This window comes from Anopheles cruzii, chromosome 2, assembly GCF_943734635.1.
Source record: "Anopheles cruzii chromosome 2, idAnoCruzAS_RS32_06, whole genome shotgun sequence".
Taxonomy (NCBI): domain Eukaryota; kingdom Metazoa; phylum Arthropoda; class Insecta; order Diptera; family Culicidae; genus Anopheles; species Anopheles cruzii.
In genome coordinates this window covers 54,193,301-54,317,990 of record NC_069144.1, presented here as the reverse complement: position 1 = coordinate 54,317,990, position 124,690 = coordinate 54,193,301, and the positions used below count along the sequence as shown (strand labels likewise).

The window sequence follows — 124,690 nt, the reverse complement described above, 5'->3', positions numbered from 1 at the left end:
TGGAGTGTTACCTGTGGCAATCGGTAAAGCGTGGCGTTCTTGTTTGCATACTGTGGCCAACATATTATTGCAGATGCACCATTGTCGCACTCGTTTATGCCGTCTAGACAGACCGTTTTCGAATCGTCTGCTGGGATGGCTTCGTTCCAGGAAAAGATCGTTTCCATTTCAACAATGGAGGGTCTACACGACCCTTATGTCTTGAGTCTTATTTTCTAAATTTCGGTTTTGGTTGTTTGATGAGCTATACAATGATTGTCTATTGCTTGTCCAGTGCCCAGTCCAGTCATAGTCTTCCACAGTACAGAAAAACAAAGAAAAAACAAAGATCGGCACGGTTTGCTTTCACCACAACAAATGACGCTTGAAGGTTGAAACAAAGAACCTTAAAACTGAGGGAACTCACAATCATTAAAATCTAAACATAATTCATCAAACATAAATCATCGTGTTTGATTGAGAATTGTTTGAAAGTGTCTGTGATTGATTGACCTTTGCTTCGGAGCACACACCGCACCGCTAGAGGATAGTCAGGTTGGTAACACGACCCGAAACGCGAGTACTATTTATGTGGATCGTCCAAATGTACCGACGGCGGCACTTCTGCCCGCTCTGGGTACTTAATCCGGTGCGAACTCCGTGCGCCGCTGCCCGGATTGTGCAGCTGTCACAAGCTGCTTAATTATTCTAAACCGCCCGTTTGGTCCGCTGCCGACGCCGATTGGGTGCATTCCGGTTTCGTCGACGGTTCGTCGTCTTGCGGAGGCCATCCTTTCTTTTTGCTGTTTTCGCAAACCATAAACACTGGCGGGAACACGTGTTCAGAGTTCAGCGGACAAAAAAGAAAATGGACTGAAATGATGCTGCCTGGAGCACTGTGTTCCAGTCGGCATCCCGCGTAGTTTCTGCCAATGATAACGCAACCTCCAACAAGGAATCTTGTTCACGAAATGTGTTCGAAATTCAGCTATGATTCGACATTCTAATATGGACATTCTAATATAATGCCAATCTTTGAACCGTGTGTTTCTGCTTAGGCCGTCCGGGGACGCCACAACTCTACTGGTGCATAAAATCCGTGCGGGGTGCCATTGATCTATGCGCCACAGTCGAGGTCGCTCCCCGATGGTCAGTCGTAAAACGCGGCTCACTCGCTCGCGTTTGCACCCGAAATCACTGCGCACTCGTCAACTTTCCCGGGGTCCCGGGTTGCTGGCAGCATTGGTGGATGATTTATGCGCTATCCCCCACCGGGGCGAAATTGCCAGCTCGCGAGCAGAACGGCAATGAAGAGGTCGTTTGCATCCTATAAAATGATGCACCGATGCGTCGCGATGATACATCGGTCGATTTGGTCCTTTTTTGGTTCCCCGCGCAACTGTCGCCGTAAAGGTCGGTGCCGGATGATGAACGTCGGTCGAACGGCCAGGTAGTTGCCCGCGCATGCTGGAGGTCCTCTGCTCGTTACTAGCTGGTGGCCCACACACCGTGGCCGCCAATTCGTGGAATCGTCACCATTTTCGCAACTAATCAGCACGAGGTGACGCCTAGTGTCAGGTTTTTTGAAGGATCGGTGTGAAGGTTGTCACTCTCCGCTGATCTCCGCTGAACGTTCCGCGCTTGCACGGTGGCCTGGTGAAGAGACCAGCGGCTGGAACGGCGATTTTATGACCCTATTTCTAACACATCCACTTTCTTGTTTAATATTTGATTCCATTGCCGGTCCCGATACAGAAAGGGTTTCCAATATTAAGAGCTTCTAAAAGACCTTTCTCCGCATCTTGAGTGGTGCCATTCGCTGTGTGTTTAACAAATGAAAACAGATGCTGCCGACTGGGGGAAAGAGCAAGAGTGGGCCACCCCATAACGGGAAGTAGGTTTACGACAAATGTTCATACGGCACCCCACACAACAGTACTTATCCCAATTATTGCTTTCTTCTGCCAGCCCGACCGACAACAGTAGCAGCCGCAGCATCAGCATCAGATCCCCGTTCGCGGCGGTGGCTGCGCGAACGACGGATTTAAATTTAAAGTTCCCCGAAAAAGGGGCCGAATTCGTGGTGCCGCTGTGGCACGCGACTCCGCGTGCTGCGCCAGTGGCTCCAGCTGTTGTGGGCCCCCTTCGTCGGGCGCGGCCTCAGATAATCTATTTTATGGTCGGTTAATTTTTTGTACATCGTGGCGTTTTTCCGGAGAACAGAGGATTTTCGTACTGGGCGAGTGTCTTGGAGAAGCGGTCCTGGATTTTTTTGTTCGTCACTCCCAGTCACAGCATGGTGGTTCTGGCATGTGACTCCCAGGACGTGCCGTGCCGTAATTTATGGGACGCCCAAAGCGCGCCGTGCGTCCTTATCGTGCGCGAGGAGCGAACCGAAACACCGAGCGAGCGACTTCTGGCAAATGTTTTCGTCAACTCGCGCTCGTCTCGCCGGCAGAATTTGGACGTAGCCGCCGTCGTCACCGAGAGGCCGGTGTGCGGTACCCCGGGGGTTGATACGGCAAATGGAGCCGTGAAAATTCAAGTCCAACTCGACACCATCTATCACTGTCGTCTATCGAAATGGGCAACCGAATGATTTATGGCTTCGGTTTGCTTGACGGTAATTCGGGATGATCGTGTTCCAGCTCCCGGAACAGCAGTTTCAACAAGTGATTCCAGTGATTGCCATGTACCGCAGCTCTATTGTGTAACGATCGTGTCGCAAGCCTGTCACAAAACCGTCAGCATCCCGCAGAACTCGGAGGATCAACACGTTTCTGCGACGGTGTCTCCAGCAGCGATCGGCGCCCCATTGCGATCGGACGAAGTGACTTCCAGATGTGCTCTCGCTCAGCGTTGTGCACAGATTTATCTTCAAGTTGGCCTTCAAAAAAAGTCGAGGACCTGGTGTGTCACTTCGAGAGTTCTCCGCTGGCCCGACCTGCTGGGAGGTCGCCAGTCGTCGTCGTCGTAGTCATGCTCAGATTTTGGACGCGCCACGTCACGGTGCCACTTCAAGGTGATCTATTATTGCCCGGCTCGGATTTGCTCGGTGCTGCGCTTTCGGGCCAGCCAGGCATTAGTCTGGTCTCGTCTGGTCTGGAATTTTTTCTTAGACGCGTGTGGAACTCCATTCAAAGTGTTTCTAATTTTAGGACCCGCTCGAACCCCGCTGTCGAAAATTACGGCACACTAAGGGGGCAGCGCAACACAACAACAGGAATGGAGCGTCCTCTGGTGTCGGAGGGCGGGATGCAAGAAGTGTGAAAAGAATACGGTCCAATTCTGTGCGAAAAATTCTATCAAAAGCAGGGCTTTGGGTCCCAGAAACACCCCCCACAGTAAATAACACTCTAATTGGGCGGCCGATTCAGGGTCGGATGATTCAGAGATGGGATTTGTCATCGCGTGGCGTGGCCGGCTGAAAACGGGCCAATTCTTTGTTAATACCCCGACAGTCTGGATACTCTTGCCTCCTAGTGCTCGTCCCGTGACCGTCAGCTGACCGCAACGCAGAGCGTTGGGGATTCCGTGTGCTGTTTGGTGCACTGTATGAGAGACAACACAGAACCAGAGTCAGGTTCAAGGAGAGCGAAAGGGTTAGCCCGGGTCTCGCACGTCACGAACGGATGGAATGCGTCTGCCGCTTGCATTACCTAGCTGCCCCCGGAAGGAACGCGCATACACGCGTTCTGGGTTTTGAGGCCGGTTATGATTGATGACAGCTGCCGTCGCGTGCTGTCGTCCGTCCGTTTTTGTCCACCCGGCCGCCAGCCCGGAGAACAGATACTGACAAATTGCTTCGACAGGGGTTCCGTGCGGACGCAGCCACTTGCGCTCTACTTGATCGACAACAAATCGGTTTCCGGCCGTGGAGTTTTCCGCCAACGCATGAAAGGGGTAGCCACGGGTCGTGCAACAAAGTTTGAAGAAAGGATCGTCGGCCCCGTGAAAGCTGACGCTTTTCTCATCAGCCCAAGCAAATGCCGAAGGAAAATGCAGCCACCGTGAGGTGAAATAATGATTGATTTTGTTGCCGGCCGTTGACAAAATTTTTCAATGTGTCAACCCCATTTTTAATGAGATTGTGCCACCCTCGGCGGATGTGCCGATCGTACGACGTGCCGACGAAAATGCAATGTAATACGAGATTTCCTGCACCGACGACAACGACGACCAAGACGACTACTAAGACTACTGCACCGCTGCTAATGGACAGCTTTACAAGTGTTGCCTTTCAACGGGCGCTGCTGGTGCTGCAGCTACTTTATGGGTGTTTGGCTAGCAAAACAGACGACAATGTAAACGGGGATGGACCACCGTCATCGGGCGGTGGAAAATTGTTTTTCCCGCGAAGAAAAATTGGAAACGCGCAAAAGAAAGTAGAAGCAGTGCACCGTGTTTACAACGGCCAAGGTTCGTGCCGGCGAGTAGTAAACCGTGTAATTGATGGAAATTTATTAATGGAGCCACGATCGTACGATCTGTAAATTATCGTGGATGATTTGTTTGGCCATAATACATTCTGCAAGCGATTTGTGCGCGAAAGAAATGGGTTGCTTTCTTTTTGTCACAAGAATGATGTCCATGTTTCCGGCATCCGGTCGGTGGACAAATGGACATTTCAAACGGTTGTCCAGAAATGTACATTCATCATCAACTTTTCTGGGCCTGGGGGACTTTTCTGGGAAAATGGGCTAACGATAGCAAATCAATGGTTTGTAACAATCGGCAGTGAACCGGAAGTCGGAATCCATCGCAATGTGGCCGTTGCTCGGACGGCCGCTAGCCCACATTAGGGAAGGGAAATGTCACGTCGCACACCGACCGTCAGCCAACTGCGGAAAACGACCACCGGGTTCGGTCGGACCTCGCACCAGCACTTCAAACAAGGGGGAAAAACTGAACGGAGCGGTCCTATAAACATCGAACGTTTACTTTGGCGCGTACGCTCCGGCTCCGGTGTGCCACGAGATGGCACCGGGCTTCTTCCTGGTCTTCCCCCTCCCCACCACAACAGCTGTTGTTGGATGACGCATGGATCAGTGTCATCCGGTGGCAGGGCTGCATTTGTCAGTGTTCAGTGGCTGGCTGTCGCTGTGCCGGCGGCGTGCCACAGGTAATGAACTCATAAAGTGGCCCCGCCACGGTACGGCCACCTAACGAGGGAAATTCTAGAACCGCGCGCACCCTCCTTCCCGAGGACGGGCGAGCTCCCTGGGTTGATCGATAGTGAAAGCGGCCGTGGGCCCGGCCAGCACCCGTGGCGCGGTGTCGGTCCCCTTCGGTGAGCGCTAGACGATCGCTCGGTGATAGATAAAATATGACAAGTACGGAGTACGGAAAACCTAAAAATAAGTGTACCCCACCGTGTAACCGAGGCGAGTGGCGAGATTGGTCGGTAAAATACCTCTAGTTCCCCTCCATAGCCCCGTGCGAGGCGTACAGGTTTTTGACCTTGCTAACGGAAGGTACAGGACCACCGTTTGCTCCGGACCGCGAGCTCCGGCTGACGAGCCGAGTCCCAAACCAAACAAGTTCCCCCCCGGGTCTGGATCTGGAACTATCGATCGATCCCGGGCCCCCCGGCAGCCGGGCCAGTCCTGTCCGGAGAGGGAACTATTTTTGGGAGTTGGAATCTTTCAAGTTGCCTTCCAGAACAACAGCCACACGTGACTTCCCGCGGTGGGGTGGGTGCGCGTGCCGCGCGCACGTCGGCACGGCGTTCTATTCTCGAGTCTCCCCCTTCCGGGCGCATCGAAGGCAGCATCCGGCGGCCGTGCCTAGTGGGACTACTACTATTTTTGGTCGCGGCCATTGGCATCGGCACGCACCGGTTCAGCCACTGACTCACACCGGTGGTGGCTCCGTCGGTCGGTCGGTTGCCGTTCCCAGTCCAGATTGCCCGATCGCTGGAGCTGGTAATCTAAACAAAAACACTTGATCGAACCAACGGTCTTATGTGGCACGCCCGCCTCATCACGTGCTGGCACTTCTGCACGGGTGGTGTTACGTTGCAGCGGTGCAATGAACTGTGCGCGGCGCTCATTTTCGTTTTGGTTTTGGTCGGGTCGGCCCCCGGACCTCAAACACGGGTCCGTGACTAGATGGGAGCGACGGGCTCGGTTTCGCAAGGATTCTTGCCCGCCATTACACAGTTGCCAGCTTTTCGCACTCGATCGGCATCGGAATGCGATCGGCTTAGGTGGCGGGAATGCGAGAATGGCGACCCGACTGCGACTACTAGGATTGGTCCTGGGACGGAGTGGTTGTTTTCGACGTGCCGGTTTCCAGGGTGACGTAAAGTATGCTGCGCACTTCGATCGAATCGATCGCACGCACGCACGCAATCCAGTTCCCGCGGCAAAAAGAGGTGGCGCACTCGTGTACTTACGCAAGGAACTGCATACGGTTCATTGGAACACCACAGACCCTCGGTGGCAACCTTTTGGAAGCGAACCGTTCTATAAATATCGCCCTTCGGCCCGTGCCACAGTGTAGTCCGCTCCTAGACCTGTGGAGTTTCAGTTCTCGTCATCGGCGTTCGGCGTTCTTAGTTGTCAGTCTTACCACGGCACGGCCGGGTTTGCCATCCGGAGGGGGGACAGGACACACCGAGGGGAGGGAGAGTTCAATGAACCGAAGCGTTTCTAACCTCTCGCACTAGTCGGGGCGCACGCCGAGAGCATGTGGTTACGCGTTTGATGGGCCGGCGACAAGGTGTCACACGGCACGGAGCACCCAGAAATGCTTCCTGGGCCCGTCACTCTGCGGTTCGTTGAGAATGCTGCCAATGCTGGCCGCTGGCCGCTGGCCGTTGATAGCTTTATTTACGGCCTGCGATGAGTCCTGGACCACGGCGAACGCGACGACGACGACGACGACAGGAAAGAATGTCGCTAGTGGCAGATCAGGAGTTAAAACAATTTGTAGCAACTGACAGACCGTGCTAATGATACACGCCGGCCGGGTCCGATAAAGAATCCGCTAAACTGTTTCTGATAAAAAACAAAAATCAGCAGCACAGCAGCGAATAAAGTAAACTCCACTCAACGCCCGTCGCCATTAGTCGCCTACGTTGGACATGACAGTAATTTCCTGCCCCGGCTTGATGGCCACTCGGCGCACCCTGTCCCCCCGGACTCGGACGCTCTTCGTGGCCACCGTGGCCGGAAGATGATTTACGTTTTGTTGTGATTCATTTCACACACGATGCCGGCTCGTCAGCCGGCTGAAATGTCGCCTTCAAAACAAAGAATTAAAATGTAAAACAAACCGCCGAGCCGAGTCGGGAGGTTGCGAGCCGTAGTAGCGCGTTCGACCGAACCGAAGGGTGGTGGTGCTAGGCGGCACCCGGAATTGGGGGATGATTTATAAACGACACAAAAAAGTAAACGCAGATACGCCTTCTGGCGGCGGCGCCTAGGACGCCATTTGCTGCTCACGGAGGCCGGAAGTGCTCTGCTTTTTTCCGTCGAGTTTTCCTCCGCCGGTGGTCGTTGAGAAGGAACACTTTCCCTTCTCAAGGGGTTTTTCATGTGTTGTTAATATTCCAACTATGTGCGGCACGTGATCGTGAACGGGAGTGTCGGCTCATTGTTGTGCGGAGTTTGTGCCAATGAAGTGGAAGGTGAAATAAATCTTCGGCAAGATTTAAAAAAAGGACCACTAAGTGAAAGTTAGAATCATAGAATCTAATATAACACCTTCGCAATAGTTTACACCGTCCTTAATGCGTTTCCAATCTCACCGAAGAGTCGCTTCCTGCTTCCACGACGCAATCGATGTGATTTATACCTCTGCCAATCGCTTCTGATCCACACACCAGTCCACCATCTGGTCAGCGAAATGTTTCTGAAGTTTTATTTTCAGCATCAGCACGTCACCCGCGGCCGACGCAGGACTTTCGAGCGAACAAAGCGAATTTTACTCTCAGTCACCCCGAAAGTGGTTCATTGGGACGCCCAAAATCGGAAAGGAGAACACCGTGCCGGAATGTTTGCATCACCCAATGCGGCCGATGATGGCCGGAAGTTGTGACATCGCACAGTGCCACCACCCAAAGCGCGGTTTCTTTGTTCGCGTGTCACGAAGTCCATCGCGACGACCGAAATCCACCTGCCGGTTGAGCATCATTCGAACCCCGGCTAGCTGGCTGGCTGGCCGGCTGGCGCAATGTAAACCGACACTTGCTCAAGATTGGCACATGATTTAGTGTCCTTTGTCAAACTCCAGCTGGATACCGACCGTGTGGGACCTCCAGTGGGGTCTCCAAACAGCTGCGGGCCAGCCTTTTTATGTGCCGTGCATTCCGCGGTTCTGTTGTGTTGCAGACGATCGCTAGGGATCGCGGAATTCGATGTTTAACACTACCAGACTCCATTTTCTAGATGGTAAAACATTTATTGGTCTTTAAATACGGGCATAAACAGTGTGCCATTAGGATTGCGGCGTGGCGTAGGCAATCGTTTAGCGGCGCTCGAGGAACCCGTGACACATCCTTCGTGACACGCCGTGGGTCCCCTTTCGGGCGTTTGTTCTCAATTTATTTCACACAACTTGTTGGGTGTGCCCTTTTCTTGCGCAGACCGCAGACGAAACATGTGGTCGTCAAGCGCCAAGTCATCGGGCTGGGAAGGGGCCGCGATGGATGCGCATTATGCGCGTGATCATCATTGGCAATTTTGAATTTTCGCTTCTCCGGAATGCTGGCAACCGATTCTCGCACTTGCCGATGCCGATCGTGGCCATTTATTATTAACTCCCTGACACACTTTCTCCAGCAAGTTGCTGGCGTTAATTTCAAAATGTGGAAATGTTGTAAATTTTGTGCGGCCTCCCCACCCCAAAAAAATGGAAGAACAGAAAGGAAACCGCCCAAATGACAACCAGCTGTGCGTGCGAAAGACCCGTGACAGGTTGGCACGGATTCGACGGCCGACACTCCGGTTTCGGAAGTCGGATTCAGCTTTTCAATGAAAAACGTGCTCAATGTGTGGTGATGATCGTCGGCACCATAATCGGGCAATTCGTTCGTCGGTGTCCGTGCCCTGCGCTTGAGTTATGCAGTTCAGATGTGGGATCCCACATTCCGACCACCGGTGAGCCAACGGCTTTGTTATTCTTCCCACCCCCACCGAAACGGGGTTGTTTACGATGTCGACGAGGAACTTAATTTGAGTGGCCTACGGCACAGATTTCGATTATTGCAAATTCGCCAACAAAGTCCAGTCTGCGGCGGCGCCAGTCCGTTTCATTTTCTCACACTTTGATCGATTTTCCCGGGTCTTCCCGGGTGACGCCTTGTGCCAGACGACGACAGGCAGCCACGTAGTTGTTGACGGAAGTGACCGTGGTGCGTACTTCGCGCAGTGGAGCCAAAAAATCGTACAGCCAGTTAGAAAACGATCCGGGCGCTGCACCGGCGAGGAGCGCCGGTTCTTTCGTCCCTTTCCCCCGATGGGAGGGCGTCCCAAATTAATCGACCGTTTTTACGATCTCCCATAAATCAGTCATAAAACTACACACGTTCGCTCTCTCTCTCTCCCTTTCTTTCTCTCTCTCTCTCTCTCTCTCTCTCTCTCTCTCTCTCTCTCTCTCTCTCTCGGTCGGCATTTTGCGCACAATCAGCACCACATCACGTGTCACATCGCGCCCGGGTGCACCGGCGCAAATGCATTCCGGCACCGAGAAGCATTCCGCGCGATGTCCAACGTCTTCCAAGGCGCATTGACGTGTGCAGCGAAAGGTCTGCGCTGCGACGATCGTGCTGGTGTTTTTTTGACGGTCAAGCCGGTCGATCCGTTCGTCCGACGTCCGACGAGGCGAGCACAGCTGGACCAAGCCCGAACAGTTGTGTGTGTGTGTGTGCGGCGCGTCCTAGTAACAGGTGCTACCGTTCGGTTGCCAAAAAATCGTAGTTTGGCCTACGCCAACTCGGAGACTCGCTTTTTTGCCTCGCTCTCGCTCTTCGTGGGCCACACCCGGACCCTCCGTTCGGGTGGAGGTCTCTGTGGGTCGGGTGCTCACATCCAAGCGGTGGTCGATTATCCTTCTGGCACCCTCCACTCCACGATGGCCCAACGGCACTCGATCGTCGCGCAGCTCGACTTGTTGACTTTGACGCGAGCAAGACTTGGCGGCATCTGCGGGGGGCCTCTCGGTCTACGGCCTTTTTGATTTATTTATAAGAGCGAACGGCGGACGAAAAAAACGGCGACCCACAAGAAAACAGAGAGCACGGAAACGAGAAAACCAAGCGCGTTAGGGTTGCCGGGGGAAGCACCCGAATCGTCGGACCATCGGAGTTGGCTGCGCGGCGCGGCGACACCAACGCGGACCTGGGATCTGGGTGTGACTTTTTTGTGTCCTCGCGCGCCGTCGCGTCCATCTGGGTCCACCGCGAGCAGATGCGAAGACGACGACGATCATGCTGATGATGATGATGGTCATGGGGAAGATGATGAATTTTGTCACGTCAAAATGCGCGTCAAGCCGGGGCCGCGAGTGGCAAGTGGTTCTGCCGCGGAACGCTGACCACTCCACGTTTTTTCCGCGAAACGCAAACGCAGTGGTCTGTATTTTCGTTCGCGTCCGCCAGTCCACCCGGCTTAGTCAGTGGTTTTCCTGGTTGCCGATTCGGTGGGTCTGGTTTTGGCATTCGCTGATCGATTCGCTCATCGTCCGTTTTCCGCGAAAGCGGACGCCTGGTCATCGACTGGTCAGAACGAACCACGGGACGACGATTTCGCAATCACAATCTCGTGTCAGTCTCGGGCCGATTGAGTCATGCCCAACGGCGACGACCTCCACCGGAGAGCATCATGTTGCGTGGCCGCAAAATCACTGAAGCCATTCTGATGCTCGTTCGCCGCAGTTGGGGGCGAACACCAACAGTGTTCGGGTCCACGGGGTTTTAATCGCTCCGCTTTGGACCGAGTGATCTCGGAGCGAGTTGGGTGAACCCCAGGACGCGACGAGGGACATTCGACAAACATGCATCTGCATTGTTTTGGCCCGGCTTTAGAGAGCATCATCATAACGTCGGCAACACGCAACATCTGCCCTTTCGCCGGGACGGCTTCACTCGCAGATGCAAGCTGCTGCATCGTTGTCGTCGTGGTGATCCTCGCAATGTTGCGCGCACGCGCTCAGGGCGCATCGGTTTTGCAAACCAACGTTTTATGGTTTTATGTTTGCGGTATTTCGTGAGGTATCTACGCTAAAGTGTCGCGGTTCGTTTTTGATAAGTTAAGGCCCCAATAAAAGCCGTTCATTAATATCGGAAACTTGGGGCCCCTGGTCACCGATGATCGACACCATCGGAAACCGGATCGGCGTCGAACGCACAGCGCTTCCTCGCGGATGTTTACGGATTGATTTGTTTATTTTTTGCCGTTCACCCTTTTCTCGCTCTCGCTCTCTTGCTCTCTCTACCATCTTCCTTCTGTCTCACGCACTGCCCGAGTTATGCTGCCGCGTAGACTGGCGGCCGCGGAGGATGCATTTCCCGTGTGCATCTGCGTGTCGCGACGATGCTCGCATGGATCATATGGCGCGCGTCGCGCACAGCATGCGCGGTCCTTGTTCAGCTTCCCGGCTGCGGTCGGCGGTGTTCTCGCTCGCACCCGATCGACACCCCGGATCGCGGAGGAAAATGATTTTCCACTTATGCTGCGCCGCGCACCGTTTTGTGTTCACCCGAAAGAGAGGGGGACAGAGAGTGATGGAGAGAGTACGAGAGACGGAGACCAGAACCAAAGAGAGAGAGAGAGGCCAGCGTTATGTGCTGGGATCGTCGTGAGGATCGCCCCGTCGTGAGGATCGCCCCGTCGTGCCGAGTGGCGGCTCCTGACGACGGGGAAAACTGGCAGCCTCCCGGTGCGATCGGCTTCAGTTTGCGTCAAGCCGGCGTCGAGTGCGCAAGCAGCAGCACCCCACTGGAAGGAAGCCGCTTTCCCGGTCGGTTCGTGCGAGAGTTTTCCACGCTTGTCCGTCGGATCGGCGACGAAACGGAGCGCGCGATACGGTGTGAGCGTTAAACGAAAATAAACAAAAATTGCTCGTGTCCGTGGCCGGAAAAATTTGGACGCCACCGAACGGGCGTGAGTGGAAATTTGGTGAACCGTGTTTCGATTGCTGCTGCTTCCAGCAGAGTTTCGTGATACGCACAAAAGTCGTGAAAGTGAAACAGTGGCCAACAGTGTGGTCAAGACCAAAATAAACCCCCCGCGTAACAAACGAGCCTATTTCGGGGAATATCGGCGATCGTTTGAGTCTTCCATCGGCTGCCGAGTGCCGGAACCGGTCTCAAAAATATTGACAGGACCCGCCATCGAGGGTCGTCGATTTCCGCGAAAACGTGCGTCTTATTTTCACGGCGGAGAAATAGTGAAGAACCCGTCGGCGTCGGCCCCTCGCGGAGGTCCTCTCGTCGTCTTCATCGTGCTGTTTGTTTTGGCGTACGGCTCCCGCCACGGGGTGCATGTTCGGAAAAGGTGAGTGAACGGTTTCTTCGGACGGCTGGGGATGGGTCAGGTTTTGCGCCGTTCAACAAATTAGTTGACATCCCTCTGACAGGCGCTCCGTTGCGGGTCTAGTGGCCGCCAGGTGACTTAATGGGGGATCGATTTACGCTCCGGGTCCGCTGCGGGTGGCAACTATTTTAAAAACGCTTCGATCCTGAAGAACTATTCCGGTTGCCGCTAAACCGTGGACCGTGCGAACTCAGCACACTTAGTACTATCTCCAGGTCAATCTCCGGTTCCAGATGAGCCGGCCTCCGCGCTGGTGGTTGAGTAGTGGGCCAGGCCTGGTATTGGAAGTCAATTTTCCTCAGCACCGTGTACCAGTTGTGTACTAAAAATAGGATCGATCCAGCCGGCCCGATCAGGGGAAGGCACTTAAACGGCCAGCGTATGACCAACGCCGGGTTGCTGCTACTGGGTGTGACCACGATCCCTAGCCACGCCACGAAGGTGTTGGCCAATAAAGCCAACGCATCGCATCACGCATCGGAATGCACACACTCTCGATGGCCGCTTCCGAAGTGGACCAACGACCTACGCCGCCGCCGATTGTGCGTCACAGGCCTAGACGCTGGACCAGCCAGCAGAGTCTTTGGAACGCTCGGTAATGATGTAACGGGTGCGCCAAACAATTCACCCATTCGACCGAAGCCGTGCGCAAGGATACGCGACTCGATACCGCGACGTCCGCGCCGTTGCGGCGTAGTACACTTCCACTTAACGCGCGGAATAAGTGGAAAGGTCTGGCCACGGGAGGCGATTTCAAGAGTCGCTTTTCGTGGCCTTGTATCGCCTTGTTCCATAATTCTAATCGAAACCATTTCCGTCCCCAAAACAGTCCGTTTGAGGGTGGGCGTCTTGCCCCTTGCCGACTTTAATTAACAGCCGAGCCCTTGTGTTGGCCAGGCGGAACAACAAGGAAGAACGGCTTTACGACAGTGATCGACATAAGACCATTAAAGATTTAAATTATTACTTACACGAGGGTGTGTTCGAGGGCGAGAGAGAGCGCCCCCCGAACGGGACGCCCGCCGAACGTTCTTGAACGATATTGGCGTCAATGGTCGCTGGCGACTCTATTTGGGGGGTGGTGGTTGTGGTTGCTCAGTTGGTTGCGGTGCTTCAAAATATAAATATCTATTTATTGGTCAACCGCACGAAAAGACGCGTGACGCGTCCGCCCCGAGCAACAACAGCTGCTTGGCCAGCGAATGGGCAACAGTTTCCGCGGGACAGAAGCAGCATTGACTCAAAAATCATAATTCACAATTGAAGTGGGGCATCGGAAATAAAAACCCAATCCAGCTATCGTCTGATCGTCTTCTAAACGGCAACAGCTGATCGCGGCGATAATGGCGGACCGACGGAAGCGGATCGCACTGTCGCCGTCAATCATCCGCCTCTGCCCTTCGCCGCCTCTGCCCATTGCGACCCGACCGACGATGGCCATCATCTGACGAACAAGGGGGGGTAAAACCACCACCGGACCGGACATTAGTGGCCGGCCGATATAAACAGCGTTTTGAAGCGCTTGGAGAACGCGGTCGAGCGGCGGCTTCCATGCTGCCATGCCACTCACGCCACCGGCCGGCAAATGGTTTCCTGCAACAAGGAACGTCCCAGCGAGGAAAAGCGAAAACTAGAAAATAAACTTCAACAAGTGGATGATCTAATGGTGGCCCTGTGCGGCTTGACCGGCTGAAAAGTCCGGCAAAAGGTGAAACAACCTGCTGCTGCTGCTGCTGCCTCGGGCCGGCGCGTCTGGTGTTCGCGAAACGCACGCTTTTTGGCAGCGGGTTTTCCGTTCGCACGTTAATGTTTATTTCACCACGTTTTTGCGGCCCCAACCCCCACGGCCGCACCGCCCCGGCCGTGCGGGTCCTGTCAGTGTCGATCACTGACCAACAACCTCTCGGAAGGAGCGAGCGCGCGCGCCGCAGCAGGAAAAGTGGTTGTTGCAGCCGAACCGACGGCCGAAAACCGCAAATGCGTCATTCGTGGCGAGGCCAGTATTTTTACTTTTCACCACCAGCGCGCTAGTAGTAGTGGTAGTGCCAGTAGTAGTCCTGCCCTTTTCGAGTGCGTCCGCCAACACACAACCGCACATGGGGGGGAAAACCCGATTAATCCGTTTCCCGACGCGAACCTCTCGATCTGCTCCACTCAAGACGGTGGTTGGCCATCGCGAAACCCTCGCCGGACGCCGCCGGGTTAAATGCGCGGGAAATCAGACTCGGCGACGACGACGACGACGACGAAATGTTTACAACCACCCGATGGTTGGTTGGCCAGCGTCCAAGATCAACGCTCGGTTCCGGAGCGTTCTTCCCCGAGGGTGGGGTCCGGTTGATCGGGTCGATCGGTGGCCGATGCACCCGGGTTGCGGCACGAATCGACTGGAAAGGACGAAGCGTAATGGCCGTCGTCGTGGCCACTAATTAAGCTATAAACGGAGGTGATGCGAAGCGCCAAACGCGAGGGTTCACCTGCGATCGTACAGAAACCAGGCGATCGCTTTATTAGTTATTGATTTGGACGATCTTCTTGGTTTTTTGCGCGCGGGGGAAAAGATCAATGGCGATGCGGGCGAGTTGATTTACGAGCCGAGCCGCACGGTTCTGCTGTGAAGGTTAAGAGTACATCCTTACGCGCTCAGTGCGGCCATCGTTTCATATCAATTTTCCGTAAACTTACCCACGCGGGAAAACCAACCACACAAATCAATCAACCGAAAGTACGTTCACCTCGGGCCTTGCTACTGCGACGCGAGCGACGCAAAAAGTGCGCATCGGATCGCGATGGGATGGGAGGATCCAAAACCTAAATCCCCGGTTGGCCAACCGGGCGTCGATTTGGGGGGAATTTGTTTGCGTAGTTTTTCCAGCGTTTTCGCCCGATCTGGTTGCGAACCGGTTTACCGGGATCCGGCGCTGTTCCCCTAGCACAATCAAAATAAACACAACACACGGCGGCGTCGGTGGCAGGATGTGCGAAGGCGCCGTGGTGGTGCCGTCGGAAGAGCATCTCCCGAAATACGCATCTCAAAATTTGTAACGAAAAATAGAATCCCAGAATGCCGGACAGGCCGCATGTGTTTACGCGTCCGTGTCGAACAGCTGACGCTGGCAGCGGCAAATGCGTTGTTCGATTCCGGGTGCTTTTACCCTTTCGATCGCCAGAATTTGTTAATAAAATCCGTGAATCACCACCATCGTTAGAAGCGTCTAATCGTGTTGCGGTTGCTTCTTCTCTCCATTTCGCAGCCTGTCGCCGATGAGCACGATGGTACAGGAAATTCCTTCCCAAGTGCCGGAAGAGCTGTACAATCTGACTCAGCTGGCCGAGGTGTCGATAGCGGCCGGTAAGCTGCATACGGTCTCGGACGAAACCGAGCCATCGGTGGCCCTGCCCGACTACCTGACGGAGCAGCAGCAGCAGCAACAGCAACAGTATGTGCCCAAAGCGTACGAACCGATGATGTGCAACTTCGTCCAGTACGTTGACGCAGCGGGCCGGGTGGTTATCGTCCCGTCGACCGATTACTACGTGCCGCCGTCCTACCCGTACACCCTGAGCCACCAGCCAGCATCGGTCAGCATCCCGATAGTGGTCAGCATCCCAAGCAGCTCGGTACCCAGCGCTGCCACCGAGCCAATCGTGGTAACGGCGAATCCCAGATCCATACATTCCCTAGCGCCCTCGAACGACCTTTCCACGATGGCCACGAAGAAGAAGTGGACCAAAACGTGGGAGATAATCCACAGCCTGCAGAACTCCGATGCGACGACGGACTCCGATATCCGTGCGCCACAGGATACCGTTGCCGATAACGATCGCGGTTGCCTGGTGTACTTCCCACCGACGTCGCTCGTAACTGCCGATGCTGTCTTATCAGCGGCCGATAAGGACGTGACCATGACGCCTATATTAGAGAGCCCACCAGTCACGGAAGCTGTCAGTCGTTGCTTCGGCAACGGCCTGCTGGCCGATGCAACGATCGCGGATACGGGTCCCGGCTCGACCGAAGTGTCCGAGGAGTCGCAGGATTCGGCCGTGGTCGAGTGTCACTATTCGCACAAAGTGTTTGACCTCAAGAAGGCTCGCAAGGCCCGCACGGTTTCCTGTGCGAGTACGGGCAGTTGTATGGAATCCGCGGGCCCGCCGGAGGACCAGGAGCTGGCACCATGTCCAACCCCGGACGGTGGTAGTGATTCGGGACTGGGTGGTGGCGATCAGTTGGGCCCGAAGAGCAGTGGCGACGAAACGGTGAGCGGATCGTCCGACGATGTGCACACGTGCCCGGAGTGCAACAAGCGGTACTCGACTTCGTCCAACTTGGCCCGACATCGACAGACGCATCGGTAAGCATTCCGCCTTATCCTAGTTAAAGAAAGGCATTAATTGTTTGCTTTGCGTGGTGGACAGCTCGTTGGAGGACAAAAAGGCCCGCCGGTGTCCGTACTGCTCGAAAGTGTACGTGTCGATGCCGGCCTACTCCATGCACGTGCGCACCCACAACCAGGGCTGCCAGTGTCCGACTTGTGGAAAATGCTTCTCCAGACCGTGGCTGCTGCAGGGACACATCCGCACACACACTGGTAAGTCTGTCTGCCCTCTAGTCTAGCCCAATTTTCGCGTTCCTTACCGTTCCTTTCGGTCCGGTTCTGCACAGGTGAGAAACCGTTCCGATGCAACGTCTGCCAGAAAGCGTTTGCCGACAAGTCGAACCTGCGGGCCCACGTGCAGACGCACTCGAACATGAAGCCGCACGCGTGTGGACGCTGCGGCAAATCGTTCGCCCTCAAGTCGTACCTCTACAAGCACGAGGACTCGTCCTGTCTGAAGAACGACAAACCACCGAAGCCGGCCAAGCAGCCGAATCGCGGGGCGCGTCGCTTGAAAACCTCGAAGGATAGACCGGTGGCGACCGTCACGGGGCCATCGGAGCCACCGCCAAGTGAAGCAGCCATTCCATCCACGGCCATCGGAGTGTTTCGGAGTTCGGCTGCACCGGCGGCTGAGTCGGACCAGCGCCATCAACTTGCCACCGCTGCGTCCAGCATCCCGTTCAAGGATGTGGTCCGTGCGAAGATCCGAGAAGTGTTCGGTGACAACTGTAAGCGCGCCGGCCGGTTACTGACGCCATCGGCTGCCGGGCACTCGACTAGCGCCGCCGCCGCCGTAGCTCCCGTCCCGACCGACAACCGGATCAGCGTGATCCGGCTGGCCACTTCGACCGGCACGGCTGTGTACGGAGTCACTGCTGCTGCTGCCGGCTCACCGATAGCATCTCATGCCGCCTCGACCACCAGGACCACCGAGTTTACGCAAACCTACCCGGTGATTGCGTAGGTTGCGCCGGTGGACCGTAGTTCCGTGAAAGTGATGATCTCCTCCTGTGAAATGAAGTATTTGTCCCTTTTTCACTGTGCCGCTGCCACTGGGCTTTCTTTTTTGGTAGTTTTGGTAAGATTGGGCCGCTAAAAAGTTGTCTGTACAGTTTACAACTTTAATTGGCGGGCTTAAGAGTAAGGCTGCGTAAGCTGCGACAGCCGGACAGCTCCGGCTTGTTGTACATTTTTACATCCCACTTTTCTACCTAACAGCTAAGCGAACCAAAGATTCTATTGCGTGTCACGAAGGCAAATGTAGCATCGTGCATTTTGCTTTTCTCTTTCGGATTAGCGGGACCGCAGAGAGCAGTTACGAGTTAAGGCTGTCCACCGTAGTGTGTAGGGTTGGTTTGTAGTGTGTAGGGGAGTTTTACTGATGCGTTGCATTACGACGGAGGCAAATAGTAGAGCAGTTCTTAATGGCAAACGCAACAAAACAGGACGAGAATGTTCTAGTCTGATTGGATTAATTTTACTTTTGGTGTCTGCGTTCTTCGTGGCTCGTGGCTCGTGGCTGGCAAAGGCCCAGTCGTACTACGTAGCACAAGTTGGCAGTTTTACAACATGGTGAATAGTGAGTAAGGTAGCTTAAGCCGCGGAAATCCTAAACGGATTGCGGAAATTGACAAGCAAATTGATAGTATTGTAAGCTGACAGTATAAAAGGTGAAGCTGATCGAAAGGTGCAAATAGATTACGGTAGACACTAAGGGCGACACTGCCCCTCCCACGGAGCAGATTGCAGGATGGCTGGGTACGGTGCAATAGTTATAGTTAAGTTGTGATGCTACAGTTCTTAGTATCGCCTAAGACTCGTGTGCTCGTTAAGACGTAATGATTTTTTTTATAAAAATAAAAACCATCTACAAACTGGCAAAAGCAACAGTGTGTTCGTAGTTTTACTTCCCTTTAAATCTGCTCATTAAAAATCGTGAATTTTCAATGAGTAGTTCCGTGTAACGAGTAACCGTTACCCAAGCGTTACACGCGAAGGAAGTTTGCAGCCTAAAAGTAGGCACTGATTTCTCGCTAATGCTAATTAATTGAAGTAATACAGGGTGGTACACGAAAGATAACTTTTTCATTTGGTTATAAAACAAAAACAGCTTAATATTCTGGCCCAATTTTCTGCAACCAAAACTGTATTTTATACACAAATGTAATGAATGAACCTTTCGAATAAATGGTCAACAATTGAAAACTATTAAGCCTTTTATGTTTTCTAACCAAATGAAACAAAATATCTTTCGTGGACCACCCTGTTTCACTCGAGAAGTGCTAATAAGCACAGCTTTCAGAGCAAACTACGGATTTAATAAATCTAATAAGATTTTCAAACACTCTCCAGACGGTCAAAAGGAAGACAGAGAGATACATTTCATTGCTCCTACGCCATCCGTTCACGACTCATCAGCAACATCACCCAGCGTGTACTAAGTTCTCGGCAAGGTTAAATGGGCTTTTTATTGTCCGTGCCCTTGACAGTTTGCAAACATTAAACTATTTGCTCAAGAAGCTAGTCAGTGTCACGGGCATCGGATTAACGACCGGCCATCCAGAACCGGTTCTAATGCAGTCTCGGCCACCGGACACAGATTCGTAGTCCGTCGTGCGTTTTTCTCATCTTGCGATAGGTTAGTTCAAGTGCGCCTCGGAATGGCCATCGCCTAGCCATCGCTGCCGTTGGTGATGACGGACGCAAAAACTTATTTACCTCGACATCGAAGCGATAGTGGCCCCGTAGCCGCTACGTCGGGCCGCACTGGTATTGGTTGGGCGCTTGAGCTATTCGCGAAAGTGAAAGCCTCTGCACCGTTAGGCACCGTCGAATGCAGTTCGAATCGCGTGCCGTATGCACTTGCGCTCCAGCGCATCAGTTGACCATTGGCCGTGCAACGGTTCGGCCTTCGAAATCGTGCCCACAATGGCGTCCAGCTCCGTGCCTGGACCGTTGTCCGTGGAAAAGTGTCCTGCGCGGTATGAGGACAACGACGTCGGTACACCCCCCTCGGAGCTGCACCGATCGATTGCCGAACAGGAACTGGGTGAAACGGAGCAAGGTCGAGTGGAGGCGTTGGCCGAACTGCGCCGATGGATCGCCGCGCATCCGCACATACGCAAGTGTCGCACGGATGCACTGTTCCTGTTGCGGTTCGCGCGTGCCCGTAGGTACGATCTGGATGCGGCTCGTCTAGCGATCGAGCGCTATCTCACGATGCGTCAGACGTTTCGCTTGTGGTACGAAAACCTCGATCCAACCGATCGCTATATGCGCGAGCTAGTTGACGAGGTACGCGGCTGTCTGCCGCTCGGCGTGGATCGGGCTGGCCGCATGGTGGCCCTGGTTCGGGTGCGCAGTTTCGATGTCACGCGCTACAACTGCTATCACCTCGGACGCTTCCAGCACATGCTGATGGAAGCGTACTTTGACGATACGGAGGTCCAGATTGGCGGAGGTGTCGCGATCGTTGATTGCGCCGCGGCAACGATGGGCCATTTCATGTGCTTCAAGCTTACGGATTTGAAAAACTTTATCGACTGCGTCCAGCATGCGCTTCCGGTGCGCGTGAAGGAAGTGCACACAGTTCACCTGCCGCTGATCGGACAGGCCCTCGGGAATCTTGTGCTCAGCTTCGCCGGTGAAGAGCTTCGGAAGCGCATCTTCGTGAGTATCCGGACACATGGTACGGTTGCCTGCACTGCATAACACGTTCTTACCTTTCGTTTTCTGCGGGATAGTTTCACAGCTCGATGGACAGTGTGTTGAAGTACGTCGATCGCGACCTCCTGCCGCTGGAGTACGGTGGAAAGTCTAGCCCGGAAGAGATTACCTTGAAGCTGAAGGAGCGACTCGCTGCCAAGCGGGACATGCTACTGGTGTTAGATCAAATGGAAATCGATGGCGCACCGTACGCTCACTTTTGGAACGAAACCACCGAAGGCGACATCGAGTTTGGCATGGAGATTGACTGATGCTCATGAGGTTTCACCAAGGCTTCTGTGCTTCTGTCACTGAAATTCATAGACGTATGGGCTGCCGGTTCCGAACTTGATTTACTATCCGATCGCTTGCACGCTCCTGTGTCGCGGCACGTGGGATGGACCTCCAGCTCCAGGCGAGTAGCCGTCAACCAGGGTGTAATGAGATAAATATAAAATAATCACCAACGTGCCGGGGTTAGCAGGTTGCACTTACGCTATAATATTCTGCTACCCCTTGAGAGGTCATCGTTAATAGGAAAGGGAGCAGCAGATGTTCGCCGACGTGTGTGTGTGTGTGTGTGTGTGTAAAATTGAGTTTTATCGCCGTCTAGAGGATCAAGTGTATCTGGCTACGAAACAGCTGCACATACAGCGCAGTATGTTTGAATGCTTTTGACTGGCGTGTAGGTTCAGGTTGGAGAGAAACAATAAATCTGTGTTGCTCGAAACATATTTTCGTGTCGATCGCATTGTTTGAGCTTAATATCTGCTTTGCATCTCGAGGCGGTCGAAAGCATGATGCGAAGCACAGTGCAGCATGGGCTTTTAATCGAGCGATCGATTCAAACCGCGTACTACAAGGCTGCATACTACGCGCAAGGGCACCGCGCCTGTGGCTGCTTACCGCGATCAGCCGCGATCGCTGACGTTTCGTGGCCGAGCACTCGAAGGTAGGCAGGCAATTAAATCAGCCGTAGCAAGTGTAGAGTTGCCTTTGCCGCGTCTAGAGTTCTCGTTCTAAGCGGTTCGCAAGCACAGATTTACGGCTTGTGATACGCTTTTCATCTTCCGTCGCTCCCACCGAGCTTCGTTTGCGACTGGTGCGACAGTATCGTTTAATGTGCCGTGCCGATTAGATCGTTGCGCACGATGTCGCTCGTGGCCGATGGTAAATACTCGGTGGAGAAGCGTCCGGAGAGCTACGAAAAGTACGAGTTTACCCTTCCGGAACTATATCGCAACCTGGCGAAGAAAGAACTGCGCGAGGATGACAATATTCGGGAGCAATCCCTGGAGCAGATGCGCGAATGGATCGCCAAGCATCCCTACATACGCAAGTGTCGCACGGATGCGTCGTTTCTGTTGCGCTTTCTGCGCTTCCGGAAGTACTCGGTGCCGACGGCGTGCGAAGCGCTCGAGCGATACCTGGCCATGCGGGAAACGTTTCCCACGTGGTTCAAGAACCTCGACTGCAACGAGCCGAGGATGCGAGAGTTGCTCGAGGATGGTGTGTGCTTCCGGGTTGGCCAGGACAGCGACGGTCGCACGGTGATTCTGTTTTCGGTCCGCAACATGAACGTAGACAAATTCGATCCTCTCGACCAGGGTCGATTCGTTGCGCTGGTGATCGAGGCACTGCTGGAGATGGAAGAAGTCCAGATCGGTGGGTTTCGTGTAATGGTCAACTTCACTGACACGGTACTGAAACACTACGGAGTTTGGGGTGTCACGGACATGAAGATCTTCATGGACGCCATCAACCGCTCGTACCCGATCCGGATACGCGAGGTGCACGGTGCAAAGCTCCCGAAGTTTGCCGTCTCCATCCTGAACCTGTTGCTAACATTCGCCAGCCCGAAGCTGAAGGAGCGGATCATTGTTAGTATATTTTGGGGTAGAGTGCGGTGGTAGAGTTGCGTATAAAGCATTGCCCGATAATACTCTTTGACGTTTTTGCAGTGTCACAAAACGGTGCTGGAAATGAAGAGCAAATTCGACGCCTCGGTGCTGCCGACGGAGTTTGGTGGGGAAGTTGATCTGGGCGAAATTAACCGCAAGTTTCTGAAACACCTCGAGGACCGACGAACCGTGATAATGGCGCTCGATGAGCTGGACATCGATACCGCGCACTATTCGGCACTCTGGAATCAGAGCCACGTGGTCGAAAATGAGGTCGAAGGCGGAGTTGCGGGCAGTTTTCGGAAGTTGAACGTTGATTAGATAGTCAGACTAAAGTTGTATATTAACCTTAAGGAAGTCACATGCTTACAATAAAGTTGGGAATGATAAGGTGACCGCCGTTGTCTCTATGATGTTAGACCACAAGAGCCATGTTACGATCTACGTCTAAATTGAGAAACAAAATGAATACCAAATATTTCAAAATTACTTTCCCCTCAATTATCCTATTTTTGAATAGTTGAATTGTTATGAATCTATGAGCAAGGTAAAGCGCGAACTATTGTGAAAAACATCTCTTTATGGATGTTCTAATAGCTTACGAAGATAAGCTCAGTGGCTGGTGGGATTACCGCCATTTTGCTGGGTGCATTACGCTACCCCTTAGCATTAAAACTATTAAACCACTAATGACTACACGCCATTTTCGTAGTGAGTCATTGAAACGATTCTAAATCGTGTTTCAGGCACAAAAAACATGTTTTTTTTATCTACTACAAGGATTGCGAATGCACAATCGTAAACGTAAACAAGTTTCGATCCCACGGTTCAAGCGCGACATGTTCCGCCGCGTGCGACCGCGGCGATCCGTAGCTCGGGTTTAGATTCAATTCATCAGTCATACGGTTCACTTCAGTTGAGCATCACGTCGAGCGGCAGTGTAATGTCCTCCAACAGGCTTTTCTCGGTGGAGAAGCGCCCGGAGAGCTACGAAAAGTACGAATTTACCCTTCCGGAACTGTATCGCAATCTGGCGAAGGAGGAACTGCGCGAGGATGACAATATTCGGGAGCAATCACTGGAGCAGATGCGCGAATGGATTGCCAAGCATCCCTACATACGCAAGTGTCGCACGGATGCATCGTTTCTGTTGCGCTTTCTGCGCTTCCGGAAGTACTCGGTTCCGGCGGCGTGCGAGGCGCTCGAACGATACCTGGCAATGCGGGCCACTTTTCCCCAGTGGTTCCAGAACCTAGACTACCAGGAACCGGCCATGCGAGAGATGCTCAAGGACGGAGTGTTTGCGCGGCTGGGCGAAGACAAAAGTGGACGCACGGTGCTCTTTTTTCGGTTCGCGCGGTTCAATGTGGAAAAGTTTACGGCCCTGCAAGAGGGCCGATTTGCAGCTCTGCTGGTCGAAGCACTATTAGAGTGGGAGGAAGCGCAGATCGGTGGCTTTCGGGTGGTGTGTGACTATCGTGGGTCGGTGTTGAAGCACTACGGCATCTGGGGCGTTTCGGACATGAAAATCTTCATGGACGCCATCAACCGCTCGTACCCGATCCGGTTGCGTGAGGTACATGGGCTCAAGTTCCCGAAATTTGCGGTCCCGATCATCAACGTGCTGCTGTCGTTCGCGAGCCCCAAGCTGAGGGAACGCATCATCGTAAGGATCGAGAAGGGGCCGGCTCAAGGATGCCTTTAGTGCCATTAAAACGGTCTACCATTTTTTGTTTGTTTAAACAGTGTCATGACAGTGTGGAGAACGTGGCGAAGCACGTTGAAGCATCGCGACTACCGAAAGAGCTCGGCGGTGAAGCCGATCTGCAGCAGTTGGAAGCAGCGTTTCTGAAGCACTTGGAGGCGAGACGCGATGTCCTGATGGCGCTCGACGAAATGGACATCGATACGGCGCACTACTCTTCGCTGTGGGCCAAAGGCATTGAACACGAGAACGAAGTTGATAGCGGAGTGGCTGGAAGCTTCCGGAAGCTGGCCGTAGATTAACAGGATAAGCAAATGGATGGTTATAAATAAAGTTAATTGGTAACACGTGGGTTCTAATAACTCTAATCTTATGTATGGAAAAGTCAAAACAACCTTTAAATGAAAGTTGGCCATTTTCGATTGATTCTCTCTGCGTGAAGCGTAACACGACGCCTAATCTAATATATGCACATTTTAAACAAGTTTAGAAGTTTAAACCGACGCTGCCGGGGAGGTACTGTCTGGGCTCATCAACGGTAATCTATCTGTGGCACAGTATCTTACACGATCGGTCGGCGTGAGAATTTTTATACGGTGCCCAGGCAAACAATTGTAGCCCAGGCTACAATTACCGGGTTAATCCAGATAAACGGCCCAGCTCGTGTCACATAAGCCGGGGCCGCGTGTCCGGCCGCCTTTCACGGCAGGCATCAGAAATACAACATTCAGTGATTATGCACAAATTTGACTCATATTTATTGCATCGCTGGGGCTGCTTGCTACACCGGGAATTCAAACCTGCGTCGGAACGGTGGCGTTCTGCTCGTCCCAGATCGGGGCGTAGTGATCGAGATCGATCTCCATCTGATCCGCTCCAGCCACAACATCCCAGTGTTGCTCAATAAAAGCCCACCACTTCCGGTTGATGGCATCCAGATGGACATTCCCACCGTATCCTGTCGGTTGAAGCGCCGGATCGAAGTGCTTCTCCAGTTCTGCGACCGTGGCGTAGCACTGAAACGAGGGGACCGGTTCCTGGATATTATTAACGGTCTGTAGGGCTGCGATGGATTGCTGCTAGCTCACATTGATCCGCTCGCGAACTTTTGGGCTGACGAATGAGAGGAGTTTCTCGGTGAACGGAAGCGCCTTCTTAGGGAGCCTGGCCGCGTGCGTGTCGTTGTACCGCAACGGGTACGCACCGGTGAACGAAGCGAAGGAAGTGTGAAGATCCGCGGAACTCCACAGTTCCACAATGCGCATATCAAAGTCACTGTAGTCGATCATCACTTGTATCCCACCGATTTGCACTTCTTCTAGCTCCAGCAATGATTCGATTAGCAGTGCCACAAATTGGCCACCCTGGGGTGGTTTACAAAATGTGGCATCGAAGGGCGCCATACGGAAGAACACCACCGTCCTACCGAGGCTGTCCTGGCCCAGGATGGAAGCGATACCTTGATCGTGCATCTGCTTCATCAGCGCGAAACGGCTGTCGATGTTCTTAAACCACCCAGGATACATCTCGCGCATCATCAGGTAGCGCTCGAGTGCCTCACACGCCATCGGTACGGAAAACTTGGCCAACCGCAGGAATCGCAGCAGAAACTTCGCATCCGTGCGCACTTTTCGGATGTACGGGTTGTTCACAATCCACTGACGCATCTCGGCCAGGCCTTGCTTCCTGGTGGTGTCATCCTCCCGCAGTTCCTCCTTAGCCAAATCGCGGTATAACTCGGGAAGCGAAAACTTGTACTCGTCCCATTCCGTGGTTGACTTGTCCACAGTGTAGACCGCTAATTTCGACATCTCGACGGCAATGCTGAACGAAACTGTGCCACAAAACATAACTCTGCAGCGGCTTATGTAGCTTCGCCGGGAATTCGGGAGCGCGGATTCTATCAATTGATGGAACAAAATAAGAGCATAGGTCGAATATTTCGAAGGTCACCGTCCAGGGTTATCAATGGGTGCTAAGGCCATGTCGAGTGAGGACTTCCTTTTGCAAGTGCAGTTTTAAGCTTAACCAATCGCTGATTACGAATTAAAATGCATTTCCTTTGCCACACTCATTTGCCGGACTACCCGGGACGGGAATTGAAGAACACAAACACGCATACAAGCAGCATGGAGACCCAACCGAAAATCTCAGCTGCATTCACAAATATTGCAATGGCGATAAGGATGATCCTTGTTCACCCGGCTGCAACCAAAACCATCGTCAATTATCAATATTAAACCGATCGCGGTGCGAACGGACCGTTAGTCTCTCGGTGCGCTCCGTACGGAAGAAGTCGTGGCAGAGAAAATGTCCAAGCTGGCTGCATACCCGGTGGTGAAAGAGTACAAGCTGGAGCAAGAGTATAGGTTCGAGTTGCCGGAGATGTACCGGAAGCTGGCCGAGGAAACTCTGCGCGAGACCGATGAGATTCGCGTGCAGGCACTGGCGCATATGCGTGAATGGATTGTGAATAACAAGCACATCCATAAGGTGCGCATGGACGATTCGTTTCTGCTGCGATTTCTGCGAGCCCAAAAGTTGTCCGTGGTGATGGCGTGCGAAGCCTTGGAACGCTACCTGACGTGGCGCAAAATGTATCCAACGTGGGTTAAAGGAGCAAGCTTTGCGGAACCGATCATCCGGCAGATCTACGATGCAGGTGCTTTGTCAGTGCTGGGCCAGGACAGTGCTGGCCGTACGGTGATTTTGATTCAGACGGAGCCGTTGGCAAATTGGAACACAACGCCAATGGCTCGCGTCGTGATGTTGCTAGTCGAAACGCTGCTCGAATGGGAAGAAGTCCAAATTGGAGGACTCTTGGTGCTGCTCGACTACACCGGCACCAGCAAGAAGTTGTTCGAGATCTGGGGAATGACCGAATTGAAGATAATCATGGAGGGCTTGTGCCGCGCATACCCGTTACAGTACCGGGAGGTGCACGGGGCCTTGGTGCCCAAAATTGGGATCCCGGTTGTCGAACAGGCGCTCTCCTTCACTCCACCAAAGTTTCGTGAGCTTGTGCACGTAAGTAGGAGGGACTTTGGGATATCGGTTTTGCACTGATCAGCTTTTCCGTCGTTTCTCAAAGTGTCATGCAGCGGTTGAAGATCTATGGAAACATTTGGAACCATCGATTACGCCGACAAAGTACGGAGGCACTTTGGACTTGGATGCGGTCAACAAGAAGTTTGCCGACCGCATTGAACAGCTCCAGAGCGTCGTGTTGGGACTGGACGAGATGGAGATTGACCTGGACCACTACTCGGCGCTGTGGGACGAACAGAATCCGGACTTGATGGAGGCGAAGGCGTTTAAAAATTTGAGCTTCGATTGATCGTACGATCAAACATGAGCTTGGGTCCCAATAAAACAGAAACGAACGCTAAAAACTAGGTGCGTGTGTCGAAAATTCGTTTTCGGGAAAGAAAATGCAATCGAGAAGCAAATTAAGTTGCTTGACTATTATATTACTAAAAAATGGCTTTAACGATCATCGAAGTCTGGAAGCAAAATTCAGTCTTGAAAATGTTTGTGCGAGATTAAAATTTTCTGAACCGTTTGATAACACACGAAACAGACAAAACAATTTCGTTCTTTTTCAACCGAATTGAAGATCAACGAAGGAGAAGTAAGGCAATGTTTTACTTTTGCACTTTATCTGCCGGCCCGTTTGATAGCGAATAGGCCACTGGGGTCAGTTCAATACCAAATGTTCTAGAGATTGATTGCTTCCGATCGTGAAACTTGCCATTCTTGTGTTCGTGAGGCTCCTCGTACGATCAGTTCTGCTTGTGCATTGAAACCGCAAGGAAGTACGCTGCCTTAACTATGGCTTTCTCGGTTGTAAAGTGTCCCCCGGCATACGATGAGTATCGCTTTACACTACCGGAGCAGTACCGGCAGATCGCAAAGGAGGAACTGCGCGAAGATGACGCGACCCGTGAGCAAGCGCTAACCGAGATGCGTCAATGGATCGTGGACAATCCACACATCCAGAGTTGCCGCACGGATGCAAAGTTTCTGCTGCGATTCTTACGCTTTCGTCAATTCTCCGTCCCGATGGCGTGCGAGGCACTCGAGCGCTATCTATCGTTCCGAAGGCTGTATCCGAGTTGGTTCAAAAATCTTGATTGCAATGAAGTTCTGATGAGTGAGATTATCAAGAACGGACCGTTTCTGTACCTTGGCCAGGACACTGCTGGCCGGGCTGTGATGCTAATACGCTTTGGTCGTTTCGACGGACAAAAGCACTTGGCAATGCCTGATGGCCGCTACGCAGCATTGATCATGGAGACGATGCTGGAGAGCGAAGAAATGCAGATAGGCGGAGTCCAAGTGCTGATCGATTTCACTGAGACCACCGTGGACAACTATGACAAGTGGGGGACATCGGAACTAAAGATCATCATGGAAGCCTTCAGTCGTTCGTACCCACTACGTTATGGGGAAATTCATGCGGCGGGACTCCCAAAGTTCGGCATTCCTGTGGTCGATACGTTTCTGTCGTTTGCAAATCCGAAAATGCGAGAGAAAATTCGCGTAAGTTTGAATTTTTCTCAGGAAAAAACTGTTCCGCAATTCGATCAATAATATTGCTATGTTCCGCAATTCGATCACTAATATTTGCTATCATTTGCAGTGCTATTCGACGATCACCGAGCTGAAGCAGCTTATCGAACCGCACCTCAAACCGACTGAATATGGTGGGCAGGTGAACATGGGCGAACTGAGTCGTTCGTTTTGGAAACGAATCGAAGAACAGCGCCAAGTCGTTCTTGGGCTCGATCGGATGCAAGTTGACGTCGATCACTATGCGGCCGTATGGGACGAGGAAGATCCTTCACCAGCGGAAGCTGCTGCAGGAGCGGTGTTGAAACATATCGATTTTCACTAACGGGCCAAACGGACATAAGGAAAATGTTTGCGTTCGAAAGTTTTATTGAAAATCTGTAACGAAAGCGAATACCGACTTGCCCTAGCCAGTGGCTGATGTATGGAAAAATAGTGCAAAATAAATGCATACTTCCCACAACGCCGTTCACTCGATCTCCGAACCTGATTGGTTAAGCTACCATTAAATGTACCGATAGAACCAGCTGGCCGTAGACACTGGTTCAAGTTCGACCCTAATAGTAGGTTAGCGTGTGTGGTGCAGCGCTATGCATTCGCGGCGCCATCAACACCACATTCAGTCGTCGATCGACCGATCTCCCGACGAGTTCAATTGCTCTCTAGCTTAGATTACAGTGGCATAGCTGATCATGGCGGTACCGAACGTGGCCAAATGTCCGCCAAATTACGACCCGTATCGCCCGGTTGACTCGACCTTGCACCGTCAGATAGCGCGAGACGAGCTGCGCGAAGAGACTGCGATCGCGGAACAGGCCCTACAGCAAATCCGCGATTGGATAGCGAAAAATCCTGCCATCCTATCGTGCCGCACAGATTACCCATTTCTGTTGCGATTTCTGCGTGTGCGCAAATTTGCGCACCTCGCGGCATGTGAGACGCTCGAGCGATACCTGGCGATGCGGCAGCGGTTCCCGGCTTGGTTCGCCACACTGGACACCGCGGAACCGTGGGTGGACGAGCTGATTGACAGTGAATTTATATTGCCGTTAGGCCGGGACGCCAAGGGCCGCCAGGTGCTTCTCGTGCGATTCGGCCGCGTGGATATCGATCGGTTCTCAGTGAGTCAACAGATCCGATTCATTACGATGATTCAGGAGTGTCTGTTCGAGGACGAGCGGGACCAGATCTCCGGAACAGTTACCATCTCCGATCACTCGCATGTGCCGATGCGGGCGTTCGCCCTGTGGTCCTTTACGGACATTAAGAACTACGTCGATTGCATTAACAAGTCGATTCCGTTGCGAGTGCGAGAAGTACACGTAATGAACTTGCCGTTGTTTGCCGCCAGCTTTGGCGAATGGATTATGAGCTGCTGCAGCGAAAAGTTGCGTAGTCGTTTAAAGGTAAGATTGCATGATAGGTGTAACAAGTGCGTCACACAACTGCTTCTTCCCTTCGTATAGTGTTACAGTTCGGTGGATGCATTCCTTTCGACAACCGACCTGAGACCACTGCTGCCGAAAGAGTACGGCGGAGAACAGAACGCATCGGATTTGAAGCGCCAATTGAGGCAAACATTAAGCCGCCACAAGGATGTTCTGCTCGGACTGGACGGTATGAAGGTAGATGAAAAGCGGTGTGCCTCTATTTGGAACCCCAACGAGTGTACCGAACTTGATAGCGGAGCGATCGGCAGTTTTCGAAAGTTAGATGTAGATTAGTGTACATCGAAGAAATAATAAGAAGAGAAGTATTCGGTGAGTTTATTGGTGCCAGCGTTTAGTTTATTATGTAAAATGTGGCGAATAAACTTGCTCATTATCATACAATCGACAGTCTGTTTTGTTTTTAATTATTTTGCTTTATTTCCTGCACCGCATTCGACTGCGTGAGTGTGTTGTCTTCGTAGGTTTCCAGCACGTCCGCCAAATGTTCATTATCGCGGGGTTTCTTAAACTGCCGTTTCTTGTTCTGTATCTTCTTCCGCTTCGGTAGAAGCGGTTTCTTCGGTCCGTGATCCTGCATCGAGCGGATGCCCTGCTTCTCAAGGTACTCGTCAATCTTCGCATCATCCATTGCGTCGACCGTCACGGAACGCCACAGCTTCTGGAAGTCTTCATCAACTTGAAAGTTTGCCGTACGATCGTTGTAAAACAGAATCTTTTTCTTATCGTTCGGTCGGGTAATAAAAATTATCTCCGAGGCACGGTTCTTGAGCACTTTCTCACAGTGCGGCAGAGACTCCTGCACGTCATCCAGCAGCACCCCACCAAGACCTTTCAGGTCGTGTTGCTTCAGGAGGCGCATCAACGATTTTCCGTCCTTAAGTTTAAACACGGCTTTGAACAGAAACCGCCCGTCTGGGGTGAGTTCAATCTTTGGATTGTTCCGCAGTGCCTCTCCCTGTAGCCACTGTTGGAATGGACATAGTACCATGAGTTTCATAACGAATGTCTAATGAGGACCATTTCCTACCGCTTTCACCGAGGATCCTATGTCTAATTGGTTGGTTTCGTCGAGAATTTCGTCCAAAGTTAATGGATGATCGTCTCCCTCCTGGTGCCGGGTGCGCATATGCTTCACAATTTTTGCCAGCACACCGAAGCGATACTGGGAACTGCCGGACATAGTTTTGTAACTATGTACAGGGAATAAACAATGTATATTAGTCTCCGAACCATCAAACCATGGCTCGATCGCATCCTTACTTCGAGGCATCAATCTTTGGCGGTGCACAGGCCGAACGAGGCTTTTTCATATCCTTCGGTGCCGTGAAAGAACTTTCCGTTTTGGCCTTCTTCTCGACGCTGGAAAGGAATGTAACGATAAAGGACTTCCACAATGCCACAGGGGCACCGAAGGTGCTACTTACGTTGGCGTGGCCATCGCCCGCCGCTTGAAGGCCTCCCGCTCGCGCAACAGTGCTGGATCCATTGTGATGTTATTAACGATGCCGTCAGCAACTTAAAATGGATGGCTTATGCGCCAGATTATTCGATTTTGTTAAAAACTTCGACCGTATTCCTTTCGACCTCCTTCACGATACTGGATTTGTAAACAATGGAAATACGAAACGTCAACGAATGACAGCCCACCGAATCGATCAATGAATGAGGTCCGGTGAGTGCCGTGACGGCGAGTGACTCGATGTTCAGTCGTAAACAATCGATTAAAGAACCAAAACAACGCGCGCTATTTTGAATAATCAATAGCAATAATCTCAATAAGCACGTGATACAAAAAGAAAATTAAGCAAAACGACATTTTTCTTATTTTAAGTGCGCAAATAGAAGTTACCGGTTGCTAGTGAACGATTCTAAAATCAAGTGTCCGTTTGGTTAGCAACAAAAACGGGGCGCCCACAGGACACCGATGCCAAATTGGCACCATTTTGACCTTAAACAGCTCCTTTGGCGCATTGCGTGTGGAATATTACCAGTGCAGCGGGATTGTTTGGTCTCTAACTTCACCACTTTTGCCCCTCGAAAGCAGTAAACCCATAACGAAGAGCAGCTCCTGCTGTGCAGAACGAGACTACCGATCGGGATAACTATTCCCGGAACTGGTGGAACCGGTTTGTTGAGTTGACGATCGAAGACGAAAGGTTACGAGAAAGAAAACAGATTCCCAAAACCACCTACGAAAGAATACCGGGCACAGGGAACGAATCCGATCATCAAAAACCTCTGCTGCTCCCGACACCGAAACGGGGAATGGTGCGCACGGTGAAAGATAAAGAAGAAGACATTACCAATAAAACGAGACTTCCGGTCCTCACCCACGGTAGTCGGGGCGCGAACGGCACATCGGCACTTACGACGCTCTGCCGCCGACCGTGGAATCGGGGAGGTGTGATTGAAGGTGCGTTGACGTTGCTATTTAGTTAATTGAATCCGCGCGTGGAGGGAGTACTACTAGTATCCAGAAGTGAAAGTTTCGTTAGTCTGTGGCCACACTGCGCAGCGACCAAGGTTAGTGTTTAGCAGTGCCACTGGTAAGTTGCCAATTTGCTATCGACAATAGATTGTGCCCATATGGAGGCCACTAAATCAATATCGTTTCATGTTCTTCCAGCATCTGGACCGAATCGAGCCATGAGGGAAGCATTGGTTGTTGCGTTCGCGCTGCTGGCGTACCACTGCTGCATTGGCCATGGAGAAACTCAGGACAGGTAAGGGCAAACCTTTGTTTACCGACAGGGCCACTAAAAGGATTATAACCCTATACAACACTCGTACCGTCACGAATGCGCGCGTGGCATACAAAAGCATCAATGGCCCGAGGGCCAAGCCATCGGGCGTGTAATTGATTTTTAATGTTTGATAAAGTGCGATCGCGCCAGAGTGCAAACGTAGGACACTTGAGTCGACGGTCGGTATGAAAAAGGTGCAAAGATTGTTTCTGTTGGGCCTGGTACTTCTGGCCGTTGCCGTTATTGTATCGATTTCTTTCGATAATGCGAATGAAACACAAAACTACGAGAGGTAGTATACATTTTCGAATCATTGTAAACTAACTAATAGAACTACTCACTTTCCCTCACTTTTTCATCGTGTGCGCGTTCATTAATTCGATTCTCATCGTTCTCTTTCGAAAACAGTGGCGCTCCAGTGTGGGGCTACCGGTGCGTCGAGGATCGTTGCGTGAAAACACCGTTCTCGGAGGATTACCCGCGGGAGAAAGCGATCAGCTTGGCGGCCTGCCGATTGTTTTGTGGCAATGGTGCCGGCTTGCTATGGCCTCAGCCCACCGGACCCATCACGATCGGTACCGACCTGGTGCACATCGACCCGGAACAGGTTTGGTTCGAGTGGAACGAAAAGCTACACCAGTTGGCACCACTGTGGGAGACCAATAAGGAACGATTCCGTCGACAACTTCTCGCTACGGCCCAAGGCGTTTCACTACGTAGCGGTGGACGCAGCATGCACGTCAAGATCGATGTTGAGGACGAATCGCTCACATTGAACCACGGTACCGACGAGAGCTACACGCTAACCGTTGGCGGCTCGAAGGGTGACGGAGCTTTGCTGGCAACGATTAAGGCAAAAACATTCTTCGGTGGCCGCCACGGACTTGAAACGTTGTCGCAGTTTGTCTTTCTCGACGATATCCGTGATGAGCTGCAGGTAGTGGGCTCGCTGAACGTTTCCGATGCTCCAGCCTATCCACACCGCGGGCTGTCCCTCGATACGTCACGTAATTTTCTGACGGTGGAGTCATTGAAGCGTACTCTCGATGCCATGGCCATGGTGAAGCTGAACGTGTTCCACTGGCACATTACGGACTCGCAGAGCTTCCCGATGGTGATCCGATCGCGGCCGACGCTGCATACGTACGGGGCGTACAGCCGGCACCAGGTTTACACGGCGGCCGATATTCGCGATCTGGTGCAGTATGCCATCGAGAGGGGAATCCGAATTGTGCCCGAACTGGACGCTCCGGCGCACGTCGGTGAAGGCTGGGAAAAGCTGAACGTCACGAGTTGCTTTAACTACCAACCGTGGGAAAACTATTGTGTCGAACCACCGTGCGGTCAGCTCGATCCAACGAAGGACGCAGTGTACGACATTCTGCAGGACATTTACCGCGAGATGAACGAGGTGTTCAATCGGTCCGATCTGTTCCACATGGGAGGCGACGAGGTGTCGATCCGCTGCTGGAACGCTACCGAGGGCATCCGGAGCTGGATGAAACAACGCCAATGGGGCCTAGAGGGGTCGGATCACATGAAACTGTGGAACTACTTTCAAACGGAAGCCCTCCGTCGGCTGGACACTACATTGCCGGACGCTGGAAGCCGTCCAATCGTAATGTGGACGAGTAAACTAACGGAGTCGCCATACCTTGAACAGTACCTCGACAAAGATCGCTACCTCATCCAGGTTTGGACTACCGGGAATGATAGCAGGGTAGTGAACTTACTGGAGAAGGGTTACCGATTGATCATCTCCAACTACGATGCGCTCTACCTCGACTGTGGGTTCGCCGGGTGGGTCACGGATGGCCTCAACTGGTGCGCACCGTATATCGGTTGGCAGAAGGTGTACAATAACGATTTGATGGCGATCGGTGGCCCGTACGCACAGCAAATACTCGGCGGTGAGGCCGCTTTGTGGATGGAGCAGTCGGACAGCTACACGTTGGATGGCCGCCTTTGGCCAAGATTGAGCGCCCTGGCCGAACGGCTCTGGAGCAATCCCCGGGCCGGCTGGCAGGCGGCCGAATCACGGATGCTCATGCATCGCGAACGCTTGGTGCTCGGTGGAATCGCGGCCGACAGCCTTCAACCGCAATGGTGCCTACAGAACGAAGCCAACTGTCCGATCGGAGGCGATGTTGGCCGTTCTTGATCGCTAGCTTTGGTCAATTTAGAATTGAACTTTAAATTCCAAATTCCTGCCTCTTTAATGCTCTCACTTCAAGGTCCATTATTCAGACTGCAAACCCGTTTGGCTGATTACGTATAAATAAACGATAGTTGCTTTATTGTTTACTCATATTTTAGGGATCCTTTTTACTGGAATTTCGTAATTTCTTAGTTCACTTATTCCCGGTGTGCGCACGAATCGCGATAACCAGCAACGCGGTGTCGCCGTTCGCACCATTCCGGGGCCAGTTTATTAGCAAACAAAAAACGGTATTAAGTAGTTAATAATCAAACCATAAAACTCCCGTCGATGGTAAAATACTAATCTATGGTGTTCCATTGGATGATCTCGGTGTCGCAGGATGATTTTTCCCGAGTGATGGGTAATTCTTTGTTGGGTTTAGTCTAAATCGGGAGTTGAATGCATATTCCTTTTCGCCCCCAAAAGCCATCACAATATGTTGAGAACGCACACGTATGGAATTTGCGAGAATTATTACGATCCGACGCCCGCTGACGTGATTTTCAAAGATTCATTTTATGCATGAACCAGCCGACGGACGGTTTTAGTAGCTGGCCAGATAGTCGTTCTCACTCTGGCGGCCAAACTTGTAGATGAGTGTCGAGAAGAAGATGAAGATGTTGTGAATCAGCAGAGCGTAGCCCGGATACTTGTCGGTTCGGGCTTCGTTGACGGCAAACTCGGCCACCATGATCCAGATGGCCGCAATGATCGACGTGAACCCGAGCAAAAATCCAGCAAAAAGAAAAACCTTAATTCCACTCTCGCCAAGGATACCACCGGTGAAAGCGGCTCCTCCGTGCAGCTGGAAACGGACAGGAATGTAAAATAAGGTGAGGCATGTGGGCATAGAAAAGTCGCACCCCGTACGCACCATTTCGTTGGAGACGGCATTGACCATGATGAAGCTTATCGTAGCCAGAATGCCGCAGATGTAGAAAGAAAAGTTGAACGAATTCGGGTACACTGAGGCTGTGTCGATGATAACCCACCAGCCTGAAAAGAACTGCGGCAAGGAAGGTTATTAATTCAATTACTGTGGCCGCGTAACCGTGGGCATCTCTTACCAGCAAGGACGCTAACAGGGTGGCAACAATGGTTCTTTGGGGAACGTTTTCGAACCAATAGCCCTGTCGAATTCTGTCCATTATCGTCATTGTGATGCGCTGCGTTGCCTGTCCTCGATCAGTTGGGAGCACTAATGAAGGACACTATTGGGTCGATTGCTTCGAACCGACCGTTACTTCGCAATTGCAAGCCAATAGAGACCGATGTAACAACGCTGTTGTATTTTAACAATTCACAGTGTTTTCGATGACTTACAGTTTATTGATAAATTTTGCATCCATGAATCATGACAGCTGCTGTCAAAGAGCGTTCGGAAAGTTGTAGTCAACGAGGTGTGCCTTTGTGTCGAGAGAGCGTCGGATTCGTCGAGAAACAAGGGCAAAACAAATAAATCGTATACGTTTGAAATCGATTGTTACTCATATCACATTTAATTGCTTAACAAAAACTAGTTTAAACCATTTCTGCAACCCTGCTTTTAGCAGAAACTTTTACTAAGGACGACAGAAGCAACGAAATGGCATAAGGAGCTCCGTTCACGAATGCTAGATATCCAAAGTACGGAATTGGTGGACTATTTAAATCCACGAAAGGTACTTTAAACCATATTCCTCTCCTGGTGGCATCACGAACGTGATGAGTGCTGAAGGCAATCAATACAATTGCAATGGCAAGAGTGAATACGCCGTTCGTTGTCCGTTTTCCTACGAAAAGGAGCATAACGGGCAGAAAACATATCGCAGAGTTATGCAGGAATGGTCGTCGATCAAGATTCGTGGCATCCTGGAAAAGGGAACAATAAATTATTCATGATGCATACATTACTGATGATGCACAAATTACATCCCAACATACCTGCAATCGAAATGATCGTGCTTCTACAAAGTGGTCCAAATCAATCAAAGATGATACAAGTGCGGCTTCTAAAAGCAAGGCTCCATATTCCTGTTTTGTTGGGTGGTATTTTACGCTGCCCAGCACCAGTTCAGCCCCGATAAGTCCAATCAGGGCGTGGGTAGCATTATCGATGCATGCCCGCAGAAGCGCGGGCATTTGTGGCGCTTCGGAAAGTTTATCCGCTAGGATGCACACGAAACAAAGACCCACATGTTTAAGGAATAAAGAGATATTCAAAAACATTAACAGTTGATTCAGTTGCCCTGAAATTCACGAAACACTGCAAACATTGATTTTGCGCATTGCACAGAGAATGTTAAGTTACACGTCTGGCGAAATGAAATCAAAGGAATCGACGTAAACAACACAATTTGCCGGCTGTCAAACACCCTTCAGGAACGAGCTCTACACTGGTGGAAATATTTAAAAAGCTGCTGTTAATTAATTATCTTTTTTTAATTAGGATTTGGGCTCTTACTACTCAGTAACATCGGCATCCTCGCATCTAACATCGCTTTCCCATTGTTCCCGAGCGATGCGAGATCGCCGGTTTTTTCAGCCGGTGGCCACTTTTATCCGGTCGGCATGTTTTTGCTGGTACGCTCGCATGGCGCGTCGCAACTGGTCACCAAAATAAACGCACTGCAACCGTGTTTTAGCTTGTTGACGTCCTAAAAATAGTTCCGACGGTCAGTCTTTCCGCGGCAGGCGTTCAACCTCTTTTGCAAACCACATCTCGGGCTCCCTATACCCCAGGCTCTTGCGAACGGGTTGGGATGACCAACCAGCACCGCAGTCGGGGCATTGCAACACGCCAGCTCGGGATGGTAATTAAAAATCGATCCCAGCTAACGCTGCTACGGTGAACTGGGACACATCAGCAGATCTGCTTCACACCAGTTGTTGACTGGCCATGGACCGGCCTTGTCGGACTAAGGTGCGTCCTGCGAGCAAAACATATCTTGTTTACGACGACAGTTTCTCTCAACCCAGAGCTGGCCTTCGAGAGCGTTTGGGATAGCGTGGCCATTGGCCGACGCTGCGGAGGAGCTTCGGAACTGATCGCAGTTTTTCTCACCTTCCCGCGAAACGCACTCTGGCTGTCGTTCGGTGCCCGCCCATAAAACTCGGCGATTTGCGACTTAATAAACTTTACACTCGGCACCACCTCGGCTCTCGCTACAATCATTTCATTTACGGTCTGTTGAAAAGTAAGATGAACCATTTGGTGTAGATAAATTGCGATTTGCGAGCATACGATCGCCGGCCCCCCCGCCCCCCCCCCCCCTGCGATGGTACGAAACCTCGCGCGAAATATGATTAATGATTTATTCACACCACGTGAGGCATGTTATTACAAGACCGTTCGGTTTAAACATTTGCCGAATGGCGGCCGATCGAGGATCGCGGAAGCAGAAAATGTACAGCATTCAAAATGCCGAAAAGTTTTACTTAAACAGCAATTAATTTCACCGTCTTATTTCATGTTAAACTCTCCGTTTATAGCACACCGAACGGGTGTTGCGTTTATAAAATGAATTCTTTTATCAGAAGAATGGGTCGTTTTGGTGAGACGCTTAAACTTGGCACAGATACTAAGACCAATGGTTGCCAAAAAAATCGGAAAAAGTGTACTATTTATGGATGGTAAATTGAGCCTCAGTTAAACTGAATACGGCCGTGGCCGGTAAAGGGTTCCTTGATTAACAATAAACAAAGTCCCATTTACGATGCGCGCCCGAGTTTTGGCCCGAACACGAGATGCTTCCTGATGTTCGATCGGCGACATGCCTGCGGTGCGAAAAAAATGTCACCAACGTGTATTTCTTAAGAGGGAAAATCGGCACCACTTTTATTTTCCGCGGCGTCAGTGAACGCGGCGAGAGTGCGCGAGGGACTACGTAATGGCTCGGCCGTTCGGGCGACGATCGGTTCATTCGACAACCCAGTGATGGCCTCCGTTGTGGTCCGTGCCAATAGGCAAATCTGTCCCCCATTTGTCACGATCATGTTATCGAAAGCGGAGTGCTGATTGTGTGTGTATGGTTTTTCCGTAGTTTCCATTTTTTTCCTAGAACTGAAGGACAACAAATGCGATGACGACGCCATACTGTCACGAATTTTCTGTTGTTTCGGTTGATCTGCTGTCCGTCTCGTACGCCTTGTGGCGAACGGTGGTTTACCGTTTGGCACAGAGAAGACCGCTTTCAACGTGTCATTATAATGACCATCAGCATTAAAGAAATCTCATGTCATGGCGCTCGAGAGTCCGTTCAACCTGCCGAGAACCGTTCAACGATTGGGAAAAGCTTTGCGGCTAGAGCACACCTTGCAATGCCGCGTTGAAGCCGCAATAGTCACTCGACGCGCAGGCGATCGTGACCAAGGTGCCATGTTCGGATGCCGCTGGCATGAAGCACGATTCGGCCACCGAACGGATCAGTTGATCGGAACTGCTGCCATTGGCATCACCGGGCTCTAACGAAACGTTCGTAACGAAACGTGATCCGTCCACCGAACGCTTTCTTCGGGTTTTTCGCATCGCCGAAGGCGCAGGCTGTCGATCGTCGCGAGTTCGGGAAAACATTAGAAAGTTTGCCGATCGAAAATCGTGCTTTGTGAAAGTTTGTAGCTGTGGTGGCTGATCGTCCTTTTTGCCAACCAGTACGGCGAACCAGAAAACCGACGAGAGCGATGAAGTAATGGAATGCGTTTCACTTGTTTCATGCTTTGCTACATTGCTTAGCTTTAAAGAGTATTTAGCTTATGAGTTGCTTGAGTTCAGTTTGTGGTTTTGGTATTTTTAATACTAATTTTTATTCATTTTAAATAAAATGGTTAGCATATTTTATAAGCTAACAATATTTTCGCGAGAAGCTTTGTGAAGTCTGATGTCAAGTCCCAACCATTTGTCTACGATTGACTAGCGCCGCAGGGCGGAAATTACAGCTTACAGGCGACTGGCCACTGCTAACCTACTTTGAATCACTTTTTTGTCTACGGAGGACACATCAGTGGCCACATTGTTGGTGCAAGTCGGAAATTAAATTTAGAACAACATAGCACGAGCCTCAAGCATTGACTGAGCTCGGACATGTGCTCTGGGTTGATATTTAGCTTCTTTGGATGCCCCGCCTGCCTATCAACAGGTTTTTACAGGAGTTCGCCAACAAAAGAGCCCGACACAAACTCTGCTCAACAGAATCCGCTCTGCCCTCTAAAGGGCTGATTCCAATAGACGCGTCTCTTATTTTTAAGCATACCATTTCTTGGCGCAACAGATGGTAACAAGAATGGTTTGAATTTATTTCGATTCACCTCTTATTCGCGCCTATTTCTGTGTATAACAGAAAATGGAATGCACTCCGTGAAACGAAAATGGCTCTGCCTCGGGTCGGACCTAAAATATTGTCGGAATTACTAATGCCGAACAAAAGCCGGGAAAATCGGTCGCCGTCGGTGTCTGCGTATCTTCGAGAGCGTGGCGGTGTGCGTGTTACACAGCTAACCTCCTCCAAACAGAGCATCCCTCGGGAAGCTGGTGACAGAGACACACGAACACACACACACACACATAGTTGAGGATCGCACTGCCGTGCGGTCACCTGCTGTCGTCAGCCAGGAAGGAGTCAGTTTTCCGTCGCACGATTCGTGAAGTGGTACGCCGCCAAAAGCAGAATCTTTGCCGCGTGCCGTCCCGAGCCACGATTGTCACGCGGCCAAACTATGTGTGTCGGTGTTTATTTGGGGTCGTTTCGACATTTTTGAAGTGCCGCTCTTTTTTCACGCGCCCCCTGTGTTTACGATCACAACAGAGCACCGGGCACCATCGGAGCGCTTGGCGTGACAATTCGCACGAAACATTCGCTCTTGAGGTGTTTATCTCTTGATAGTGCGTGATTTCGGGTGCGCCGGCACAGGCACCGACTGCAGCGCCCATAAAATAGACCACCAGACAAACGGCGCGAGGAAGAGGAAGATATAAAACGAATACCAACAAATTAACAGGCAAAAAAAGAAAGAATTTAGATTGTTTAAATCGTAGCCGGGTCGGCTTTGGGACGGCGACGACGTTCGGTGGCATTGGACATGTCGCTATGCTCGGTGACACACCACTTTCGATGGGTGACACTTTCGCAAATGAAAGTGCTCGGTGCAGTACGCTGAAAATTGTAAGCCCGTGCGGTTTCCCGGGTCGATCGTGAGTGAGGTTTTTGGTGAAGGTTTTAAGCACGGACCGGGCCGAGTGTGTTTAGAGTTCGTGCGACCTGTAGTGATTTTGTGCCTCCCGACGGCCGATCGTTGAGTTTGGGAAACGAGATATTAATTTTAATACACTAAAGTGAAAACGGAGGGCTCGAAAAACGATTCATATTTTCGTAATCCGAGCGCACGTGGATTCGGGCGATGCGATGAGTGAAACGCGTTGAAATGCGATTGAAAATGTTTATTTTTTGAAGCGACTCTATCCGCGATCCGTATCTCAAGCGACCCGGTGACCGCAATCAGCAATATAGGCACGATATTCAGAGTCGGGATTAACGCGTGGCCATCGGTGCCGTTTGTGAGGTCCTAGTGAAGGGCGCGGACGTGTGACAAGTGCGTCCGTGAGTTTGTTGAAGCTGAGCGGACTTCGTGCTCCAAGTTAATCTAAGCCGGCGATAGAAAGAGAACCCCAGAACCGGAAAGTACCGGTTGTGAGCATGTTAAAGGTGGAAAAATCGGGTGTCTTCTTACGGTGCCGAGTGCGAGCGAGCGTTGCGAAAAATAAGCACGGATTTTAAATTAGGTTATCACGGTGCGTGAGGGTTGATCTACGCATTTTACGAATGAGTGGATTCTACAGTCACATTAAGGTAGAGTGTTGGCACGGCATCTGTTGCGTGTTTTGTGTGTTGATGGTGGATAACGTTGTCCCTTTTGTCATATTAAAAATAAAAAAGATTGAGACCGATGTTGGAGATTTTTATCACTAATAGAAAGCCTTAACAAAAACCAATTCTCAAAGTAATCGTTTCATCCAAAGTGCCGTTACTGGCTCTAGTACGGCATAACTTGGCATAAAACCGATCTTGGCCGTTTAACGTATTACGCTCCTCGAAACCACGGCCAACAAAGCGCTTGAAACGCGTTCAAGATTTTTCTTTCTATTGTGTGATCTTCGCCAAAGACCCTCACATACACACGGGCACCGAAGAAAGGAAGCGAACCAGCATTCCCGCACGCCGCTGCCGATGATCAGCTGTAAACAATAACAACAACTGACCGACCGACCGGTCGTCGAGGTGCGGTCGGAAAAAGCAATGGGGGAGGGGCCACTGGCTAAAGATATCCGCCCGAACTCGGCCTATTCTTAGGCCGCTGCACTACACACTCACACCACCACCACCAGCAGCAGCACCGAGGCGGACACGGGCCGGTGACCGTGTGCAAGCTCGTAAATCGTGAACCGTGAGCCGTCACTTCCTTGATCTTCGGGCGGACGCCTCGCGTCGTAAAGTGTTGCAAAATGCCGCAGCAGTCTGGAGATGATCGAGTTGTGCAAATTTTCTCATAATGTGCTGCAGCTGGGAATGCGGGCCATTTCGGGTGCCCATTTTCACCGCATCCGGTTTTCAGTTTTTATTCCCCGAACGACCCATCGCAGGGTGTTTTCAGTTTCGATTTTTATCGCGGAGTTAGTCATGTGACTTATAAAAATAAACCCGCGGCCAATTGTTCAACACCTTTCGGCTAGCAAAAACAAACACCAACGCGATTTCGGTCATGATTAACCTACTTAATGTGCGCTGCCGGACGCCGCTGGTAACCAGGAAGGCGATCGGAGCAGCTCTGTGCGATCATTTCGTTTTCATTTCGTTCACCCCCAACTCGAACCGGCGAATGACAGGTTAAGGCTTATGACGGGCCCCGACCCGACGCGACGACGACCGAGGGTGATGGCCATACGCTACGCCCATCGCCTTACCACCCCCCACACACTCTGCCGGCTATTTTTGGGTACAATCTTGTGGCCGGCACGAGAAGCGGCTCTTCGAGAAGTGTAACAGCGTTTGTGTTGGTGGACTGCGACACAGGCCGGCCACGGGACAGGCAACATTATTAGATCATCAACGGGCATCCCGAGGGGCCCACGGTCGGAGCGGAGCAGCCGGAGGCGGTGCCGTGCCGTGCGGAGATGCAGTGCCGATGCAGTGCGTTGCAGTGTGAATTCTCGGACCGTACCCGGGGTGTGGGTTGGGTTTTGTCACAAAACCGTGTCACCTTTCGAGCGGCGTTGGTCGTTCGGATCGTTGTTTTCCACCTTTTCGCATCGATTTCTCCAATCGAGCCGGCCAATTGGTGGGCCCTTGCGTTGGCGCAATTTGCGGCGGTGTGCAGTTTGGGAGTAGAGCTTACTGTAGTGTCGTGAATCGGGAAGCAATGGGTGACATCAGTGAGTTGGAAGATGCGGTGAAGGTGAGCTCATAGGTGTGCCATCTTGAATTCATTTCAAAATGGTCGAGAAACGGTGGAGAATGTTTCAAGGATGAACGAGCTACACTCTCTAAACCATAAACTGTTCTAAGCCTTACGCTTTCGAAGACACGGACGACTGCACGGTGGAAAAGTAAAAGATTCAATTTAACGCAGTACCGGTTGGCTACTGACCACAAACACACACAGCCGTAAAAATGGTTTCGAGTCGAGTGGTTTCCGGTTACAGCGCGGCCATCGAGATTTGTGGAGTGGAAACCGTGCACCAAACAGGAAGCTATTCATCTTTACCCGGCGTCCCGTATCGTTGCATCGATGGAAGGATCGCTTTCGCTCCGTTCACTGTACGCTGAACCGATCGAAGCATGCTTAGCATCAGACTCGGTACCCGGGGCGGCATCTAGTAAGCCTCGGGAGTGCAATTACGCTCCGTGTGCAGATGGAGCGCAGTGGAAAAACGTTCCCGTTCTGTACACTTCTTCGCTTCGATCGAAGTTTCTTTGCCGAACACTTACCGTGCTGGCTGCGTGACTCCCGCATTGGCCGTGCAAGGCACCGGGTTATGTCCCGGCAGCACTTGCCGACAAGCAGAACGCATCTCGCGCGGTCCCTGCCTGGCGATGTTTGGCAGCGCCACCCATTGTGTGGAAGGTTAATTACATAAGTGTTTAAGTTCAAGGAAGTCGTAAATAACGGGTGCCCCGACGGGCTGCGCTGGCCCGTTTTTCCTGTCCGTTTCGCACCCAGCTCGCTCGACTGGCACGTACTTAGGAGGCAGCGTTCTCGACAATAAGAACGGCATGACACGTCGGGCACCAGGCGCCTCCATCGTGGCCGGTGGCCACGTGAGCGGGGGTCTATCATCGGCGACGACTCCGGTCGTTCCGGTTCGCGACTCAGCTCCGGTTGTGCATGCAGCAACTTCGTAAACTCATTAACTCCCTGCGAGTCGGGTGTTCGGGGTCGTTCGGTCTAATCACGTCGGTTAGCAATGAAATACGATTAAACTATTACTCTTCCGCGTGGCGCGCGGAACGTTCCTCACAGCAACATGGCCAGGCTAATTTGTGTAAAACCAGGATGCTGTCGCGAGAGTGAAATGAACGGGAAACTCATTTGAGCTAATTAATAATGTCGCTGGCGCCCGGGCTACGATTGGGTTACCGTTTCCGTCCGCCCGGGAAATTCATTCAGCATCAAATTGCAGGTGCAGAAATTTGTTCGCAGAAATGAAAGGCGTTCGTATCCTTTATCTACACTGAATTGAATTTTAATCTACTCTGTTTTTGTAAAAAAATGTTCGATGATATATTAGTGGCCGCCACAAATAGTCCACCTTATTTCAAGACCTGCATTGTTCTGTTTTTTTTCCACAGATGCTGGGAGCTGCACTCATAGGACGACGCAAAGTAAGTGACCAACTCGTCCCTTCGCTTTTGTTGGCCTTCAAGCACGAGGACCATCCACAACAATGTATTCACGAACGTGTAACACTCTTTCTTCACTTTCTAGAGCTCGGTCGCCAAAGGGAAAGCGCTCACCGAGGAGGAAATCAAGGGTAAGTTATTGTCGTAAGATGAAACGGATACCGTGGTTCGTGGTGCCACACACGCGCGTTCGGTCGTTGGATCGATTTCAAATTTTGCTCGAGCCCTCCTGTGCATCTCGTGTCGCTGTGTGCCTCACCCGATCCGTCACCCATCACCAGCCTCACGATCTAATCGGTTCGTAATATCATGTTGCATGTTGTTGGTGCCTTCGTGAAGGGCCACAATTTGTTTGGGAGCGTTTTGTGTTTGCGTTGGCTCTGGGCACCGACCTCGGCTCGGTAAAGGTTAGCAAATGGCCACGCCACGACATTAACAAATGGTAACACGTTCAATCGTTAAGCAACAACCGCCCGACGGTGTTACCATCGATTGCAAAATAACTGTCCACGTTTGGCTTCCATACCGCTGCGACTGAAAGGCCAGCGAGTGCTCGTGAGCCAAGAAAAATGTTTCGTGGAAAAATAGACAATAAAACAGTTAGTGCCCGTGCCGCTGGGTCGGTTGTAAGTGTCCGACACACGGATGCCTCGCATGTCTGTTATTTCAGACCGGGCAGAAAGCTGATAGATGAAACACTCAACTTTAACGGTACCGGCGGTTCCTGTCTATCATGTGGCCCGCCCGGCATCCTTGAACCTTGGGCGGAACGGTCAAGGATCGTCTAGACGCTTCGCTTGAATTGAAATTTGCTTTCAATATGAGGTTGCTGCTAGTGAAACTACTTTATATTCATTTTGTGAAACTGAATGCTTATGAACAAATTAAGGGTATAGTTTGGGGGTTTTCTATGAATTTATGCCAATTTGTTGGTAATGCTCTGCAAAGTAATAACTCAGCATTTTATAAATTCAGTCCGCAATTCAGCATTCCTTTTTTGGGTGATACTACTAGACTTCTTTTTCCTTTTCATTCTCGACTCTACACACCAAATAACGGTCTAAGCAGCGACTAATTTCACCGCTCATTTCCGTCCGCCATGGGCAGTGATAATCCTCCCTCACTTTTGGCAACACTCCGAAGAAAATAACTATGAACTCAAGGCAGGCAATGGGGCACGTACGGTGCACAACATTGAAAAATGCACCACCACTAAAGTGCCTGCCACCTTGTTACGATTGACAAACCCGATTGCATTTGGCGTGACAAGGTTACGGTCGACTACGGACCGTTCCGTTTCGTAAGGGCCACAATTTCGTGTTGGCACCGCCGTCACCGTTGGACTCGCCATTCCCAACAACCCGGGCGAGATCCTGGGGCCGGAAGTCGTAAACGACAGGATATATATTTGCCCGCGCACTTCACTTCACACGGCCAATGGCACATGGTTCAGCCGCGGCCGCCGGCAGCATCTTAAACAACGGCAGCGGTTGAGTCGTAGGTGAAGAAAAGCATCCGTCGGCGAAACCAAACGATTGGCAGTTCGCTGAGTGGCGACATCGGCATTTCGAGCGTATTAGCTTTACACGACCGGACCCGGATCGCGTTGATTAATTAACACGGATTCCTTACAGCGGTGAAGGTGGTGGTGCCCAAAACAAACCGGTGCCTTCGGTGTCGGCTTTCTTGGACAGACGGATCGGAACATCTTGCCGTGTTCTGTATGATTGATGATCGATCCTTTCAAGATATTTAATAACCGGTTTGTTAATTTGCACGCCATGAACGTCGTTTTCTCGAATGATCTACATTCATTGGCGCAATTGCTTTATGTTTATTCATTTTTCAGACCTCATACAAGTTGAAGAAAGTGTTTGAAGAAAGAGCACCACGAAGATCTGGCATTACCCACCTGGCGCAGTGTGTTATTGAATTTTTAATAATTTAATTCACACACCAACCATCAACCTTCCCTCAGTCGGGAGCCGAACCAGCTACTGATGAGACCACCGAGCACGAGCAGGCAGATACCGGGGGCCTAAGCCGAGCCCATGTTGCCCACCACGTGCCCAACCTTTATCGGGCGGCCTTAAGGATTTTCGGGTTTCATTTATTCATACGCTAAGTGAAACTAATGGCTGAATGTCGGTTGCCTGTCTGCCCCGTGTGTCGCTTTTAGTTTCACTTCACGGCACGTTTTGCAGCACGTGGTGAGCGAACGGAAAACAATGGGAAACCGGGTCACGTCACGGGTAAAGTTTCTTGAACTTTGCCACCGCTTTAGTCGTCGCATTTGGCGCCCACCGGAGAAACGGGTTGGCCTCGAATGCGCGTGATTCACAGTTTCGTGCCACGGCACACACACGGCATACGGCGGACGAGCCTACGAAACGTACCAGAAATTGGGCCAAATCTGAAGGTGCATTGATGTTAGTTTTGGTGCTCCTTTTTGTGGGTCAAACGGCTTAATGGAGTGCCTTTTTTGGCATACAACGGTGTTTCAAATGCAACGGGCAGCCGAACATTTTTAATTCACTTTCAACGTTTTTTTTTCTTTCTTCCACATCAACGCACATTGGGGCGAGGGGGTTTTCAATTTCGAGTAGAATTATCGATTCCATCCGTCATCCAGTGTTGCCAACCGGTGATAGCTTTCAACCCGATTCCATTTTCCCGACCCGCATCTAGTAGCCATAGATCAAAAAGCCCTGTGCAATGTTCCACACTGCCAGCGCTTCGAAGCACGTGTCATCGGCGGCAGAACAGGGCGAGTCCTTTCGAGACTCAACTGGTGAATTGCATCACGTACAGGGCGGCCGAGTGATTTTCTGGGCCGCACTCCATTTCGGGTCTGATGAAGTGGCCGCACGAACCGTACGAAGTGGAGCAAAAACGTCCGTAGTCCGTCTGCCAGTGCAAACGGTAATCTTTGATGGGGCAAAGAGAGGCCGTTTTGTGCCTGGATTTCGATTCAAATTTGTGTGGCCGCTCATCCAAGAGACGAGTACCCAAAGCGGCCGCAGGTCGGCCCAACCGGTGGATAGACCGTCGATTTGATTTTGATTTATGATGAAACGTGCTCTGGAGGGTTGTGTTACACGCTGTTATGTGTCATCACCCCCGGGCGGCAAACGGACGAACGAGCATCGGCATCCAAGAGCAACCGGTGATGACCACATGCTGCAGCACGGTTCACGCGGGTCCCAGAAAGGACTGTTGTTCACCTCTCGGGAGTCGGGTCACGGTCAATAGTGGTGGTCCTTGAAGATAGGTTGCCGTCACGGTGCGATTGCTCCGTGTAAGGACGGACAATGTGTCGCTTTTGCTCGGAAGCGCTGAAACATGTTGGTCCACGTTTCGTCACACAATAGCCGCACAACGGCAGAACCTGGAGCGAGCGCCCGAAACTCGTTTACTGGATCGTGATGACCATTACGGAAATTCGTTAACATTAAATGCTATAGACGATCCACTTTGCGAACTACTTCGGGACGGTCGCTCTCGAACCGGGGTGCGCTTTGTGGGCGATAACGAACCGACGAGCGGAGACAAAACGATGGCCACTTCAGAGATCACGCCCCTCCGCTTCATTTGCGAAAGGTTTAACTCACAGTATCCCTGTGGGAGCAATAAAGTACAGGTCCTTTTTCCCAACAGAAGGCTCATTACGTAAGGCTCTCCCCTCGAGATGGCCGTTAATTATTTCCAATAAATAAACCACCGTTTGGTGCGCTCCTCGCTGCGATGTTTTGTACAAACTTCAACCTATCACGCGGTCGTTATTACGTCTGCGATCTGTTAACTTTTTCAAGGACTCCCGATGCCCGAAGCGTGGCCACGGCACGTGAGTCCGGAGCAAGAAAACAAAACTGGTCCCCATTCGTCCCCGTGTACGGTGTGCAGCGGCCTGAGCTACACTTTGTCGGCACCGAGAACTCGGCTCCGTCGGCGCTCCGGAACGTGTCGCCCGCTATCATCTATCAGCGTGATTTATGGTAGCTGATTTGATTCGATATTTATGAGCTCACTTTCTCTGGCTCTGTTCTTGCGCGGCTCCAGCCGGAAAAAAGCGATCAGCCATCGCCCGTTCCGCCCGTTCCTGTTCGGTCCTCTTCGACGTGACGGTACGCTTTATGAAATTGTCATTGGTTTTTGGCGGTGGCCAGCAGCCAGTGGTTACCGGGACTCGATTGTGATGTCCACGCGCTGAAAGAAGTATTAATCATTTCCATCTGCACCGTGGTCAAGCCGTGGGTCTAATGATTGTGTTGAAAGAGGGAATGAAACATTAATGGCAATAGGATCGAGGACCTCGGATCAGCGGATCAGGATCACCCATCTTGAGCGTCCGCTGAAGGGGACACATTAATAACGCCGCCATGATTTATGCACCGAGCGAACGATGATGACGGTGGTCTGAAATGGGTTGCCTTCGCTCTCTTCGAACGGATTCCGCTGATACACTGATTCTTGGCTTGCTTTCATGTTCCGACAATCCGTCAGATGATCCGTCCTGCTTGCCGCGAGCGTTCGGAACTACCGGTATGAATATTTTTGCAACCGCGGAACGGTCGGAAAAAAAGGATAGTTCACCACCCACCGGATCTTCCGGTGTGCCCGAGTTCGTGCCCAGAATCCGTTCCACTTCGAAATCGAAACCGGTTTGGCAAGCGTCCCAAGCGGTTGGAACCACCCGCGGGAACGAGCGCGGAGATGGAAATATGATTTCTAATGTATTCTTGCGGCGCTTTTATCATCGAGAAGCTGCCATTCTCATGATTGCTCCATTGTGTTCGGGGGATGTTTTTCTTTTCCGTTCCATTTTCCGGCATTCCGGTTTGAAAATTAATGCATTTTCGGTTCGTTCGGTTTTATGAAACCCCTGTTTTTATGCCGAGCCCCTTCCGATAGGTAGTTGTGGGCCACAAACGCGGGCAAGAATGGACGTTTGGGCACCGCATAATGTGTGCAGAAAAACATAATCCTTCTCGCCAAGGTTTATCGATTTTTAACTCAATGTTAACACAATGACGATGGCCGTATTTAATTTTTTTTTGTTCCGTCGATAATCCGCCTTTTAATCTTCCCCATTCACGCCATTCAAGCTCCCCGTTTCGGTTCGGTGTCAATAATTTATGCTAATTTTGTGTGACACATTTTTATGTTTCGATGTTTTGTCGCTTACCGCGTGGCTCCAATGGCCGGCCCGATGGTGGTCCGATGGCGGCATTGTAACGGGCACCGTTTTCCCGAAACGATTAGTGTTTTACAGTGCCGGGAAAGGTCAAAGGCCCGTCGCAGGTCAGCTTAGGGGGCCAAGTGTTGGGTCACTTGTTTTCCTTTTTGCCCGACGCAAGATGGTTGGTACAAGATTCAAACTGTTCGATGCGTGTTCAGGGCGTGGACTTTTTTCGCATAAAACCGTGTGCCACGTGCGTGTGTCGTGTTCGTGTGTAATAACAATCATCGTGTCCGGATTTTCACCGTCGAGCGCCAGAACTTCATTTGCTTGGGCACACACACACCGTGCACGCAATCTATCCCCGGGAGACCCATCGTCGTCTAGCGTCTTAGTGTCGAGCTATGCCGGCTTTTTTGTGGAACTTTGTCACGGTCACTACACACTTCTGTTCTTTATTTTTCCCCTCCGTTCGTTTTTGTTTTTTGTAGGTTAGTTTTCGGTGCTGCGTTTAGGGTCGTCGATATAAAGTGATTTTGTGCACAAAGAGAAAATAGGCTCCAAGAAACAAAAACTCGTTCGTCTGAAGAAGTCTGAAGAAGTTTCCCAAGTTTTCCAAGTGACTCGTTTGAGGCAGAGTGGAACTCTGTTTGAAAGAAGCAATACTGTTTGGTGAAGCCCACGTTCGGTTGTTCTTCAGCCGCTAGTGACATCACCGGTGCCGGTTTTATCGAATACACCCCCAAATCGAGTTCCGCGCGAGAGTATCCAGAGGGCGCACAGTACGGCCAACTAACGTGGGGCTGCATTAATTTTGATAACCGCGAGACAGCTTATCAAACACGAGCTACGAGCAACGAGCCGGGTCCGGCTGATAAGCGACACGGGTCCCGGCACTCCATTAGCGAGCGGCAGCAGATAGGTCGCCACGGGAACCCGATATTGGGTGAGGCGCCCACTTCAGGTGGCCGAAACCCGAAATATCATTAGCGTGTCGGCACGGAATGCGGGATTCCGTGTGGCCATTCCAACGAGTCTCGATTTCACGGTGCCCCCCTGGCTGTGATGCTGCCGTCGGCAACACACTGACGAAGGTCGTCAACAACGTTGTGGGCCGTGTCACTGGGTCCCTTCCTCTGCGCTAATCAGCAAGATAAGAAACCGCCGCCGCCGCCGCCGACGCCGCCAAGATTTTACCGGGAAACGGTTCAGACGTCGTCTGCAACTCACCGTGCCCCACCGTCGCTTATCCGTGCCCGGGAGACGGGGCAGTGCGGGGCACAGTTCCAAGATATGAGTAGTTCGTTAACGATGGGAGCAGCGGGAAGAAATCCAAATGCCACCCTGGCGCAGCCAGCGGGAAACACAAGCGCCAGCCACTCGGTCGAGTTGTCGTGCGCGGTTCAGTCGTCTCCGTCGCCGTCGTCGTTGCCGTCACCGCCTGGGGAGACTTCCGGGAAAACGAGACCGGGCACCGCCGTCGACGCCCCGGTCGACAGCAATTTCCTGACGCCGCAAGCGGCCCGTGAAGGCACACCGCCCCGGGTGGACGCGCCGATCGAGCCCGAGCCCCGATCGAGTGTTAGTGTGAGTGATACCGGTGCACAGGCACAGGCAGCAGCCGACGGAGCGAACGGAAGTGAACCACGACCGAAGACGAAGGTCATCCGGCGCATCATCAAAGTGCGGCGGGTCGTCAAGAAGATGAAGAAAAAGGATGAAAAGTTCTGTGAGTGACCACCGTGTACCATTTTCTGTACCATTTTGGGTGGCCCATCCGACGACGACGACCCACCGACCGGACAGGAGACGGGATGACTTGCGCCTATGAAACCCACTGCCGAGTGTCAACATTGCCAGAGAGCTCGCTCGACGACGCATGACTCAACCGACGCGACCCTCTCACAAGACACTCACCCTATAATGGGATTCGCATGTCCGACCGACCGGCGCAGCAAATGTAGCCTCTCGACCTGACGGAGCCACGGAGCGAGACTTTCATCAGCAAATGAATCAGCGGACGGACGGACGATAAGTTATCTCCCCAAGTCGAGCTTACAACTCTGTCAACACCTTGTCGACGCAATGGCTCGTGGTAGTGGACGAGGCCAACACGCGACACCTGATACGCCGTGCGCTACGTCCGATAGCTACATTTGTTAGTAATCTCGCAATTGCAATTGATTGTTTGTGATTGTTGTGCGCTCCACTTTACCGACGGGCTGTACTTCAGCTAGCCTCTTAATCAGTCGCGTCGATTCAAAAGTTGCCGTTGCCGCTCGGAAGAGATTTATTGGAATCTGGATCTAAACGGGACGATTAGAAGGAATGTGTTTCCGAGCGAGCGAATCGAAGCAGGCTGACTGGTGATGCGAAACGTGACAGGAAAAGTGCATTTTTCACCGGGCGCAATTTGTGCTTCACTCATTGGGTTACTAGATCTCACCTAACTTCTAGAGGGGAAAGGATTGTTAATTTTTTGAAGAATTTCATGTATTTAGGCATTGAGTGTACATTCTCGACGATTCCAGGTCCTTTGTTCACTTCGAAGAGACCTTCGCCGAGTGTCCTTGTCCCAGGTTCCTAGGTTCCTAGATGTATGTCCAAATTATCCAATTAAATTGACACCCTTAAACACCTCATTCTTCAAAGACCCGTACCGAAATGGTTAGCGGGTTGGAAAAATGTTCCCAAATTAATCAAATTCCTTAAAGCGCAATAACACGCCATTGGCCACGCTTCCGCGCGGTGCCTCTAGTCCTCCTCCTCCTCCGCGCTTCTACACTGTTGTTGCTGGCCTAATCGCACGCAGCCAAATTGTTAACGCCTTCGGCGGGACCCATAATTTCCGTGATTTCTTCGAATAGCCGGTGTTTTAATAATTCATAGAACCCCATTAGTGTCGGGGCCGGTCGATCGGTGTGGACTATTTTTTTCCCACAACCCACTTTCCGGGCCATCCATCCGGTTCCAGTTCGGTGCGAGCAAAGCATCCTTTCGACAGCCCTAGCACAAACGACTTTAGGGCCGCCGGTTTCGGGCGGGCTCGATGTTGAGAATGTTCTTCCCCCGAACGGGCCCCCCGATGTTCAGTACTCGAGACACACCGGACACACCGGAACGGCCCGGTACGAAACGGTAGGCCTCCCGAGGGAGGTCCGAGCGTGTGTCGGCACCTTCCCACTGTTTGTTGAGCTTTGGTCACCATGAATAATTTATGAAGCGGTCCCAAACTCGGACACTCGACGACTCGCAGAGTTGTGGTGATTGCTAGCCTGGCGTCAATTCGATTCCCACCGGGTGTTTTGCTTGCGGTCTGTCAGGTACGCTCGGTTCGTAGCACAGCGTAACATTACTCTTTTACCATAAATCCATCGAAGCGGCCCACCTGGCCCACACGCAAACGCCAGCGTACAGACCGCATCGAGGGCGGTCGACAATCATAATAACCATAATGGTAATCGTCGTAATCATTTATTACCATCAAGTGTGTGCCCGATAAGCGGCATTGGGTAAGGATCCGTAGGGGACGGGTCTGTGCGGCGCAACCCGGGCGATGGTGAAGTAAATAAAACCCGGGGATCGTTCTCGAAAAGATCCCCGAGTGTTGTTGGGGCTAGCGGTTGAGGTTGATACTTTGGGTACACTTTAAAATGAACCGCGGGTCCACTGTGTTGTTGTCAAACGTAGCATAAAGTGAGGTTGTTTGCATTTTCCGTTTACCACAAACCGTGGTCCGGTCAAAGTTAATGTGGGATGATGTTTATTTTCCCAACGGACACAACGGGAGAAATTTATGCAAATCAATTAATGACTAATTGAAATGTCCCACATCGGTCCACACATAAATCCGAGGTCATAAGCCCGTGCTCACGCAGCAGTGCCATTCCCCAACAACCATCGCGTGGTCAGAGTGTTGCGCCGTGGCGCAATCAAAGCGCGTTAATCGCGTGCCACCTCGTGCGTTACGCTAGTCCGGACCGTTCTTTGGTTGCTGGTCACCGGGTTTTTGAGATCTCCAACTGTTTACCGAGACCCGCGACCTCAGCCATCAATCATCGGTCAGTGCCGGCCGGGCTGTGATGTAGGTGACGCAAAACGAGAGGCCGTTTATTGTTTCAAGCACTGGCACTGGTTGGAGTAAGGAAAAGGATTTATTTACACGAACGGCCGCAATCGGTGTGAGTTTCTTTGTGACCACTGTTCCGAGTTCCAAGCCGAGAGAAAGGCTGATAAAATGTGTAATTGATTTGGTCGTTAGCTTATCATGCTGGACCTTTTGCGTTGCGTTTTGGTCACTGTTCCAAACAGGAAGGCGCCGCCAAAACTGTTCTAAAACACTTTACGTATTCCGAGTGCGTTGAGTTTTAATTTCCCAATCCAAATCGCTGACCTTCGCTGGCTGTTTTATCGTGTAAATTTACGAGCAACATAACCCATTCTGCTGACCAGCCGAACTGCGCATAAAACACTTTGAAATAACGAAGCCGGAGGGCGATTACGAATGCGGTGCCATGCGAGCCCCGGAACGTGTGCGTCGCGGGTTTGCTTTTTTTTACGATTCCCCAAACCAACAGTTCGTGACTAAAACCCCAAAACTGTATGTGACACATTCGGGTGCCACGTAAACGTACAACTTTATGGCCCACCGTCCCGCCGACTTTGGCAATCAAAATTCCATTTTCCGGGCCACACGAGCTCATCACGGATCGGGCCGAGCCGGGCGCAACAAATGATCGGTGCTGGTGATGAGGCCAAAAACACACAAAAAAGAGAGGATGGAATGGAAAATTGTTTGGGTCGTTTTCCTTGGCCCAGCACGATGCCGGAGACCTCACGTCGAGGTCGGCGAGGCTGTGCGAAGATTGTCAAATTGGAAAACCGGCCAGCGGCTGGCGACATTTGTCCGCCTCACTGAACCACTCCCGATTGTGACCGATTGTCGGACGGAAAACAGCACTAGCGCCGAACGCTGCAGCTGTTGACAATAATTTTTCGCGTCGCCCCACTCGGACTCGGTGTCCCAGTTGGGCGGATTGGCGGTTCGATATTTGGCTGCCGCGGCGGGCGTCGGTGTTTCGAGTTGATTTTTCCACCGGGGCACCGGGTCTTCTGGTTTGGCACCGGGCCATAAAACTCTAATGGCTGCTCTGGCGTTATGCCTCTGCCGTTGTGTGTGTGTGGGCCAACCGGCCAAGAGGACTCGAAAGTCGGAACCGGCGCGCAGTTTTATTCCATTATGCAACTCGAGTACCTATGACGAATTTTCCGGATAGGTGAAAATATATGTTGCCAAAATGGAGACGCCTAGTGGTTTACCCAAAAAAAAGACCCTTAGCTTTAGTCAAATTAATTACCGTACCGTAAATTGATTGAATGTAAGACAATGATTTGCGAATCACTCCGTACGACCCGTAAGCGACCATCGTTTCCAATCGACCCCAGGCAAAACCTTTATCCCTTTTACGACGTCGACGCAACAAGCATAATCCCATTTCTGCCTTCAATCCCGTGGCCCGTTTCCGATTCAATTTCACTAACGAACGCCGTCTATCTTTTGTTTCGTTTCAGGTGAGTATCCGGTTCCGGCACCATCTCGGACAACGAATCGTCAACTCTCAGCCACGGGGATCGTTTATATAAATTAATCTGTTTTGTATCAATCAACACAATCACGGCGGTAATTAATGGCGATGAATCCTTTAACGCAATTTCGGGATAAAGGCGAAAGGAAAAAAAGGAGCACCAACTGTGTGAATGCTTGACGCCGGAAGCTGTCCTATACAACAGGGCTCCTGTCCCCATTTGGGCCACACAACAGGTGGTCCCTCGGGTCCGTTTTGTGCTTGACATAAAACTCAGGCGGCCACCGTTGGCAACCTTTCTCCGTTGGGAAGTGTGAAAATGTTGCCCAACACGGGATGATAACCTTTGGCCCCCCTCGGGCTCGGTCGCTACGGAATTCCGTGCCGTTTTTTGTATACCTCTCGGCACCTTCTAAGCTTCTAAGCCGTGGTGATGTGAGTATGAGTTACGCCGGAGCTCAGCACAGCCACTTCCGTTTGTGGTCCATCATCGTCGTCGTCCTGGTCCTGAACGTTCGTACCACAGGTATCACAATCCGATTTGGTGCCTCTCGTTCCGTTCCATCCTCCGGGGGCCGGTAATTTAAGCCACCCACCGGGGGAACCGGAAGGCTTATTCCCTGGGTGGAAATTCTGTTTTCTCGTCGAACGAACGCTTTGTTCGGTCCGGACCCCTCCCGCTCGTTGGCCCGACAGACTCCTAATGACTCTCAAACCATCGTGGCTGACTGAAGTGTTTGTGAACGCGTTTCTTTTTTCTGCTACGCCGCGGCGTGTTGATGGAGCGCGCTGCCGCTCAACAACACGATTAGCCTTTAATGAAACGGTACTTTCGGTGGCCCCGCTTCGGGGGCAGATAAAAAATGATCGTGTGGCATTTACGGCAGTTAGTGTGCCGACGCCGACTTCGCCGTCACGCCAGTCGTTTTCGCCCAGGACTCGCGTAAGTGTCCGTGTGAAGTGTGATTACTGTGAACACCGAGCGCCGGTGACCTCTAGAGAAATATCGCGACCCCTCGCGGAGCGTGGTCGGGAATTGCGCATTGAAGCTCGACGGGGCAGCATTATTCACTGACCGAGGGGTTCCAATTTTTACGTAAAACACAATTCTTTCTCTCGCCATCTCTCTCTCTCTCTCGGTCTCTCTTGTTGCCATGACTTTGTTTGTGACCGGAACTTATCCACTCGGGCCGGAATGGTTTATGGGGCCTGTGTGTCTCGGACACGGACCGCCATCGCATGGCGCTGGCCTGTTTTCTCTGCAACAGTTGCAAGAAGCGCGCGCCATGCTTACCCTTTTCGAATTTTCTCGCTCTCGCGCACGGTCACTCTCTGTTTACTTGCGCGCCGTAACAGCCGTGGAAAAAGCTGAATGGAAAACAGTGCTCGGTGCCCCATCGGAACGGGAAAACTTCACGCCAAAACGGGCCACACGGGCCGAGAGACTCGCCCGCTCGCGCCCTGAGCGAAGGAAGGAAAGTTCTCCGAGAGAGCGAGTTGGCCGTTTTCCACGGGACCAGCTCGGGACTCCAATGGGGCCGCGGACGCGTACGGACCGTCAGTTTCTCTTCAGATCTCGAGCCAAATGTAGGCCGCAGTCCGATCCGCAGTCCGATCCGCTCGTGTAGTGTGTGAGGCTTTGGTGCAGATAGTAGTAGCAGCCGCCAGATACCCGTAAGAGAGCGCCAAACGAAACCCGTTACGAAACATCGGCGTCACCGTCGTGGAAGGCAGTGATCTCGGTTTTCGGCAACGGTTTGGAATCGGACCCGGACAAGAGAGGACAGTTACGTAGCTGCCGCCAGCTGCTGCTGCCGGCGGAAACACAAGACGCTACGCTTCTACGCTTTAGTGGGGCGCGCGCGCGGAGTGCAGCAAGATTATCAGCTTACACGGTGGCCTCGGTCCCTAATGGCGCAATTTAGCGCACTCCAACGAGTGCCCTTCCCCCGGGGGGGCATCCGGTTTCCGGAGTCTCTCGTTTCGCCTAGCACTCGCTACGCTTGGCGAGGCGCAACAATCACGAGGCCACGTGTTACGAAAAACGGCTCGGCTCGGGGCTCGGAGCGGAGCACGTGAGCATGGCCCGTAGACTCTTCGACGGCCTTTTTTGAAGGGACCGTGCAGTGCTCGAGTCCCGACCGACCGACCGACCGGTCGAGGCCGAGAGTGTGACCGTTGTGTAGAGCTAAACAAAAACAAACCATCCTCACAATCACGAGTGCCTCAAGTGCCTTTCTGTGTGTGTGTGCGTGTGTTTGTGTGTGCGTTGCGTGTGCGCATTGCGCGGTGGCACGGACAAACGGTGAGAGAAAGCGGGAGCGCTACGCTGTCCTTCGGCCCGATACGATGCCGCCATCGTTTCCCCGGCCCCGGCCGTTTTCCTATTTATTTATTTTTTCCAACGTTTCCTACGTTCTTACGTTCGACTCGAAAAGGCTCAACCGGGCAGGCCGTTGATGGCGGGCTGTCGCCCGACTGGTGCCCTACATTCTTTTTGCCCCTTTCAGGTTGGGGTGGGCCTTTTCGGCCCCGTGTTTGTTTTGATTGCCCTGCTGGGCACTCACCAGGCGCCTCCATGACCCGTGGAGGTTTCTCCGCCGTTTGTGTATCTGTGTGTGTTTGGGTTCCACCAGAATATGCCATTGTTGCTAATCGAAATTTGTTCAAATCCTCATGCTCAAAACATGATCCGGGATGATTGATGATGCCGGTGGAGGCCACAGCAACGCCACGCCACGGCTTACGTAATGCTCTACTACAATTCTCTAGCGAAAGGCGATTGTAGTAGGCTCTGGGTCTTGGTGTTGGTGTTAGCTTGGCTTGGTGTTAGCATTTCTAATGTTTTTCCCTCCGTTTCCGGTGTTCAGCGGTTCCTTCCTGTGTTCCGAAAGGATGCCCCGTAACAGAATCTAACCGACAGTGAAATAAACGGTGAAGCAGCGTGCGCCCGTTTGCGACGGAGCGATGTGAGTGTGAACGCGAACGTCTAGGTTGTCCACCTCTAGCGCCCTCTTTGTCACCCACCCGCTTTCCCCGCGTCTGTTTCGGGACCTTCCCCCAGCCGAGTAGATTAGCTACGGTGTCGAAGTGCGAAAGACCCCGCTGCTGCTGTGCTGAAACAGGTGGCAGGCGTTAGGCGTGAGTGCGAGCGCCCCGAGTGGACCGATCTGAAGCGTGCCCCGGTTTCGCTTGTGGAGATTATTTATTTATGTTTTCCAAAACTATACGTTAACCACCGAACTCGCCTATCACCAACGTTCTCTGGCGCACCCTGTAGTGGCACGTACGTGGAAGTCGAAGGCGAAGGGCGCCCACTAGGATCTGCTTCCACCAGCAGTGTTGGGGGGACAGCGGTGCACTTCACTCCGTTGAGCGCCGAAAGGAGCGAAAATGAGTCAAAATTTCATCAACCTTTCGGAGATTCGAGGTAAGTCGAAGGAGGTAAACCCGCAGCAGGCGTGGAAATGTTTTGCCAGCGCGCGTCGACGTTGATCGTTGCTAAGGCGAGTTGCAGCGTGTTGACGGATGAGATCATTCCCGCGTGTCAGTGAAAAATGCGTGTGTGTGTGTGTGTGTGAGGTGTTGTTGGTCCCATCACACCCGGCCCGGGAACCTGGAGGTGTCAAAGAGTTGTGAGGCCAACCACCGGTCTCGGTTTTCCGTTTGTTTAGGGCCCCTCGTTTGCTCTTTTCCATTGCCTGACGGCCTCAAACGAACGCAGCATCGTTGATCCGTTTCGGCGGCTGTTGCTTCGATGGCGCCCAGTTACATAACAAAACTGGCGGACAAAATGGCGACACGGGTGAGTCGGCCGGTCCTGCAAAAGGGTTGTGCTGTCGTCGCGTTCGAAGCAGGAACGCTCAGGAGCTGCTCCCGATGACATTCATCAGGTTGCCGTGGCGTGCCCACGTGCCGTCGGATTTAGCCAATTTAGCTTGGATTTGTCCTCCTGTGTTTTGTGCTCGATACCGGCCGCTGATTGGATTATCCAAAGCTGCCAATATGTTACGAACTGAGGAACGGAACTGGACAGTGTGTCGTTAGCAAGCTTGTTGTTTTGTAAAGCGTCGAGATGGCGTTTCAACTGATTGCGAACTGAGCAACTTTCCACAATGTTATGGTTCCCCGGCAGGAACATGAGCACAACCTGACCCGAGGACTGCTAACTACTTCTCTACCAACCCAACTTGAATCGGAAAGTCACGAGAAAAGCGACTTAATATCTTTTTCATGGCCAGACGGCAGACGGCTTGGGTCACCCTCGGGGCCCCGAAAGACAATCTGACGGATAAATTATCTTTTAATGTGGTAACATGACAGGTTGTGCCATGTTACGCGCCCGCCGACGGCACAACCCACACGATCCGCCGTCAGCCTTAACGACGGTGAACACGTCCCGATGCCGGTGCCGGGTGCGTGTGTCGGTTCCATTTGCGCACCGGAGGTCCTTCCAAAACCCCTTACACCGCCACGGTGGAGGTCAGACAGCGGCATCGCCCGGTTAACCGTAAACTTGGGCGGCCCTAGGGTGGCCGTATTTGATCGCTCCCGCACACTCGACGACCGTGAGCCACGGTGGCACCGTCCGTGGCCGTGGCAAGGAATATTAATTTGATTTTCATATCCCACCCTTACGTAGCGTGGCGTGGCCTCGCAGGCAAATCGATTCGACCTTGGGGGCTCGCAAGGAGAAACTGGACCCTGTCTTACTGTGTGCTGGGGGTGGCCAATCCGTAACGCTCCGATTCCGTGCTCCGCGCGAATGTATATAACGAAATTAAAAACCAACGAACCTTAGCCCGGCCCGAGAACCGGAAGGAGGGACCGGGTCGGGTGGGTCTAGCCACACTCCATCCTGCCCCCCCACCGGGCCACGATTGGCCCGATGGCGTTATCTAACTCGATCGGCAACCCAAGTGGGGGCCCCCCAAGTAAACGAAGACGTTAAGACGGCCACATTCCATCCCCGGTGGCCGTGTCCGGGCCAACAAGGACCAACTTCGTAATGCATATTCTGCCGTCTCGGCCACCCACCCGAGTTTCGGCTTCCGGTGGCCACGGCTTCGGGCCGTGGCGGAAGTGAATGATTTTATGAAACTTGTTTGCTTCGAGTGATTGGACGGTTCGTGGCAGCGGCAGGCCAACTGCTGGCCTTGCCTGGTTCGCGGGTGCACTTCCGGTGTTGAAGTTTCGGAAAGTGGAGAAAAGTTCGCTTCGCCGCGGTGCGGTCCCCGGGGCGCAACTTATCGCATCACAGTGACATTATGAATTTTGCAAAGTTTTTAACCATAACCAGCTGTAGGAGTGAAGGAGTGAAGGGGTTGTGGGGGGAACTGTGGCACAACACAATGGCACGGTGGGCATGTTCCGGTGGTGGTTCCATTTTCCACCGTTAAAAAGTGAGTTAAAAGTTTTCCCTCGGTTTTACACGCACATTTGCATAGTTCGGAAAGAAATGCAGGATCTCCATCGAACCGGACCCGGAACCGGTGGTTGAGTTATGGGTTGCAGGCTGGCTGGCTGGCTGCCTAGGCCCTTGGAGGGTACGGAGGATCCGTAGTCGCAATAAATTTCCTCCAGACACGACCATTTCAGACCATTCGGCTTGTTTTAGAGGGAGGGCACCGGAATGCACCAAGCGCACTGGAGGCATGTGTTTACTGGAACTCGGTTTGATTAATTGTGCTGTGGCTGATTTATTGCACCTTTTCCACCATCCAATGCAGAGTCCGGGCTGGCCGGGGTTGCAGATGCGAGTTTGATTGCCGCCCAGGGCTTTTACGGGCTTCGCTGCGATTACTTTCTCTATTGGAATGGAGCGAACAATTTGGAAAGTTGGAAAATGCAATCAACTGGCGCTGCATCAATCGGCCAGAGCTTGGTTCGCTATAATCGATTCCACCTTGCCCGATAAATAAAACACAACCGCCAGAAAGGTTAAAAGTCTTTCGCGAGACGGAATGTCAAACCGTGTGCGCCGTTCCGGTGTGCGTTCCCGACAACCGGCAACCGGTGCAACCTTTCCCGCGGTGCATTCCACTGCGCAAAGAGAGAAACCCGCCCAACTATTGGATGCCTTCGCGAACAGGCTGACAGGCTAACAATGGGCGGATGATGCAATCGGTTCTATCGATCCGCAGCATCACACACACGCAGCGGAGGGAGCTTGGTGTAAGAGAAAATGCAGAGCCTTTGTGTCAGGTACCGTGGCCGATCGACGATGCAGTCGGCCGGGTGTTTCTCCTCCGTCTCCGCGCTGTGGTTGCGGATTGCTGGCGGGCCACAATCATGTTGCTCACCTCATCGCTCAGCAGCGCCTACTCGAAAGCTTCATTCGAGCAGTTTATTAATGCACTTCGGCGAAGACCGTTGTTGTGTAACTAACGCACGTGTCAACGCGTGGGCAAAACCGCTGTCCACTCGCACCCAAGAGAGTCTGGTCCCGGTTCGTTGTTGCGGCACTCGGCACGATAAAAGGGTGCCATTTTAGGGTCACCCGGAGCCATAATCCGATGACTCACGATGGTCGTTCCATTAAATGGCATTTATTGTATAGTGTCGTACAGAAATTAAGTCGTAAACATAATGAACACTGCTCAGGAATCCGGTGCCAGGTGCCTGAGGTTCGCGCGACCGGCAGCCCCGTCATGATGATGATGATGATGTGGCAATCCTTCGGGCCGGTGTCAGGCCGGTCCCAAAAAGCCGGTCAGGCGAGCCGTAATCGGTTTACGCCGGGCGCTCCATCCGAGCCGAGATGACCGTTCGGCCGGGAGCACCGGGCCGGCCTCCATCATCCTTTAATGGATCGATCGTTGGACAAACTTCCCCCAAACAAGCCGATTATTGTGTCGCAAATCAGCCGACAGTTTATCGGGTTGACTTTTGCTTCGTACTGGGCGCGGTTGGACGTCGTCGGCGATGATGGTGTTCGACGCCCGTTCGGGAGGTTGGTTGGTTCGCACAGAAACACATTAAGTGGCCTTGAGGCGTTAAGTAGCTTCCAGCGGGCACCTTCCAGTTAATTTGGCCACAGTCGCCCGTTCTCGTACGTCGTAATGAAACTCGATCCAGAACGGCCGGCGTACTCTGCCGGTTTCGCCTGCTCGCAGGAGCCTCCGGATCAGTGGACCAATATTCTGTGGAACTGCTGCCGTGCATTTCTGGCACTTCGACCGCCAGAAAGGAAGCTCGGACCCTGCCGGTGACAGCATCAATAAAGATGATACATTATAATCAAAATAAATTACACCCACCGCATCGGTTGTTGTTGCGGTGCGGTGGGGACACTGTTACAGGACCACAAACTGTGGTCTTGCTGGCCATTATTGAGATTAATATAACCGAAACCGAACGATTCGAACACGAAAGCGACACCGATCTGTCAGATCGGTTTGTTCACAGGCAACTAGATTGTTGTCACTGACTTCGATTGCGTCGCAAGTAGGTGTGGAAAATAAATTTGTGTCCCTTCTCTGGCGTGACCTGGCGGGAATGCAGCATTTTCACCGAATGTTGCATAATTCGTTAATTTGTCCGTAACCGCACTGCGTGACCGCGAGGCGAATTGCAATTTCGCGCTCCGTACCAGCGACATCAAAGAAAGCGCGAGTCCTGGTTGCCCGGCACCATTTTATGATGTTTAATAAACTCGACCACCGAACCGGCCACTGAACGGACCGAAAGGGGCAACCTGATAATCAACGGTGGTGCTGTGTGGTGCTTTTAATTAGCTCCGGGGGTTGTCCACGCTCCGTGTCTCACGCTTTTCGCGGAAATGTGCCGCAGGGCTGCGTTGTTTGTGGCCTTTTCATGTTCCCGGGAACCACCGGAAACCACCGGCAAGGCGGACCGAGGTGCCGAGGTCAGATTCGTGCCTTTCTTCGGGCTTCGGGACCACACGGCGTGGGTAGTGTCCGTGAAAGTGTCGCCTCGTTTGCCTAACGACGACAGCGGCATCGTCGCTCAGCGGCACGTCCGGGCGAGTTTATAAATTATGTTCCCGGTGCGAGAGTGGGTGGGTCACGCGATTGCACGTCGATTTTTCGCTGTCCCGGTGTGGAGGCCACACCGGTGCCGGGCCACAAATCTGTCACCGAAGCCGCAACCTCGCTGGTTGCCCCCTCGTTTTCTCGCGCCCCTTTTTTCCATCATCATCGCCGTCGCCGGAATTACTGGCTGACCCGACGCGAAAAGCGAAATCGGCCACCGGTCAAACGACGTCCGGACCGTGTCCGGAGCCGTTGCCATTTCCGCTCACACCAGACCACCGGGGGAGGCGATTAATTTGCCGCCTTCGGCGACGTTCGGTCCGGCGGTCCAATAAAGAGTCAACAACAACCGACAAAATTGCGGCCACCACATGGCGGCGGCGGCGGGGGCGTGATGAATGTGGCCAGCAGCCAGCGACAAGCAGAAGATGGTTTTAATTCTAACCATAAAATTCCAAGACCGACTCACGGAAGATGTCCACCATTTTTGCTCAATTAAAAATATTAAATCTGCTGTCGAGAAAGCACGCGAAGCAACGGTTTTCTTGTGGAAGGAATTCGGAACGTCCACTTCCGGAATGTGCAGAGCAACTCCGGCCAGACTGCCGGAGTGGTCGACGGTTGGCCAGCGGGACAATGTTGGTTTTCCCTGGACCCGGCGCTTTCGGTGAGCAATTTGGGCACACTCCATGTGCCGGAAATGGAATCGGTGCCGGCAGAGAATGGAGACTGAAATTGTTTCACCGTTTAATTGCACCGAGATTTTATTCTTTTTTCGCGCCGTTCGGCGAAGTGAAATTGGAAGAAAGGAAATGGTGTAAATTGCTTTGCTTCCACCGAAACGTGAAACGAAGAAATAAGCGTCAAATGCTGCATTACATGGTGACAGCGAAGAACAGGAATAATTATTCCCCAGAAACGTCTGCTCACAATTAATATTCAAAACTGAAATGCCGACAGACAACCTTTTCTCCGGTCCGGACGAAACCCAAAACGGCAAACGCCGCGCGGGTAAGATTTACGGCTCGCCAAGACTACAGATCGACGACACGAACTTCGCATTAAACCTCCGTCAAAGACGGCCCGGCCCACATGCCCGTAAGACACTCCGAGAGCGTCCGAGACCTTTCCGTTTGCCCGAGTATTTATCACACTTTGTACGGCATTTTCGGGTGCCGCCAAAAATCGGCGGTCTAACTAATGGACGCGATTTTTCAATCTGGCATCCGACATCGTTCGTTCCGGGTCCGAAAATGGCGGAATAACAAAACCAGACACAGAAATGCCAGAGATCTGGTGTGATCTTTCTCCGTGCCGGTGCGCCTTCCTCGGTGAAGGTCAAGCAAGTCAACATATTTCGCTCACCGTGCGCCGCCCCGGATTCGCCGATCTAATCCGTGCCGCCGGTGCACCAGGAAATTCGGAGTGGCCGCACGGGCCAAGGATAATTTATTTGCTGTCAAAAATTGAAAACGAACCGATAAACAGTGAGTCACTTTGTCATGTCGCTGTGGGTGTTCGGACACGCTTTCTGAAGCGTGTCGATCGCGATCGCCATACCGATCGCGAGAACATTTGTCACCACCGTCCTCGGAGGGATGCTGTTGTCAGTTTTACAACTGTCCATGTTCGAACGAGAATGTTCTGCCGGTGACAAAAAGGGTAGCAAAATGCGCCGCAAAGGATACACCCCGTCTCGATATCCGTCTCGGTTTTTTTCCTGTGGGTTCCAAGGAACACAGCTGGCGAAACCACCGGACACGGCTAAGAGAACCCAGAGTTTGACAGTTTAATTGAAATGGTTCTTTCGGTTGTAGTTCGTGTGCGTTGTGGCCTCCCGCTGACTGAGCCTTGAACCTTACTGACTTGCAAAACGAAAGGAAGACAACTATAATTATAAAATGCAAACAATGTGGGCAGAAGCTTATCGCTTCACTAACTTTCTCTTATAAAATTCATGATGTTCACATAAGAGAGGATGTGCTTCCGTTTCCGACGAGAAAAGAAACAACTGGAAACGGTCACGTGTGTTCCTTGGCCTTGAGTTCACAACGGATGAGTCCGATGCCGATGCTGACCGGTCGGTTCGCTGTCCACCGTGCCCCATTCGTCCAGCCATCCACGAAATGATGAACTGCTTCATTGAAATTCTGCTTGGCGTCTGACCATCGGAAACGCCCGGCAAGTTAATGCAAACTGTCACGTTTGCGCACCGTCGCATGCCGGCCAAGAAGAAGAGTGTTTAACATTTCAATGAATTTTTATCATACACCAACTATCGCCGGGAAATAGTTTAGCTCGTTCCGTTCCGTGTCAAACGCCGCCGTTCTGTTGCGTGCTTCACCGAGCGGCGTAATTGCATTTGCAACGAAAATGTTATGAGAACAGCGGGGAAAAACCGGCAAACAACATTAAATTTCCCAGCAACAAAGTGTTGACCAACTTTTCAATTCAATTTCCAACCGAACCGATCACTATGGAGGCGGATGGAGGCGCCTGGTTGTGGGATCGTTTGGTCGCCAAATTGTCCTGGGGTGCCCCCTAATTTTTTCGGTACGTTCTTTGTGCGTTTTCCCCCACTCACGGCAGCTGTTGCGAACCCGTGATTAGCCGGCGGAATGGGAGGAAAATCAATTCCAATGCGAAGCGAACCAAATTACCTTCGCAATTTCGACTCTCGCTGGCAAAAGGAGCACTTTAATGGAAATGTTTTGTCGCGAGTTTTTGTGCGCCCCGAGGTAGAACGCTGCAGTTGACACACGCGATGGGACGGGACGGGCGATGGTGGTTGTTTGCGTTCTCCTAACGACCGTCCGGGCCCCGCGGCCGGGATAAGCACCTTGTGATCCCGGCATCCGCTTGGTGTGGCTTGAAATAGATTTGTGTACAGTATTTTTTACTGCTCGCTGTCCCATTTCCAGCACACATTTTTTCCTCGGATCGGGGCACGGAGCATAATCGAGTGCCCGAACGGTCCCGAATGCTGTTCGGCTTCGGCGGATCCGGTGTGTAAATTTAGCGACCGATCCCAACCTACACGATTTGTCGAGCGTATTAAGAACCTGTCGGTGGATATCAATCGGTTTCGATGAACCGCCACCGATGATGACACGGGCACTCTTCGGATGCGAGCAAAACACATCCGTTTCCAATCAAAGCAACCGCCCACCTGAGCGGAGAAAGCCGCTATGCAACGGGAGAAAATGAATACCGCCCCCCACCGGGTCAACTTACTCAGAACCCAACTCAGGGCCCCCGCATGGCACTTTGCACGTTTTTGGCAACAGTAAACAGCTCGTTGATGCCTACTTTTTGCTTGACAACTTTTTTTTAAGGACACTTAAAATTTGCTCTCTACCGAGACCTGCTGCTTGAAGCACGCTTGATGCTTACAAGTCAGCCAACACACGGTTTCCAACAAAGCATGCCTGTGTAAATGGTGGTCGCTCGTTTGTTCGACTCTCCAGCGTGTGCTATGGAAAGTGCTTCGAAACATAACCTCGCCTCACCAGAGTCGGCTGTTTGCATTTAATTATTAAAACTGCACACGAGCCGCCACAACCGCTTTTGGAAAGCATCCAGCACTGGTCCAGGTCCACGTAGCACAGGCACAGAGTGAACCGGAGCGCTCGGGAACTGTGTTTGAGTAATTGACAATATTCGTGGCCAAGCTAAAAGGTATGCTGACAGCCGAGCTTTTAAATAATAGACCGAGAGCCGAGTGGGAGTCCTTGAGCCGCTGGCATAGCAAACGATTAATACTTAAACAATCGTAAAAGCCTACGTGGGTTGAGTTGACAATAAAGTGGATGTTTCAATCGGCCACAAATTTGATACTCTATCATCGGCAAGCTCTTATCTCGAAGAAAGTGGACCACGATGGATGTGGAGCAGTGCTGACAGCACAGAAACCTTGCAAATTAATTTCTTCGTAAGCCAGCAATCTGCCTAGCCTGGGGCACATTTTCTCCTCCTTATCTCGCTGCTCTCTCTCCCTGTGTGGGACTGGAAAATGAAAAAGATCGCCGATTATGGCATATCTTCCGATTATCTTTCACGTCCCTCGCCAGCGAGCGTTATGTCATTGCAGGTCGGTCAAGTGTTTGGAGGGAAAGTAAAGAGAAGCATTTCACGGTAACCGCGACCCATCCGGGAGATTCGCTGATGGTCAACCCTCAGTACCGCACCAGCCACCCAGCCTGCCAGCCAGCCAGCCAGCCGGGCACTTCCGGTGGCGTGACACTTGATGAGAATTTTAAATGAGATTTATAAATCACTTTTTCTCCGCCCGGGGCAAGTTTTTGGTGCGCTCTTCCGCTTACCGACGGGCGAAGCAGCGCTCATCAGATTAGTCTTATCCCGAGGTCTGGGTCGCCCTCCGTTTTGCTTTGAAGATCTAGCGCACCTTCTTGACATTCTGCGCCTACGCGACCCGCAATTGGGCGCAGTGGGTTGTTTTTCCTTTCTCCGGTACTTTGATGGGCCGGACAGTTATCGGAAATGCGGTTTAAAAAGGGCAAAGTTTGCGGATTTGCTTTCAGTGCCACCGGAGTGCTGATTCCTGTCCATTCCTGACCAATCAATGGAATCTATCGAAAAGCCGCATAATGTCTAAATGGCTGACCGCTTGTTGTTAGGAGCATAACATTTCAGATAAAAGCACAAGCTTGCCGATGGGGAGACCTAAAGCTCCATCGGGCCGACCTGTTTTGCTTCAAAGCATTCAATTACGCCTCTGTCGGCGTACCACTATCTCCATTCTCAAGTAATCATCGGCTATCGGTCCAATAAAGAATGCATTGGCACGATGATTCGATTGGGCTCCTCTCGAGCGACGACCGGAGAGGCTGCCCGCCGTTGGCGACACACACATCGTTCGAATCAGATGATTGATTGATTCAATTTTCTGCTCATCAGAAACGAAGAAAATTCAATAAACTTGCCCAGAATCTTGCCACTGGCCACGTTGGCATTACGACGGCGGCCACTGCCTTCGCTCTTAATCACCATCCGATGGCGAAGGAACGATGCATCGTGTAGCGGTGCCCAAAGGATTGCAAAAAGCGAGCCGAAGAAGTGCTCACGGTGCTGGCCGCCGCCGGCATGCGTAGGTGTACGTCTCGTTATTCCGTAATTCCGTTAGAGCCGGGCGAAGCGAATCAACCCGACACGTACCGGACACGTATCCCCGGTTCGGTCACCGTTAATTATTGTGCAAAAAGTGTAATGCCACAATATTTATTGGTCAGCGCACAACGACGACGAGCACAACGCGTGGTCGTGGATTTAGCGCGCAGTTTCGCAGTTCGATGCCCAAAATCATAGTGACTTTGAAAGAACGGCTTGTTTATGTTGCTTCACTCCTTTAACGGCGGGCGGGAAACAAAAACGGCAACCGAGCGTGAGCGATGCCATCTTTCTTTTCGTCTGCCGCTCAATTCGGCCGGCTTTCTGCTGGCCCGGGGATCCCTTGGGCCGGAAGCACGGTTCGGTTTTGTTTGTTTATTGTACCGAAGTCCACTAATTGGGAACCATTAATCAATTGTACGGCCCCTTTGTTTAGATTTGCGGGGATCGAATGATGGCCAACGAAATCGCATTCGATGTGTACGGTACGGTAGGCGATTAAACTCGCCGTAGCCAATCGCATGTAAGACCCTTATCATGATGACCCTTCCACCCCCCGGGAGATATGCCGGGATCCATGCTCGGGGACGATGGTCCTCCGTTTAGCTTATCGGTCGCTTCGGTGCAGTAATGAGGCTGAGCTCCTGCGAATGCTAATGCTTCGGGGGGATCTTTCACCGTTCGCTCGGTGCAATAGAACCTCGGTGCTGCTGGTGTGCGCCGTTTCCCGGCGCGTCCGTTCTAAGCCTCCGACGGGTTTCGATTATGCAAAGCAGCTTAGACTGGTGCGGCAGGGCAACCTACTGCCGCGAAGAAAGTAAAGTTGTAAAAGAACACGGCGACGACAAAACTTCTCGGTCGCTACGGCGGTCGACGACGAAAAAATAAAAGGATCAGCTCTATGATGGCTCCATTCGGAGGCCCCATTCTTATGCTAATGGCCGCTCGGTCGGTTTTTGCGAGTGCGTTCGCCGAAGCGTGACGGAGTGCCAATGGCAAGTGGCGCATTTCGCGATACTTTCCGAACCGATATTCCAACGGCGGACATGTTTGTGCTTCACGAGGCAACAAAATAAGTAAATAAAAGCCGATGCGATAGACAGAGGGAGAGCTAGAGAGAAAAGCTTTTCGCCTATAATCAATAGGCGAATAGGTTGGTTCACATAATCCCCAATCGGAATTCGAACCACCGTCGGGTGTCGTTCCGAAAGCGATTTGAGGATTCTCCTTTTCTTTTGGCCCAGAGTTCAACGACAACGAAGTTACGTCGTCGCGGGTAAAAACTTTGCCTCCCGATTCGCTTTAATCGCGCGCATTCGAATTGGATTGTCCGCGTGTGCCGTAAAACTTTAAGATTATGCCACCGACCAAGTTCGAGAAGGGAAGTTCTGGCACGTCCAAAGGAGGCGGGCGGGCAATCTGTTACGTGATGGCTCACATGCCGCTCGCTGACAACAAACCTCACCCATTGGTACGTTTTTCATTCCATTTTCTTGCTGTTTGCTCCACAGATCTGCGAACGGCATTTGACCTGCTGGACCGCGACCAGGATGGGCACGTGACGCCCGAGGAGCTGCAGTTTATGCTGCGGAACCTCGGCATACACGTGCGGGACGAGCTGATCGACGATCTGCTGCGGGAAGCCAGCCGGACAGGTGAGTCGGACTACTCCAGCAGCTGCCACTCGAACTTAATTTGAATCCGGATATCCTGGATGTCCCCGATGTGCTGAAAACTGAATTCAATTGGACACGAAACAAATCTAGCAGAGCACCATTCGGATGGCCTTGCAGACCATCTTTCGATTCACCGGTTCTCCACACACCCACATCCAAGACGAAGGCATTCCTGGACGGCTCAGAACCCAGAACCTAAGACCCCTCCCGACGGCAGGGACCTTTCCCGGGGGCGGGGGCCATAATTTTCCGAGCTAATCGAGCAAAAGACCGGCACGGCACGCTTATCGAACGAATATCGAAAAACCGAACCCGAACCCAGCGGACCGTGGCATCCCTTCGCCCGGTCGAATTTGCTGTCGTCGGCAGGTCACGTGGTGGCCACCACGTTAACGCTCTCGCCACATCAGTGGTGGCGAGGGATAGCGAGCTGCCTTGCACGGTGGCGTATCGTTCCGCAGCCACGATAAGGACAGCCGTCTTGTGTTTCCCATGAAACCCCCTTCCGGGAGACCTCCATGAATCCATGCTTTATGAGTACCGGACATGCTCTGTGCTTCCTTCCAGAAGCACGGCTCCGGATGGTGCGCCAACGGACCTCTGGGGTGCCGGGTCACGCGGCTCCATCTTGCAGCGGCCTTGGGCCGTCATGTGGTGACCGTCTTGTTACTGTGCACGCTGACAGCCATTTGTCGGTCACACCCGTCCGCGGTCGCGTACTTCCGTCACCGAGCTGGCAAACAGTCAACTCAGCTTCGTCCTTCGGATGACCATTGCCAAAAAATTTCACATCCAGCCGATCGGTTGGCAGCGCTCCAGTTGCCAGGACTGTATTGCTACGGGGTTCGATGAATGCCGTACCTTTTTTGTCAATTTTTACACTACAATTATTGAAAAATTGTGAGAGTAAATTGGATGCATCTAAAGGTCCCACGCGATGCTCGATTCAATGTGCCGTTTCCAAGAAATTAGCAAAACAAACCATTAACTTGCCAAGATCATTCAATTGACCTTCGTCCAGACGGTGACCGTCTCGAACGTCGCCAGTAGGCGAACTTATTCCCGCAACAGTCCCGCTGCGGAATATTTCATAACGCCGCGGCGAAGGACGCTGGCACGTGATCCAAATTGTTGGTGCTCCCCACCCGGACTGGCAGCTGGCAATGCGAAAAATGGTGCACTTTGGAACCAGCACATTCCGGGATGAGAAAAATTATGAATCTCCGAGATTTCCCGGAGCTCTGGTGTGGTCTTTACATTCCGAATGCTTGTTACCGTGCGCCGTGCCACCCCGAGCAGTCACATTCCGGCAGTGCCGGGTTTGACCATAAACGGTCCATTCACGGTCCTTTTATCCCCCGGAACGGGAACCACTGTGAGCATATTACTATATCGTCATAAATCCCGATCCTGGCGAGTCCGGTGCGCTGCCCAGAAGCCCTTACCATGCAGATGTTGCACGTCGGCGCTCGCCGGCTCGCACAGTGAAATCCTCCTAAATGGATGCCAGAAGAAAGCTTTTAAGTTGCTAATATGCATTCACGGGGCATATCCGTGCCGGTGTCCGGGATCTTTTCCAGTGGCGAAATTTATGCAAACGACCGAGCGGGCCACACGGCCGATGAATGTGTGTCTTTGTGGCCACGAGTATTAGTGAAATGGTTTTATTGATTCTCCTAGCCCTAGCATCTTTGAGCATTGAGTGCATTTATTGTGCCCATTGCGGAATAAAACTGAAGCAATTTCTTCATCTAACCGTAATGCGACTTTGTCTCGAGACCGTGACCAGGGCGCCCGTCATTCCGGCTCATTCCCACAGAGCATTTAATATACATAAATTTTACTGTGACGGTATCTCTCCACCATTTGGCGCTTATCGAGGGTCCGTGGTCCGCGACCGTAAACTCGTAAAAACGAGGAAATAAAAGTTCCCAGTGGAAAGAGCCCGGTTCTTTGCACACCCCGAAGGTGCTCATCGAACCGTAAAATAAGCTGGGGGCGGTGGCCTAGCGGTTTAGTGGTGAGTGAACCGTCGTCGTCGTCGATGGTGAAGGTCATCCGGCAGCGCGGATCGATGAAGACGGAACCAGGGGCAGGTGCTAACATTCACACTTTTATCACAAGATGCCGCCGGACCCGGGCCACGATAAGCCCGGGGACATGAATTACCTACAGAGGGTACACCCAACCAATCCAATCATCTTAGAGAGACTCCGACGGGAAAGGGCCACAATCCGACAGCACGCTGACGCCCGGACGGCGTCTTTCGGGAGCCGCTCCAAATGTTCCCGCAGAGCGCATGATGGATGAATTCGCCATCGCCACCACCATCGTGTGACAAAGTTGCTTCGAATCTGTATCCTTTTGACGGACCAGACCAGCCCATGAGCTGTCAGTCGGGACCGACCGGAAGATATTTTCTTTATTAGCCTTTTCCCGAGCGCGAGCGATTTGGACGATGCTCGGAATGAGGATTGCTTATTGCCACGAACCAATAGCCATTCCTTGGTTAGATGTCATAGCATGCCGTGGGACAAATTGAATCGCTTTGACAGGCCAAGATCCCCCTCCGGAAGAGGAGCGGCCGAACATTCCAGAAATCTAACGATCCATAGTCTTGTGCCTTGAGGGGTAAATATTTGCGCAGCATAAATTATTCCCCAAGAGTGACGCCCGCGGATCACAGGTCCCACCGACGACGTTCCGGGACATGGATGAAAGCATTCACACATCGTCACACCGTGGAATAGCCCCGAGGGTCTCTTGCTTTACCGAATGATTTCTGGCGTGAAGAGGAACGATAAACGTATACCGTAAGTCACTTCCTGTCGCGCGCGCTCGCCGGCCTGGCAAGGTGATCCACAATTTGGCCAGCGGCTAAACGGTGTACCCTTTCATGTATCTAAATCTTGGAAGAAAACACACAACACAGTAGCCATCGTTGTCGTCGTCGCCGTCTTCGGTCGTCATGGCGACGGTACCAGCTTTATAGCTCAGCCCCGGGCGTGTAAGTGGCACCGTTACCGATGTTACAACACGTGCTAGTGGCCCCGGGCACCCGTCGCGATTCTTTCGCACAAACGACGCCACGCGTGAGTGACTTTTGCATTTTTCGGGAACCCCCACCGAACACTTGTTTATGCGGCACTAGGCGCCTCCATCGCCGACAGCGACCCGGCGCCTCCATCATCGTAAAAGAAATTCCACAAAGCAACAGCAGCGTTGGGGCAACATTTTATGGCGCTCGCTACCGACACAATGGCGGTGTATTCTTTTCAATTCTTTTCGCTCGGTCGCCCGTGCACCCCTTGCGAAGAATGTTTCAATTTTATCCCGCCACGCGGAAGAGGCGAAAAAAGTGAGCCCGGAAAGTAATAGACAGAAAGTATTCCCGAGTGGCCCAGGCACAGGCAGGCTGGCAAATCCCGCTTTCTCGCTCGGGGAAAAAAAGCTCGATTCCGGATCACATTGCGATTGGGGCGTCTCTCGAACCCAAAACCGGTATAATTTAACATTCCACCCGAATCCGGATCCCCCCCGTCGGGTTTGGAAAAATGGCAGTCCATTTGTTCCACTTGCGCCGCCAGCGGACTGCCCGGTTTCGGTTTCGTAATCACCCGGATCGGATTCTCGTCCAATCACACGGTTGGGGACGGTTTTCGCTTTCGGTCATTTGCGGGCCGGTTTTCGGGGCCCCCCGGGAGGATAACCGGAAACCCCTGTTCCATTTGACGGACGGACTAACTGTGGCGTCGTTCGGCGCAATGAACTAACCCCCGAATTGGACTGTCAAGAAAGGTCGATCGAAGCGCTCCCGTGCCGAGCTGCTGGGTAAACATTGAAGGACCACCACCATCGGCAATTACAAGCACGCCGCGCCCAAGGGACCCCCGGAGCAGCTTGAGCCCAGACACGGGGTAATGGTTTTGCGAACTCTCTAGCCACATCCAAAGCCCGTGGATGTGGATCGACGACGACAAATATGCTCCTGAGTTGGGAAGCAAAACATAATTTGATTTAAGTGCCGGCTCCCGTTGCGTTCGTGTTGGCTTTGCCATTAGCTCGCTCACTCGAGTCCTCGTCGTAGTCCTTGGTTGTTGTCGGTTCTCAATCTTTCACTTCGCTACAAACGACCATTTAATTTGAATTTATTCCGACGGTGATTCGAAAGGAAACCCGATTCGGTTTTGCAGCCACACAAAGAGCACAAGCTTTTGCCTGAGAGCTACGGTCATTCGTTCGATCGGGTCGGGCTTCGTTCGCATCGCTCCAAACTTATGCGAACCAACCTCACATGCTGTGCCCCGTCCGGTGGCCGCGATGGGAATTTACATTTTAACAAAAGCCAATCCCGCATCGTTCGTTCACTTCTTTTCCAATGCCAATTCGTGTCCCGCGAACAAAGTAAATATCAGGTTGATGGAAGAAAACAATCATAAATTTGTTCGTATCAACGATTTATTGCCTTTCACGCCATAAACTTTTGGTCCGCCGCCGGATCGGAACCGCCGGGGCTCTCTCTCTCTCTCTCTCTCTCTCTCTCTTTCTCTCTCTTTAGAGTCTGGTCCTTTGATGATGGTCGGAACGCTCCTGCTGTGACGAAAAAATGATAAACCCCGATACGGGGCGAAAGACCCGCGAGCACGAAACGCGACCAATTGGCGCTGGATTTCAGCTACGAACACGGACAGCTGAGCATTGCTTTGAAGTTGCAGTTCGGCTGGTGGTCCCCGCGGGGACATTTGCAACTTTGCTGCTCGATGACAGACCGCTGGTGGTGGTGGTGATAAATCATATTCCGAGTGGGATTTATCAACCTCAACCGCTTGACACTCCGTAATTAGCCGAGCTCTGATGCTGCGTGGTGATAATAAAGTTCGCCCGGGTTCAAAGAAGGGCAAACACAACTTAGTTTAATGAGCACAGCTTATCAAATCATACGACTCAAAATATTTACCGGAACAGGTTCACTCGAGTCGTGCTGTGCTCTATCCGTACACTTTTCCAACTCTGTAATAGAGTTTCTTGCCCAAGAACAGGTTTCTCGTTATTTCATCGACTAGCGGATCCGATGCCACCAAACGGTGGCCCACCGTCGGTGGCGGTTGTCTGCTGGGAATTGGGAATACCCAACTTCCACTTTAATCAATTGCGATATGTACTGCAGCACAACAGGCACAACCGATCGGCCGAAAGTTTTCCGGCAATAAAATGAAATCACAACCGCATCCGACTCCGAAAGTCGGGCGCTCAGTTTTTAAGCTCTCAGGCCTGGGCCCTCCCGAAACACTGGCTGGTAGAAGACTTGGTTTGATTAAAATTGAAAATGAAAATACTGGGCGATTGGAGAAGGGTGGCCCAATGTGGTGTTGCTGCCGTCGGTCGTACCTTGTCTCTGCGGGAATCTTCTAGATTCTGCGGCAACCAAACAGGGGGAAAGCGTTCCAAATGTTTGCCCGAGAAACAATGGCACGATAACAGAATTTCCGGTCGGATGAGATAGATTGGCTACCGAATTTCGGTGGCAGCAGGACTCCAAATGCAATCGGAAATACGAGAACGAGCTTCCCCCGGATGGCCACGTCCGGAGAAGGGCACCGGATCGAGCGGATGGAGCATCGGTAACTAGAAACCCAGAACACGTACGCGTATTTCTTCGGATTCCGGAATCGTGGCGCGCTCGACTTGATGCCAGATGTTTGATTTTCCGGCCCTCCACATTGCGGGTCTTCCGTCGTTCCGTCAACATAATCACATCTTGCCGGGCGCAATATCCTCCAGAGGCACGTTCGCTGCCGTGGAACGTAGTTTGCTTTTTGTCCGTCAAATTATGGAGCTCTTTTTGAGGTCCTCGGGTTGGTGGAAAAATTGCGATCGATGCTAATCAAAACCAGACAACAACCCTGGAGTCTGGTCGACTAATTGCGCGACTCACGCACTCACGCGGCTGGAAACGAAATGGGATTGCAAATGCTCCCCCATTTCCAGCTAATGGCGCGTAAGACGCGCGACAGTGAGTGATAGTAATTGGCCAGGACACCGGCAAATACGACGGCGACCGCTGGCACCCGGCTGGTTGCGTGCGTAATTATCTGCCAAGTTTTGGAGGACGCTGGCGACCAATCAACCAGTGAAGCGAATGGCGAAAGTCTGATCACTGGAATGGTGCCATAAATAATACTTTGCGCTGCGTTAAGTTGGGATATAAAGTTGAGCGGAAAGTTTGCGGGCTTAGACAACGGGAAAAATGTGCCAATGCTATCGGAAGCGTAGACCGCGATCCGCACACAGACACCATCTTGATCGAGCAACAACGTAAAATTGTTGATTCGAGGAATTAAAATGAATGGCATCTTAATCCCTATGCCAAACCCCTAACGGTCCTCTGCAAACATTTATTCACCGAACCGCACCGAGCACCGGGAGGAGGGCGAACCGAAAGTAGATTCCAACGTAAGCCATACTTAAGACTTTCAGATGCCACCGTCCCGAGCCCTCGACCGCCAGCCAACTAGCCCCGGCACATGGCTGGTTAATGGCGACCGGTACACTTTGCCTAACCGCACGATAAGGAAACTTTTACTTTCGACTTCCCGTCTAGGCCGGCCGCAAAGGTCAACATCTCGACTATTTCACATTCCGCCAGAATTCCTGTGAAGCCCACGCGGCCCAGACGCGACGTGCCCTCCCAAGGCGCCGCCCCAATATCGATAAAACATCGGCAAAGACTTTAAAACCAAGCTCTTTAAGAAACTTTGCCCATTTCGTGGGCTTTCGACTTTGCCGGTCACGCGATTTATAGATCACACGGCAGGCCGCGTACCGGGTTGATGGAATCGTGTCAATTCGACGCCCGTACAGCCCGCGTCGATATCTGCTGCAGTGGCGTAATTTATGCAATTTAATAACCGCGCGCGGCCACGACAACATTCTTGACCGGACGACGGCACAACCCGAACGGAGCACTCCGTCACGGCGGTAACCTTGAACCTCTGTCTCTGTCTCAGTCTTTGTGGTGTGCGGCTTCATAAAACGATAAACTTAATGTTTGCCGCTACCGGAAGGCATTTATTCCGAGTGTTTTTTTTTTGGGAGAAACGTACTGTAATTAGGAAAATTCGTCCATAAAACTGTCCTATCTACTCATTTGTGGGTTTGGATCACCTTTGCCTGTGCAGTGACCGTCAGCAGTTCACTGCCTTCGTTCCGACCTCATCTGCATTTCGGCCATCCTAAGACAACGAAAATTGTTCACAAGCACAGACCACGTGGCGGCCCTTATCACCTGCCAGGCGCCTCCATCGAGTCGCCACTTTCTTACACGGTTCGGGCCACGGTTTCCACCCCGTGGCCGGGTGGGAAATGAAAATAAAAAATTATGAATAAAATCAGCTTAAACTTAAACTGCCCTCGCGGTGCCCTCGATGAGTGTTAGCTTCATCTAAAGGAAGCTTCAGCTAATGAACCATCTTGTTGGTGCTCCCCTCGGCGTCGCCGTCGGGCTGGCTATTATCCAGGTTTTTACTCCCCTTCGTCCTTTCCAACCCTCCGGCTCCGGCCAAGGCTAACGAACAAACTTCTGCTCCCCGTCGTCGAATTTCGGTTCCTTCAGGTGATGCGGGCCCCCGGGTGGTGATAAAAATCTACAAAAACAATTTTCAACTTCAATCCAAGCTAATCTCTCTCGCCAGCGCTCGACTAACACGACCGTTTCTTTTCGTTTTTTTCTCTCTTTTCTCCACCGTATTCAGGCAGTGGCTTAATAGATGAAACAGAGTTCCTCCAGTGGGTGGCGAGAATACAGGCCCTAAAAGACGACAGCAACACCAGCAGCAGCAGTAGCAGTAGCAATAATCCCGCCCAGTCCGCCGACGACGACCTAACGCAGGACCTGGTGGCAGCATTTCGGTAAGCCACCCCATTTTTGCCGCCCTTTAAACTGTGCGCGCCTTTTTGCGCCGTGGCTGAAGTAAAGCCACCAGCAGCACCTGCTTTCGCTCCGATTCCTAATCCCTGTGTGTGTGGGCTGACTTCTCTGGTTGTGTGTGTGTGTGTGTGTGTGTGTGCCGGAACCAGAATCTGATTTCCGGGTTGCATCAAACAACCTTCGTAAGCTGATTTTCCAGGCTTTTATCGTAATGCTTTTGATGCACAGATCAGCCGTCAGCCAGATCCGGATCGTCGGCCAAAAACTTTTAATGTGGATTTTCCAAATGATTTTGCCCAGTCCGGTGGCGGGTTTACAACAAACATCAGGAGATAAAATGGACGTCAACTTGCTAATTAGAGAAACAGAGTGCTTTGATTCCTTCGCATAGCCGTCAGTCTGTCAGCTGGAGTCAATTATTTTACCGATTGAGGCAAGCTTTGACTTTCAATATGTCTAACAGTTTTGATGAGCAGAGTCAAAGCCGACTAACAGTCATCACCGACAGTGCTGCGGAAGTGAATCGCAGAATACTGCTGTAATACCAAACCCAGACGGGAATCCTTGCTCCTAACATTACACAATTACTGCGCGACGGTATTAGATTACGTGTTCCATTCCTTAATGCTATTTTCTTCTTCCAAAAATAGGGTATTCGATCGCGACGGCAATGGGTACATAACGCGAGACGAACTGAAGGCTGCCATGGACATGATCGGCGAGAATGTGACCGAATATCAGCTGAACGAAATGCTGGAGCTGGCCGACGCCGACAAGGATGGCCGAATCAATTACGAAGGTACGTCTCCGCCGGGCAGTTGGCCACCGCTGCCCGCTTTCAAAGTAGACGCTATCCCATGCACGCTCCCATTTTGCGCGCCCATTTCACAAAAGCCCCTTCAATGCCAATGCCATCTCGCTCGGGTAGAAAAATCCAAAATTTGATGAAACGAAAAGATGTCGGCAATACGAGCTCTGCATAAAAATCAGCAGGTGGCACTGGCATACGGGCGCTGGGTGATGTCGACGGTGGAACCGAGTTGCCGACGACGTTACCTAATTCACATCCCATTCCGTCGGTGCCATTCATCATTGCCGGGCGCGGGTCAAGGGGGGTAACTCGCAAGTCAAACCTTAAGAAGTGCTTAATTCAAAGACATCCTCCACTTCACTCATCCAACATCGTACACGTATTACATGTACACTTTCGAGTGCGTCAGTGTCCCCATTGTTTGCATACTAAATACGACTTTAGCACTCCGCCTGTTCCTGTCCCATGTTAACCACTGTCGGAAGGTAGAAGGCATTTCGGTGGCGGGCACTGTGAGTCTGTGGTCTTGGTTCGTGTTTGGGAATGGTGTGTAGCTTCAACCGGTGGATGTACAAAAAGCACCTGGGATTGTGTTCAAAGCGCGCTTAGACCCGGCCCCCTGGGGTTGTAGATGATGAGCTTAAGCTTGTAGTGAAACGGAATTCTTCCAAAGAAAGTAACCAACCGGCCCTTAGGCCTGTCATAAACCGGACAATGTATTAGATAGCACCGAGCGGCGGTCTGGATCGCATTTCATGGTGATCACCCTTGTCCCGTGGGCACCATAAATTGTGGGCGCTAAAATTATCACTTGCTGGTCACCACCACCACAAGCACCACAAACCGGGGACACAGTCTCCCCGACAGATCGGGTAACGGAAGCGCAGCATTATGTTGCGGTCTGTATCGTCCCCTTTTTGCTATAATTGGCTTCCTTACGGTCTCTCTCTCTTCTCTGCTGGAGGAATTATAAGCTCCCGTAGAATGGACATAATTATTTGGCTTGTTTTAAATAAATCTTATATTCGCCTCGTGATCTTGCTAGCGAAAGGACAAAGGCAGAGGCGGTATATTTTCCATTTATCTGAGCCCGACAACGGACGCGCACTTTGTGGTGTGCGAAATTTATTGTGTGCACTAAAATTAATAGTCGCCCAATTAAACCATTAAACGTAGGCACCGTTGTTAATGCTGCCTGGCCAGGCACACTGGCCACACTCCCGATTGCGTTGTTTATTTTGTTTTTTTCTGCCATTTTGAAATGTCGCAAGACGTGTCATAAAACGTGCACCCAAAGTGAGGGAATAGACCGTAAAAAGTGGAACAGTGGCCGTGGTGGCGCAATGCGGCAAGCATCCCGGATCCACTGGCGCCCCAGGCTCTGGCTCTATGACAAAGTGTCCCATTTTCCGCCGGTCGGGAGACCGTAAAAAGGATGGGGCCACAGAAAAAAAACGCACACAGCCCGAAAGTGTCCCATTACCGGAGGTTTTGGCAGGGACTCGCGATGCTGCACGCTCCAGCATTAGGGCACCCCAGGCGGGTCCTCGGCCATAGCCACCACACGTTACTGCAATTTAGTCGACCAATGTAAATAGGCATCGAAATGGTAGAATAGAACTGAGGGCACTCTCGGCGGTCGGTGCGTGCGCCCAGAGTAACGACCGAGCATCCGCATCCGCGAGGACCCGTCTCCGTCTCCGTGTGTGTGTGTGTGTGTGCTAACCGTGCCGTGTGCTGTGTAGTGTACGTTGGCCTGCGCTGCATCGCGCTGCATTCGTCCCGCGGCCACGCTGCATTCGCCCTCATCCGCGCATAGTTTGCTCGCTCGCGCTCATGCGTTCGTGTTCATTGATTTTCGTGCACGTCCGCCGCAACTGGCCCGCAACATCCAGTGTGTCTGTGTCCTGTCCGTTCAATGTCCATCACTGGCTGGCTTGCCGGCGGCGGTGGCGGCTGCAGGGAGGCAGCTCTGGCGATGACCGGAACGGTAGCTAACCTACAACCAACCGATTGTTCTCTTCTTCCAGACTTCCAGAACTTTTTCCTTAACAATATCGATACGCTGGTGCAACCGGCCAAGAAGAAGTGAGCCTGCGGGCGGGCGGGCGGTCGGCCTTGGGTGGTCCACCCAAGACCACAGCATTGCGGGGGCAATTTGGTGTAACAGCAGCACCGTCACACGCAGCACTCGCAGTGCCGCAGGAAGTCCGTCCTCCAAGGATGCTCATATCGTTGTTCCTCGCCCCACTCTAGTTGGTAGCCGTCCCCCCTCATTAGCCCCCCTTTAGGTGCAAGGAATTAGGTGTTGTAAGCCGAACGAGTAGCAAGTATTAAACCGAGTGCGGGAACTCGGGTGGAAAGAACGGGAGGGACTCACGAGGGCCGCTCGCGGTGGTGATTATGTTATCATTAGACCTTTAGAAGCGTAACCGACGAGTGGAACCCCCTTAAAAAGATTAGATTTAATGTTTAATCGTGTATTACACACAAATACTGTAATCTTTGCTGCATAAATTAAACGCAACTTAATTCAGATTTGAACCCGGTGTTTTCTGTTCCGGCGGCCCCCTACGGAGCGCCACTTCGTTCATGTTTTACGAAGTCCGTCCGTACCTCGGTTCCACCTGACAGGCTTGACCGGACATTCGGGACACTCGGGACATTCGGGAATCCAATCAAAAGGTTGTTTATTTCGCGTAAACCCGATTTGCGCGTCCACTCAAAAGCAAATTGACACGCAAAATGGAATGATGTCGCACCATCCCACCTTCTTCCACCGCTTTCCCCACTAACCGTAACACCGTCCCACGGTCCCCCCGGTTCTGGTAATGTCGCAGTAGAGTGAAGTGTCGCTTCCCTCTTCCCCACTCTGGACACACAATTTCTCACAATTTCAATCGTCTATCGTGTACTTTCAGAGTTTGCCCGGCTACTCCTGTAAACTTCCGGCTTCCGGCCGGTGGACTCCGCTCTGTGTGTGATGTGACCTCGACCCCGCTTCTCTCCGGTTTCTTCCCGAGCCAACCGTTCGGCACCAAGTTCTGTCTCTTCCATTAGCCACCACCACCAGCCGGTTTCGTTCCGGAAGGAACGAGATGCTGCTACCAAGGAATGATTTCGTATTTCTACCCAACCTACCAATCACAACCGGTTGCAGCCAGCTCACGCCAGGCCGGGGACACCAGGAACACCAGCAGGCAACCCTTTAGTTAATCGAAAGTAGTTGTGTAAGACTTTTTACGAATCTAAAGCCGCGGCGGAGTAGGGTCGCCGGAGACCAGTAGATTGAGTGCAGACAGATTGTTTAGCGTATGATTTGTGGGTGGCCACTTTTGAGTTGAGTTTGATTGTTGTTGTTACTGGGCGCACTGACGAGATGTTCGCTTCACGCTTGTCGCCGCAAGTGTTACATGGCTTAACCTATACACATTATCTCGTTAGCGCAAAGCGCGTTGCGCGCCCATTAAAATATTTATCCTTAAAAGAATGTCCAAATGTTACTCATTACCTACTACTAACCGCATAATCCGCTGTTTAACTGTTGCAAAAATTCTTACCCTCTTAAGGAGCCACGAATGACGGAACGGAAAATATTAAGCCACCCAAGGGCGATGCACGCGCGTGAATTGGGCCATATTAACCTAGGGTTAAGGTATTGGGCGAAGGATGGCCGGTGACGAGGACGGTGGCTGATAGTTGATAGTGAGCCAGGCGTTGGGGGGACTAAATGTGACCCAAAATTAAACAATAAACAAAAAACCAAAACAAACCCAAAAGGTGGGAAAAGCATCTACGTTTAAACGCTACGAAAGCAGCAGCGGGCACGGGCGCGTTAGAGGAGCGGGCGTGCCGGGGGCCCGCGCGTTGTCTGTGCGCCTGTGGCCACTACCGCATAACGGGCCGAGTGAACTGCTCGGGACGGTTTTCAGTTTGTACGAAAGTAGAGCATAACAATATCTATATCCAATAAGCGATAAGAAAGACCCGGCACAAAGCGGCAAGGAGTAGGTGGCACATTTAGAACGCGGCCGCGACCGAGATTCTCGCCAGGAGTGCACTGTGTGTTTTAAGTGTTTTGTAGGCGCTACGCTAGGCACGACAGAGAAAGGCTTTTGTACTAACCCGACGACGAGCCACTTCCAGTTCTTCCTTGAGTTTACGTTTACACACACACCCGGCTAAAGAAAAACCTTAACAAAACGCTTCGTTCCGTTCCGGCCAACACCAACACGCGCACTGCGGCAGAAAGGCGCTCGATTTTGTGTGCAGCTACGCAAGCACAGAGCGTTTAGAGTAATTGTTATGCCATTGTTATACATTATTGTTAAACAGTTTACAGCTGACGGCTACACACACAACTGACACGTGCACACGTGGGGTGCAAGCAATATACAAAGCAAATGTTGTGGTTGCAGCACATTTGCAGCAACGGGGACAGAGCGGCACCCGGTGCCCGGTGGGCACCAGGTGTCCGCTAATCCCTCACCGAACGCCGACACAATAAATGCGACTGATTTTTACTACTTTACATTTGTTACAGGATGCACACGGGCCCCACGGGGGGGACGTGTGAAACCCAATAGAACCAACAAAAGAGAAATCAAAATTGTTAAAACGTTTGAATGGGAACGCGTTGCCGCCGACGGTTCGCCGCAGGAGGGCTGTGGCTGTGGATTTATCGATGCCACTTTCTAGTGTCCCAGTGAAAACTTCAAAACTCCGCTCCCATGCACCCTAGAAAAGCACCTCAAATCTTTCCGTACACCACACCACAAAATGTGAAAATGAAATTGGCAAATGATGAACGGTCTTCAAAGTTAAACACCAAACGATTGGCGGCGATATCGCGGACAAACGCGTCGAACGAGCTTTCCTTTGCGCCATTCCTTCGTTTTTCCTTCCGGCGGCGGAGTGGGGCAACCTGGCACAAAACACATCACCCACGCACACACCCACCCACCCACACGTGGCAGCCCCCGCGAGAGAGAGAAGCTTGCAATCGAACGCGGTTAATACAATATATACTCATATACATGATAATATCAAGGTACAGAATTTAGTGGAACATGACGCCGGGCAGGATTTAGCTATTTTTGGAAGCAGATTTTTACACCTTACACCTGCCGACCGCTTAGCGGGGATCAAGACATCGGGCAGGCCAAAGGCATCGCCTCGTGAGGGTGCAATATTGCAAAAACAGCAGATTAAAATTTTCAGTAGCCACACGCCACGGATAATTCCGATATTGCTGCTTGGCCCCAGGTTATTGTGTGTGTGTGTGTGTGGGTGTGTCTCTCAGTTCCGAGGGTTATCAGTTTGGCGGCAAGCGGGAACGTTTCTTGGTTGTGCTTCTATTTGACGTCTACTTGCGAACAATAATCTACTAGCATTCGTGTCTGTTTGTGTGTTGAACGTGTATAGTTGTATACAAAAACACCCTTATCGTAACCACATAACGCCGGGTCGGCACTCTCGAATAAGGAATAACCACGAGTAGCAGCCATTATGTCGCTGTCGCCGTAAGCTAAGACGCAACCGAGTGTTAACCACCGTAGACCACTGTATTTCCTATATCCTCACCTATCTACACTAGAGGTATCCATTTCCCGTATCGTAGTGTTTTGTGGCCAATGGCGCAGCGGATTAGAAAGCTCCACACATTTGGCTAAAACAGTCAACTTGATGTGCTTGCAGCTTGCAGCTTAAATATTCGTGTTCGTCTGACCCGTTTGGGGGACAAACAACCCGTAACGGTCAGTTGCTTCGCGAGATCCCATCAAGTCAAACTGTCGTTAGTTTCCGGACGGTCAAGATCGTTGCAATGGTTGGAAGCATATCCGGCCCGATGTAAATATGTCCCCTTTTGCAGTCGCAATCGAGTCGATTTTGTGTTACCACTAATGGTTTGGTTGTGCCTCGGTTGCCTTTTCGTTGCCCCTGCTTGACCCTAGAACGTTTAGAAAAGGCACTCTGATGGTACTCGTGTCCCTTTATCCAACTTTACACTTCCAATCAAACTAATACTTCTCTAATATCGATACTAAATCCATAGGCAAAACCATACTAATATTGAAGCCACGCTTAGCTTAAACAAAAATGTGACACATTACCCTACGTCTGGCCGCGTACGTCGGAGGCGAACCGAACTCTTTCGTTCGTTCCAACCTCGAGTTAAATCCATGCCAAACGCGTACACTCAGCATTACAGAGACAAGCAAAGCAAAGAACTACAAGAAAGAGAACTATATATTCATATTGTGGCCTTTTAATTGAAAAGAAGAACGTGAAAACGGACAAGCGTGAAACCGCAACCGTGTGTGCGAACCGTGAAAACCTGAAAACCGGCCACTGGAAGCACGCACGCGGAAGTGTCACGCAATCGGTCGCGGCCGCGGCCGGGCGAGGTTTTGCCAGTGTTGCGTTTAGGATTACGTTTGGCTTTTTGCTTCAAATTTACAAGCGATCACGAGTTTTATGTGTAGCAAAGGCGCATTTTATTACACCATATCAAGGCTGGGAACGGAGAGCGCCAACCGTTTGCGTTGCATCGCAAACTGACCGCTAATGATGGCGATGATGATACAATAAATAACAGAACGTGTGTACTGATTTTAAATGCATAGTAAACAATATTTTACATACGTTTGGAGTGATGCGTTCCTGAGTTTACAGAGAAGAGCGTTAGCGAATGGTATGAGAACGGAAGTGAAAGACAGGCTGGAGATTTCCAAAGCAAAACAAGGTTGATCCCACCAACCGATCCCAACCGATTTCGGAGACAGTCAAAAGTCGCAACAACAACAACAGCAAAGAGCAAGTTAACAATTTCGGTTTCCCGTACCCTTGAATGAGCAATACATTGCAGGATTTAGTTTTAATTGTTTCAGTCTACCTTTTTGGTACAAGAACAGTTCCCCATTATCTTTGAACGGAGTTAAAACGATTAACAAAAAATCATCAAACACCATGAGTTGGGCCAGTTTGGGGACAGAAAGGGAGCTAGGCCCGCCTAGTATCGTACGGAAGGACAGAGAATTGAACAGAACAAGAAATAAATTACAAGTTGTTTTTAAACCAACCTCTTTCTAATGTGTCCTTTTTCGCATGCATTCCAATTTCGTTACCGGCCCGAGAAGGAGATCAATTTTTCCGTTCGAATTTGAATCATATTTTCTACCGTTTGGCAGCACGGTGACAGTACCAGTAGTTGACCACCAGGTGGCAGCACGCCGGTTGGTCGACGAACGTCAGGTGTTGGCGTTAAACGCTTTTCTTTCTTTCCAATAACTTTAGAAACCTTTTTCAAGCTCCTTCTCAACTATATTTTCATATCAGCTTGAAAACGTGTTCCTCTTTTCTTTGTTCCCCACCGATTCCCCGACTCACTGACAGTTGGGCCGTTTCTTTGGGCCTTCTTTGGGCCGATCACAGGGTGAACCGAACTTTGTTGTCAACTTGCTAACATCAGGGCAACCGCACGGTTTATCGATCGCTCTACAAAACTTTTCTCTGTGTTGTGCGTGTATTGTTTTTCATGCTGTACCGGCTTCCGGTTTAATTCGCTCTCAAATAAGGAAACAAGGAAGCAACCAAAGCAACCTGTGCACGCACGAAACAGTGCAGACGGCGACCAACAAAGTGACGGAATAGAGAGCACGCGGCCGACTGTGTTGCTGGTTGCCCGCGCACTCGGTTGCACGCAGTACGAATGGATTCCGATCCGGAGGTTGTACTAGTGGAAAAAATTGAAGAAGACGAAATTTCTGCCGACAAGGACAGCGGCATGGAATCGGCCACCGGCAGCAAGGATGAAACTCCGGAGCGTAAACCATCCACCGTAAGTGGGCGATCGATAGTTGCGCATCTCCCGTACACCACCCCGTGTCCTGCCGGGCACGGTTCGTCCTTCGCGTGTAGTTTCGCCTCCGTTGTTTATGTTGCGCAATCAGCGGTGCTAGAAATGTGGTTTTGATTTTTGTGCGTCTACGCACTGTTTTCCCGTCTTGGCAGCCTGAAGAGGCACCTAAGCAACCCGAGCCAGTGAAACCAGCCGCAGTCCCGGAAGCAGCACCGCCAGCTGCGCCAGTGTCACCGGCAGCTCCGACTTCCGCGGCACCACCCCAGGCCGCCGCAGGACCCTCCTCGTCGGCGGCCTCTCGGCCATCCACATCTGCATCGGTTCCGCAGTCGAGCAAAACGGTTGCCAGAGCAACAGAAGATAACTTAGATGACGTAAGTATGGTGATTGCGCCCACCACCGTGCGTGTGGCCAGCTGACCCTTTTTCCGGTGCCTTCTCAGGAACCGGATGAGACGCTTGGAGAGCGGCTCTGGGGGTTGACGGAAATGTTCCCGGACCCGGTGCGCAAACTGACCGGTGGTGTGACGGACCTCACGGTGAAGGGCGTGAAGGCGCTCTACTCGCTTACCTGCAACGCTTCCTGGATCTTCTTCACCAGCTCGATGATTCTGTTCGCGCCGGTCGTGTTCGAGGTGGAGCGCGCTCAAATGGAAGAGATGCAGCGAACGCAACGGCAGCAGGTCCTGCTCGGACCGGGCTCGGCAGTCGGCAGCGGGGGGCCCGGAGGCATCCCGGCCCTACCGCCGATGGCGGCCGCCCGATAAGCGCTCATCGATGCAAATGTGTCCCAGTGTAGAGTGCCGGTTATTTTCCGATTTAGTTCGTTGTTTTTTTTGTTTTTCTTAACCGCCTCCCTGCATGACCGATTTGTCGCCGCTCACAGCGTGGACAGGATCCTGAGCGTGTGTTTTGCAGCGTAGTCTACTACGATCCTTGAGGCGTGGAGTTTTTTCCCCGCGCTGTACCAAGTTAGCCACCATTGCCATCACTTGTCTTGGGCATTTTTATCGTTGGTTCAGAGTTGTCACTGCATTTCGATGGTGGGAATATCCAAACCCGCCTGCTTGGATCGGATAAAGGGAGGGCAAGGAATTCCAAACACATACAGGTAGCCACACAAACCTACTCAATTTGTTGTATTAAGTAAAATCTGTGGACCCAGCGAAGGGCAGAGGACAAGACTAATAAAAACAAAATCCATACACTTCTAGTGCGGTTTAGCAAGATAAACCCGTGCGTTGCTAGTCGGGGACAGTGCCCCAGTTTTTATTGTAAACGGAATGCAGCGGAAACTAACCCACAGCCCGTGTTTTCAACTGCCTCCCATCTCGGCATCGTCGAGCACCAGATCGTCCAGCATCTCTTCGAGCGTGATTCGCGGTACGGACGGATCGTCCATGTCGTTCGTGTCGACCGCTATCTGCCGTTTGCTGTCCTTGAAAATGTTCACATTCTGCCGCAGCTCCGGGTCTTCCTCCAAATCTTCCAGGAACTCGTTGTAGTCGTTTTCGATGTCCGTGTCCAGCACAATGTCCTCGTTCAGGTGCTTCAGCTTCCAATTCCGGTTCCGTTTGCGCACCGTCTTATCGAACGATTTCTTCACTATCAAAATGCTCGGCACTGCGTCGTCCGCACTCAGTTTTTCGTAGTAATCATTGTTTACGTTCGCTTCACGCAAATCGTATCCCAACACGGTGTCGCCCGGTTTCAGCAGGTTACCCAGGTGCGAACGTACGTGCACGGTGCTGCCGTCAACGCCGAGCTCCGATGACTTCACCACCCATACGTCGGCCAACGTGTGGCGCACCGAAACCGGCCCCTGGCCGGGGAACGCTTTTTGGTCGCGAAACTCAACGTCCATCACGACGAATTCGATCATCTGTTTCGGGTTGCAGATCGACTCGAACGGTGTCTTCCAGAATGCCATATTCTGAACCTCGGCCACTGGAAAATAAAAGCTAGGACGGGTTAGCCAAACGAAGGTACGCAATCTGCGGTGTTTCATTACTTACGCTGTGCCGTTTGTGGGTCGATGAGGTGGATCGCGTTGGCCACTTTCGTCACCAGGCACACGGGCGCAATGTGGCCAAGCTGCTGGGCGAGCCGCTTCGGTAGGCAAACCAAGCTGCCCTTCGAAATCGGTACAATGTCCACGGCATACGAGTACTTGTAGTTGTACGAGTTGCTGTGGATATCGTGCGAGATGAGTTTCTTCGAGCTGGTCACATTCACCGGCAGCACGGCTTGCAGGAAGTCCACCATCTTGCGGGCGTGTGCATCGGTGGCGTAGAAAAAGTCCAACCCCCCCGGTGACGGTTTAATTCCGAGCGTGTTCTCGTGTGCCCGATGCTTCAGAATCATCTGCTCGAGATAGAACAGTGTCTTGCGGTTGACGGCCTTCTGGCGGACCTGCACCATGCAGCGCCAAAAGTCTTTCGCTTCCGTCCGGTGGCAATCGTCGCACATCTGATTGTTGACCGTAAACTCCACCACAAACACCTGCTGCAGGACGACGTCGTTCATTACTTCGCCGTGTACGGTTAGCTTCACCTTGATGCGCTTCGAGTGAGGCTCGGTCCAAACGAATCCGGCATCGACCAGCTTAACCTGGCGCAAGCCCTGGACGCGCTTCAGGCACAGGGACAACAGTTCCTTCGACTCCAGGGTGCACTGGACCCATTCGTTGGGCGGGTTCAGGTAGCGCTCGCAGTTCCGGCAAAAGAAAATCACGGCCTGCTTGGGAATGTTTTCCGTGATGTCGACGTGCGAGCGAAGGCACGGCACACACATGTTGGTCGCATTCGGCTCGATCGGGACGCCACACTCGCAGCATAGAATTTTATTCACCGCCCCCGATCCGGAAGCGGCCGGTCCCGTGTCGTTCGTTGCGCTGTTAAGGTATTCCATTATTGTGGCCCTTCTTTACCACCAACAAACACGTGTGTTTTGGGTTTACGGGTGAGCTAAATTCCGGGTTGCTGCGATGACGTTCGTTGTTGTCGAATGACAGTTGGTTTCGGATCCATTTATACGACAGAGTTCGAAGGTTCCATCGAATTGAAATGTGCACGGAATAACGGTTAATTTATTTTTTAAGTAAACAAATGCGTTTGCAACACAATTTTGATCTGAAACTATGGTCGTAAACGGGTAAAATTGCTACTATTTTGCTGTCCACACGTTACGATATATCGTTACGATGGGTCTGAAACGACGCATCGTTCAGATAAATCGTGGCGTGTGGACGGGCCTTTATAGACACACATCGTCCTATTTTTAGAAGCACTTTCTTAGCAGATTCTTCACGGGCGTGTCTTGTCAAAAATAATAACCTATTGTCCTTTAATAAACTTCCCGTCGACATCCACACGGATCGATTTCCACTCCACAAGCGGAAGGAATTTTCTACAAAATATCAATCACCACCGCACAATCAATCATTTGATTTTGTTTTGCTTCCGTTCGATGCAACCGCGGGATGCACTCCGGGCAGCGACATGGTGTCGTGTTGTAATATTGTTTTTGTCCAAATAAATGCAGTTTTCGTTAACAGTTTGCCGTTGGGACGAATTCAAATCTAGCGCGCCTCACTGACGTTTGCGCTTTCAAATCTGCTCCGCCTCACTGACGTTTGCGCTTTCGATTGACGACGCAGTTGGCGCTGCAATCGCCGAATATGCTCTCAACAATATGATGCAACAAAACGAAACAATATCTAATCATTTACAATTACTTCTTCCAACCCAACGCCGCACTCGCCAACGGTTGCAGCGGTTGCGGCTGACGCAGTGCATTTTGCATGGACACATGACAAACTCAGAATGACCTCATCGTCTCGTCCTCTCCCACCCCTCGCGCCCGGCGGTCGATGATGTCAAAACATTCGTTTCCATTCTCACCCTGACCATCCAACCGAAGAAGACGCATCACGCAAATCGCCGCCGCCAGCGCTAGAAAAGGAAGAAGTTTGGTAACATTTTTATTCGTGGCGACGTTTGCAATCGAGCGCTAAGTGCGTGCGGACGTGCAAGGAAAAACCATCTACACGGTAAGCGAATACGGTCCGGCCCGGGTATATTTTTAGCCACCCAACGACCGGCTGGGATTCTGTGGTGTGTGCATCGGCGTTGCGCTGTTGGCTGTGGATTTTTGTTGTTATTCTTCGCAACCGTGTCCTTCCCGTTAAAGTAGGAGTGAGTCACACTCGGACCCGGAAACACGATGACTACCACCCAGGATGCTGGCTCGCTGGACAATCTGCACCTGGCGCCGCTGCGTACGCTGAGCGATTTTCTGCTCGAGTCGGCCCGCTTCCAGGTGCCCAACTTCCAGGATTGGGAGAAATGGGGCAAGCGGGTCGTGAACAATCTGCTCTACTACCAGACCAACTACTTCCTGATGAGTGCGGCCGTCTTTCTGCTGGTCGGTCTGCTCCACCCGATGAAGGTGCTCCTCGGCCTAACGGTGGTCGTAGCCCTGGTGTATGTGTTTGTGCGGTTCTTCGCGCAGGATGCACGCCGCTCCGTGGGGGCCGACCCGAACCAGCTGCCGAACAAGTGGGCCGTTCTGGCAGGCACACTCGTTGGCAGCTATCTCGTGCTGTATCTGTTCGATTCCGTGCTCATTGTGGCGTTCGCCATACTGCTTCCGTTCACGTGTAAGTATCCGGACACAATGCTCAACCCGTCGAATTGTTTCTTACCTGTGACCCCTCCCGTTTCTGCCAGTGACCTTCGTGCACGCATCGTTCCGGCTGCGAAACATCAAGAACAAGATCACAAACGCTGTGGAAATCGTTGGCGTCAAACAGTCACCGATGGGACAGTTTCTGGAGGCAATGGGCCTGATGCCGACGGCATTCTAAACGATGGCCCGCCTGCGGAAGACGATGCATTTTTCTGTTTGTCCCTGACGTGGAGCAGCTGCTCTGTAGCTGTTGCGTGACCATGTGACCATGGCCTCGTTGCGCACCCCTAGCATCCCCGCCCGTGTGATGTTTTTAGGTTTCGTCACGGAATTTGCTATTTAACCATTGTTTTTTTTTTGCACTGATGGCCCGGAGCTGGCAGGAGATTTGTTTTAGCGTTTACACAAATCACAGTCGCGATACAGTAAGAATTAATAGTGGAGTGTTAAGGGAGATAGTGAACAGCGGGGAAAAACTAACCGAAATTCTTCTAATTGCGTCCATCGTTCTGTAAAGCTGCTAGTCAATGGCCGAAGATAACTGTTTCCTTCAAATCAATAAACGGAAGTTTAGTACACAGGAACTGAAGCTTTTCGAGTCGATTCGACTGATTTGCTAGTAATTGGGTATTAAAGCGAACACCGAAATGGAGTAAAAATCGAAAATTCCCGCTTCATCCCAATGTGACCACCATTCGTGTATTTCGAGAAGCAGCGCCACCGACAACGTGTCCTTCAGAGTTTATCACAATTGTTCCTCAAACATGCTTCCGACGCTTATTTTTCCCGTAACCATGGAAACTCTTCGCCCGTAGCAATCGGTGACGACCGCTTTCGATTACGCTGCGGTGGCGCTATGTGACGGAATGAAGAATGGCTTCCGACTGGAGCTCGCTTAGGTCCTTACCTAAAGTTTCTGTTTTTGTTTTGCCGAAAATGGATTATGAACTAACATTATACATCGGGATGTAGCAATCACTAGGGTCGCCGCCCGCCCTGCTCTACTTCAGCCGCTGCATGATGGCGGCGTTGAGCAGGCCCGCGTCCTTTAACGTTTGCGCGCCCTCCGTCAGCTCCTTGCTCGGAAATGTGGTCAATAAAACGAAGTCCTGACTTGCGTACTGCGGTCGGGCGCTTGAGATATACCGCCGGACATCATCGACCGTGTGCGTTTGATTGAAACGCGCCGACAGGCGGCTTCCGTCGGCCAAACGAATCTGTATTGCCGTCGTCGGCTGGCTACTGTCGAGTGCCAGCTCCTCCGAGGCACGTTTTTCATTATCCTCATTGTTGCCACCGGTTGTCACAGCAGTGCTTCCACTGCCGCTACTGCTACTGGCCGAGGCCATCGGAGGAACGGGGCTGCCCAGCGTTTGGCCACTGCCACCGAACGCTCTGAATGGCGCACTGCGCTTTACGTATTCCTCGTGCCGGTTGTCCTTCAGATCAACGCGAATCATCGTAGGACCCTTGGAGCGCAGCTCCTCCGGAATTTCTCCGCGCGTGATCGACTCGAAGAACTCCTTGTTGGCCGGATCCTCGTAACGCCGCAGCTCACCATCGTTGATGACGAAACCTTGGCGCCAGAGCGTAAGCGTGACGATCTCGTGCGAAACCCGATCCGACCGGGATCCTCCGGAACGGCCACCGCGTGACGGTACCTCCTGGTGGTCGTCTTCCGTCTGCCCGAGTCGGTACCCGGTGCCACCGTACAGCGACGAGCTAGAGCTTCCGCTTTCTTCCGACACGTCCATCGTCTCCAGGTTGCCTTGCTGGGCGGAGCGGAAAATCTCGGACACGTAATCCTTGATCGGATTTTTTCTTGGCGGTCCAAGCACTTGCTGACCGGAACGCTCCGAACCGCCGGCGTAGAACGCTTGGCCCTGTTCTTCCTCATCTTCGGACGACGAGGAGTTTAGCGTTCGAAGCGTGGCAATACTGAACAAAGTGGAACCATCATATGGATTATTCATGTCACGAACGAGCACAAAAATTAAAGATAACCTACTTCGATTGTGACTTTGGTGCCTTCTTAGCCTTTGCCTTCGATTCTGATTGTGAAAATAGAATCGTGCCCGGATCGGCTGGCGGATTTTCTTCGTCCGAAACGTCCGCCTCCTCGTTTTCGCCTTCGTAGAAGTTAGATAGCGCCGTCTGGAAACAGAGCCCAACATTGAATCACCCGTTCGCTGTCGCTTGCGTGCTCTGCCCCCTTACCTCCAGTTCACCGTTGGCGGCGTCTAAAAAGAACTTAGCCCTCTCCTCCGATGCACCGGTGATCTGTGAGAATTGCTTTAGCTGATCACTGTTGCTGGACATGTTGGCCGCTTTCGTCGGTATGTGTTGGTAACAAACAACGGCGGAAACCTTTCGCGAGCACGCTCGGTATCGAAACAAGCAATTAAGGAACAATATCGTAGCACCGAAGCGATGAAAACTTTGCGCTGCTGCTTTTCGTTTATCGTTGTCGGGAGTTCAGAATTGCGATGGGTACGTTGTTTGACAGCAGCTGCAGCAAAATTGAATTGTCATTGAACGTCGTGATGACGGGCACTATGCGAACGTACCCCAATCTCAAGCAATAACGATTCAACGGTTTGTTTTTGTTGGTAAATCTGGTAATGCCATTCTCCGCGATTTTAAGGTCATAGGAAATTTATATTTAACAAAAAATCATTCAACTTATATACATTTGAATAGCTACAGCAGAACTATAAACAACAACAGAACGTGCTGCAGTTCACGATCGGCCAAAGAAAAATTGTCGCTCCGCTGCAACCGAGTTTACGGAATCTATGAAAAAAAAGAAAAAGAGTTAATCCTCCACTAAAGTGTTAATCTGTATGTGCATCTGATTGCGTTTCCCGTACCAGATCCGTGAGTGGCATTCCTCGTATCGGTAATGCCGAACATGCTCCTGATGCAGTCCGGATGTGTGTAAACCGCTTTAAGTACCTTCGTAGGTCCCATCAGATCTCTCCAGCGCTGAATAGCATTATCGCCAGATAGTAGCACAACTTCTAGTGGCCCACTGCGAATGACGATGCGTAATCTTCGAGATTAGTTTCATTCATGCTTTTCCAAAAAAAAGCAAACCACAAACCTAGTCATTAGCGACACGAGACGGCGAAAGAAAAATTTGTTTCGGTGCTCGCCGTAAAACTGTTCCGCCTCGGCCTGAGACAATTTCATCCGCTTTCTGGCGATAATTTCCAACCCATTGTCCGCTATGGTCTGCTGTATCGTTCTGTAGGCAACAGGATTTTTGAGGCAATGTGGTTTAAAAATGGCTAGTGTTACCATTGCGGCCGGCACTATGTTTTGTTTTTAGTATATTCAACTAGGCCGTAAACATGAGCACATCAACACATTGTGATGACATTTAGGTCGCGCGGCTGTCATTTGCGTTAAGTCATTCAGTGAAATGTTTCATGAAACACATTTCAAGTGCAAAGACTGACGAAAATTAAATTACTATTTACCTTTACGTTAATAAAGTACATCCTTATGGGTCCATTATAGTCCAGTTTTGAGTGCATGCTTTTGCTATGTCTCTACCTCCAAAAGATAATGAAACTCGTATCCATTTAAAACACAACACAGCAGATTCGCTTAAAAAATTCCCAAACATTTATTGCTTGTACCCAAAAGTGTGTAGCGCAAATGCACTAGTCCCAGTAATTTACGTTTATTACGCCTACCTTGACTGTTTTAAAACTTAAACCCTAAGCTTGTCAGCGATCTAACGTTTCTGTAAAATGTCGTTATCACTTGCGCTTAATCCCAAACTGTGTACAATCGCGCTTCTTATCGTCCCGCATCGCATGCTTCCCCATCTCACCAATCCCAGATACCGGCTGGAGGTGCAGGAAAAATCAGCATCACAATGATACAAAACACATGAAAACTTTATCGTGCTCCCAGTGTCCGTTTGAAGTAGCTCCCGTTCTGCTATTGCTGTGGAAATCTTTCGATGAAATAGTACGCTCGGTGAAATTACAATAATCCAACAATGGTCAGCTATAGTTCGATTAATCGTCGTCCTGGAAGCAGAAAAGGGATAATATTATTTGCTTGTCAATGGTACGTTTCGGTGCGAATATCTTGAAATCGATAGCCATTGGCGTACACGAGCTTGTCGGTAGGAAATTACCCGTTTAAGAGAAAGACTAATTTTTTTTTACTTAAGACAACTTAAGACAGCCCCTTTATGATGACTAATTTTGTTTTGCTTAAGATTTCCAACAAAATTTCGAAGTTTGTATCGTTTTTCGGTGAGGATTTAGGCGTGGACTTGGGAGAACCTAGAACTTGATAGCTAATCGTACTTCAGAGTAGTGGCGGAGAAACGTTCCCAATTGTAAAACACATCCCGAGTATAATGGAGCCCAACGAGGAATGAAATAAGATAGAAAAATGCATTATTTATTTCGTAATTGAACAGTTATTACCACATGGTTAGCGTAACAAAACCTTTTGACCATTTCGTGTATCCTAATACTTTCCAATGCCAATACTCGCGTATTTTCATTTCATTTCCTGTGAACATGAATACAAGACCTGGTACTGAACTTGAAGAGAACCAGGGACAATATAAACCTTCTTTTTCAACGCCTTCTGGAACCCTAATGCTGATTTAAAGCGAACGTCTCTGAAATAAAGGATTGCATGCGAGGAAAACCCGTTCAATAACATTCTTAACGGCAACATTGTAGCGAGAGTAGTAGCGTCATAGTGGCTATCGACGGTGGTGGTTCACACAATTTACCTTAAGGATGGTAGTCATCAAAAGTGTCGATGCTACACCAACGCCGAACATCAGTAGGTATGGCAAAAATTTGGTGTTAATTCCTTGACGCTTCTTCAGCAAGGTGCTCAGGAAGGACAGTTTACTCTCCGAGTACGGTGGGTATCGGGAGCTGTGGGAAGGAATGCGGAAAAGAGATTACAGGAAACTTAATCAAAAAACAAACCAACTACACAACGATACTCACGCAGCCAGCTTCTCGCCGATCGGATTGAAGTCTTTCGTCAGGCAGGACTTCTTGTGGACGAACGTGTCGAATGAGTACTTACCATGGTACGATCCCATACCACTTGGGCCGACACCGCCAAACGGCAAAGTTTCAACTGAAAAACGAAATGGAATTAATCTTATTCTAGCCCAAATCGACCTCTGCGCCTCATTGGCAGATAAGTATTTGTATTAATGTTATTTCTGTGTTAATTGTTGACTGCCAATTGTAGTTGTACGAAGCATTTAAATTTTAACCTACAATATAGTTAGTGCAGAACAAGGTAAATATGTTGTACGCTGAAAGTTTTACAGAAAACTACAATAAGGAAGCGCCAAATAGCTTTGCGCTTTACTGCCTTTGCAACGGGCAATTCCTGTTCCATTCAGTAATGCATTCTGTTAAGTGTTCTTGATCATAAAACTAATAGAAAAAATAACGACTTTAAGTTCTTCTCTTCATCAACATTATTGTACGTTAGAGTACCTCCCACGTGAGCCATCGTATCGTTAACACAAATGCCACCACAGGAAGTGCTTTCAATGATGCAACAACGATCCGTTTCGTTCTCGCTGAAGATGTAAAGGGTCAGCGGTTTGTCTCTGTAGGGCAAAAAAGCGAAGACGTGTGAATAATTAAAGCCGCATTCTGCGTGGGATTCTAGAAACCAACGGGAATGGCACACGTTTGATGATCCAACAAGAACGTCACACATTTTATGCCAGGGCAAAAACGAAAGCACACAACACAAGGTGAAGCGATTTCAAGCAAAAGTCCTTTTGAACCGGCTTTAAAATGTTTTCCAATAAATATCAACTCTCCGGTGGCAACCTATAGTTACGTTACGCATTTTTGTTGGCAGCTGTATTGTTTGCTAACCTGCAAAATGAGTCAGCGCATCATTCACACAAATGCCTCCGCTCGAAGTATTCGTAATGATGGCATCCCGGTCCGAGATGCTTTCGGTGAACATATAAAGACATAATGGTTTGTCCCTGAAGGAAAGAAAGGTTTAAAGGAAAGCGCCCAAAATTACATCGATCGACGTTAAGATCAATGGGGACGTATTCAAATCAAACGCATTATCAAGCGCCACACAGGAGCTGTTTGCAATGGAATGAATGGAACAGAAAACATACTATCGTAACTAATAATGCGCAAAGGCTGATGTGAAAAATGTACGAAAAACACACGACGATACCTCGAAAACCGGAGTCTGTGGAATCTAATCAAGCATTAGTGACAAATGGTGGCTTCGGAATCACCAATTCGAGCGCGATTCGGGATTTTGTTTTAGGAAAACTTTCAACGTACTGGATGCAAAAAAACGTGCTGTATATTACATGTCGACCGCAAACGTTCAAACTATCGCTAGCTAACCTGCACAGTGCATTAATGTATCGTTAACGCAAACACCTCCGCTGCTGGTGTTTTCGATAATCGTACGTCTATCCGCTTTCTTCTCGCTGAAGATGTACAGGCAGAGGGGCTTAGCACTAGCATAGGAAAGAGCAAGAGTATCACAGATTACCAACACCTGTAGAAAACAGTGTATGAGAAGGGTTCAAGGAGGCAAGTAAACATTTACAATCTACCAAGCAAGTACCTAGAATAAAGAATACGATTAATACGTGAGCAAAACACAAAACAGCAAAATACCATCTCAACCCGTCGGAATGTAGCAAGGAAGGTCAAACACCACCACCACGAAATGAAGGCTACCGCTTTCTACGTCCCATTACCACCGTGGAATGCGAAAAGTGTCTAAGCCAATTGTAGTTCAAGCGAGTTTAAGATACGAAAAGGCTTTTAGTAGCTAATCGACAATCAGCATGGCGATCTTTACCAAAAATGGGTTTCAACTTCTATGTTTATCAATACTCAATACTCAATAACCCCAGCACCAAATTTGTGTGGCACGTGTTACTGTGTCCGGGCCGACTATACTGGCCTGCGAGACACTTTGTTGGAATGTTGCTTTCGAAAATGCAATTGCTCCTTACCGGCGTACTGCATAATCGTATCGTTCAGGCACATGCTGCCCGACCGCGTGCCATTTGTGAAAAGCTCTTGAATTTTGGTGTCTAGTGTGAAGATGTACATGACAAGGGGTGGTGCTCTGTTGCGCGTCGATACGGACGCGCGCGGGGTTTGATGTCAGGAGGGAAAACGAACGACGACGACGACGATGAGGGCGATGATGATGATTGACCCCCACACGAGGATGGGACACGAAACGGGTTGCAATAAATCAAATGACAAGCATTCCGTGTTCCACCAAGGGTCACACGGCGCAGTGGTGGCAGGTTGATGATCATGGCGGGGGACAGTGAGGTCAACCGAACGAAGATCGCACGAACACGAGGCGGATAAGAAAATAGAAAAACAGATAACAAATGAAACTTGACGAAACGGACAATCGCTGAGAGGTGACCAAAAAAAGCGTCACAAGCAATGATCCGCGATGATGCTGGCCACGACCATCAGTACCTGGAGTTGATGAACTTGATGGCATCGTACGCATTGTCTACATTCAGAATCGGTAGGATGGGGCCAAAAATTTCGTCCTGCATCACCGGATCGGTCGACTTGACGTCCACGAGGATCGTGGGCGAAATGTAACGATCCTGTAGATCGGTCTCTCCACCGATCGCCGCATTGGCACCCTTCAGCAGAGTCGACAGCCGCCTGTAAATCGAAGCAAAACATATCAGTGCAACGTGGTATCCTTCCCTCGGGGGTATCTGACGGACTCACTGGAAATGGTTCTGGTTGATGATGCGACACAGATCGGGACTATCCTTCGGGTTGGCACCGTACCACTCCTTCAGTACCTTGCGTGCCTCCTCCAGGAACTGCTTCTGGACCTGTTTGCTGCACAGCACGTAATCGGGCGCGATGCACGTCTGGCCCGCATTGATAAACTTGCCCCACAGAATGCGCCGCGTAGCGATGGCGATGTTGGCAGTACCGTCCAGATAGCAAGGGCTTTTACCGCCCAGCTCGAGCGTGCAGGGCGTCAGATGACGGCTGCATGCTTCGTGTACGATCTGGCCCACCCGTCCCGAACCGGTGTAGAACACGTAATCGAACTTTTCCTTCAACAGCTCGCTGGTTTCCTTTGGGCCACCCGTCACCACCCGGTAGCAATCCTAAACAGAGCAGGGACACGAGAGCAAAGAAATTCCCCAAATCATTTGAGCGACTGTAATCACACATGGGAATGCCGTGCAGTTGGCCAATATATGGCCATGACGTGTTTCAAGTCGAAACAGATCTACTTAAAAGGTCGTTAATAAGGTATTGCCGCACTGCGTAACAAGTTTTTTTAATCTGCATTCCTTTGTTGGTGCAGCGGTTAATGTAAGTGCACCGAGAGTCGCTCTGTGACGTAAGCAGTTTCGTAATTAAACCGTGCAGTTGAGTGCAGAGCCTTCCGTCTAGCCTTTTTGGTACGAGAAAGTGTTCTACAGTGCAGTTGTTGCACAATATGCGTCATTCTAGTCATGCGTGAGCCTTCTGCAAAATCGTTACGCCGAGATACTTTGCGTAAAGCCTTGAAAAGGGAAGTACTGAAGAGAACATGAACAAAAACAATAAATGACCTTGCACTCGAAGAAACAAATTTTGAAAGGCCCATTCTGTTCTTGACTCGCTCAGCCGTGCCGCAGGAGCTCTTTCGATATCGCTGTAATTTCAAGCTTTTGAAAGTCGTTTGCAATCGAAAGTTGAAGAAGTAAATCTGAATATGGTGTGAAACAATCGTACAAAAAGCTTGTGGCAATTTAAATCAAGCCGAACTTAATTGGATAAATAATAGTATTGAAGATGGGCCAATTTCATCAGAGTAGCTAAATTCGAAACGGAAACTTACCGCATCCAGGTACTTGGGCAGCATGTCGGCGATAAATTTGGCCGAAGCCGGTGCCACTTCGCTCGGTTTGATTACGACACAGTTGCCGGCTGCAATGGCCGCGGCAACTGGGACCAGCGTCAACTGCAGCGGATAGTTCCAGGCACCGATTACCAGCACTACGCCGTACGGATCCTTGTAAATGTACACGCCGTCCATGACGTTCACCAGGCTCTTATCAGGTTTTTCCGGTTTCACCCACTCGCGTAGATTGAACAGCGTGTTGCGAAGATCGTTCAGAATGAAGTCGATCTCCAGCAGGTAAGCCTCCTGCTTGTGCTTGCGCAGATCCGCGGCCAGCACGTTCGCCATTTCGGCAGCATTTTCTTCGTAGCACCGAAGAAGTGCATTCAGTTGCTTCAGTCTAACAGGAAATAAGAAATGCAAATAATTGCAGTAATTGCATGCCTTTTATTATGGCGGTGTGTAACCTTTCGAGTGGCAGTTTATCAAAAAATCTTTACGAATCTACAAATAACAAATCAACAACAATTTTGGGAACAAATGGTATGCTTCTTCGCGCGAAGTTAACTATTATTTTCATAACCTCTAATTGATGCATTACAAGTCGTATAATGTACAGTAAAAAAACTAAACGAATCCAAGCGCAAGTACAGGAATGAATTAAACACGTGCAAGTCACGGCACATCATTGACCCGACCTGGTAGGCATTAGGCATTAAAATTGTGGCCAAAGTACAACACAGTGTTTGTTGCTTTTGAGCCAAAACGCAGCCGTCATAATATCAAGAAGATCTTTCAACCTTAGCTTCGACACTAATGTCCGCCCCATAGGAAGCATCACCTCTCAAACAAAGACGGTATGTAGGACAAAGCTTTTTTTTCTAATATTGCCCCGTCATAGCCTCGCACTTACCTGTACTCAACATTCCTCGTTTTGCCACTGTTGAATGAGGCTCGAAGCTGCTGTACAATCTGCGGAAGTCAATAACGAACACATGTGAGCACCCGGGAAGCTGAAGCATAGCGCCGAAACGACATGAGAATACATCGTTCGCGGTGCGATCGTTCGTACGTACCTCTGGGAAACTCATTTTCGTGTAGCTTGGCACGGGTGAACCTGCAAAATGGTGGTGTGCAATTAATATATCTAACAGCAATCGGGATCAATCGGGCAATGGCATTAAAGTAACATCATCATCATCATCAAAACGAAAACGAGGCCAATCGATTGCAGGAGGACATGTGCTCGGGGTCCCACACAGCGCCGAAACAATGCCGACGTGCGGTAGAAAATAAATGGATGCATTAACAGGCCTTACACAACGTAGTCATTACGATTGGAGACAGTTGTTTGCCCCGTTTTGAAAATACGCGAATAGTTGTAAACCGCGATGGCGAACAAAGTGTTTGTTGTTCCCCGCCATCATAGATGGCCTGCTGTTTTACATTTCCCAAATTTGGGTTTTTAACACAGCGGCCACCTAAACCTGTTGTAGTAATTAGCACGTGCCTGGTAGGCAGCCTGTGTAAGCGGGTATGAAAGCACATCACGCTAATGCATCACCGTGAACCTCTCACGGTGTCCCTCTAAAAGATTGCTGACCTAATCGAACGGCTACTTTTCTTTAATATGCAATTTCTCAACCACGCAGCACACAACCACCGTTCGGGCGAATAATTGGAGTAAGTACCGTCACAAAGCAAAACCTCTCAAGCAGCAGGCTAAGAACGTTCGCTCCCGAAAACGCACCGTAAACAAACGCGCACTGTTTTCACTTTCAGGAGGCGCCGGGTTTTGTTTTGCAGGAAATGTCAAAATCAGCCGCCAATCGTCACTACGCTAGATGCACGCACACACAGACACCGAAGTTCTTATCGCTTCTGCGCCAAACTGCGCCCACAGGACACTACAATGGAACGCCCCAGATTAATGCACTACTTTGATGTGACCGAATCCGTAACGCATCCGCTGGTTGCTAACGTCTGAAGTGTCAAAGTAAGTAGTAGTAGCCAAAGTAGTAAAGTCGTAACGCGGTTCACAATTTTCACACTCACCGTTGGGAGTGGTTTGAAAAGAAATTCTAACAAACCCCACGGCGGTAACTTGCGACGAAACACAGCGACGAGTAAAGCACAACTAACACACACGCTGACGGAGCGAACGCTAAGTACCCCCGACGGCCGCGCACACGAGCAACGTGCGTGCGTTAATCGACGGGGAGTTGAGTAACGCGATTCACGAAACCCCAACGCGGCCGCAACCGAAGCCGGGACCCACCATACGCGGCGGCGGGATTGCTGGTGTACCATCATCAAGTGCAATTAGCCACAAAGCACGGAGATTGTGGCGGAGTCGGACTCGTAGCCGATGCGATGCCGAACGGCAATTGACCAGGCAGAGGCACCCGGACGACGAGCGGTGACTGGAGAGAACTGGAGACGCGTGTTATGTAAAAAAATGCCCAGCTCCGGTACCCCTTCGGTCAATTAGGTTTTTGTGGTACGGAACGTCGGACGGACGGAAGAAGTGTGGCCGAAAATGTCGAATTCTTTTCGGAATACGAACACAGAATTAAGACGTGGAACCATATGCAGTGGCCTTTGCCCAAAAAAAAACTGTTTGAATTTTTATCAATCCCTATTTATAAAAGGACCTCCAATTAATCACGATAAATTGGGTTGCTGGATATTTACAAAAACGAAACTGATTGGTTCGTAAACGGCTCTTAAATCGTTTCCGTCGGAATATGCGGAAAACATTCAAATTGCGCCAACACTATCCACGTGCACAAAAGTGGAGTCCTCATTAACCTTCTATTTGCTAATTTATGCGTCGCTCGCAAATAAATAAAATTTATCTTTTTCCTCCAATTAGTGCATTCGTCATGCATCAATTGCTGGTGACATCGTTCAAACCGATGCATTTACGTTAAACAGTAAGCGATTCCCAAACGAGGATTGGCTTAAAAAGGGAAGAATAACCATCCAAGTAGCAGTCACGGGGTCAAGCAAAACGCAAAGTCACTTGAGTGGCAATTCAGGGTCAGGGAAAGAATCACAATTGAACGGAAAGGGTCGAAAGAGTCAAATGTTACTTCCTTTGCATGATGCAAAGGATCACACTCATTCGGACACCGTGCAAGCTTAAGCCGAAAAGAAATACCGGACACGCTACAATTTGAGTCAATGTGTGATTCAAGCTTCTTTAGCATTGCCACCTCCTGGCCTGTGCCACCGTATTGCGACACAAATGGACAGATGGACTTTGAAGCCTAACACTTTAGAGCTGCGCGCATATGCTCAAACTCGCTGGCGGCACGCGGCTACTTGAATAATTTTGCATACACCCCACTTGGCCACCGCCCAAAAACAAAAACTCGTGTACGCAAAGCGTCCTGGATGTCTGGTGTGTAGGGAATTTATGAGCATGCAAAATTTGGCTTCCTCTTTTTGGACCGCTGCGTCGGGACGGACAATCAGCAAGAGACAAACGAAACACGAAACATTCCATACAGATCACCACTGGTCCTGCAGCACATTAATGCGGACGTGTTCAAACGTTGTTTCGGTCCGGATGGTGTAATAGACACACCGGTGTTGCGCAAACCCAAGGCCGAGGCCCGAAATTACAAGCATTACCCTCTAAAAGTCACCGGTGCAGTAGTGTTTGTGGGTAATTAATCCCCTCGACGCCGAAACGGCATTGCCACCATGATTGGACAGGTTTTAATACCGCGGGTCACGAGTCCATAGGTTAAGTCCGACTGATTGGAGCGGTTTATCAGCTACGGCTTAAAACCTCGGAAACACAAGAAAAAACTCTTATCAACAGTTCGAGAAAAATCGTCCGCCTTTCCTTGGGTGTTCGCGGGGAGGACGGACAAGTTCCCGGGTTCACTGATAGCCTTGCTCTCGAGATAAGATACTGCCGCTTTTACTGACAGACTGAGTCCCGTAGTACCGATGCTTTCTTCCTGTAAAGAACAGTGGTCCAACTTCACGCGACTGCTTTTCCCCATTTTGGAATCCGTTGTTCGACGTTATGTTGAGCCGACCGCGGATCCGTATCCCACGGTCGAAGGGACTGTGTTTACTTTCTGCGCTACGATTTGTGGCCACAATCAGGGGCAGCGCACTGAAGCATTCGCGTGTCCTTCGATGTGAGGTAATTGCGGCCAGCATCGATTCCTTCTCCCACCAGCGTTTGCGCCCTGGGGCTGGTTTTGCTTTCCACTCGAAGAGGTGTAAGTGCGCGCAATGAGCGGTGTGAGCGAGAGCAAGTGCGCGGCGCGGCCGCACGGCGTGGTTGGTACCGGCCAAAGCTACACGAAGGTTACTCAATCCCCGCGGACCCACAAGAGAGCCACAAGCCCTCGAATGGCGCAGCCGAAGAACACTTTTCCTTTCCATTCGGTCTAAAGTTTATGAATCGCTTCTTTGCGATGTTTTCGAAAAGCACACGTGTGTCGCGTTGTCACACTGAACCTCGCGAAGCTTCACGTAAAGTATTCGTTGTTAAATTCGGTTTGGAGGAACACACTTCTGACAGTATACTTTCAAGCACCGCACGACTTTATGTTGCACTTTTCAGGCTACGATGGATCGATTGTCTGCATGCGTGTCCACGAAGACACTTGCTGACGGGAGCGATGACAAAACGGTGCTCCGGCTTCCGATGGGCCCCACGGACACATTTTTGACACACGCAAACAACTACAACGCAAACAAACCGCAACCCCGCGTAGCGCAACACAACCGATGACCACGGTGGCGGCGCGGTAGGCAAATAAACAAACATGACCGAATAATGTCCCCGGGGGGGTGGAAGCGGGCGAAGAAAGAAAATGACACACTGGTAACCAACCTGCAATAATTACAACACACCAGAAAACTTTGTGCGAATGGCGAACGAGCCAGCGGACACACTTCTGCTTCTATCACGGCGAACGCACGGAACACGAATGGCGGGCCCGTGGCCACGCAACCAGCGCAATGAGCTCCACTACCATCAACATCATCATCAACGCACTCGCTACTCGCGCAAGTGTACTTAAACGCCCCTACACACAGTGCCGCGGCGCAGATTGTCGTGCAGCGAGTGAATATGTGTGCCCGCGCCGCGCCGCCACACAACCGACGCGAATGCGGACCCCATCTTCACGGGAGCGAAAGGGACAGAGCGAGCGAAGAAAGGGGTCTATATTATGCATGGAGCGCGGCGCGGGAGTTTGCGCGTTCACTTTCGGGCTCATCGGTTCCAAACCAGCGCCAAATGTGCCGCCGGTGACGCCAGACGAGAAGTACTACTTGACGAGGGCGAGTGGATCTTCGAGCCAGGCGCAATGTGCGAACTCGCGATCTGGCGGCAAGGAGAAAGCAACCGCAGTAATTGCGGCCGGTGACGGTTTCCGAGACACCTCGAAGTGGTGTTGGTGTCCATGCATTATTACGACGAGTGCTAATTACTACTGTACCGAAAAAGTTTCGAGTTGGCGTCGAGATTACGGATATGCAGCCCGTGAGTCCAACGATCGGTTTTGCGATCATAATTTCATCACTTGGAAGCGTGCGCGAATACGAGAGATTGTATGTCATTGGCTTATCATTAACATTCACACTTTTCGTTGTAATTTTGTGATGTTTCAAAGAACAACGATGCTACGTTCGATTACATTCAAAACAATGTTTTTCGGCTCCAAAATCCGTTTCCCTTTCAAACGGTTCGGCAGTACGCACACGTTTTTATCGATTCAAATATTCGTGGTCGAAAGCTGTGGCGTTATGCAAGACGCACTGCAAGTTTGTGAGCTTTCCATCCAAAACGCTTCAATGGAACACGCTTCGAGCCACGGTGGAACGACGTTTGAAAGCTCTGAAGAGGCTGCTGGATAAGTTTACAGAACCGGGCGGTGATGAAAACGACATATCTTAATAATTTTAAATTCATTTGTTAGCTAGTAATAATAATTAAATTACAGAAAGAGGATCCATTCCATATTGAGGAAAGGTGTAAGTAGTTACGAAATTAATTAATAACAATGCAAGGCAACATTCAAAAATGGCAAATCGAATAAAGTACACAAAAGGTTCATTATTTTTGTGATAAATTTCGAACGACGATTGTAAAGACCGATTCAGATCCGATCCGATAACATTATTGTTAAAAATATACAATGAAAATAGACAATGGGAACGTACCTTCCATATCAATCACTAAATCTTGCTGTAGTTTCTGCTCCACTGGCTGATCCAAAAGTATTCTCTCGGCCACTGAACCGTTAATTCCGGTAGCGTCGAGTTCCACATTCATGATACTGCTGATAGCACTACTTACGCCGGAACTTTGATTACCATCCTCTCCGGTCGCTGCCAAGGCCGCCGTTGCCTGGACCCCACTAAGGACTTCTTGTTTCATATGTGTTGTAAGTCCTTGCAGGGCTGGTGTAGCTTGAGGTATTTCTCCAAAAAGACGTGTTTCTTCAGTTGTATTCAATGCTGTATCCGGTTCGTTCATTCTGCTTGTCGGTTACGGAAACTATGTAGAGTAAACTGTAGAAAGTACACAAGAAAAATCCATTTATGAGAATAGAACAAACATTACTCTAAAAACGTTCGCTAACTAAGAAACATATAGTTTTGTATAATATATGTTTTGCGGGAATGTAGGAAATAAATTGTATGCTTTACCAGCACAGAGAAGTCACAGACGTTCATACATATTCCATTTTTCAACATCCGTACAACATATTTCGTGAAAGTCAAAACCATTCACTGGACCGTATCACGGCTACCAATCCTTTCCTGTATCAAGAACTAGGGCTCACGCTCGGTTAAATACTAGCTTTCACATTTTTATCCCAAATGATCGAAACAGTTATCCAAAGAAATGAGACTCTGCTAAAAGAGGTATAAATAAAAAATGTATTCAACAACCATAGGAAAGGGCTGGATAGATCGAAATAAACATAGAGAACTTCGGAACGTTTGGAAGTATTGATCTGTTTAGTAGCATTGTCTGTTTTATGAGATGCTTCTGTTGTGAACAGTTGACATAATGCGCAAATATATGAAATAAGAATCGAAAAATCCAAATGTTTACTCAAAGTCTACGTATTGCGCTTGATGCTTGACCGCCTGTACGGTCTCCTAGCGCCAACGGAAACCGAGTAAGTAGTGTATGACGCGAATCTTGCTGAATATTTGTTTACCACAAGGTGCGAAATGGAAAGGAACATATTATTTACTTCTATCGGCCACATGCTCACTGCTTGAATTCATCTTGTTTTCTCATTATACAAAAACCCCGACAATTCCCGACTTGACAAAAAACTGACGCCACGCCTAAAAGTGCGCTTAACGAGTTCTTTGTTTTGGGGAACAACTTTTTCTCGGTACTATCTTGATTCTATTTTGGGCATTCCAATTAACACCGCTCTGTTCACCAAATGCTTATTGGCCAATTGGCGCTCAAAAAACAAGAAACGTGTAATCCCAGAACCACCGAAAGCGCACCCCCGGAAAGCCAATCGAAAAATGTTGCCCTTGAAATTCACAAAGATTCGCAATATCCGATCGGAAATCGGAATGGGACAACTAATCATGCCAATCTCCAGCGTGGTCACCTCACAAAGCCGCATAAACCTATATTCGGAAGGACATTTCTACAACTAAGTTTCATTCACAGGTTTTTTAAGCTTAGGTGACCGACTAGGTTAGGTTCGCCACTAGGGAGTATAGTTTTGACTTTGCTGGTTTAACTATTTAATTGTCACTAGCATTAGCTGTTATAGGAGTATTGCCGCCTTCAACGGTTGTTTCTGATAGTGAGCCCAACCGGAAGGAATGTTGATCGTGATTAAAAATGATTAAAGAAACGGTTAAAGTGTCGAAAACCAAGCTTATTAATTAAACAAAACTTTTGGGTCATCGGACTACAAACAGCAGCGTGGAAGTCAGTATGAAACATGAAAGTAGCGTTCCCTCAACAGCGACGAATTATTTGTTACGCAAACTAACGGGGCCATTGTTTTCACCGTCTTTCGGCGCGGTTTGTATACAAATATAACCAGGCCGCGGCGGCTTCACCAAATACATGCTACTTTCAACTCGGCTTTTCGGTTGGTTTACCGAAGTAGGCTTCGCGTTCGTTTGGTGTACACCCATTTTCGAACAGTCCATCGAATTTTCTGGCGTTTGAAAACCCGAAAATAAGTTTTTCTGATTAGTTCATTCAGGGTTCGGTAAGATCGGTCACTAAAAATTCATCCTCAGATCGTGTGAAGATTACATTTTTTATTTCCACTTTAATACCGATTGTTTTGATACGCCACAGGAACGGATTAGAAAACAAGGCACCACACACAATGTTCACTTACGAGAAGTTTGACCGCGGTTCGTTGACCTGTCGCCGGCGTAAAAAAAGGAATGCGTTTAAATTGCACTAGTGTAAACAAAGTTGGTCGTAACACAGGATAATGACTGGCGCTACGTAATTGCAATGACGGTCACTGTCACCGTTGAGGACCTTTTTTTCATTCACGCCTAAAACCGCGTTGACCACTAACCCGCTCGGGACGAAACCACTCGAAACGCAATCGTCAACAAGACTGAAAAGCGACACAACCGAAAACACGCTCTGCGAGCCGTTTCCTGCCGTCGGACACAATCAGGGGAGTTATCCAAGTGGGAAAGAAAGAAAAGTTTGTTGTTAAACGTGTGCCCGCTCTCGCTCGTGCGATTTAGTAGGCAGAGCACACTATCGCCCCACGACTGACCACCCCGCGGGTTGCTGTGTGTGTGTGCGTCACACAGTAAGAAGCATCGGAATCGAAGAGATTTCCGACGCAGCTCTTCGCGATGATAAACGACGGACCTGAAAACGTGTAAAAGAGCAAGCACGCTCGGCCACGGGAGAGTAAAAAAAAGATAGTGGCCAAGGGAAAAGGAGTATTAAAAGCGACATGACCGCCAGACCGTGGGACGGTGTCGGCGATCGATTCATGATCGTTTTATGATCCGACCAGCGTAGTAAAAAAAAAGGTTTGCACGTGTCTGTTACTGTGCGTCTTGCGCTTAAGTAGCCGGTCGTCTATTGTCTTTTTTGCATCGTTATGTGTGTCGCTTCTTAGAAGTAAGGTTAAAAAGCACAAAGAAATCAAGGTACGAGAATGTTGATCGTCTAATCAGCGTTGTAGCAATCATTAGTTGAAATTGAGTAGCAAAAAAGTGTCATTTATCGCCATTTGAACGATCCATGTTTTCTCTTTGTAGTGAGGATTTTTGTCAAAGCCTGTCTTGTATCGTCGGTCATTTCAAATTAAAAATCGGAAACTCTGTGAGCAACGCAAAGCTATAGTTTTATCTTCGAGCCTTAAATTAAAAGCCATCAACAGAGAGATGTCAAGCGGATTACCGTCGGCTGTCCTTGCGCTTCGTTGCTTCACCACATTCCACTGTTCGGTAATAAATGGTTTTATTTCGTTCGCAAACCGTTTTTGGTCGGCGATATGTCTTTTTCGGCAAACGTTACGTGCGACGTCATTTCATCCCATAACCGGCAGCGGGCGTGTCTGGAATACGTGATGTATGGCTGTCTTGCTGCGAAGACCAAACCTGCGGATGAATATAACATTTGAAACAATTGTGTGAAGAGTCGCGTCAAGTGGAACTGGTTTGTTAGCCTGCTAACAGTGCGGCCATAGAACGCTTCCGCTTTTAGATGCACTTCTCTATTAAAGATGCACTTTGTAGGGTCAAGGCGTGTACAGTCGGTACCCCAAGGGTAACAGTCTCTGTTTGACCTCAACCGCATTGACCCTGATGCAACACTAATTTGATTTTACACGGCACACCTCTTTGATCAAACACCATAAATGAAAGATGCTTTTGAAGCCCACAGAGTGATAATAAATGGTAGCTGCCACTGTAAAAATATTTAAATTATTCATAGGACTAGGTGCCACTGTGGGTGGGTACCACGTCCAAAAGAAATATGCCCCATCATGGTGCTTTTCACTTCGATTTCCTCGCAACTTACGATGTGCGTGGGAAATAAGGTAACTGAAAAATCCTCCACGATTCAATATTTGATTCGAATGCAATCAATGCAACCGGCAAAAATGAGCAGGAAAACGGTAACGTCAAAGTTGATGTTCTTGTTGAACCGGTTCCTAAGGTAGCGATTAAATTCGCGGGTATTGGAACGCCCAAGTATTTCGCGAAGCCAGACATTTGCATGCTAATCACATCTGGCATTAAGAACCGTCTGGATCCGCTGGACGCATCGAACAGTAGAACGAAAGGTGCACCATGCTTGAAAGGAACCATACGACATAAATAATTCTTGACCAGTGGCTACATTTCTCACGCCACGTTTAGCTCGAATATCAAGGATCAGAAAACAATGATTATCGCAAATGGCGTGATATCTGAAATAGAAATATGAAACGCCTAAACGAACTATTTAAATTATGCATTCCGATCAGTCCTCGAAAACGCACAGCTATTTTAGTTTGAGAGAAGTTGGGCAAAAAACACGGGACTTAAAATATTTTCTGAAAATGAAAATGTGAAAAATCGTGTTTTTTACTCAGTTTAAATGTATATAAACTGATGCGAGGGTATGTGTAATATAAAGTTAAAGAATCAAAAACTTATTGGTCATCATGTCATGTGCCACCGGACGTGGGCAAAAGCAAGTTTGATTGGACATAGACATTCTTATAGTACTAGTACTTCGTAGTACATAGTGCATAGGTGGTATATTTCTCTTTAAATCTAGTTATTTCATGTTAAGTTATATTATCTTCACTTTTTCTTCTATATTCTTGTGGTTTTGTGATAGAGTTACCTTCGGTATCGGAACATTTTTGCATTATTCTGCAATCGCGCAGTTTTGTAAACTGAAGCCATAATCGACAGGAGTTGTACATTAGCTCAGATTTTAAAAGAATGAACGTGCGGTTGATGATGCGGGTTTTGTGAAAACAAATGTGAATGATGAAACGATGTCGATGTAATAATGATAAAAATCAATCATCTTATGAAGATTTCGATTCTTACGCCTATTTACCGGCTTTTTCATTTGCTGTATTTTTTCTCCGGTGCGCAGAGATTTGTGTGTTTCGTTTGTGTCTGTTCTTCGCTGCCCTCTATTGGGCCTCCCTTTTTTGTTCTTTTGTTCAGTTCAGCAGTTCGGGTTCGTATGCTGTGTCATACTGTGGTGTGATTATGCTTATTGTAATTTTTAGTTTCATTTATTTGTATAATTCAGTCAATGGTAACCATTTCAGCGGATTTTGCTTGCATCTTGGGTTTCCCATTCCGTAGCACGCGTTATATGATACTATCTTACGGCTTAATCGTCACACTCACAAAGGTCTACACGGCTCCAGCCAATCAAATTTTGTTTTAATTTTCACTACTTCACCTGTTTATCGCCTTTATGCCGTAAAAATCTATCGCTTCCAAACGTTTAACTCGCTGTAAAGTTCTCTTTATGGGTGGTGATTTCCATTTGTAATTGCTGCGGGATATATATGGGTTTTGAAATAAAACAAGACCATAACTCAAAGCCGAACTTCAAATCCTATCGTTTGTTTCGCTTGATAGCGTACACGGTTATGGTGCAGAGAGAAGGGTACACCTTTTGCCGTGGTCACCGGACTTTAGCTAGGAATGCACATTCCTTTTCATTGCAGAACACAAACTTGTGTTGCTTTTTTAAATGTGTGCGCAATGGCCATGAACATAAAAATTTGTTCAAAATTCTTCTCTTCTGCTTACGTATCACTAGAAAGTAGCCATTTCCCAATTTCGTTCCTTCTATTTTGAGTTTTGAATGACCAGTGTGCAATACTCCAAGGGCAGTTATTATCTTTGAGCAGAGTTTTGAGTCGCTTAGAGTAGTTGGGTAGAAGTGCGCAAGGAAAACCTTAGCCACATGTAGCTTATAAGTTTTATCAAAATACGCTAGCAATAATCGAGCCTCCAAAAAGTCACGCGGAAAGTATAGTAGTTTCGGGACTTTCGAAAGCATGTTTCTTACGCATTACGGAAGGCTGTAGCAATGTAAGCAAATGGCAGCGCAGCGCGTTGTTCGCCCGCCGGGTCTGCGAAACTGACGAGGAACTTTTGTATAGCTAATAAGGAGCGATCACCACCTTCTCCTACGTTGGCTCTAACCTTTAACTGTAAATCTGTACGACGACTTGTATCATTTATGACATTTTGTGATGCTGGATGATTTTGCTGCAGTTATGATAACTTTTATTGCTATATATTACTAGATCTCTTTATCATCTGACGCGAATTTGCATAATCTACGCAAGTTACGTGTGCGCTGTATGACCCTTTTTTTTGCTAGTCTTTGGAGTTTATAATTGATTTGGAAACGTCCCCATCCGTAATACGATCAGTGTGCCATCACTCCACTTCGTGAGTAAGCGACGCGATAATATGCTCGAGGATGAGAAGAAGCACTGCTCTCGTCGTCCAGTCGCACCTTGCCCATTCGGGCAATTATCGGTACCTCACCAAGTGTACGGTTCGAATCTTTCAGTCTTACTGGTTTCGATCAGTCAAATAACACACAATTTTGTTATCTGTTCGTTCCGTCCACGGCATATTCGCATCGAAATGATGAGTCGTTTTAACTAAGTAGATGAACGTGCGTCAGTTCGTGACGCCGTTTCGTCGACGGTGAGATGTGCTTACGGGCGACTGTCTTCGTAGTCGGTGACAATGGCTTGATCGGTTATAAGCAGCGTCAATAACGCTCTACGTTTTTGATCTACTAATTCCTAGGGCGCTCCACGCAAGAAGAAGCTATCTTCGATAGAAGAAGTCTATGTTTCCGGTCAGCCTCTGTTTCATTGGCTAATTGTCGCCACTTCGTCGCGTCGTGTGACAAGTTCTTCAATACAAACTAAAAAGAATAGCTGGAAGTTACAGTGCAAGATTTCCATATTGCAGTGGCGAATAAAGAGTATCTCAAAGAATGCCTGACCGCCGGCGTAAGGCCCGTCATGGCCGGATATAATGTAAAATTTAAGTTCCTAAACATAATCGATTGTTTATATCTACGAATACACAACATTTGTTTACGTGCACACATTACAAATGTAAGACATCCTAAAGCGAGCAAGATATCGAAAGGGACTGGAATTGCGTTTTATCATAGGAAGAAGAAAAAACAAGAAGCCGCATTGCTTTAGCATCTTCAGGCGGGTACTTAATTTCATCGAGCATCTCTCCATCACTATACCCCTCTTAAATCGTTTTCATTTAATGTGTTTAGTACTTAGTAACCGTATTCTCGTTATTGTTATTGTTTACGCAAACTCATTAAATGATGTCCATTTGTCAGTATCAGACTCTGGTGTTTCACTCACGAACACTGCAATTTTTCTTTGCATTTAGTTTTGTAGTTGCTGTTGCCTCCTTCTTGCCTGTAAGCGATCGTTTTCACTTTTCACTAGTCTTTTTCACGTAGTTTTAGCGTACATAAAATATACTCTCGCGATAGTTTTTTTTCGTTAATTTTAATAAATCTACTTTCATGTTCGATTCTCTTATTACTGTATGGCAACTTTTGCTAGTAGTAATTTGATTTATGCTTATAGCTTTCTTTTCCTTCCTTTCACTTCCGCAAGATTGGTGATAAAAATCGTTTTTTTTTCGCACGAGGATGAGTGAACGTTAGTGAATTCCTTTGCACCCCCGACGCGTACTGGCTGATCGATCCTTATCATTGTTCCTTCGGGGGAAAAAGGGTAGAAAAGTATTGCATAGTGCTTTTTTCGGTTTTTTGTTTCTCTTTGTCGTGAGAGAAAAGGTTGGCGTTGGCAACTGGCTTTGCACAAGCTTTTGCGTTAGGTTTTCAATCACCGCAGTGTTTAGAGTGATTTCGGTCGGTTTTTCATGCATAATTTGCGTGGCACTAGGAGTAGCATATAAGCCGCGTCCAACACGGGCGCGCAGCGATAATCGATGGCGTCCGTGGGCTCTTCTCTCGGTGTCCGCGTTTTGAATGATCAGTTTTCATGTGAATCACTTGGAGTTATACATTCTTTTAAATGTTATTTTGTGAATACTTCAGAAAAGTTTTTCGTTCTCAGTCTGCGCCCTCCAACCGTGTTTTACTGTCTGCACTACTTGGTTTCGCTTACAAAATCACATCTTCTAAATGAAGGCAGTTTAATTGCCAACATTGCTTTTTTGGAATATTATTCGTTATCCCATTCATCGCTTCACTTTACATATTACTCTTGCTCTCTCATCACCGGATATCCATCTGCTGTCACTGAATTCGCTAGGTGATTGGTATACCACTTCTTCGCTTTGTACCATCGGCTGACCACACCTCAAAGGTTGCGCTCCCATCATTGTGCCTTTGCCACGCTGAAAGAGCTACGGGTTTTCGTATCCTTACGTTTAATTGCCTTATGAATTCTTCGCGGAGTTTGGGTCCATTCGCAGCAACAAACCGTAGCCGCGCGTTTGCCGTCGGAATAGAGGGAATTGGGAGAAGATAAAAGCTTATTTTAAAAACCTTAACGTTGTACAGTGTATATGCATCTCGCGTAAGTGAGAGCCGTTTGATAGCATAGTCCCTTAACACTAATACGAAAATTTGAACATTCTGTCTGGCAGTATCTTCTCTAGTGCTTCGTGCTTTCGGTCAAAAGCTGAAGAATATTACAATTGGTTTCACAAAAGTTACTTACGAATACGTTTTGCGAAAGAGATTCTACCGTGGGAACCACGATCGATTCCTTCGTCGTGGTGGTGGTGGTGAAGATGTGATCTTCAATACGCGCTAACGAGCCAATTAAATTGATCTTTGCTATGTAAAAACATGATAGTGTACCTAAAACTAAACAGAACATGCACGTTCGCACATGATCATAACTACGGGGATCACAACTAATTGGTTTAATGGTGTAAAAATATAGAATTACAATTTGAAGATTACCGTCATTTTGGCTCGCAGGATCACAAGAATCCGTTTTCTAGGCGATTGTAAGCGGTGCAAGAAAACCAAAGCCTCAGCGGCTCGTGATTGGCGCACATTGACTGGGACATGTTTGTACGTTAAACTTCGAGGGTTGAATTATAATGCTGCCCAGGGTATAACATCATTCGCCGATGCCACACACCCGAGTGATTCGTTGAAGTAGATGGGAGAATCTAATAAAATAACGCAATATTAACTCATAGCTCTTACTAAACAAATCTTTTTAACAATATGAATGTGGTTCTTATGGAACGCAAAAGTTTGCATTATTTTTAACGTTTAAACAGTCCGAAATTGTGTTACGCAACATGCGCTATCTTCGTGTTCTATTACTCTAAAAAGAATTATTCGAATTGCATAATTTCGATTTCGATTCGATTAAAACAACATTCTCCACAGAGACATATAAAAAGTTTCCACCTCGCTTGAATCGTGCGCATGAAAATGACTTCCTCTTCTAACTGCTTGCAGTTCAAGCTACAGCAGTACAGTTACTTAAATCAAAAATCAAATCTTACAATATTATCATCCTATTTCTCCGCTTTTCTGCGTGAGGGGCGCGTTGGTGTGATGTGGTCAAATTATTAAGTATTATACTTGGTCAAATACACTCATGCGAAGAGTTTTCTAGATTGATTCACCGAGAAGTGAAGGGTTGTTGGACAACCACTCTTGACAGACAACAAGAATTAACGATTATCGGAACGACACGGGGAACAATTGAACATAAGAGGTCACGATACTCAAAAACAACGTGTAATGTGTAGTAAAAAAAACCCAAAGCCGGGAAAATGGTTAAGATACCTCGAGCTTGCTTCGTATCGAGCGCAGTATTGTTATGTGTGACATTTTCTAACATTAACTAGACGGCTGGACAAGGAAAACTAAATTCACGACGTTGCTGTATGATTTGTATTATTTTCTATTCACTTTTTTCTGTTTGTTTGTTCAGTCAGTTCAGTCTTTTTCGATAAGTTGTTGTGTCAATCTTTGTGTTTCGTCATCTTCTCCGTTCATCTCTTGTTTTCTCACTCGATGATAAACAAATAAACTATGCTCCTTACTACTCCTCAACCGTACTCTCACGAATTTCGCGTTTTTCGTTTCCTTTTAGCAACGATTCGCAAATAATTATTCATTACAGAGCAAATGTGACTACAGAGCGCAAAGAAAATTTCACTAGTAAAAACATTCAACCGCGCATTAAGTGGGCGCGAAAACATTTAGGACCTACCAAACCGAACAGAAATTAAAACGTAGAATCGACTTGTAGAACACTGGCACCGGCACATGTTTGTCGCAAACTTGTGTGCACGGGGCCACCTAAAAGCTCCCGAAAACCGGGGAGCGTATTATCCTACTATTAGTTTCGTTATTTACCTAAAATTGTACTATATTTACGATGCATCATCATCTTTTGACTCCTATATTCCTTGCTGGACGCTCTGTCCATCTTCCACGTTCTCGTTTTTTTTTAGATTTGATCCATTTGCTACATTTGAAGACAATTTGTTACACGACTACCAAACAAAAACACCATATAGGTAGGAATACAGGGCTTTTCTTGCACCTTTCATCCTCTGTTCAGTTCCTCCACACTATTTGCCCAATTTCTTTATCCACCGTTTCCATTCTTCCCATTTGTCTAATGCTGCTTGTACTTTTAAGTTTCCGAATAAATTCATTTTAAGCTTCTGTTTACGGGTTTTCTCTGTTTCATCGTCATTTGCCGTTGGTTTTGTTCTTTTTAGACAGTAAATTGTCTTTTTTGCTCTTTGCTTTAAATTACATAATTTTGTGTATCAAACCTTGCTCTTCCTCTATATCTGTACACCACGGGTCGCGGCAGACCGTGTGCGCGATCCGGAGCGAGGAGCGGGCTGTGTTGTATGAAGACTAAAAACAAAATCACGTCACTAACACGCTTTAAAAACACGTCTCGAGGTAGGTAGCGTTACGGGTACATGTAATAAGTATAAATTAACGATCACTTTCTCATTCATTTTACACACATTTCCGCTCTCTCGCGCATACTTTCTTTTGTTCTGTCTATCCCTCTCTCTCTCACCTTCTCATTTCTTAGCACGTTTTTTACTTTACACTTGTTACACCTCGCCGAAGTCTTAATTTTTGCATGTTTTGCACACCTAAAGGAGAGGAGAATCGTCCCGGCGACAGTGGTTAAAAAAGCAATTTTTGGCAGTTTATTTTTGTTATGGTTTCCCTTTTCCAACGCTATCACCGATCACCGGGACACATTAGTAGATTTGGATAAAGGTTTTCTGTGGACTGCACTGGTCCCGGGCGTCCGGTGAGGTTTCGACCATCACTACGAGCCGACCGTCCGGTAGCAGAGCAACGTCGCTGGGGCGATCTTTTTCGTCCATCCCGACCGCAAGCATCCCGTTCGATGAGGGCCTGATTTCGGTCTGCGAAATAATGTGAACGCGACAGAGAGAAACTTAGAGCTTGGCCACGGCCAATTCGACACAGGCCCGTCGATGCGGTCGAACTTACCACCCACAGGAACTCTAGCTGCGGAGAGAAGATGAGTACACGCTGGTTCTTGGAATCAGCGACAATCACCCGGCCATCGTCGTCGCAGCAGATACCCGACGGGCGACTAAACTCGTGCACTGCGGAACCCTCATGTCCTTTGGCGGCCAGGACCTTGCGTGGGCAAGCGAAGAGATAACGGGTTAACGCCGGCACAAAACCACCTAGCACACACACCCGTTTTGCTGCTTACCTTCGATAGTGTCGCATCGATCAGCAGCAGTCGGTGGTTTTCAAAGTCCGAGATGATAATGTCTCCCTGGGGCGTAAAGCAGGCCCCCCGGGGAGTCGTCAAACCCTTCAAGTACCGGCTGTGATTGACACCGTCGAAGCTGAACCGCGAGATAAACAACCCATCCGGGCTGAACAGCTGCACGCGATGGTTTCGCGAGTCGGTCACCAGTATCTCGCCCTTCATGTTAACCGCCACGTCCCACGGGTACTGAAATTGGCCACACTCCTTCCCGTAGCTGCCGAACTTTAGCAGAAACATGCCACCGGCTGAGAACACCTGCACCCGGTGGTTGTCCTTGTCGACGACGATGATGCGGCCCTGCCCGTCGGTGCAAATGCCGGCCGGTAGGTCGAACTGCCCGTTGGCGGTGCCCTTCGAGCCAAACTTAAGCTTGAACGTGCCGTCGGGGTAAAAGATCTGCACCCGGTTGTTGCGCCGATCGGCCACCAGTATGTGACCATCCTTGTCCACCGTGATGCCCCATGGGCGCGAGACCTGCCCGTCTTCGTGGCCATCGAATCCGAACGTTAAACTTGGTCCGACGGCCGGTTTCGTGGACACATGGTTCCCGCAACCGGGAATGCATTGGCCCATGATCGGGGCACCAGGTATGGGCCCGATACCGAACGAAGTCGGCGAAGATGCAAGCACCCCGCCAGAAGCGCCCCCCGGGCCACCTTTGCCCATCGACTCCCAGGTGGACGAGCAACCGAGGCGCTGGGCTGGTGTTGTGCTTCGAACGATCGGACGGCGGGTGAGAATATTGCCACCAGGGACACCACCACCCGGTCCACCTGCAGCATTTCCCGAACCTAGCACGCCGCTACCGATACTCCCGCACGGGGGTCCACCTTGCAGGCAAGACATACCCGCCGCTGACGAACCATTACTCGACACCGAATTGCTTCGCTGGCCAACGAGCATCACATCGCCCTGCATCCGTATCTCCTGCAGCAGCTCAAAATTGGGTGCCGCAAAGGTAATAAACTCCTCCTTCGGTTGCAGATTCTTGTACATGGCGGCAAACTGCTCCATCTGGCTTTCGCCGGTCGTCAGCGTTTTCGCTATCTCCATACTGCTCATCACCGGCACCGCATCGAGTGCCTTCGTCAGCATGTCCGACGTTTGCGACAAACCGGCCAGTGCGGCCCGAAGGCCCGCCATCTGGTCCGACAGTGAGGTTAGCTTCTGCTGGCGGAACTTGTCCACTCGCTCGAGCAGCGTCCGCTCGCGGTCTTCCGCGGCCAGTATGAAGTGGCGCATCGCTTTGCGAATGCGAGCAGACGCCTCCATCGCGTCCCGTTCGACTGCCTGCGAGTACGTAACGGCCCGGTCGATGCTCGCCTTGATGTACTTCGTACCCAGCTTGCCGCTCTCGAGGATGGAGAGAATCTTGTCCGATGCCCCGTGCTGTACGCTCGATACCGGAATGCACGAATGATCCTTGTGTTCCCACAGTGTACACTCCTGGCACACGACTTTCTTGCACGATTCGCACAGATAGCGCAACACCTCACCGTGCACATCGCAGTGCGGCTCCGATAGCACTCCGGCACCGAGGCAGCCACCGGATGCTCCTGATCCAATGATCCCTCCACTGGCAACGCCGCCACCGCCAAGCAGACAGGGAGCCGATCCTATCGGCGAGATCGTGGTGATCGCGATCACGCAGTGCTCTTTCGTGAACGCGTTCTTGCCGTGCAGCACTGTGCAGTCCTCGCACAGGACATCGTTGCAATCGAGACAGCGGCTCGACGCGTGCGTGTCACACCGGCCGCAGATAGCACCGACCGACGACGGACAGTGACTGCCGTTGGACGAGTTTGTCTGTGGTGACGTGCTCGGTGTCATGTGATGGGAGGCGGTTCCGATTGCACCGAGTATTTCGCTGGCAGCGGACGATCCGCCACCACCGTTGCCGCTGCCGATGATGCCCACGCCACCGCCGACGTGGCTACCGATGTGACCGTGAGGGTGGCTACTGCCGCCGCTGCCCGTCGAACTGCCCGTCCCGATTGCACCCAAAACGTTGGAGAACAGCAGATCCTCCGTAATACTTATGCTATCACGGTCCAGTGACGTGTTGTTATTGCTACAAAGACACAAAGTAGATGGAATTAGATGGAAGCTAAGACACGGAGTTCCAACGTTACAATCGCATCTCCAACAGGAACTTGGATCATTCTGCCAGTCGCTAGCCGCGGAGCCGTTTACCTTTGTGGAACCATAACCGGCCCCGAGCTCGACTTGAGCGGCCCATCCCACCGGGGCAGTGCGGTGAACAGGCTCGAGAAGAAGAGGTGATCATTCGAGTTGAAGTCTTCGTTGCCACCGGGGCCTCCGCTGGAGCCACCGTTGGCCGGCTGTGGCGTTATCTGCATCGATGAAGCACCATTGGATAACAGTGCCATAATCGTGTTTTATTCTGCAAACAAACATGTGAACGAAAAAGGAACACGCATTAGTAAGTGTCTGCCACACCACGGCCCTACAAAAGTTACATTGAATTTGATTTATCTACTAAAAAGTTATCGATATAACTGGAAAACAAAATTGTTTCAATTTTATTTATAGAACATGGCCATTTTAGGGCACATTATTTGAGGCGAACGGTTGGAATATTAAAAATTACGAATTTCAATACCACACAAGCTGTGCGTCGAAAGTAATCCTTTGTTCTGTGCTTTCCCACCGGAAGCGTACTGGAAATGGATACGCAGGCTCATGTTTCCAACGCAGAATATCGATTAAACTTGACAGGAAATGGATTTCTAAAGCAAACTAAGTGTCGTCTTTCACATTTGTCGTTAGGTTTCTTCAACAAACGCACGATAAATGGCCGTTGCAGTTACGCAGCAATACAGGCGCCTCGGTCTCGGTCTAGGCCCTTGCATAGCTTGTAAAAAATGGTCCATCCTAGGAGACACACTCCATGGGTGTGCACACACAAATGGGATCCTTCCAGAGGGACGGGAACAAGAAAATGCCGAACCTCATAGATAGTGCATTCCGAGAACGGTACATTCGGTGCATCCTTCATCCCGGTAGTTCCAATAACGAGAATGTCTAGCAAAGAGAAGCTGAGATTTTTTTACACTCCTTAAAGTCTCTGTTTCCGTCTGCTTCGTAGTCGTAGGAAAGGATGAAGAAAAACTCGGCGTAAGACGTCAAAATGAAACCGTAACGCAGTTGACCTCTTGTTCGCCGCGGAAGAGGCGTTGGAAGCAAAACGGCTACCCTTGAAACTCTGGGTTCGCACCACCACGAGAGCACCCCGGGTTTCGGGTTCGCGACGCGGTCCCTGCTGTTTCGTGTACCGTTTTTTTTCCTTCTCCCAGACACGGATCCTCTGCAGCCACGGAGTGAACTTTGTGCTACGTTCCGTTCCCGGTCTCAGCCACACACTGCAGCAACCTTTCCTGCCTTGCCTTTCGCCAGGATGCAGCAGAGAATAAAACAATTTAGACCCCCAGCCGACCCTTCATCAACATAGCTCAAAAACTGCATAAAGTGTGTTCCGTTGCCCAGCCCCGTCGCGCTGCATATGCCAATGTGCACGCATCATATTGCAAGTCCCTCTTGGAGATGGATTCTTGCTGAGAGACGCATCCTGCGGTTCGGGCACCGGGACGCGGACAGGATGGCCCAGAAAACGCTGCCTGCCGGCTGCTGGCTGGCCTGTTGCGTTCCGGTCGCTTGAAGGATACCTTTTCTCTTCCTTTTTTGTCGTCGCTACAGCTTCGCTCCATGGCGGCACCGACCGTACACCACGAAAAACCGTTCCGCATGGGCATCGGTCTCGATAAACATAAAATCATTAAAAAGCATTGCTTCGCTGCGCGTTGGACCCAACGGGTGGTGGGGTTCCCGTTGGCCTTGTGCGCATTTCGTTCCGATTCGTTTCATCGTACTACAAAGAGACGGCGGCGGAAGAATTTCACCGTGCCCGAGATTTTGTTCAGTCTACCAGCGGCTCCGGTGCAAGAAGATCGAAAGATTGCAGAAAGCTGTCGGAAGAGGCGTTCTGGGGAATCTGTGATCCGCTCGCCCGATTGTGATGACGCCGCTGAAAAGCAGGGATCAGAGGGTATTTCAGATAATATGTTGCCGTTTCTGTTTGCTTCAACAGGATGCAGGTCGTAGAATCCTTCTGAAGGGATGGATTCTGTTTCTTAAGCTGCTTATGCAAGCGTATATGGGCATCTTCGGCAAATGCATTTCTATGCGTATTTGGCGTTTCGGGCCGCTATCGAGTGGCAGAACACACGCATTCAGGTTAAGTTATTCCAAACATTGTCCCGGTTGTGTTTGCCACTTACCCACATGGTATATCAGATTCCTTCGGTCGAGAAGGAAGCGTGAAACACAACGAAAATGTATTGAACTCGAGAGAGCTGATCATCTTACAAGCCAACAACGTGACGGAATATGAAATTACATCGATATTTTGTCTTGCCTGTCACTACAGGAAGAGCATTGGAAAGTTCGTGTCTTTGTGCCTTACAGTTAGTTCTAGATTTGCTTTTCATAATCCGATTAATTGTGAGAAGACCAAGATCCGAACCCAACTTGTGCGAAATACTATTTTCTGCGTGTTCCACGCATTTAAGTCTTTCTCGACCCCCGAAGGAACACGAACTGGTGCACAGCTTTCGGGCTTTGTGTTTTTCTAAGCCTAAATTTTAAGGCTTCCCTAAGAGATCCTGAAACCTTGGTTTGAATGTTGGCCGTACCTGGGGCCGACGAATACGAAAGGGATCGGGTCGGCAAGAAGCAGCGCCGCTGATGGATGGATGGCTGGACAGCAATCGGGGCGAACGAAGACGAGCACAGAAATCGTTGAGCCACGCTGGGTGCCGGGGTTTCAATTTAATGCTTCTCTTTTACTACTTGCAACCTTTTTCGGGAACTTCTTTTTTTACGGCCCCTATGCCCGCTTATCGGCCCAACGGAGACGAAGACGAAGAAGTAATTAGTTGCGCTAACACTCTTCCTGAACCTACACCAATCTGGCAGGGCGCATTCTTCATCCCTTCCGAGTCGAGGAGCCCATCCCTGACTCCGCGTGTTCACGGGGCCCATTAAATGGTTGATGATTAAAGTTTACATGTTTTAACCATCCGAAAGAAGTCCGAGCTTTTTGTAAATTTATTCGACCGACCGAAGGCAGACACGCAATAAATGGCCTGTGACCCCTTCCTGCGCAGAGAGCGAGGGAAAAGCGAACTGTGCACAACTGCACATTCGGTATCCATTCAGCCTAGTGCGCCCTAACCTTACCTTTCCTTACTGCCGGCAACACAGAATACGCAGAGCGCAAAAAACTGAAACCAGCGGTGTGCATTGTGTTACACTGCGGTCCATGCAGTCGCGGAGCATTGGATTGCGCCGAGCGCAACATATTCCAGTGCCAGTGGGCTTGCGCGAGTCAGAGTCGCGAGGGAGAGAATGCGGAAAAAGCACAAGAAACTCAAGCATTTTCGCAGCCGCAAATTTAATCAGTGAAAGCTGATCGATCGTAACCCACATCGGTGCCGTGTGTGTCCACCGTGGCGCAGCAGCAGTTCCCTTTCATTTCCAAACCTGAAAATTCGAAAACCTGAACTGTTCGCGGCCGCACAAAACCAAGCACAGAGCACGTAGTATCTGCGCGCGCGTTAGTTCGGTCAGGAAATCATGTTTTCGTCGTTGACTGGAGCAGCAGCAGTACATAACTGGGCCATAAAGTCGTAACCGTTGTGGGGACGAAGAAAAACAATTCATACCCGAATACGGGACCGTCGTCTACAAAAATATTCCACCGTGAGTAGAACAGTGAGTAGAAGGTTCCTTTTCCCTTTAGATTAACACTTTCGACAGTTATGCCATCTGCGAACTCGGTTCAATAGATAATATTACAAATTTTACGCAAAACATGTTTCAATAAAACAAGGCGAACAGCTGCTGCGAGAAGGAAGATGAAAGGTAATAAAATATGTCACTAACAACAATGGCAGTGACATTGAACAAAATATTATTTGCCAATATTAGTACGAGTTAATATGGTTACCAACATAAATTAAGTTCCTGTGTCCAGTACGTTTCTCAACAACAGCCCCA

At 50.3% G+C, this 124,690-nt stretch overlaps 20 protein-coding genes across 34 annotated transcripts; 11 read left to right on the top strand and 9 right to left on the bottom strand.

Moving 5' to 3' along the window:
* The first annotated feature begins 15,791 nt into the window (after window positions 1-15,791).
* LOC128266986 (fez family zinc finger protein erm) lies at window positions 15,792-17,861 on the top strand. The gene is made up of 3 exons (XM_053003777.1): window positions 15,792-16,870; window positions 16,935-17,107; window positions 17,182-17,861. Exons 1-3 carry the CDS (start codon window positions 15,792-15,794, stop codon window positions 17,859-17,861), a joined length of 1,932 nt encoding a protein of 643 aa, XP_052859737.1.
* A 1,936-nt stretch (window positions 17,862-19,797) lies between these two features.
* LOC128278146 (retinaldehyde-binding protein 1-like) lies at window positions 19,798-21,287 on the top strand. Its single transcript, XM_053016815.1, has 2 exons — window positions 19,798-20,566; window positions 20,641-21,287. Exons 1-2 carry the CDS (start codon window positions 19,826-19,828, stop codon window positions 20,872-20,874), a joined length of 975 nt encoding a protein of 324 aa, XP_052872775.1. The 5' UTR covers window positions 19,798-19,825; the 3' UTR covers window positions 20,875-21,287.
* A 461-nt stretch (window positions 21,288-21,748) lies between these two features.
* Window positions 21,749-22,863, top strand: LOC128267508 (retinaldehyde-binding protein 1-like). The gene is made up of 2 exons (XM_053004358.1): window positions 21,749-22,482; window positions 22,564-22,863. The coding sequence occupies exons 1-2, from the start codon at window positions 21,754-21,756 to the stop codon at window positions 22,822-22,824; spliced, it is 990 nt and encodes a 329-aa protein (XP_052860318.1). The 5' UTR covers window positions 21,749-21,753; the 3' UTR covers window positions 22,825-22,863.
* A 570-nt stretch (window positions 22,864-23,433) lies between these two features.
* Window positions 23,434-24,523, top strand: LOC128267613 (retinaldehyde-binding protein 1-like). The gene is made up of 2 exons (XM_053004493.1): window positions 23,434-24,169; window positions 24,250-24,523. Exons 1-2 carry the CDS (start codon window positions 23,447-23,449, stop codon window positions 24,508-24,510), a joined length of 984 nt encoding a protein of 327 aa, XP_052860453.1. The 5' UTR covers window positions 23,434-23,446; the 3' UTR covers window positions 24,511-24,523.
* A 479-nt stretch (window positions 24,524-25,002) lies between these two features.
* Window positions 25,003-26,019, bottom strand: LOC128268541 (retinaldehyde-binding protein 1-like). The gene is made up of 2 exons (XM_053005665.1): window positions 25,297-26,019; window positions 25,003-25,224 (listed from the first exon to the last, which is right to left on the bottom strand). The coding sequence occupies exons 1-2, from the start codon at window positions 26,017-26,019 to the stop codon at window positions 25,003-25,005; spliced, it is 945 nt and encodes a 314-aa protein (XP_052861625.1).
* A 499-nt stretch (window positions 26,020-26,518) lies between these two features.
* LOC128267993 (clavesin-1-like) lies at window positions 26,519-27,545 on the top strand. Its single transcript, XM_053004976.1, has 2 exons — window positions 26,519-27,235; window positions 27,300-27,545. Exons 1-2 carry the CDS (start codon window positions 26,519-26,521, stop codon window positions 27,543-27,545), a joined length of 963 nt encoding a protein of 320 aa, XP_052860936.1.
* Window positions 27,546-28,039: 494 nt separating this feature from the next.
* On the top strand, window positions 28,040-29,105 carry LOC128266985 (clavesin-2-like). Its single transcript, XM_053003776.1, has 2 exons — window positions 28,040-28,750; window positions 28,851-29,105. The coding sequence occupies exons 1-2, from the start codon at window positions 28,040-28,042 to the stop codon at window positions 29,103-29,105; spliced, it is 966 nt and encodes a 321-aa protein (XP_052859736.1).
* A 95-nt stretch (window positions 29,106-29,200) lies between these two features.
* LOC128266984 (alpha-tocopherol transfer protein-like) lies at window positions 29,201-30,554 on the top strand. Its single transcript, XM_053003775.1, has 3 exons — window positions 29,201-29,215; window positions 29,467-30,186; window positions 30,247-30,554. The coding sequence occupies exons 1-3, from the start codon at window positions 29,201-29,203 to the stop codon at window positions 30,502-30,504; spliced, it is 993 nt and encodes a 330-aa protein (XP_052859735.1). The 3' UTR covers window positions 30,505-30,554.
* LOC128277715 (general transcription factor IIE subunit 2) lies at window positions 30,530-31,819 on the bottom strand. The gene is made up of 4 exons (XM_053016218.1): window positions 31,656-31,819; window positions 31,492-31,590; window positions 31,259-31,421; window positions 30,530-31,195 (listed from the first exon to the last, which is right to left on the bottom strand). The coding sequence occupies exons 1-4, from the start codon at window positions 31,715-31,717 to the stop codon at window positions 30,632-30,634; spliced, it is 888 nt and encodes a 295-aa protein (XP_052872178.1). The 5' UTR covers window positions 31,718-31,819; the 3' UTR covers window positions 30,530-30,631.
* Window positions 31,820-32,577: 758 nt separating this feature from the next.
* Window positions 32,578-35,285, top strand: LOC128268772 (chitooligosaccharidolytic beta-N-acetylglucosaminidase). 2 transcript variants are annotated; one of them, XM_053005983.1, is made up of 3 exons: window positions 32,578-32,754; window positions 32,858-32,954; window positions 33,384-35,285. In XM_053005983.1, the coding sequence occupies exons 2-3, from the start codon at window positions 32,878-32,880 to the stop codon at window positions 35,134-35,136; spliced, it is 1,830 nt and encodes a 609-aa protein (XP_052861943.1). In that variant the 5' UTR covers window positions 32,578-32,754; window positions 32,858-32,877; the 3' UTR covers window positions 35,137-35,285. The 2 variants fall into 2 exon arrangements, with proteins under 2 accessions (XP_052861943.1, XP_052861942.1); XM_053005982.1 differs by having other exon boundaries at window positions 32,578-32,777.
* On the bottom strand, window positions 35,229-36,530 carry LOC128268774 (transmembrane protein 50B). Its single transcript, XM_053005986.1, has 3 exons — window positions 36,243-36,530; window positions 36,050-36,181; window positions 35,229-35,980 (listed from the first exon to the last, which is right to left on the bottom strand). The coding sequence occupies exons 1-3, from the start codon at window positions 36,330-36,332 to the stop codon at window positions 35,720-35,722; spliced, it is 483 nt and encodes a 160-aa protein (XP_052861946.1). The 5' UTR covers window positions 36,333-36,530; the 3' UTR covers window positions 35,229-35,719.
* A 12-nt stretch (window positions 36,531-36,542) lies between these two features.
* On the bottom strand, window positions 36,543-37,954 carry LOC128268773 (transmembrane protein 267). Of its 2 annotated transcripts, none has more exons than XM_053005984.1 (3): window positions 37,619-37,954; window positions 37,099-37,550; window positions 36,543-37,026 (listed from the first exon to the last, which is right to left on the bottom strand). In XM_053005984.1, the coding sequence occupies exons 2-3, from the start codon at window positions 37,381-37,383 to the stop codon at window positions 36,697-36,699; spliced, it is 615 nt and encodes a 204-aa protein (XP_052861944.1). In that variant the 5' UTR covers window positions 37,384-37,550; window positions 37,619-37,954; the 3' UTR covers window positions 36,543-36,696. The 2 variants fall into 2 exon arrangements, with proteins under 2 accessions (XP_052861944.1, XP_052861945.1); XM_053005985.1 differs by having other exon boundaries at window positions 37,099-37,545.
* Window positions 37,955-39,606: 1,652 nt separating this feature from the next.
* Window positions 39,607-86,395, top strand: LOC128268805 (calcium-binding protein E63-1). 8 transcript variants are annotated; one of them, XM_053006043.1, is made up of 8 exons: window positions 39,607-39,839; window positions 41,601-41,996; window positions 44,994-45,026; window positions 45,130-45,175; window positions 70,441-70,584; window positions 78,357-78,513; window positions 79,183-79,331; window positions 81,374-81,875. In XM_053006043.1, exons 2-8 carry the CDS (start codon window positions 41,970-41,972, stop codon window positions 81,433-81,435), a joined length of 618 nt encoding a protein of 205 aa, XP_052862003.1. In that variant the 5' UTR covers window positions 39,607-39,839; window positions 41,601-41,969; the 3' UTR covers window positions 81,436-81,875. The 8 variants fall into 8 exon arrangements, with proteins under 8 accessions (XP_052862003.1, XP_052862004.1, XP_052862002.1 ...); XM_053006040.1 differs by lacking the exons at window positions 39,607-39,839; window positions 41,601-41,996; window positions 81,374-81,875 and adding exons at window positions 43,289-43,599; window positions 50,715-51,952; window positions 82,265-86,395; XM_053006039.1 differs by lacking the exons at window positions 39,607-39,839; window positions 41,601-41,996 and adding exons at window positions 43,292-43,599; window positions 50,715-51,952.
* A 420-nt stretch (window positions 86,396-86,815) lies between these two features.
* LOC128269339 (mitochondrial import receptor subunit TOM22 homolog) lies at window positions 86,816-88,425 on the top strand. The gene is made up of 3 exons (XM_053006779.1): window positions 86,816-87,183; window positions 87,357-87,578; window positions 87,647-88,425. Exons 1-3 carry the CDS (start codon window positions 87,055-87,057, stop codon window positions 87,968-87,970), a joined length of 675 nt encoding a protein of 224 aa, XP_052862739.1. The 5' UTR covers window positions 86,816-87,054; the 3' UTR covers window positions 87,971-88,425.
* Window positions 88,367-90,140, bottom strand: LOC128269338 (60S ribosomal export protein NMD3-like). The gene is made up of 2 exons (XM_053006778.1): window positions 89,219-90,140; window positions 88,367-89,150 (listed from the first exon to the last, which is right to left on the bottom strand). The coding sequence occupies exons 1-2, from the start codon at window positions 90,111-90,113 to the stop codon at window positions 88,519-88,521; spliced, it is 1,527 nt and encodes a 508-aa protein (XP_052862738.1). The 5' UTR covers window positions 90,114-90,140; the 3' UTR covers window positions 88,367-88,518.
* Window positions 90,141-91,086: 946 nt separating this feature from the next.
* LOC128268466 (PRA1 family protein 3) lies at window positions 91,087-92,466 on the top strand. The gene is made up of 3 exons (XM_053005573.1): window positions 91,087-91,254; window positions 91,398-91,863; window positions 91,934-92,466. The coding sequence occupies exons 2-3, from the start codon at window positions 91,428-91,430 to the stop codon at window positions 92,068-92,070; spliced, it is 573 nt and encodes a 190-aa protein (XP_052861533.1). The 5' UTR covers window positions 91,087-91,254; window positions 91,398-91,427; the 3' UTR covers window positions 92,071-92,466.
* Window positions 92,467-92,582: 116 nt separating this feature from the next.
* Window positions 92,583-94,350, bottom strand: LOC128268463 (NSFL1 cofactor p47). Its single transcript, XM_053005572.1, has 3 exons — window positions 94,110-94,350; window positions 93,901-94,046; window positions 92,583-93,830 (listed from the first exon to the last, which is right to left on the bottom strand). The coding sequence occupies exons 1-3, from the start codon at window positions 94,209-94,211 to the stop codon at window positions 92,894-92,896; spliced, it is 1,185 nt and encodes a 394-aa protein (XP_052861532.1). The 5' UTR covers window positions 94,212-94,350; the 3' UTR covers window positions 92,583-92,893.
* Window positions 94,351-94,548: 198 nt separating this feature from the next.
* On the bottom strand, window positions 94,549-95,202 carry LOC128268467 (nucleoside diphosphate kinase 6). The gene is made up of 3 exons (XM_053005574.1): window positions 94,996-95,202; window positions 94,763-94,923; window positions 94,549-94,685 (listed from the first exon to the last, which is right to left on the bottom strand). The coding sequence occupies exons 1-3, from the start codon at window positions 95,193-95,195 to the stop codon at window positions 94,633-94,635; spliced, it is 414 nt and encodes a 137-aa protein (XP_052861534.1). The 5' UTR covers window positions 95,196-95,202; the 3' UTR covers window positions 94,549-94,632.
* A 1,114-nt stretch (window positions 95,203-96,316) lies between these two features.
* On the bottom strand, window positions 96,317-107,298 carry LOC128268462 (aldehyde dehydrogenase family 3 member B1). 6 transcript variants are annotated; one of them, XM_053005566.1, is made up of 10 exons: window positions 106,983-107,298; window positions 101,861-101,901; window positions 101,698-101,756; window positions 100,782-101,184; window positions 99,665-100,059; window positions 99,398-99,595; window positions 98,288-98,403; window positions 96,887-97,022; window positions 96,661-96,811; window positions 96,317-96,543 (listed from the first exon to the last, which is right to left on the bottom strand). In XM_053005566.1, exons 1-10 carry the CDS (start codon window positions 107,296-107,298, stop codon window positions 96,529-96,531), a joined length of 1,830 nt encoding a protein of 609 aa, XP_052861526.1. In that variant the 3' UTR covers window positions 96,317-96,528. The 6 variants fall into 6 exon arrangements, with proteins under 6 accessions (XP_052861526.1, XP_052861527.1, XP_052861528.1 ...); XM_053005567.1 differs by lacking the exons at window positions 98,288-98,403; window positions 106,983-107,298 and adding exons at window positions 98,911-99,026; window positions 105,649-105,735; XM_053005568.1 differs by lacking the exons at window positions 98,288-98,403; window positions 106,983-107,298 and adding exons at window positions 97,787-97,902; window positions 105,649-105,735.
* A 10,760-nt stretch (window positions 107,299-118,058) lies between these two features.
* LOC128268073 (protein wech) lies at window positions 118,059-121,002 on the bottom strand. Its single transcript, XM_053005082.1, has 4 exons — window positions 120,806-121,002; window positions 118,550-120,683; window positions 118,318-118,470; window positions 118,059-118,229 (listed from the first exon to the last, which is right to left on the bottom strand). The coding sequence occupies exons 1-4, from the start codon at window positions 121,000-121,002 to the stop codon at window positions 118,059-118,061; spliced, it is 2,655 nt and encodes an 884-aa protein (XP_052861042.1).
* Window positions 121,003-124,690: the final 3,688 nt, after the last annotated feature.

Excerpts from the sequence above, each read along its gene's own strand:
- LOC128266986 (XM_053003777.1), top strand. The coding sequence starts at position 15,792 with ATGGTACAGGAAATTCCTTCCCAAGTGCCGGAAGAGCTGTACAATCTG. Across the intron at positions 16,871-16,934 it reads CGACATCGACAGACGCATCG|CTCGTTGGAGGACAAAAAGG; the intron begins GTAAGCATTCCG and ends CGTGGTGGACAG. Across the intron at positions 17,108-17,181 it reads ACACATCCGCACACACACTG|GTGAGAAACCGTTCCGATGC; the intron begins GTAAGTCTGTCT and ends GGTTCTGCACAG.
- LOC128278146 (XM_053016815.1), top strand. The coding sequence starts at position 19,826 with ATGGCGTCCAGCTCCGTGCCTGGACCGTTGTCCGTGGAAAAGTGTCCT. Across the intron at positions 20,567-20,640 it reads AGCTTCGGAAGCGCATCTTC|TTTCACAGCTCGATGGACAG; the intron begins GTGAGTATCCGG and ends TCTGCGGGATAG.
- LOC128267508 (XM_053004358.1), top strand. The coding sequence starts at position 21,754 with ATGTCGCTCGTGGCCGATGGTAAATACTCGGTGGAGAAGCGTCCGGAG. Across the intron at positions 22,483-22,563 it reads AGCTGAAGGAGCGGATCATT|TGTCACAAAACGGTGCTGGA; the intron begins GTTAGTATATTT and ends ACGTTTTTGCAG.
- LOC128267613 (XM_053004493.1), top strand. The coding sequence starts at position 23,447 with ATGTCCTCCAACAGGCTTTTCTCGGTGGAGAAGCGCCCGGAGAGCTAC. Across the intron at positions 24,170-24,249 it reads AGCTGAGGGAACGCATCATC|TGTCATGACAGTGTGGAGAA; the intron begins GTAAGGATCGAG and ends TTGTTTAAACAG.
- LOC128268541 (XM_053005665.1), bottom strand. The coding sequence starts at position 26,019 with ATGTCGAAATTAGCGGTCTACACTGTGGACAAGTCAACCACGGAATGG. Across the intron at positions 25,225-25,296 it reads AAGTTCGCGAGCGGATCAAT|TGCTACGCCACGGTCGCAGA; the intron begins GTGAGCTAGCAG and ends CCCTCGTTTCAG.
- LOC128267993 (XM_053004976.1), top strand. The coding sequence starts at position 26,519 with ATGTCCAAGCTGGCTGCATACCCGGTGGTGAAAGAGTACAAGCTGGAG. Across the intron at positions 27,236-27,299 it reads AGTTTCGTGAGCTTGTGCAC|TGTCATGCAGCGGTTGAAGA; the intron begins GTAAGTAGGAGG and ends CGTTTCTCAAAG.
- LOC128266985 (XM_053003776.1), top strand. The coding sequence starts at position 28,040 with ATGGCTTTCTCGGTTGTAAAGTGTCCCCCGGCATACGATGAGTATCGC. Across the intron at positions 28,751-28,850 it reads AAATGCGAGAGAAAATTCGC|TGCTATTCGACGATCACCGA; the intron begins GTAAGTTTGAAT and ends TATCATTTGCAG.
- LOC128266984 (XM_053003775.1), top strand. Across the intron at positions 30,187-30,246 it reads AGTTGCGTAGTCGTTTAAAG|TGTTACAGTTCGGTGGATGC; the intron begins GTAAGATTGCAT and ends CCCTTCGTATAG.
- LOC128277715 (XM_053016218.1), bottom strand. The coding sequence starts at position 31,717 with ATGGATCCAGCACTGTTGCGCGAGCGGGAGGCCTTCAAGCGGCGGGCG. Across the intron at positions 31,591-31,655 it reads CGGGCGATGGCCACGCCAAC|CGTCGAGAAGAAGGCCAAAA; the intron begins GTAAGTAGCACC and ends ATTCCTTTCCAG. Across the intron at positions 31,422-31,491 it reads CCAAAGATTGATGCCTCGAA|TTACAAAACTATGTCCGGCA; the intron begins GTAAGGATGCGA and ends CCCTGTACATAG.
- LOC128268772 (XM_053005983.1), top strand. The coding sequence starts at position 32,878 with ATGAGGGAAGCATTGGTTGTTGCGTTCGCGCTGCTGGCGTACCACTGC. Across the intron at positions 32,955-33,383 it reads CATGGAGAAACTCAGGACAG|TGGCGCTCCAGTGTGGGGCT; the intron begins GTAAGGGCAAAC and ends TTTCGAAAACAG.
- LOC128268774 (XM_053005986.1), bottom strand. The coding sequence starts at position 36,332 with ATGACGATAATGGACAGAATTCGACAGGGCTATTGGTTCGAAAACGTT. Across the intron at positions 36,182-36,242 it reads CCCTGTTAGCGTCCTTGCTG|TTCTTTTCAGGCTGGTGGGT; the intron begins GTAAGAGATGCC and ends TCCTTGCCGCAG. Across the intron at positions 35,981-36,049 it reads ATGCCGTCTCCAACGAAATG|CTGCACGGAGGAGCCGCTTT; the intron begins GTGCGTACGGGG and ends GTCCGTTTCCAG.
- LOC128268773 (XM_053005984.1), bottom strand. The coding sequence starts at position 37,383 with ATGTTTTTGAATATCTCTTTATTCCTTAAACATGTGGGTCTTTGTTTC. Across the intron at positions 37,027-37,098 it reads CACGATCATTTCGATTGCAG|GATGCCACGAATCTTGATCG; the intron begins GTATGTTGGGAT and ends TCCCTTTTCCAG.
- LOC128268805 (XM_053006039.1), top strand. The coding sequence starts at position 51,517 with ATGAGTAGTTCGTTAACGATGGGAGCAGCGGGAAGAAATCCAAATGCC. Across the intron at positions 78,514-79,182 it reads GACCTGGTGGCAGCATTTCG|GGTATTCGATCGCGACGGCA; the intron begins GTAAGCCACCCC and ends TTCCAAAAATAG. Across the intron at positions 79,332-81,373 it reads TGGCCGAATCAATTACGAAG|ACTTCCAGAACTTTTTCCTT; the intron begins GTACGTCTCCGC and ends CTCTTCTTCCAG.
- LOC128269339 (XM_053006779.1), top strand. The coding sequence starts at position 87,055 with ATGGATTCCGATCCGGAGGTTGTACTAGTGGAAAAAATTGAAGAAGAC. Across the intron at positions 87,184-87,356 it reads CGGAGCGTAAACCATCCACC|CCTGAAGAGGCACCTAAGCA; the intron begins GTAAGTGGGCGA and ends CCGTCTTGGCAG. Across the intron at positions 87,579-87,646 it reads CAGAAGATAACTTAGATGAC|GAACCGGATGAGACGCTTGG; the intron begins GTAAGTATGGTG and ends GTGCCTTCTCAG.
- LOC128269338 (XM_053006778.1), bottom strand. The coding sequence starts at position 90,113 with ATGGAATACCTTAACAGCGCAACGAACGACACGGGACCGGCCGCTTCC. Across the intron at positions 89,151-89,218 it reads CGACCCACAAACGGCACAGC|TGGCCGAGGTTCAGAATATG; the intron begins GTAAGTAATGAA and ends TTTATTTTCCAG.
- LOC128268466 (XM_053005573.1), top strand. The coding sequence starts at position 91,428 with ATGACTACCACCCAGGATGCTGGCTCGCTGGACAATCTGCACCTGGCG. Across the intron at positions 91,864-91,933 it reads CATACTGCTTCCGTTCACGT|TGACCTTCGTGCACGCATCG; the intron begins GTAAGTATCCGG and ends CGTTTCTGCCAG.
- LOC128268463 (XM_053005572.1), bottom strand. The coding sequence starts at position 94,211 with ATGTCCAGCAACAGTGATCAGCTAAAGCAATTCTCACAGATCACCGGT. Across the intron at positions 94,047-94,109 it reads CCGCCAACGGTGAACTGGAG|ACGGCGCTATCTAACTTCTA; the intron begins GTAAGGGGGCAG and ends CTCTGTTTCCAG. Across the intron at positions 93,831-93,900 it reads GCACCAAAGTCACAATCGAA|TATTGCCACGCTTCGAACGC; the intron begins GTAGGTTATCTT and ends CACTTTGTTCAG.
- LOC128268467 (XM_053005574.1), bottom strand. The coding sequence starts at position 95,195 with ATGGTAACACTAGCCATTTTTAAACCACATTGCCTCAAAAATCCTGTT. Across the intron at positions 94,924-94,995 it reads CTCGTGTCGCTAATGACTAG|TGGGCCACTAGAAGTTGTGC; the intron begins GTTTGTGGTTTG and ends CGTCATTCGCAG. Across the intron at positions 94,686-94,762 it reads GAATGCCACTCACGGATCTG|ATTCCGTAAACTCGGTTGCA; the intron begins GTACGGGAAACG and ends TTTTTTTCATAG.
- LOC128268462 (XM_053005566.1), bottom strand. The coding sequence starts at position 107,298 with ATGAACGAACCGGATACAGCATTGAATACAACTGAAGAAACACGTCTT. Across the intron at positions 99,596-99,664 it reads ATCAACCAGAACCATTTCCA|GCGGCTGTCGACTCTGCTGA; the intron begins GTGAGTCCGTCA and ends TTCGATTTACAG. Across the intron at positions 97,023-98,287 it reads TACATTAATGCACTGTGCAG|TTGAAACTTTGCCGTTTGGC; the intron begins GTTAGCTAGCGA and ends TTCGTTTTTCAG.
- LOC128268073 (XM_053005082.1), bottom strand. The coding sequence starts at position 121,002 with ATGGCACTGTTATCCAATGGTGCTTCATCGATGCAGATAACGCCACAG. Across the intron at positions 120,684-120,805 it reads CCGGTTATGGTTCCACAAAG|CAATAACAACACGTCACTGG; the intron begins GTAAACGGCTCC and ends GTGTCTTTGTAG. Across the intron at positions 118,471-118,549 it reads TCGATGCGACACTATCGAAG|GTCCTGGCCGCCAAAGGACA; the intron begins GTAAGCAGCAAA and ends TGCCCACGCAAG.